The 121,896-nt window shown below is 51.7% G+C and overlaps 4 protein-coding genes across 12 annotated transcripts; 1 reads left to right on the forward strand and 3 right to left on the reverse strand.

The window, feature by feature from the left end:
• Positions 1 to 39,924: 39,924 nt before the first annotated feature.
• Positions 39,925 to 67,622, reverse strand: LOC114602773 (anoctamin-7-like). Of its 4 annotated transcripts, none has more exons than XM_028741381.2 (23): positions 67,120 to 67,620; positions 66,200 to 66,305; positions 65,783 to 65,967; positions 64,252 to 64,359; positions 63,999 to 64,135; positions 62,420 to 62,477; positions 62,147 to 62,257; positions 60,518 to 60,683; positions 58,493 to 58,583; positions 56,741 to 56,837; positions 55,060 to 55,203; positions 53,264 to 53,401; positions 53,046 to 53,144; positions 51,977 to 52,079; positions 51,586 to 51,697; positions 50,900 to 50,954; positions 49,536 to 49,633; positions 49,144 to 49,280; positions 48,158 to 48,363; positions 44,917 to 45,059; positions 44,724 to 44,814; positions 43,906 to 44,068; positions 39,925 to 42,049 (listed from the first exon to the last, which is right to left on the reverse strand). In XM_028741381.2, the coding sequence occupies exons 1-23, from the start codon at positions 67,249 to 67,251 to the stop codon at positions 42,018 to 42,020; spliced, it is 2,712 nt and encodes a 903-aa protein (XP_028597214.2). In that variant the 5' UTR covers positions 67,252 to 67,620; the 3' UTR covers positions 39,925 to 42,017. The 4 variants fall into 4 exon arrangements, 2 of the variants coding, with proteins under 2 accessions (XP_028597214.2, XP_077787275.1); XM_077931149.1 differs by having other exon boundaries at positions 43,934 to 44,068; positions 67,120 to 67,619; XR_013393550.1 differs by lacking the exon at positions 44,724 to 44,814 and having other exon boundaries at positions 43,934 to 44,068; positions 67,120 to 67,622.
• A 9,547-nt stretch (positions 67,623 to 77,169) lies between these two features.
• Positions 77,170 to 85,654, reverse strand: CPLANE2 (ciliogenesis and planar polarity effector complex subunit 2). 5 transcript variants are annotated; one of them, XM_077931150.1, is made up of 7 exons: positions 83,439 to 83,971; positions 83,038 to 83,203; positions 81,658 to 81,783; positions 81,290 to 81,442; positions 79,954 to 80,078; positions 79,154 to 79,290; positions 77,170 to 78,038 (listed from the first exon to the last, which is right to left on the reverse strand). In XM_077931150.1, exons 3-7 carry the CDS (start codon positions 81,761 to 81,763, stop codon positions 77,771 to 77,773), a joined length of 789 nt encoding a protein of 262 aa, XP_077787276.1. In that variant the 5' UTR covers positions 81,764 to 81,783; positions 83,038 to 83,203; positions 83,439 to 83,971; the 3' UTR covers positions 77,170 to 77,770. The 5 variants fall into 5 exon arrangements, with proteins under 5 accessions (XP_077787276.1, XP_028597210.2, XP_028597212.2 ...); XM_028741377.2 differs by lacking the exons at positions 83,038 to 83,203; positions 83,439 to 83,971 and adding an exon at positions 85,522 to 85,654; XM_028741379.2 differs by lacking the exons at positions 83,038 to 83,203; positions 83,439 to 83,971 and adding an exon at positions 85,414 to 85,512.
• Positions 85,655 to 89,467: 3,813 nt separating this feature from the next.
• FBXO42 (F-box protein 42) lies at positions 89,468 to 108,431 on the reverse strand. Its single transcript, XM_028741373.2, has 10 exons — positions 108,074 to 108,431; positions 101,192 to 101,479; positions 100,700 to 100,816; positions 99,404 to 99,538; positions 95,712 to 95,865; positions 93,961 to 94,071; positions 93,753 to 93,849; positions 93,215 to 93,271; positions 92,278 to 92,394; positions 89,468 to 90,746 (listed from the first exon to the last, which is right to left on the reverse strand). The coding sequence occupies exons 2-10, from the start codon at positions 101,457 to 101,459 to the stop codon at positions 89,601 to 89,603; spliced, it is 2,202 nt and encodes a 733-aa protein (XP_028597206.2). The 5' UTR covers positions 101,460 to 101,479; positions 108,074 to 108,431; the 3' UTR covers positions 89,468 to 89,600.
• Positions 108,432 to 111,494: 3,063 nt separating this feature from the next.
• Positions 111,495 to 121,469, forward strand: SZRD1 (SUZ RNA binding domain containing 1). Of its 2 annotated transcripts, none has more exons than XR_013393551.1 (4): positions 111,495 to 111,717; positions 116,742 to 116,791; positions 117,548 to 117,917; positions 118,667 to 121,469. XR_013393551.1 is itself a non-coding variant. In XM_028741372.2 (4 exons), exons 1-4 carry the CDS (start codon positions 111,667 to 111,669, stop codon positions 118,767 to 118,769), a joined length of 459 nt encoding a protein of 152 aa, XP_028597205.1. In that variant the 5' UTR covers positions 111,501 to 111,666; the 3' UTR covers positions 118,770 to 121,469. The 2 variants fall into 2 exon arrangements, 1 of the variants encoding a protein (XP_028597205.1); XM_028741372.2 differs by having other exon boundaries at positions 111,501 to 111,717; positions 117,548 to 117,802.
• The last annotated feature ends 427 nt before the right edge of the window (positions 121,470 to 121,896 follow it).

Below are 121,896 nucleotides of genomic sequence, written 5' to 3' on the forward strand. Positions count from 1 at the left end.
AGGCATATTAAAAAAAAAACAAACCCCTCAGTGTTTCCACCCAAAGACAATCTGAGGCCATGCACTGCCTCCACAAAGACTGCCTCTCTCTGTGACCACCATTCTAGATCTGAGAGATGGCTGGGCTTTTTGGCCAACTGGAATTCCTGGCTCTCTCCCCCCCTCCCTGCCTGCCCTCGGTTGCCAGAGACCCAACTTTTCTTCCATCCCTGTGCCTGCTAATACTGTGAACGCCTTGGGAGCCTCAGAGGACCACCAAGAAAAGGCTTTGGAGATGGGCTAGGTTGGAAAGTCAAAGGCTCAGGCCTTTGAGCATCCTTGTGGGAAAGCTGGAATAGGAATTCGGAGGGGTCTTCTTCTGACCCACCCATGGCTTGCAGCCTCCCTTTGCCTGCCTTCCCTTGCACAGTCACCTCCCAGCTTCTAGCCCTGGGGGTGGGGGAGGAGGAGAGGGAGGGGGTCATCTCTTCCTGGGTTCAGGCTGGTGGTGTCATCTTGTGGAATTTACCCTCCAGGAGAGGAAGTTCTCCATGCAGAGGAACTTCACCCTCCAGAGCATTCCTTGCAATGTTTGTCACCCCAGCAACAAAAATGTGATCCTTCTCCTGCTTGGGATGAGAGCTTCCTCCCTCCCTCCCTTCCTCCCTTCCTTCCTTGAACCCCACACTCCTCTCTGTGTTACCCCACAGGACAGTGGGCTCCCCTGGCTTGCCTGTCTCTTGTGCCCAGCTGTGTGACCTTTGTCTCACTCTCAGGGCTTGACACGGGGCAGGGAACTCTGATAACATACCCACGTGAACTCTGGCAACGTTTTTAAAAGGCCTCCCCAACAGGCAAGGACAGGGACAGCGTCTTAGGGTCCAGAAACAAGGGCTGCCCCAGCCAGTTGAGCTCCAGCTGCATTCACAAACATGTTGCTGTGCATCCAATGGCCGCACACCGCTTGTCTTAGCCACAACCAATGCTTCTTTTTTTTCAGCCGGAGTGTGCCGGAGCATAGTTCTGGCACCTCTCAGGTGGGTGCCATTGCGGGCCGGTGTCCCCTCCACCCACTTCTTCCCTTCATGTACTTCTGAGAAGCCCAAAACGAACATTTCGAGTCAAAACGGAAGCTGCGAGTCTACAGCTTTTTTAGATCTATGACTCCACCTAGCTCCTTGGTCAAGCTATGGGGCGGGGCCAATTCATATTTCCTTTTCTTCAAACCATCTCCCATGTAGCGGCAGCAGGCTTTAAGCTTTCCAGCCAGGCCTCTACCTTCGCACGTGGGCGTGTTTGCACGAGGGCCCTTCCGAGCTTCCCTAGCCATCCACCCTAGCCATCGAAGGGAGGCAGGGTCGCATTTATTTGACCTGCACCACAACCAGGGGCAGCCCCCAAACCAGCTAGGGAGACAGCTTGCCATAGTTTTTAGCCCCTCCATGGCTGATGAACATAGCTGCTGTCAAATCAGCATCTGTTCAGGGCTGCCCCAAGTCGCCCGGTGACTTACTGTACTGGTGAATTCAGGCACCTATTTTTCTTGGAAAAAAAGCGATGGCCCACAACTCTTATCCTGTTGTTTTTTTAAGGAAATAATGTGTTTTGATGTGTTTCCCCCTCCAAAACCAGCTTTGACCCACACAGAGGAAAAGAACAACCTGGTTGCATTGCTGCTTGTCCACAGAATCTCTCAGTTGCCGCAGGGCCTGTGGTGGATCCGTCTAGCTTCCCATGCAGAATAATTTTGACCCTTAACGGTTTGAGCCCCACACGTTTATGTGATTGCCTCTAGCAGTCAAATCTCTGCCCCACCCCTGCCCACCCCACCCCGGATCTTTGCCAAGATTAAAAATCAACCCTTCTTTCCGCCTTTTGTTTCACCCCCTCCTTGCTCCCCACACCTGGACTTGTCAGGGGCAGATCACACTCCTTGCACATCTGCCACAAACCCTCAAATTTAATCTGTTGCTTTGTCTCTCCCCCCCCCCCTCCTTCTCCTCCTTGGAGGTGGGCCAAGGAAGACGATTTCTGCCTGGATGAAAATGGATCTCTCACCCAGAGAAAGAAGTTGGGGAGAAGCAGGCAGAAGAAGCTCTATGGAAAGGAAAAGAAATCTTGCAGGGTGAACAGCAGTCGAAAAAGCAAACCCAGATGCCTTCCAAATTAGTTCCTATAATTTGAATGAACCCTGCGGGGGATGCGGGTGGCGCTGTGGGTTAAACCACAGAGCCTAGGACTTGCCGATCAGAAGGTCGGCGGTTCAAATCTCCGCAACGGGTTGAGCTCCCGTTGCTCGGTCCCTGCTCCTGCCAACCTAGCAGTTCGAAACCACCTCAAAGTGCAAGTAGATAAATAGGTACCGCTCCAGTGGGAAGGTAAATGGTGTTTCCGTGCACTGCTCTGGTTCGCCAGAAGCGGCTTAGTCATGCTGGCCACACGACCCGGAAGCTGTATGCCGGCTCCCTCGGCCAATAAAGCGAGATGAGTGCCGCGACCCCAGAGTCGTCCGTGACTGGACCTAACAGTCAGGGGTCCCTTTACCTTTAATGATCCCTGCAAGACATCAAGGCCAGCCTTCCCCAAGCTGGTGCCCGCCCTGTGGTTCCGAGTGGACTACGTTACCGGAGGCTGGTGAGAGGTGTAGGTCCAAAACATCAGGGGAACACCAGCTTGGGGGAGGTTGGTTGAATCCAGAGAGGCCCTTAGAATAAAAACAGGCTCACTTCCGTTTGATAGTTTCTGACCCTTTGGACCTGATCCTTCCGCAGCCCACTCTGTGCCTGGGAGAAGGGAGAGAAGCACCTGCTCTACATTTCCACGTTGGGGAAAGCACCACTTTTTACTACTAGAATTATTGTTAGAGGCAGAGGAGCTCTAGCTGGAGAGTGGACAATGGTGGTGCTGGGAACTGCAGCGCTGGCGCCCGACCTACCTTGCAGGGTTGTTGTGGGCATAAAATGGGGGAGGGGAGAATGGTGTCTGCCACCTTGAGCTCCTTGGAAGGAAGATGGAATATAAATGTAATAATAAATAGAAGCAAACAAACAAACAAACAAACAAACAATAAAAGCATACTGCTGCAGCATCTGCAGAAAGCAGCCCTGAAATAGGAAAATTAACTGAGGGGATGTGTTCCCAGATCCAGCTGTTGTAGCCTGTGCATCCCTCAAACCCCAGAGCCAGCTTCCAAAACGAGGTGCCCACAAGAGACCTGGCAACATGCTAGAGACCACCACTCCCTCAAGGCCCTGGCAGGCCAGCAAGCTCCCCTCTGGGCTCGTGGCTGGCAGTGTAGAGCAGGAGAGGCAGCCGCCATCCCTGCCTGCCCATTTCACAGCAATTAGCAATTAAGGGGCTTGTTAACCTTTACACCCCTTTCCCCTCTCCAGCAGGAAGGGTGCTGGGGAGCTGCTGGGGGCTTGCATCAGCTTGGGGCCAGAGCTGGTGAGCTTTCCCAAGAGAGGAGGGGGCAGAACTCGGATCCACGTTTAATGGAGAACTTGTCCGGTTTGTGCGAAAAGACAATGGGGAGGCTTTTCCATTTTCCTTTGACGTTGCAGAGAAAGCATTTGGTCAGTTTGGGAATCAAAAATGGTTTCAGGTCGGTCTTCCTGTGCTGATCTATGTACGTGCTTGGTTGGTACACTTATGAACATTTATTATATGTCTAAGACTTTAAATCCTGAAGCTGTGGCTCCAATACTTTGGCCACCTCATGAGAAGAGAAGACCCCCTGGAAAAGACCCTGATGTTGGGAAAGATGGAGGGCACAAGGAGAAGGGGACGACGGAGCCTCGGAGGACGAGATGGTTGGACAGTGTTCTCAAAGCTACCAGCATGAGTTTGACCAAACTGTGGGAGGCAGTGGAAAACAGGAGTGCCTGGCATGCAACAACAAGACTTTAAAATTCTTATCACAATCCAAAACACAGCCAGAGCATGGGGTCACGAAGAGGCGGACACGACTAAGCCACCAAACAACAACAATTTATGGACCTACAGTGGTACCTCTGGTTGCGAATGGGATCAACAACAACAACAAGACTTTAAAATTCTTACCACAATTCAAAACACAGCCATCCTTCAAAGTTGGCCATGCAGTTTCCCTGGCCAAGCAATGTTTACCAAAATGCAGGTGGACTGGAGTAGATTGGTGAGGAAAGCATATAGAAGGGAAAACATGAGGCCCTCACCATCCTGTCTGTCACTTCACAAGGACTTTTTAACACATTCCCACCTCCTGCAGTTTGGGGGTACTTCTTGTGTGAAAAGGCCCTCACTTAAAGATTGCTCTAAGAGGTGCCAAATTCCTTCAGCAATGAGCCCACAACTGAGTAAAAGAAAGCATGGACAGACTTCCACTTGTGCCTGGGATAAAAACAGCTCAATACAATAATAGGGAGACATAGAAGAGCTGCTCTCCCATGCCCAAAAGGAGTCCCTGTTATACATACAGCCTTCGGTAAGCTGGGGGACACCCACCTGAACCCGTTCAAGTTGGAAGTAAGACATTTGCATCAGTCCTGGCTTTATAAGCACAAAGATTAACACAGGGGAAAATTGGGCTGGCAGTTACCGTAACCTGAAAATGCTGAATATGTTGAGGGGTGTAGCAGCCAGATGTCAATTCAAGCACCATCTCTTTGGCCAGGGGAGGGAGGAGTGGGAGGGGGCTTTCTGCATGTGAAAAGCAGGGGGGACACCACCTCCACCAGCCCCCTGCCCCCCTCCCCATCACACCTCCCCCCCACACACCAGCTGAGCTGCGTCTTTGTGGTTGTTTAATGAGCAAGGAAATAGCCCTCAGTTTGCAACACGCCAGCCCACCTCCCCAAGCCAGGCCTGTTTGTTCCCCCAGCCATTAGCAAGGATGCTTCCTGGCCTCCCTCCCGTCAAAGGGGGGCCCTTAATGGTTATACAAGGGGGCGGGGGGCGCGGCCGTCTTCTTTTTCTGAAAGAAGTTGGGCTTGTAAAACTCTTCACCACCCAGGCTCGCCATCCTGCAGAGGAATTTCAAAGCTCAGCTTTTTACTGCCGAAGCAAAAGATCGGCCCCCACTTCCCCACCCCCAAGGAAGAGCCTTGGCGTGCCAGGAGGGAGGGGGTGGGGGGGGGCAGAGATGAAATGCTGAAAGAGAAGGCCCCACCGGGAGGGAAAAGTTCCCTGGGTTCCTTTGGTGCCAGCTAAACACCAGGAAGAACTTATAGAGAGTAAGAGCTGTTTTGCAGTGGAGAGCCGGTGGACTCTCCTCCCTTGGAGGTTTTTAAGCAGAGGTTGGGTGGCCATCTGTCGTGGATGCTGTAGTTGAGATTCCTGCATTGCAGGGGGTTGGACTAGATGACCCTTGGGTCCCTTCCAAGTCTACAACTGTTCCAGCCGCTTCTGTTTTTCCGTGTGTGTGTGTGTTTTAATTGATGCTAATGCTATAGCCTGGGGGACTTATATGGACACCCCCTGCCAGGGCCGGATTTAGGTCTGATGAGGCCCTAAGCTACTGAAGGTGAAGGTGCCCTTTATATGTCCAGCTGTCCTTTGTCAACAACAAATTGTTGCTGTTTTTTGTGTTGAATATATGCTATGTGGTAATTTATGGACCTCTGGGGAGAAAAGCAATGACAAACCTAGACAGCATCTTAAAAAGCAGAGACATCACCTTGCCGACAAAGGTCCGTATAGTTAAAGCTATGGTTTTCCCAGTAGTGATGTATGGAAGTGAGAGCTGGACCATAAAGAAGGCTGATCGCCGAAGAATTGATGCTTTTGAATTATGGTGCTGGAGGAGACTCTTGAGAGTCCCATGGACTGCAAGAAGATCAAACATCTCCATTCTGAAGGAAATCAGCCCTGAGTGCTCACTGGAAGGACAGATCCTGAAGCTGAGGCTCCAAGACTTTGGCCACCTCATGAGAATAGGAGACTCCCTGGAAAAGACCCTGATGTTGGGAAAGATGGAGGGCACAAGGAGAAGGGGAGGACAGAGGACGAGATGGTGGGACAGTGTTCTCGAAGCTACCAGCATGAGTTTGACCAAACTGCGGCAGGCAGTGGAAGACAGGAGTGCCTGGCGTGCTCTGGTCCATGGGGTCACGAAGAGTCGGACACGACTAAACAACAACAAAATGCTATAGTCGGGGTGGTCATTTTGGAGACTTATATGGACACCCCCCTCCAGGGCCAGATTTAGGTCTGATGAGGCCCTAAGCTACTGAAGGCAAAGGGGCCATTTATATGTCCAGCTGTCCATTGTCAACAACAAATTGTCGCTGTTTTTTGTGGTGAATATATGCCATACGGTAATTTATGGACCTCAGGTATCTAAAGCGATTTGCACATGTTGCCATGCAACCAGTCCATGCAGAATGTAGGCACCCTATATACAGAAATGAGCAAACCAGTGACATTTTAGGGCAGTGGTTTCCAAAGTCCACTTCGGGGGTCTAATCCGACCTGCCGGTCGGTTTAATCCGGCCCCTGTGGCAGTTTATCTCCTGGGTTGTTAAGATCGAACTTTGGGGTAAAATTGTAAAAAAAAAAAAGCTTTCATTCCTAATAAAAGGTCAACAACTCTGGTTGGCCCTCATGCATGTTCACTTCATCAAATCTGGCCCTCTTTGAAAAATGTTTGGGCACCCCTGTTTTAGGGAGCAGGCTAGCAGGCGGGGCCCATTACTTGCATCATAGGAGCCTACACAACACAAAACACTGTTGCTGTATGTAGGTTTTATTTGTCTATCTTATATTTTGGAAATGTACATCCAGTTTTTTCCCCTTTAATTTTTTTGGGGGACGCGGGTGGCGCTGTGGGTAAAAGCCTCAGCACCTAGGGCTTGCCAATCGAAAGGTTGGCGGTTCGAATCCCCACGGCGGGGTGCGCTCCCGTTGCTCAGTCCCAGCGCCTGCCAACCTAGCAGTTCGAAAGCACCTCCGGGTGCAAGTAGATAAATAGGGACCGCTTTCTAGCGGGAAGGTAAACGGTGTTCCGTGTGCTGCGCTGGCTTGCCAGAGCAGCGATGTCACGCTGGCCACGTGACCCGGAAGTGTCTCCGGACAGCGCTGGCCCCCGGCCTCTTAAGTGAGATGAGTGCACAACCCTAGAGTCTGGCAAGACTGGCCCATACGGGCAGGGGTACCTTTACCTTTACCTAAGAGAGTGGGGCCCTAAGCTACAGCTTGTTTAGCTTATATGTAAATCCCACACTGCCCTCCACACACAGAATGGGCTACTATTAAAACGAGGCTGCATTTTAAATTGTATTTTAACCCGTATTTTAAATTGGGTCCCCCCCCCCATTATGTTTTTATTGTAATTTTACTGGTGTTAGCTGCCCTGAGCCCAGCTCTGGCTGGGGAGGGCAGGGTATAAATAAAATATTATCATTATTATTAGGGCAGTAGAAACATCCTCAAGGTTGGAGCAGTTGGGTGGCGACTAACTGGGAGATGCCTGCGCTCTGCCTGTGGGCTCCCTTCCTGCTCTGCCTGCCTGCGTTTCCTTCCCTGACAAAAGGGATAGAAAGCAGGGTGGGGTGGTGGTGGGTGGAAAGCCTGCTGTGGACCGAGAGCTGCTCTGCTTCTTTAAGGGCTGCTGAGCCAGAGCTTTGGGCCAGGGGAAGAGAGCAGCTGGCTGGCTGGGGCAGCTGCAGAGGCCTCTGTTTGCCCGCATCTTGCCCGGCTGGCTTAATCGGTGGTGACGGGAGGCGTTGGAGCTCAGCCTCGCAGCCGGAGCCCCTAGCGCGAGCCCCCGGACGGCAGGCGAAAGGCCTCCAAACCCAGGTCTGGATCCTCAGGCTTCGGAGATGGGCTCCGTGCATTTAAAGAAGAATGCGTGGCTTCCCCCAGAACCGTAGCTGGCTCCTTACAGCCACAATTCCATATCCTCCAGCATCTCACTGATGAAAATAGGGACATCCTAAATAATTAATAATAATAATAATAATAATACCCCATCCATCTGACTGGGTTGCCCCAACCGCTATCGGCAGCTTCCAACATATATAAAAACATTTTTTTTAAAAAAAACGCTTCCCTATAAAGGGCTGCCTTCAGATGTCTTCTAAAGGTTGTCTAGTTACATATCTCCTTGGCTCGGGGGTCGCATAACTCCAAAGCCTCCAACATTTATTTGATGAAAATAGGGACATCCTAAGGAAAAAAACTGGACATTCCGGGAGCAAATCAGAACCTGGGACGGCTTCTGTAAATCTGGGGCTGTCCCTGGAGAATAGGGACTTTGGAGGGATTTCTTTTATATATATATATATAAATATATATATAAATTTTATTAGTTTTTTAACATATAATTTTCAACAGTAATTAAACATACTTTTACATCTTATTCAATTTTTTTTTACTTCCATCAATCCTGTCTGAAAATGTTCCACTCTAATCTCTTAGTATGCATTTCTTATCTTCCCTGTTACATTTCAAACTCATAACCAATATCTCTATCTTTTTCTACTTTGTAACGCTTCGTATATTTCTCCTTACAAAACTCCTTGAAGTCCTACTAGCGTAATTTGCTGATTACAGTTGCTCTTCAAATAATTTGTATACTTCTTCCAATCTTCTGTAAATCTCTGGTCCCGCAGGTTTCGACTTTGGAGGGATTTCTAGCCGAACTGGCTTCCTGGTCTTTAAATCAGGAGTCACTCCAGAATTCAGCCAGGAATGAATTCAAGAGGTAAGGTGGAGTGAGTGTGTGGGGAAGGGCTCCCTTCAGCCTCTATTGCTCCCTCGGAATAGGAGTAGCCAGCCTGGAGTCCGAACCTTTGACTCCAGTCCCTGGAGTGTGTGCTGTCCCTTTGTTTACTTCCGTGGACAGTGCAGCCCAGGCAAGGTCAACCCAGGATATTTTGCAATCTGAAGGACCAGGCGGTGCTCCCAGCCTGCTGCATTCTCAGAAGCTGACTGGGCAAGACATTTATTTGTTTATAGAAGTATTTCTGTACCGCCCCCCCCCTTATATTATAAGGTATCAGGGCAACATGCAGCATTGAAACATGCAAAAATCACGAGCGCGACTGGCTGATCAGAAAATTAGAAAATTAAGCAGCTACAAAGCCTTGTCAAAGTCCTGCAGAGACTCCCGGAAGTCGGCTGGGAGGAGGTATGCTGCTGGGAGGGGGTGTGGGGCTTCACAGCCTGAGACCGGCTGGAAGACCTCAGCACCCGACCCCAAGAACAAAGCTGGGGGGAGGTTGCAAGCACGCAATTAACAGCGTTCCTTTGCATGTTCTCAGTGGTCAGGCTGGGTTCTGAGGGTTCAGTTTTGGTCCTTAAGGTACCCTGGAGGGCCCAAATTGGACACAGGTGGCGCTGTGGGTTAAACCACAGAGCCTAGGACTTGCCGATCAGAAGGTCAGCGGTTCGAATCCCCACGACGGGGTGAGCTCCCATTGCTCGGTCCCTGCTCCTGCCAACCTAGCAGTTCGAAAGCACGTCAAAGTGCAAGTAAATAAATAGGTACCGCTCTGGCAGAAAGGTAAACGGCGTTTCCATGCGCTGCTCTGGTTTGCCAGAAGCGGCTTAGTCATGCTGGCCACATGACCCAGAAGCTGTACGCTGGCTCCCTCGGCCAATGAAGCGAGATGAGCGCCACAACCCCAGAGTTGGCCACGACTGGACCTAATGGTCAGGGGTCACCTTTACCTATAGCAATGCAAGAACCTTAAACCTGGCTTGGTAGGGCAGTAAAGGCACACATAACTCTGCCATTCAGAAGGAATATCTGAGCAGGCTTCTGCCCATCTGCTAGCAGCCGCAGCCTGAGGCAGCTGCCCCTGCTTGCCCAGCGATGGGGCTGGTCCTTGTACATGCATCCGAGTGGTCTCTGTGCATTATTATTCCAGAGCTGGGCCTCAGCACTAAAATCAGTGCCGGGGATGTTGTGCTCCTGCAAGAACCGGCTGCCTAGTCTCATCGCCTTCCTAGTCTGCAACTGGTTTTATTGCCCAAGAGTGAGCTCTGTGAACGATGGAGGAAGAAGCTCTTGCCAGGGCTGGGTGCGGCAAGACGCCTAATTGTTGTTCATTCTGCTTTTGCTAAACCAGCAAAAGAGACCATGTGGCTTCACCTTAGCTCAAGAGTGTCATGCTTTTGTTGGCAACTGCAACAACTGAATGCACTTGTGAACGTTTAAACCAAACAAAAATAAAGTGTTTGCAACTTCTTCTTCTTCTTCTTCTTCTTCTTCCTCTTCCTCTTCTTCTTCTTCTTCTTCTTCTTCTTCTTCTTCTTGCTGGGGACAAACATCGTACACTTTTGCATTGAAATATAGATATTTTAACTGGCATGGCTGGTTCTGCTTTCTAGACTCTGTTTCGTGGCTCTACAGAAAACATCTTGCGGACTTGCCAGAGGTGGCCCCAAAACACCTCAAGGAAGAATAATGCAAGCTGGGCTGGGTGAGGCCCGCAGAGCTAGCAGGAAACTAGCTGATGGAACCTGGAGGCCAATGCATTGGGAGGACAACAGGTTGGGGAAGGCAGGCCCAGTGCAGTAACACAGTCCCTGGCAGTTACTAGCTCCGGCTGGGCTTTCAGGGTTGCCATTTGATCTTCCAGGGGGCGCTCCTCTGCTGCCAATGTGGGAAATCACACAGGCTGGCAGGAAAGCTGGCAGGAAAACTTCACCAGTAGAAGCAGGTGTCTGGCAGAGGCTTGGCCACTTTCTCTTCCCCCAGTCTGGCTGCCCCTGCACCTCCCACAACTGCCAGACCAATCCTGGTCCAACTGCATGGGCTGCCAATTAGTTCCCAGGCCCAATTCAAAGTGCTGGTTTTGCCCTACAAAGTCCTAAAATGACTCGGGACCACAATACCTCAAAGACTGCCTTTCTCCATAAACCAACCCGGACTCTGTAATCACCATCTGAGGTCCTTTTTCCACGCGAGGTCCAGTGGGTGGCAACACAAGAACGGGGCCTTTTCTGTGGTGGCTCCCTGCTTGTAGAATGCTCTCCCCAGGAAGGCTCTCCTGGAGCCTTCATTGCATATCTTTAAGCGCCAAGTGAAAACGTTCCTCTTCTCCCAGGCCTTTGGCTAAGTAAACAATCTATGGCCTTTTAAACTTTGTGGGAGCAGGGAGGGAAGGAGGGTTTATAGTTTTTGCTTGTTATTATGGTATGTGTTTTGTATTGTAAGCCACCCTGTGACCTTTGGGTAAGGAGTGGAAAATAATAATAATAATAATAATAATAATAATAATAATAATAATAGTGGCTGAAGTTTCATTTCCATTTTCAAGGAAGGCAGTCTTTAACCTGCTTTGCAATTCGGCTGTTCCAAGCTCTGAAATAAAGTTATCCTCCCGGAATATGGAGATAAAAAGCGAAAAACATTTCAGCTTTATTGACATGACAGGAAGAGTTAGTGACCCTGTTGGAGGTTAGGGCCAGGTTTTTATTGTTTCTTAAAAAGGCTGCAAATTTTAAAAAATTTGCGAGCAATTCCAGACTAAAAAAATTGGCCTTTTTGCCCTCCCTGGTGTATTTTCAGCTGTCTTTTTCCCTTCCTAAAAAGGAGGGAAAAGAATGTCGTTTGCTTTTCGATAATTATTGCATTGCCCTGTGAAATTATGCCGGTGTCTGATGTGGAGGAAACCAGCACTGGGGGGGAGCGAGAACCATGAAGTGGCAAGGAGGAGGCTGTCATTCTCTCCCTGCTTGACTTCCTCCTCCTCCCGTACACACAGGCCAAGAATGCGGCGCACATTCCTTTCTGAGGCGTGTCAGGTACAGAGGGCTCAGTGAGGTGGACTCTGCCTCTCCCGCCTGCTGCTTCTTCCCCGCTTTTGTTTGCCACAGGCAGCCGGTTGCTATGGAAGGGAAACTCCTGGTGGGTTGTGGGGTGAGGGAGCCAGACAGGGCTTGCGTGAGTCAGCGGGAAGGGCTCTCCGTCACATGCAGAGCATCCTGACCGACTCCTGCACGTGCTGGTGAAGAGTCGGGGTGCTGGGAACCCAGGGAGGCCTCAGGAGACTCTGCCTCTCCTGCCTGCTGCGTCCGGTTGCCACTGGTTTCGAGGTTGGAAGTTAACAGTAGGCACCCCAGCTCCAGAAATGGGATCGGAGGTTAGGGAGCTTGTGAGCTCTGGGGACGTGTGACTCCAGGTGCCTTTACAGAGTTTCCAGTTCCCCCCTTTTAAAAGCATCCTACAGGATGGATGTAGTAATAATAATAATATTTTTTTATTTATACCCCGCCCTTCCTGGTTCAGAAAATCGGCCTCAGGGCAGCTAACAACAAATTTAAAACACTTAATTGATGCAACAAAAAACAGCATAAAATGCAGTATAAAACGTGACTAACAATAAATTCAGAATTCAAAAATCAATTTAGGGGGGAAATCCATCCAATAAACATTAGATGATCACCAGGGCTAGCTAGCTAAATTAGTCCTATTTGGACCAGCGGGGAGACCAGGGAAGAATTAGCTGTGGGATTCCAGAGCAGGTAAAATCTTCATAAAAAGGGGAGGGGGAGGGAAGGAAGGAAGGGGAAGAAAAGATTAGGCTAAGTTCAAATTGGAAGCCAGGCGGAATAGCTCTGTCTTGTAGGCCCTACAATCCTTTGCCCCACACTTGGGGTCAAAAAGGGGGACTGCCGGCTGCAGTATGTGCAGTGGCTTAGCGTGGGTTGTCAGAGCCCGGGGCAGTGCAGAGGGGATGGGAGGGAAGGAGGGAAATGGATGGAGTTTGCATGCACATTCAACTGCCTAATTGCATCCACATCACCTAGGAGTTTGCAGGGTAGGATATTCGCAGGGAGAAGCCATTTTCAACAGAGCCCAGAAGCGCACAGCTGTATTGAGGCAGCACTGGATGTTGATCCATGTTTTCTAGGCATGCGTCCAAGGCGTTTTCCCCTTGACCCTCTCCTTTCCGAGGGAAAACCCACTCTTTAGTTTGTTTGCTCTGATTGAGCACTAAAAAGCGCTCCCTCCCCCCCCCCCCCGGGTGGGTGGGGAGGACAAGAGCCCCAGCTTCAGTTATGCAACACAAACTGGCTGTTATTGAATCCCCCTCCACAGGAAGGGGGGCAGGAAGGGGTTGGATTATATGGCATTTGAGGGCCTTCTTCAAAAATCCAGTGCACAGCGACTCAGGTGCAGGCAGCACGCAGACCCTCCAAGCATCACTATTTTCCACGGACAGTCCCAGATTTATAGAAGCCATCCTGATTTCTGATTTGATCCCAAAAAGTCCCACTTTTCCTTAGGTAAAGGGACCCCTGACCATTAGGTCCAGTCTTGACTGACTCTGGGGTTGCAGCGCTCATCTCGCCAAGGGAGCCGGCGTACAGCTTCCGGGTCATGTGGCCAGCATGACTAAGCCACTTCTGGCGAACCAGAGCAGCGCACGGAAACGCCGTTTACCTTCCTGCCGGAGTGGTACCTATTTACTTGCAGTTGACATGCTTTTGAACTGCTAGGTGGGCAGGAGCAGGGACCGAGCAACGGGAGCTCACCCCGTCACGGGGATTCAAACCGCCGACCTTCTGATCGGCAAGTCCTAGGCTCTGTGGTTTAACCAAGAGTGCCACCCGCATCCCCACTTTTCCTTAGGACATCCTTTTTTTCATCAGAGAAATGTTGGAGGGCATAGAGTTATGCGACCCCCCAACCCAAGGGAATGAGTAACTATACAACCTTTAGGAGACATCTGAAAGCAGGGATTTTTTTTACTTTTAAGGTTTAATGCTTTATTATGTTTTTATATACGTATGTTAAAAGTGTTAAAAGTGGCTGAGCAACCCAGTCAGGTGGATGGGGTAGAAATAATAAGATGATGATGATGGAATAGGATGTCCCTATTTTTATCGGAGAAATGTTGGAGGGTATGCAGCATGTGGTGCGGGGGGGGGGGGCGCATGTACACCCTGTAGTGTGTGTACACATCTACACAAACTGGTTTTGAAATGCTCTTCCTCAAGGGAAGCTGCTTTTTAGGGAGCTGGCATGGCTTCACTTCCTTTCCAAGCCACAAGTCAGAAGGTGTGAAAGCGGCATCTCTGATACAGGTTTTTTTTAAAGCCCCTCCCGCCAGGGCAGGGAATGAGGTGGACAGCAAGTGTCAGAGGAGCGCAGGCGAGGCATGCGGAGGGCCAGGGAATCCTGCCCTAAGCCCAGCTTCCCGTGTTTTGTCCCGCTGACAAAGCACCCAAAGCCCTGGAAGGTTTAGGGCTGAATGGGAGAGCCAGTTCCCAGCGTGGCCCTGCGCCAAGGCCGGCAGCGAGTGGCCTGCCCGCATTATCGGCCGGACCTGATGAGCTCGGCACTTCCTTTTCAGCCAGCCCTGGAGACAGGCCTTAGCAACACAAACAGGAAGTTCAGAGGTCAAGGGCCTGAAAAACACCCGCCGGCGGACAAGGCTCCGGGCTAAGCCAGCCGGGAACGGAAGGAAGGAAGGAGGCCGGAGGGTCCCGGCCGATGGAGGCAGTTCCTGAGAAAGGCCCTGGCCTGCAGCCGCCTCGGGGCGGAGCAATGCAAAGCAGGGCTTGGGACAGAAATGGGAGCCCCTATCTCCCAGCACAACCCCATACGCTTTCGTCTCCAGCTGTTTTTCAGGAAGGCGGCCGGCAGCTTGCAGGATTTATAAAATCCAAGCCCCACAGTGAACATCCTCATGCATCAATGTTGGAGAAATGGTGGAGGGTATGGAGTTATCCAACCCCCAAGCCATCTGAAGGCAGCCTTGTAATTTTTTTTTTTTAAAAATGTTTAATATTTTATTATGTTTTTATATATTTTGGAAGCCGCACAGAGTGGCAACCCAGTCAGGTGGATGGGGTAAAAAGAAGGTAAAGGGACCCCTGACCATTAGGTCCAGTCGTGACCGATTCTGGGGTTGTGGCGCTCATCTCGCTTTATTGGCCGAGGGAGCCGGCGTACAACTTCCGGGTCATGTGGCCAGCATGACTAAGCCGCTTCTGGCGAACCAGAGCAGCGCACGGAAACGCCAGGCATGGCTCAGCTCCGCAGCCATCAGGGAGAAGAACCTGGCTTTTGTGAAGGAGATGCTTAAAGAGTCAGGAAGCAGCAGAAGTCAGGAGCAGGTTTTCCACTGGTGCAACACAAACAAACAAACAAACAAACAAACAGGTGTGCTTGTGTACAGGCCAGTGGCCAAATCCTTCACAGACAGAACCAGTCAGGGAGGAAACAGGCCCAGTTTAAATGCAACCTCAGGCATGTCAGAAACAACCACCATCCTCCTGTGAGCAGAAGGGCCACAGCAACAGAGCACCTGCTTTGCATGCAGAAGACGCCGGGTTCCATCTCTAGGCAGGGCTAGGAATGCCTCTAACCCGAAACCCTGAGCTGCATGGACCAAGAGTCCAAAGGGGTAGGAGGCAGTTTCCTACGTTCCCCTACGCCAGCGCATTGGCAGCCACACAGGCAGTTCTAGGGCAGCAGCACAGCCAAGGCTGGGCCTGGAACGTGCCTGAGCAGGCCTTGCTTGTATGCAGTGCCACTTCCATGTCATTCCTCATCAGTTCATCATCCTCCGGGGTTTAGCGTGTCAGAAACCTGTAACGTGTTGCAAACAAAAATCTGCCCTTTTCCCCTTATGGGGTATCCAAGAGCCCATATAGAGTCCTTAAGTGGGTTCCCTATAGGTAGGAGAAAATAACAGAGGCCAGCCAGAGAATATTGAGAAGGAAAGCAGCTAGTAAGCCTGATCTTTACTGATCTGTTGCAACAGAGTGCTCCCCTCACCTGCAGGAAAGGAGGAGGGACCCAGAACAATGGCGCGCAAGGCCCTTCCTGTGCTGATCTATGTACGTGCTGGGTTGGTACACTTATGAACATTTAACATATATCTAAGACCTCAAAAAGGGAACACGGGTGGCGCTGTGGGTTAAACCACAGAGCTTAGGGCTTGCTGATCAGAAGGTCGGCGGTTCGAATCCCCGCGACAGGGTGAGCTCCTGTTGCTCAGTCCCTGCTCCTGCCAACCTAGCAATTCGAAAGCACGTCAAAGTGCAAGTAGATATATAGGTACCGCTCCAGCGGGAAGGTAAACGGCGTTTCCGTGCGCTGCTCTGGTTCGCCAGAAGTGGCTTAGTCATGCTGGCCACATGACCCGGAAGCTGTACACCGGCTCCCTCGGCCAATAAAGTGAGATGAGCGCCGCAACCCCAGAGTCGGTCACGACTGGACCTAATGGTCAGGGGTCCCTTTACCTTTAAGACCTCAAAATTCCTATCACAAACGCAAGAGCTGGGAGTGCCTCTGGGCATGCACAGAGTGACTATCTCCCTCAGTGCTGACTAACCCCAACCAGGCCCTGCTCATCTGGAAGAAGAAGAGGAGTTTGGATTTAATATCCCACTTTATCACCACCCAAAGGAGTCTCAAAGCAGCTTACATTCTCCTTTCCCTTCCTCCCCCACAACAAACACTCTGTGAGGTGAGTGGGACTGAGAGACTTCAAAGAAGTGTGACTAGCCCAAGGTCACCCAGCAGCTGCATGTGGAGGAGCGGAGATGCGAACCCGGTTCACCAGATTACGAGTCCACCGCTCTTAACCACTACACCACACTGGCCCTCGGCGCTGGAGTGAGGGGATCGAGCGAGCACCCAGCCAACACCTTTAGGGGCTCCTCCACCTGGTCCCCGGCCGTTCACTTCCCTCCCTCCTCCCCCATGTAAGGATCCCACAACAAAGAGATACGAAGTTCTGCCCTGGCTGAGGTAGGCAAAGCCTCCGTCTCGCAGGTGTGCTATTCCACCCACTCCCCACATCCCTCAAAAGAGCCTGGGGGATTCCTCTTCTAGGCAGGTGCCAGGAACTAAGTCCCGCACAGCTGAGCCCTGGATAGAGCAGGATTACAGCAGCTGCTGGCGCTGAGCCCCTTTCCGGGCTGGACTAACAAGCAGGTGTCATTGGTGCTGGAGCTGCTGCGTGCCCAGCTGAGACGCAGTCGAGGATGCCCTGTGGCAAAGCTGTTTCATGAAAAAGAAAGAAAGCAGCTGGCAAGCCCCCTCTGCTGGCACCTGCCCATCATCGGGAAAAGGAGACACTGCCAATCAAACATGGCAAGGCGTTTACGTGTGTGTGCTGCTATTAGAAAATAAAAGAGCCATATTGTTTTTATTTGACTAAACACCTGCTTCTTAAACAATCAGCTTGATTAAATTTAAGACCCTTATTTTTACTAACACCTCCGTATAGGGGCCAGCTCAGTTGGCTAGAGCATGGTGCTGATCACACCAAGGTTGCCGGTTCGATCCTTGTATGGCACAGCTGCATAATCCTTGCATTGCAGGGGGCTGGACTAGATGATGCCCAGGGTCCCTCTAGAATTCCATGACTCTAATTCTATCACCCCGAGGGCACATACCCGCCTGGTGAACCTTCTGGGGGACACATGCCAGAAGGGTCATAGTGCTAGAGCTCTGTCCTCCAAACAGGGTGGGTGGGGAGGGGCTGTTCAGAGAAGGGATTGCAGAAGGGCTGTGGCTCGGAGGCAGAACACGTGCCTGGCATGCAGAAGGAGCCAGGTTTGACCCCAGGCAGCACCTCTAGGTGAGAGGGAGCCCTGGAGTCCTGCCCGTCAGGGGAATACTAAGCTGGGTGGAACAGAGGTCTAAAGGCAGCTTCTTGCATTCTTTCTAATAATAATAATAATAATAATAATAATAATAATAATTTTATTTATACCCTGCCCTCCCCGGTTCAAAAAACTGGGCTCATGGTGGCTAACAACAAATTTAAAACACCTAATTGATGCAAGAAAAAACAGCATAAAATACAGTATAAAACGTGGATAACAATAGATTCAATTTAGGGGGGAAATCCATCCAATAAACATTAGATGATCACCAGGGCTAGCTGGCTAAATTAGTCCTATTTGGGCAAGCGAGGAGACCAGGGGAGAATTAACTGGGGGATCCCAGAGCGGGTAATCTTCATAAAAAGGGGAGGAGGAGGAAAGGAAGGGGAATAAAGATCAGGCTAAGTTCAAATTGAAAGCCAGGCAGAATAGGTCTGTCTTACAGGCCCTGCGGCAGGAAGTTAAATCCTGCAGGGCCTTGGTCTCATGGGACAGAGCATTCCACCAGGTCGGAGCCATCACTGAGAAGGCCCTGGCTCTGGTGGAGGATAATCTGACTTCCTTAGGGCCCAGGACCTCTAAACTATGGTTATTCATGGACCTTAAAGTCCTCTGCGGGGCAGACCAGGAGAGGCGGTCCCGTAAATACGAGGGCCTTAAGCCACAATACCGCCACAGTTGGGAGCCAGAGAGAGAGGCCAACCCTGAGCTGGGTTGACCAAGATGCTTATAGAACCAGAGAGTTAGAAGGGACCCTGAGGGGCATCTAGTCCAACCCCCTGCGATGCTGGAATCCTGCCCACAGCCGTCCCTGGGTGGGCTCGAACCAGCAACCTTCTGGTTAACAGCCAGGCTTGCTGACCCATTGCGCCACTGGGGGACTGATTCAGTAGCCAAGCACCTCTTGCCTTCTGAAGGGTGGAGTCTCTGCAGCTGGAACCACCTCCCAGCACCCAGCGCCTACTTAAAGGTAAAGGGACCCCTGACCGTTAGGTCCAGTCGCGGACGACTCTGGGGTTGTGCGCTCATCTCGCTCTATAGGCCAAGGGATCTGGCGTTTGTCCGCAGACAGCTTCCAGGTCATGTGGCCAGCATGACTAAGCCGCTTCTGGCGAACCAGAGCAGCGCACGGAAACACCGTTTACCTTCCCGCTGGAGCGGTACCTATTTATCTACTTGCACCTTGACGTGCTTTTGAACTGCTAGGTTGGCAGGAGCAGGGACCGAGCAACGGGAGCTCACCCCGTCGCAGGGATTCGAACCACCAACCTTCTGATCGGCAAGTCCTAGGCTCTGTAGTTTAACCCACAGCATCCCTTTGCACTTCCTTACAACAGGGGAAATCCTACTCCGCAGAGGGAGGCTTCCGTGGCACAACTGACCCCTGGATTTTGCCCCTTAACCACTTTTCCAGATCTCTGTTTCTCTCCCCTTGCCTCCTGCAATGTGTCTTTCTAAGCCGAAGAGGCCATTGGGAATCAACCCTTCAGGGAAAAGGCCTCTCAAAGGGCTGGCGGCCAGAAGGAAAGGCAGTGCTCTGCACATGCTCAGGGACACGACTGCTTAATGTGAATTGTGGTGGTGAAAGTCCTGCTGCACAAAGGAGGTCTGGGCATCCAGCTGGGCTGTGCACCAAAGTTTCCACAAGTTTAGGAAGGCTTCTCCGTGGCAAGGGGGGTGGGGAGCAGCCTGGGAGACAGAAGAGAGAGAGGACACCCCCCTGCCCTGCTGTGTTTGAGGTTGGAATCCGCCCCCCCCCCCCTGGCAAGGGATTAAAGGCAAGGATGAGCTGGGCAGCTGCCAAGGCACTTGTGGTGGTTGGTGCTCCTGCCGTCTCGGGTTGCCAGGTCTGGATTTTGCTAATAAAAGGCTGTTCCGCAGCTCCAAGCAGGAACGCCTTAAATAAGGGGGTGTCAAGAACGCACCCCCCATGACAGCTTTGGCCTGCAAGTAGGAGGGGGGGTACTTTTCTGCACAGATCCACCACCAACTTAGGCACCGTCTCCAGAAAGAGAGGGATTCCTCTGCTACCATCTGAATCTTAAAGGAACAAGGGCTGGGCAAGTACACGATTCCATGCTCAGAGGCATCCTCGTGAGCATGGGCAGAGCGCTTTCCTCTCCCTAATTAGCGGCCTTCCTCGTTACCCAGAGGAGAGGCAAACCCACAAATTCCTGTGCTCCAGAAATTTACAAGAGCAATGTGTGGCTTAGATACAGTGGTCCCTTGGTTCCCGAACGGCTTAGTTGTCGAACAAATCGGCTCCCAAACGTCGCAAACCCGGAAGTAAGTGTTCCAGTTTGCAGGCGTTTTCTGGAAGTCAAACATCCGGCGCCGCTTCTGGAATGGATTAAGTTTGACAACCAAGGTACCACTGTATATTGCGTGTTTGTGTGTGTGTGGATCTTGGTCAATAACCAGTAGAGATATAGGAAGAAAGCAGAGCACATAAAACACAATACAGTGGTACCTCAGGTTACAGTCTCCGCTAACCCAGAAATATTACCTCGGGTTAAGAACTTTGCTTCAGGATGAAAACAGAAATCGTGCTCTGGTGGTGCAGCAGCAGCAGCAGCAGGAGGCCCCATTAGCTAAAGTGGTGCTTCAGGTTAAGAACAGTTTCAGGTTAAGAACGGACCTCCGGAACGAATTAAGTACTTAAGTATACAATAACATGTAGAATTAAAAACAATGTGAAATATTAAAGAAACAGTGAGAAATTTAAAATAATTATATTAAAATGGTAAAAAACAACAACACACAACGTAAGGTGTTAATAATTTTAAATTAAGACAGGATCCTGCTCCGGGAGCAAGCTATTGCCGCCATACAAAAACTAGCTGCCTTGGCAATAATCTCAGGAAACCGGTCGGACAATTTGCAATTTTCCAATTTTGAGTAGAAAATGTAAAGCATGATTGGGGCGGGGTGTGTGTGTGTGTGTGTGTTCTTCAGGAGATGCAGCTTGGAAGGAAAGGCCAAGGAAGTCCCATTCCCCAGGGCATCTGAAGGAGCCAGGCTGGGCTGCTGGGCTGAGGTTAGACCCTTCTGAGCTCCAGGGACCTGCTCTGTAGCAAGCCAGTGCCTCAAACCCAATTCCAGTTCGGCGGCAGTGGCGGCGGCTTGCCCTGCCTAAGGCCTTGATTCCTCTGCGCTCCTGCCTACACACCCAGGTGCTCTTCCTCCTCTTCAGTTCCTGGATTTCCCCTGGGTGACTCTTCCTCCCATCAATCACGCCTGGCCTTCTCACCCCTTGGAACAAGGCCACCCTGGGAGCCTGCATGCTCTTCACCCTGCCAGTAGAGCAGGCAGCCCTGCTTTGCAACCAACCAGTTGGGAAACTCACCTTTTGCCAAAGCACGATGGAGAGGTGCCCAGTTTGCAAACCAATTTGATGAGGTCATGGCTGTGGGATAACCAGCCTCAAACAACCAACAGGCTTAACGCTTAATTAACTAACAAAGCTTAATTAATTAACTAATTAAGCTTAAAGCTTAATTAACTAATACCATAGAGTAAGCTGTTCTGACCAGCTTAGCTTGGACACTTCCCCTTACCTTGGGAGGAAATGGGTAATCAAGCCTATTGTTCCCCCCTATCTGAGAAGCTCAACATGCAACATCAAACAGTGGTGGAGCTTGGGGCCTCAAATTTCAGCAGTGCCTTGTGCAACACCAAAATTTGCTCCCTGCCCTTCTCTTGCCTTCCATTCTACATCATGGTTGCAATGCCGAACTGGTCGTGCTCCCCTAAATCCACCCCTAGGTCTGAGCTGGTTGCTCTAAGCTCAGACCGCATGGCTCTCACAAGCCTCTCTAGAATGCCTATGCCAGTCATTTAGGAACTTTCACCACTGTAACTAAGCCAAGTTTTACTGCCTGTGCAACTTTTCCAAACGGAAAAGCACATGAGCCTGGCCTTTGGAGAGTTTGTAAGTAAACAATTTTTAACTCACCAAACATGTGCTCTTTTTCTAAACCAAGGAAAGAGGGGAACTTCTGAAGGAACTCACAAGGGCATATCTTAAAGGTCTAACAGCGTACCGTATATTTCCATGCTTCACTTTGCTGTATATTTTGTGATTTTAAATCTCTGCCGGAGCTCTCTCACCAAAGAGTACTCGCTCCAAACTTGGATCTTGGCTTCCAGAAATGCTCCCCTTACAGCTATTTTTTCCTTGAACTAACAGTTGGTTGCTATAATGTTTAGCCTGACTCTTGGAGAGCTCAGCTGCTGCTATGGGAGACAATTGCCCCAATCGTGTTCCTCCAGGAGGGAGACAACTCAGCTGGCTGCCCGGAATCAGCTCTCCCGGTGGACAGAGTGAGGCAGTGGCTGCAGGCAACCCATTGTGGGATCCATAAGCAGGTAGGCAATCGTTAAATACTTAATTTATTATCATTACATTTGTAATGCCCACGGTGGGGAAATTAAGGGTTTATGGGATTTTCTGAGTCAGGTGCCAAAATAACTTGACCAGGCAGGCCCATCCACAAGGAGTGGAGTGTGGAGGGGGGCATTTGCAAGCACCAAAATGTTTTGCCTTGGCGTTGATTTTAGTGGTAGCAGGCAAAACATCTTCACTTGGTGCCTCACTCTCTGATTTCTGTTAAAGTCACAAGAGGAGCGCTAGGTAGCTGGATATTTTGGACCAGTAGACAGACTTTGGCTAAGCTATGCCCCTGGTTCCTGCCTCACACGGGCAACCCAGTGCAAGTCCTTGAGCAGCACATGGACTGAACAATAAATTAAAATTCCAAGCAGAGTGCTTGAGCCAACCATTCTGCTTTTGTGTGTGGCTTCTGCAGATGCCAAGGCAATAAAAACTATTTTACTTTTAAAAGACAACTGAAGGTGGCCCTGTTTAGGGAAGTTTTTAATGTCTGATGCTGTATTGTTTTTAATATTCAGTTGGAAGCTGCCCAGAGTGGCTGGGGTAGAAATAATAAATTTTTATGATTATGATTAATAAAAAGGTAAAGGGACCCCTGACCATTAGGTCCAGTCATGACCGACTCTGGGGTTGCAGCGCTCATCTCGCTTTATTGGCCGAGGGAGCCGGCGTACAGCTTCTGGGTCATGTGGCCAGCATGACTAAGCCGCTTCTGGCGAACCAGAGCAGCGCATGGAAACGCCGTTTACCTTCCCGCCAGAGCGGTACCTATTTATCTACTTGCACTTTGACGTGCTTTCGAACTGCTAGGCTGGCAGGAGCAGGGACCGAGCAACGGGAGCTCACCCCGTGGCGGGGATTCGAATCGCTGACCTTCTGACCAGCAAGTCTAGGCTCTGTGGTTTAACCCACAGCGCCACCCGCGTCCCTTATTATTATTAATGCACCCACCCAAATACATTGGTGCTTAGATTTAGCTGTGCATCAGAAAGAAAGAAAGAAAGAAATCAGTCAAAAAATATTTTCCCCACAAGGAAAAAGGGGGTCAGGAAGAGATCTTGCCCCTCTTCCTCCTCAGTCAGAAATCACACCCAAAGCAGGTCTCTAAGTGTGGGGCTGTGGGGTGTGAGCACCCTGGCCACTTTTCTTTCCTGAACTTTGGCCCAGGAGCTTGCAAATGTCAGCTGTCAAGATACCATCTTGGCCCCCTGGTCTTTCTCAGCAGATATTTGCACACAGATGAGAACTTACCTGCCTAGTTGGGAAGAGAGGGGCTGGGGTGAGGGAGAGAGAGAGAGAGAGAGCGCCTGAGCTTCCTAGCACAAGGAAGGGGAAAAAATACACACACCCTACTGAGCCCCAAGGAAATTAAGCTCTTGCCACATCCATGTCTCTTCCGGGCCTTTTGTTGGGACAGGTGTGTCCCAGAGAGTGAGACTGACCAGGCTGGGAACAGCTATTTGCAGAAGGGTGGGTGGCAAGTTGGCTCTGAGCTAGAAATACCACTGTGAATACGTGTCTCCCCGTGGGAAACACACCGATGGTAGCAAGGACCGGCTTCCTGCCCTTCCTGATAAGCTCTTGCACCCCTGGAAGAGAGTCTCTTGCTGTGTCCTTCTAGGCCTTGACAGGACAGGAATCCAAGCCAGAGTAGAGGACAGGCAGGTGGAAGCAAGGAAACTGCCCTATGCCAACTCAGATTTCCCCCCCCCAAGTGTGGGACTGCTTTATTTTTCCATGTCATTTTTTAATATGCAAGAGGAGCAAGTGTGGAAGGTCTGACAAAATTAAACAAGGTTGCCTCCTTCTAGCTAAGGGTCTTCTACCAATGGGTCTATTTCCACTACCACCCGCCACTCCTTACATGCTGCAAGTTATATAAAAGGTAAAGGGACCCCTGACCATTAGGTCCAGTTGTGGCCGACTCTGGGGTTGTGGCGCTCATCTCGCTTTATTGGCCGAGGGAGCCAGCCGGCTTACAGCTTCCGGGTCATGTGGCCAGCATGACTAAGCCGCTTCTGGTGAACCAGAGCAGCGCACGGAAACGCCGTTTACCTTCCCGCCGGAGCAGTACCTATTTATCTACTTGCACTTTGACGTGCTTTCGAACTGCTAGGTTGGCAGGAGCAGGGACCAAGCAGCGGGAGCTCACCCCGTCGCGGGGATTCGAACCACCACCTTCTGATCGGCAAGTCCTAGGCTTTGTGGTTTAACCCACAGCGCCACCCACATCCCTGCAAGTTATATAACTTATCTTTAATTCATCCTAGGAGCTGAAATAGAACTGAGTTTTGTCTTTTTTGAAGAAAAGCCTTGGTGGTGGCGGCTCACCACATTGCTGTCTGTACTCCAGAGAGCTGCGCATGGTCAGCCAGATGGCAGAAGACAATTTGGCTTAACCTCCATCGCCACATTACAGCTCATGGACAGGATGTCAGAACACATCGATTATGGATCCTCACTGGGCAGCTGTCCCGGGGAAGGGCAGCAATCTCTTTATCAGCCACTTCCTGGAGTTCTTTGGGCAAAATTTTGTTTTTCCTAAGGGAATTCAGCCGCAGCCTCTGATCTGCATATTCAAAAGCCATCTTCCTTCTCTTAACATCACGTACCATCCTCCAGTCAACATAATAACCCCTTACTTGTCCAACACATGATATGCGGAAGATCTGACAAGACGCCACCTGCAGCACTGTCACAACCACCGCCATCTTGCGCCCCAGCCCCACAATGCTCATGCCAACTCAGATTTGATCCATCGAGTCCAGTGTCGTCTGCACTGACTAGCAGCAGATTTGAGGCAGCTCTACCTGGACGCGGGTGGCGCTGTGGGTTGAACCACAGAGCCTAGGACTTGCCGATCAGAAGGTCGGCGGTTTGAATCCCCACAACGGGGTGAGCTCCCGTTGCTCAGTCCCTGCTCCTGCCAACCTAGCAGTTCGAAAGCACATCAAAGTGCAAGTAGATAAATAGGTACCACTCCTGCTGGAAGGTAAACGGCATTTCCGTGCGCTGCTCTGGTTCGCCAGAAGCGGCTTAGTCATGCTGGCCACATGACCCAGAAGCTGTACGCCGGCTCCCTCGGCCAATAAAGCAAGATGAGCGCCAGAACCCCAGAGTCGGCCACAACTGGACCTAATGGTCAGGGGTACCTTTACCTTTACCTGGAGGCAACGAAGACTCGCCCTGAGCTTCTACATGCCAAGCAGTTGCTCTACCACTCAGTCACAACTTGCATCCTACAGTTTTCCACCCACCCTCTCCTTCTACCTGGGGCATGGGGAGGCACCACAACAAGAGGCACAAATGTTGGGCAAAGTGGAGATGTGCTCAGTTCTGGTGTGAATCAGTGCATGGTTCTCTTGTGGAACTCACCGACACCACACCTGGTGATGGCCAGTAAGCTTGGAGGGCTTTTGAAAAACGAATTGGCCAGAGAGGTCCAGGGCAGAAGATTCCACCCCCTTTACCCAGTTGGGTGATGAGAACCTCCTTCGTGTTGCCGGGTGCTCCACAGAAGAAAGGCGGAATATAAACAACATGAACAAACAAGAATGAAGAATGAAGAAATGAAGAACCTCCAGTTGCAGAGGCAGTATATCTCTGAGCACCCAAGGGAATAACTAATGGGGAAAGGGCATCTCTCCCCAATCTGCTCATGGGCTGCCTAGAGAACATCATTGTCCACTGTTCGAGACAGAATGCTAGGCTAGACTGACCTTGATGGCTCAGTAAAGCTATTCCTTAAAGGTGGGTTTTAGGGATAGGTTTTTGCTCAGACTGATCAGTCTGTTTAAGCTTCCAAGAGGAATATCTTCTTCTTTTTCCCTGGTCATATTGGACAGTAACCACACCCTTCCTGCAGCTTGGCTCGCTTGCACAAGTCCTCTGAAAAACCACTTGCCCTGTGCAAGGGCCCCTTTGCAGCTCCTCATACCCGCTCTCTGCTTCCTGGGCACAAGCCCAAACGGTTCTGAGAGGCCGTTTGGGCTCCTCGTTTCTCACAGGACCAGCCTGAGGGCTTTGGCCCGCAGCCAACTCCTTGTTCAAGATCAAAGTCAGGACTGTTTGCCTTCCCGGTGAAAATCAAAGGCGTATCTGTCAAGGTTCCCCTCTCCCCACCGCTGCGGCTCTGCCACATTCCTTCCCCTTGTCAGCCAGAACAACTGTTGCAATTATCTCGCAGAGAAAGGCGACCAAGATGGATGGGAAGCTTAAGGAAGCCGCTCATCCAACGGACGATGTTTCATTCCCAACGGGGACAGGCGGGAGGATTGCTCAGCTGCAAAAATATGTGTGGCAAGGAGCCACAGGAACATCCATTGTCCATGCATCCTCGAACTCCCGCAACATCCGCTCCCTCAACCCACCGACGGGGAGCTCAGGAGGGGCCATGGGGGCACCTGTTGGGCATGCAGAAGGAGGAGAGAGAGGTTGCTCTTCCTGAGGCCTTGGAGAGCTGCCAGGCGGCTAGAGGAGCTTAAAGATCTATTTCCACCCCAGGAGACTATGAGAAAGCTACTTTGCCTAAGGAGAACCGGAGAACCCAGGAAGCTACCCTATCTCAGACTCTTGGCCCGCCTATCTCAGTAACGCCTACACTGACTGGCAGCATCTCTCCAGGGTTTGAGGCAGGGAACCTTTGCCCAACTCTTACTGGGAATGCTGTCCTGCCCCAAAGGGCCCTTTGCAGCTCAGGCAAATAATTGTCCCCTGCAGTGTTTGTGGCTCCTGAGCAGACCTTGGCTTGGAGAGCTGGAAGGGATGGGGCAAGGAGGTGTCAGCCCAACTCACCAGCCAACAAGCAGGCCTGTCTCCACCGGCTATCCCCATCCCATGTGGAGATCTGCCCTCCCACAGAGGTGAGCAAATGGTCGCCAGTGACTCTTGTGGGTGGAAATAGGGGCAACTCCAGCTGTTGCTCAACTACAACTCCCAACAACCATCGGCCATGTTGGCTGGCACTGATAGGGGTTGGAGTTCAACAACACCTGGAGGGTCACAGGTTTCCTCTGCCCCAGTCTACATTGACTGACAGCAGCTGCCTAGGACTTGAGGCAGTGGTCCCTCCCTGGAGATGCCAGCAACAGGGATTGAATCAAGGACCTTCTGCCTGCAAAGCAAATGTTCTACCATTGAGCTAAATCCCACTTTCCCTGGTCTCTCTGTCTTCTCCAGGGCTCACCAGTAACCAACCCCTTTTGGTCCCTGGAGCAGTGGACCAGCAGACAGTTACTGCAGAAGTCTCTGCCCATTAGCCAGCTAATTATTAACTCCCAATGCCCTTCAAGGGTGGCACAGTGCCAGGAGACGACTTTGTGTGCAGAGTCACCGCAGTGTTGCCCTCTGAGCATGGCGGCTCCCTTTGGAGAGGACTCTAAGAACAGACAGGTGTATAGATCGGAGAACTAAACCAGGACTCGACACAAGACATGCAAGGCCTCTGGGCTCCGCTGCCCAGAGGACTGTGAGAAGGAACCAGTGCTTTCCTTCTCAGGCCATCACTGCATCATCCGGGAGCAAATTCCTTCACTGAACTCTGTACTGTGTGAGGGAGCCCTATGCTTGCGGGCACACGCGCTAAACCCTGTCTGTGGTGCCTACCCCTTTACCCCAAATGACGAGACAAGAGACCAGAGTATGGGTTCAAACTGGCCACAACTTTATTGAACTTCAGAAGGGGGAAACTTGGCACAGGCCTTGGCAGGTACCGTATTTTTCGCACCATAGGACGCACTTTTTCCCCTCCAAAAATGAAGGGGAAATGTGTGTGCGTCCTATGGTGCGAATGCAGGCTTTCGCTGAAGCCTGGAGAGTGAGAGGGGTCGGTGCGCACCGACCCCTCACGCTCTCCAGGCTTCGCATACCTCTCCGCAAGCAGCGGGAGCGCTCCCGCTGCTTACGGAGAGTTGCCTGCATGCTGAAGCCTGTGCGCGCTGAGCTCAGCGCGTCCAGGCTTCGCGGACCTCTCAGCAAGCAGTGGGAGCGCTCCCACGGCTTGCAGAGAGCTGCCTGTTTGGGGGCTGGGGTCGGGGGAAGCTCGAGCTTCCCCCGCCCCAGCCCCGCGCCTGGGGAAAAAATAATTTTTTCCCCTTTATTTCCCCCCAAAAAAACTGGGTGCGCCCTATGGTCTGGTGCGCCCTATGGTGCGAAAAATACGGTAACCCTCTCAGCCCACCTGGCTGAGGATATGCAGGCAGATGAGGTCCAGTGAGAGGGGAGTGCAAAGCGCAAACTTACACAGCATGCCCTTCCACCGACCTCGTCCCGGGAGTTTGACCTACATGCCGCCGCTCTAGGGCCATGGACTCCCAGTTTTTGCCCTTTAACGGGCCCTGCAAGCGCCCCCACATGGGGAGGGAGCATGAATGCATTCCCCCCCCCGACTTGATGTTAGACTAAAGGATACCTTGCCAAGGCCTAAAAACCGCCACCCGAGGCCCTAAGGAGCCTCGCTGCCAAGTCCCACAACTGAGGACCAATCAAACCCTGCAGTCTACCCAGTTCCCAAGGACTTGTCGCAAGTCGTGGAGCCAGAAGTCGTTACCCAGTGGGGTCAGGAGCACTCCATCCTCCCGGAATAGGTCAACCCTATCTGCTCTGATGGCGGGATGTGGGATAGTAAAGGTAAAGGTAAAGGGACCCCTGACCATTAGGTCCAGTCGTGGCTGACTCTGGGGTTGCGACGCTCATCTCGCTTTATTGGCTGATGGAGCCAGCGTACAGCTTCTGGGTCATGTGGCCAGCGTGACTAAGCCGCTTCTGGCGAACCAGAGCAGCGCACAGAAATGCCATTTACCTTCCCACCCGAGCGGTACCTATTTATCTACTTGCACTGTGACGTGCTTTGAACTGCTAGGTTGGCAGGAGCAGGGACCGAGCAACGGGAGCTCACCCCGTCACAGGGATTCGAACCGCCAACCTTCTGACCAGCAAGTCTAGGCTCTGTGGTTTAACCCACAGCGCCACCTGCGTCCCTATGTGGGCTAGAAAACCCACCAATTTGCCGCATGGTATTGCGCATGGCCCTGTTAATTTTTTCCACAGCATAATTGATGTGAGAGGGATTGGAAGCCCCTTCACTGAACTCTGCACTGTGTGAGGAAGCCCTGTGTTTTGTCTCTCCTGGATCTTCCAACCTGAGATGTCCCTGAATTCTAGTATTAAAAAAGAGAGAGGAAGTTTTCTCTCCACCCACTTTCTTGCACCTGCTCCTCTATCCGTCCAAATTGCCGAGATGACTTGTGTGCCTAGTGATTTGGCCTTTCTATATAAATGCACCGCACAGCCCTGCTATTATGATTCGCTCCAATGGGAGCTTTGAGCCTCTTCCGTCCCCAGGAGGCTGTGAGATTCACCACATCCAGTAGAAATGAAAGCATGCAGGTTGCAACAGGCGACACCCTCATGCCAAGAGGGTACAGGATCAGGTTTAAGGTGCTGGTTTTAACCTTTAAAGCCCTATAAGGCCTAGGACCCTCATACCTATGGGACTGCCTCTTCTGGTATGTCCCACAGAGGAACTTACGGTCTTCAAATAAAAACATCCTGAAGATCCCAGGCCACAGAGAGGTTAGGCTGGCCTCAACCAGAGCCAGGGCTTTTTCGGCTATGGCTCCAATCTGGTGGAACGCTCTGTCACAAGAGACTAGGGCCCTGCGGGACTTGACATCTTTCCACAGGCATGACGGAGCTGTTCCGCCAGGCCTTTGGTCGGGGTTCAGTCTGACTCCCTCTCCCCTTTCATAAGAACTTGCATGAAAGTGGCCTCCCAATTTTTCTCACAGGCCAATATAAGTTCAGCACAAACAGTTGGGCCTGGTGAGCGTTTAAGGTTCCCAACCCTAATCTGCGGGTTGCCATCCAATTGGATTCTATTCTGATCCTGATCTGATTTGAGGATGTAGTTTAATTGATTGTCTGATTTTATGTTAATGTGTTATACATTTGATGTTAGCCGCTCTGAGCCCAGCTTCGGCTGGGGAGGGCGGGATATAAATAAAATTTATTATTATTATTATTATTATTATTATTATTATTATTATTATTATTATTAAGAGACCCCTCCCCAGTCACTGCCCTGCTCCACCGCCTGCTCGCATCTTGCCCAAAGAGCCCCTTTGCCTAATAATGATGATGATGATGATGATGATAATAATAATAATAATAATAATAATAATAATTTTTATACCCCGCCCATCTGGCTGGGTTTCCCCAGCCACTCTGGGCGGCTTCCAACAGAACACTAAAATACAATAACCTATTAAACATTAAAAGCTTCCCTAAACAGGGCTGCCTTCAGATGTCTTCTAAACGTTTGGTAGTTATTTTTCTCTTTGACATCTGGTGGGAGGGCGTTCCACAGGGCGGGAGCCACTACCGAGAAGGCCCTCTGCCTGGTTCCCTGTAACTTGGCTTCTCGCAGCGAGGGAACTGCCAGAAGGCCCTTGGCGCTGGACCTCAGTGTCCGGGCTGAACGATGGGGGTGGAGACGCTCCTTCAGGTATACAGGACCAAGGCCATTTAGGGCTTTAAAGGTCAGCACCAACACTTTGAATTGTGCTCAGAAACATACTGGGAGCCAGTGTAGGTCTTTCAGGACCGGTGTTGCCTTCTGCAGGCAACAGGGTCTGGTACTCTTGGCACAGCCAGACACAGCAACCGAGTGGGTGGAGAGGAGAGGGGCCCCTGCCTCCCCTTTACTGCCTGCCTTCTTAATTTTTTTTTTAAAAATGACTCAGAATGAAATATAATTAGAGGAAAGCTTGTGTGAGACCCTCCTGATCCCTACCCCCAACAACAACCATCGAAACCCTCCAAGGACAACTCCGCAGCAGAAATTATCAGACTCTTGCTAAGACAAATTAAGATCGCAGGTTTCAAACCCACATCAAAGACCCTGCAGGTTTTCCCTTTGAGTCAAGGATGACTCTCCATGTGGGAAGGAGCTGGGATTCCCTAACAGGAAACTCAAGTGTCCCAGAGCAGAACTCTGCTGCTCTCCGGTGCTCAGGAAAGGAACAGCAACCCTGGTGGGTTTTTGGCACACTTCTTCCTCCTTGATGTGCTGCCCTCCGGCATCGTTCTAGTTCAAACCATCTGGAGGGCACCAATTTGGGGAAAACTGTTATAAACTGATGCTGCAGTGACTTGGGGATATGTATTTTGCCGTTTGGCACACACACACAAAAGTTAACGCTATTCTAGGCTGCATCAACGGAAGTCTAGTGTCTTGATCAAGGGAAGTCATAGGTAAAGGTAAAGGGACCCCTGACCATTAGGTCCAGTCATGACTGACTCTGGGGTTGCGGCGCTCATCTCGCTTTATTGGCCAAGGGAGCCGGCGTACAGCTTCCGGGTCATGTGGCCAGCATGACGAAGCCGCTTCTGGCAAACCAGAGCAACGCACGGAAACGCCGTTTACCTTCCCACCAGAGCGGCACCTATTGATCTACTTGCACTTTGACATGCTTTCGAACTGCTAGGTTGACAGGAGCAGGGACCGAGCAACGGGAGCTCACCCCGTCGCGGGGATTTGAATCGCCAACCTTCTGATCGGCAAGTCCTAGGTTCTGTGGTTTAACCCACAGCGCCACCCACATCCCTTAAGGGAAGTCATAGTCCCGCTCTATTCTGCCTTGGTCAGACCAACCCTGGAATGTTGTGTTCCATTCTCGGTGCCACAATTTAAGAAGCATGTTGACAAGCTGGCACCACACACCCCAGCCATCCCAGGGAGCTGAGGAGCCCAAGCAAATGCCAAGATGATGCCACCTCCAGCTGGCATCTCCTGGAAGGAAAGGGCACTGGGAAGATCCCATGCTGGTGCCTCAACCTGCAACGGGCTCCCAGGACTCAGTTGAAGGCAGTGCTGTTACCAGCAGAATGGGGAAAGTAGGTCCTGTTTGGCCCTCTTGTCATTTGGGATCATTAGCTTCCTGCCTCTCAGTAGTTCCTGTGGCACTTTAAGCACCCAAAGCAGAGCTCTCCAAACTTTTCGTGTTGGTGACACACGTTTTAGACACGCATCATTTGGCGAAACAGTAATGGTGTTTTACTAGCAAACCAGAGGTTAAACGTGCCCCTTTCCAGCCCTGGGGGGAGAGTTTGTGCAACACACCTACACAGTGGCGTAGCGTGGGGGGTGCAGGGGGGCAGGCCGCACCAGGCGCAATATCTGGGGTTAGGGCAAATCCACAGGTTAGAGGGCGCAAATCCACGGGTTAGGGGGCGCAAATTACTTGCCTTGCCCCGGGTGCTGACAACCCACGCTACGCCACTGCACCTACACATTGCCGCCAACACACTAACGTGTCAAAACACAGAGTTTGGAAAGCTCTGACCTAGACCCTCAAACCAAGTTGATAAACATTCCAGTGTCCATATAGAACAGCAGTTCTCTCCATGAAATGGCCATCTCTCAGGGATGCTTTAGCTGTGATCCTTGCATTGCAAGGGGGTTTCCTACATTACCCTTTGTGCGTGTCCTTCCGACTCTCCAATTCGGTTTAATGGGCTCCAGTTTTTAATGCTGGCTCTTAGTGTTTACTGGAGACTCCTTTTCTGCCTAGGAAAAGCACCAGCTCCTCCTCCACAGCATTACCCAATCCCGAAATCTTCCACTGGTCATCCCACTTTTGCCACCACATGTTAACTGCTGAATTTGTATGGATGTTGCTAACGTCACGACGTATGGATGTTGCTAATGGGACGCGGGTGGCGCTGTGGGTAAAAGCCTCAGCGCCTAGGGCTTGCCGATCGAAAGGTCGGCAGTTCGAATCCCCGCGGCTGGGTGCGCTCCTGTTGTTCGGTCCCAGCGCCTGCCAACCTAGCAGTTCAAAAGCACCTCCAGGTGCAAGTAGATAAATAGGGACCGCTTACTAGCGGGAAGGTAAACGGCGTTTCCGTGTGCAGCTCTGGCTTGCCAGAGCAGCGATGTCACACTGGCCACATGACCCGGAAGTGTCTTCGGACAGCGCTGGCCCCCGGCCTCTTGAGTGAGATGGGCGCACAACCCTAGAGTCTGTCAAGACTGGCCCATACGGGCAGGGGTACCTTTACTTTTACCTGCTAACGTCACTTGTTCATTTGTCAGTGCTCTGTGCAGCTCGCTGGCAGGGCTCCCTAATGCAGACTCCACAGGCAGCTGCAATTCTTCAAGGCCAAAGGAAGGCTGAATAGATCACATGCCACTAGCCCTGGCAGGTTGCCTAGTGAGCTCACAGCAGCCTGGCGTTTCAGGCTCCAGACTCCCATCAGCCCCAGTTAATGGCTTTATCCATTCCCATCACTCTGTACTAGGATTTTGACAAACCAGCACAAATTGACTCCTTTTTGAAACAGCAGCAGCTAATCTTTCAGGCCACATTTGATGAATGCAGGCGGCATAGACAGCACTTAAGGGAAAAAACAACCCAGCTAACAGCTTGGCTGCATTTACCTGCTTTAAATTAAACTTTCTTTCCACTTCCCCTACCAGCCTCTCCACCTTTTCTTAATTCTACATTTTCCTAAAACATCCTTTTCTCGGAGTACTTTTTCGCAGAACCATCTACCGTATAATTATCCACCACAGAAACACTCATTAGACCTTTCCAAAACCCTGGAATTTGTTTCAGCTGCAGCTTGAATGTCTAAGTTTCAAAATATGCATTCCAGCTCTCAGGTTGATAACCAAGTATCAACACAAATCCACCACCACCCCGTATATTTAGGGGTGCTTGGGGAAATACCCTAGAATGGGGCTCCCAGGATACCTGCTGACCTTTCTTTCCTCCTCCTATCTACCCCCCCCCCACCAAACTAAGGGCTCAATTCATGGGGAAGGACACTCACATTCAGTCAGGAGAGAACTAGACCTCAAGAAAGGTTTGGCTATGCTGGCCAGGAGGATTTTTTTTAGGGCTAAAAGAAGCCAATGGACTTGAGTGGCGCTGTGGGTTAAACCACAGAGCCTAGGGCTTGCCGATCAGAAGGTCGGCGGTTTGAAGCTCCCATTGCTCAGTCCCTGCTCCTGCCCACCTAGCAGTTCGAAAGCATGTCAAAGTGCAAGTAGATAAATAGGTACCACTCCGGCGGGAGGGTAAACGGCGTTTCCGTGCGCTGCTCTGGTTTGCCAGAAGTGGCTTAGTCATGCTGGCCACATGACCCGGAAGCTGTACGCCGGCTCCCTCGGCCAATAAAGTGAGATGAGCGCCGCAACCCCAGAGTTGGTCATGACTGGACCTAATGGTCAGGGGTCCCTTTACCTTTTGTTGTTGTTGTTTAGTCGTTTAGTCATGTCTGACTCTTCGTGACCCCATGGACCAGAGCACGCCAGACTCTACTAGTCTGATTCAAATGGTGCTTGGGATAGGTGGTCACGACCCCGGCTCTTGAAGTGTGTGCCATACGTGCAAGTCTCTCAGAGTTGGCAGCTCGCTGCTGAGCACAGGAAGAAGCTGCAGGGTCAGGCCAGGGACTCTGAGGCCACAGGCAGAGATGGTTCTGCTGGTGTCTCCCTGTCTTGGTAGCAAGAGAAATCCTTTTAAATTGGAGATCCTGCCAGGTATTGAATCCCAAGACCTCCTGTGCACAAAGCAAGGGGGTCTACCAGGGAGCTACAGCTCCTGCTTGCTTGTACAGTAGATGCTCGGGTTGCGAACGTGATCCGTGCGGGATGCATGTTCACAACCCGCAGTGTCCGCAACCCGCAGCGGCACGTCTGCGCATGTGCGGGTTGCGATTCGGCACTCCTGCGCATGCGCGACCGCCAAAATCTGGAAGTAACCTGTTCCTGTACTTCTGAGTTTCGGTGGTCCGTAACCTGAAAAAACGCAACCTGAAGCATCTGTAACCCGAGGTGTGACTGTATAAGTGATGCAGTAATAATGTAGTCCTCCAGATATGCAGGATGTTACATAGAGTATGAAAGGGGATTTCCTCCTGAGTCCATAGGACTATAGCAAGCCAACAGGAGCCCCCTGAAGAGCAAGACACTGGAACACAAGAGGCAAGGTGGGCGGGCTGCATCCTGACCACTACATTTTGTAGCTTGGTTCACTGACTCGAGCCACCTGGGACTGCTGGCTCCACAGGTCCTGCAAGACTGTCTGCTTTCATTTTGCAGTTCCCTGTGGATGCAGGTAGCAGGTTAAGGTGCTGGTTTTGACCTGGTTTTGACCTTTAAAGCCCTATGCGGCCTAGGACCCACATACCTATGGGGACTGCCTCTCCTGGTATGCCCCGCAGAGGACCTTAAGATCCGCAAATGACAACATTTTGGAGATCCCAGGTCGCAAGGTGGTTAGATTGGTCTCAACTAGGACCTTTTCAGTACTGGCCCCGACTTGGTGGAACGCTCTGTCACAAAAGACTAGGGCCCTGCGGGACTTGACATCTTTCCGCAGGGCCTGCAAGACGGAGCTGTTCCGCCTGGCCTTTGGTTTGGACTCAGGCTGACCTTTATGTTTTCCCTCCCCTTATGGTTTTGATCTATGGGCTGTTTTAAAATGAGGCTGCATTTTAAATTGCATTTTAACCTGTATTTTAAATTGGTTTCCCCCCTATTATGTTTTACTGTAATTTTACTGGTGTTAGCCACCCTGAGCCTAGCTCAGGGTGGGGTATAAATAAAATTATTTATTATTATTATTATTATTATTATTATTATTATTATTATTATTATCCAGGGGGCGGGGCATGGGAGACTGGAGAGTGAGTGGGATTGCCATGTGACCAAGGAAAACAGCCAGGTCTGCTCTTGTGCCTTTTGTAGTAATTTGAACTCATCAGTGTTCTCTCTCTCTTTCTGCAAGGAAATTTCCATAATATAATGAACGTTTGTATGTTAGTTTCCGCAATATCTGCAGATTTCTGCACCCTTTGCCCTAATCTGCGCATTTTTGGATAACTGCACTGAAAAATGTGGTTTTGGGTTGTGTTTGGAAGTGGGACGTCTGTATTCGCAGGAGGACTGAGCGAAATTGTTCCCTAGAAAGGACAATTCGCCCTTTCATCTTTCAGCCGCAGCCTACTTTTGATCGCCCGCCCCCAGTCGGTGTCCTTTCCCCACCCAGAGGTGCAGAGCATGTGTTGGAATCAACTGGAATGGAGCTGGCACGGGGTGAGTGGGTGCACTCTTGATGCCCTCAGGAGACCCCTTGGCAGCTTTGCTCTTCCTTCTGTGGCCTGATGTCCTCTGCTCCGCTCCCTTCTGTTGGTATTTTATTAATTCTTCTTCCTCGTTTCACTTGTGTGGGAAGGCAAATATCTATTCCAGCAGAGAAAATCACCACCTGTGCACAGCTTATCTCTAGAAGCTTTTAGACAAGGCTGTGTAACTTTCTAGATTAAACAATAAGGCTGCCATACGCCAGGATTTTCCTGGACATTACTGGGAATTGACGGCTGGGAGAATTTCTGAAAGGTGGCACTTTGTCTGTGATCTTAGGCAAGTCAATCAAAAAATCACAGTTTTTGGCGTTATTTTAAATAAAAGCTCAACAACTTTGGGGTTTGTCTAAAACAAGCTCAACAGCTTTTGGGGTGTCCTGGTTTTTACTTTTTGAAATGTGGCAACCCTAAAAGGATGCTTAGGCAGACTTTGATTATCTATGTCTGAGTTTGAGTTAAATTATCTATGTTTGAGTTTGAGTTAAATTAGGTAGCCTGGAGCATTCTTCCTCAACTATTTTTCTCCTGCCCATCTTTGAAAATATCAAAAATGAAAACAAAAACTGCCTCTAAAAAGAGAAAACTGCCTATTTACTTCACTGTGGGGAAAAGGAAGCGTTTTGTTGAGCAACAGTGCCATCTAGTGCCCCCAAATTCAAAACATTAGTGAATTTAAACAATGGAAAAACACATCTCTGGTTCCCCCCACAAAAATCCATTTAAATTCCTCCGGAGAGAGAAAAACAACACAATAATTGCTCAGAAATGTACCTTTGTTATCCATGAAAATCTTGCAATAATTTTTATTTTATTTTTAAAGAAAGGTCCCTGACTGGGCCTGTAACCTTTATTGGGATGGTAATAATTTAACCCAGGAAAGGCTAAAGCTTTAAACTTCACTCACCTGAAACTGGAGAGATAAATTGTTTAATCAATTATGTTTTTAATGTTTGATGCCATATTGTGTTTTAATTTGTTGTAAGCCGCCCAGAGTGGCTGGGTTAACCCAGTCAGACGGGAGGCATAATAATAATAATAATAATAATAATAATAATAATAATAATAATCTCCTACTTACAAAAACCCTATAAATTATGGGATGGGGGAGAACAGGAGGGGCCTCTCCCCCTCCCTGTTGGCTGTTTCGGGCATTGGACTCCAGAGGCTCAGATTTGCTGGCGCATTCATTTGCTTCCATGTTCACATGAACACAGGAACACCACAGGGATGCGTACTCAGTCCGCTCCTATACATTCTCTACACGTACGATTGTGTCGCTGCTCACCCTAGCAATAGGGTTGTCAAATTTGCAGATGACACAACCGTGATTGGGCTCATCTCTGAAAGGGAGGGTGAAACGGACTATAGAGATGAGGTGGAGCGGCTGACAGAGTGGTGCAGAGCTAACAACTTGCTCATAAATACAAGGAAGACAAAGGAGCTTGTGGTGGACTTCAGGAGACAGAAGAGCAATGTCCAGCCACTTTTGATTGATGGGGTCTGTGTGGAGAGGGTAACAACGTTCAGATTTTTGGGCATTGAATTACAAGAGGATCTGTCCTGGAGTGTCAACACAAGGGGGCTTGTGAAGAAGGCGCAGCAGAGACTGTACTTTTTGAGAATTCTAAGGAAAAACCATCTTCCGCAGAAACTGCTGCTTGCCTTCTATCACTGTGCCATTGAGAGCGTGCACACTTATGGCTTATGTGTGTGGTACGGAAGCTGTACTACCCAGGACAGGATGGGGCTGTGCAGCAGAGAGCATTGTTGGCTGCCCACTCTCCACCTTAGAGCAGATTTATGCCACAAGGTGCCATAGGAAGGCACTGGACATAGTAAAAGATCCATCGCATCCTGGTCACTGTCTCTTCGAGCTCCTGCCGTCGGGACGGAGATACAGGACGATGAAGACAAGAACGAGCCGTCTTAAGAACAGCTTCTTCTCCAGAGCGATCTCGGCCCTGAATGGGAAGCCTGGACTTTGAAAGTCATCTAATCTTCCTTGCTGTATTATACTGTATTGTTTTAATTAGTGTTTTTATAGTTGTTTTGATTTTGTGTGGAGTGCCCCCTACCTGGGTGGATGGAGCAGCCAAGTAATTTCGTTGTCCCCGAGAGGGGGCAATGACAATAAAGATATTATTATTATTATTATTATTATTATTATTATTATTATTATTATTATTATTATTATCTGTTCCGGTTTTCAGAAGAGGATGCGGTGGGGAGGATTTCTCCAGCACTAGAGAGAGAAGCCCCCGCTCCAAGCTTTTGCCAGCTCAGATTCCACTCCCCACCTCCCTGCAATCCCTTTTGCAAACCCACCATTACCTGATTGTGCCCCTAGAGAGGACAGCTCTACCTGTCCCCAGTTCCTGTAACAGCTGGAGAACCACTACCACCCCCCTATCTGATGCCTGGCTCCCTGCGGGCATCTCTGTGTCTGCTGTGGCTCAGCGGGAGAGCACCTGCTCTGCATGCAGAAGGTTCCCGGTTTGACCCCCGTCACCACCCACAGGTAGGATGGGGAATGTTCCCTGCCTGAAACCCTGGAGCAGGCATAGGCAAACTCGGCCCTCCAGATATTTTGAGACTACAATTCCCATCATGCCTCACCACTGGTCCTGGTAGCTAGGGATGATGGGAGTTGTTGTCCCAAAACATCTGGAGGGCCGAGTTTGCCTATGCTTGCCCTGAAGAGTCATTGCTGCCATTTTCTTGTTTTTATTATTGCATGTAAGCCGCTCTGAGCCCGGCCTTGGCTGGGGAGGGCGGGGTATAAATAAAAAATTATTATTATTATTATTAGTGCTGCCAAGGCTGAGGTAGATGGACCAACTGTCTGAACTGGCACAAGGCACCTTCCTATTTGACAAAGCAGCCGTGCCGAAGCGACTCTGCACATGCTCAGTTGTCGCCAATTGCTTCATCTGTTTCAAACCAGACTTGGCTCACCCTGACGCGACAATGGGGGAAGTCACTGAATCTCAACTGCGTCGTCATCCCTGACCACAAGCCCAGCTGGAGTCTGGCAACATCTGGAGGGGCACAGCTGTCCCGTTGTGATAGGAATTTTATGGTCTTAGATATATGTTCGTAAGTGTACCAACCAAGCACGTACATAGATCAGCACAGGAAGGCCAACCTGGAACCATTTTGATTCCTAAACTGACCAAATGTTTTCTCTGCAAGGTCAAAGTGGGAAACCTCCACATTCAAAATTTCTGTTTTAGACCGCCTTTTTTGTGATGTAGGTGTGATGTATTTGAGGAGTGGTCTTAGGTTACACCCCTTCTGTGATGTATGTATGGTGTTTCTGGGGGTGGTCTTGATCTACAGGGTGGCAATTTAAAATGTCTCTATTAGGGTGGGCACACCTTGGTTCCGGGTCCTCCTCCTTTCCTGCGGGCAAGGGAAGCACCCTGTTGCAACAGATCAATAAAGATCAAGCTTACTAGCTGCTTTGCTTCTCAATATTCTCTGTTATTTTCTCCTACCAATAGGGAACCTATGTAAGGACTCTATATGGGCTCTTGGATACCCCATAAGGGCAATTTTTGTTTACAAAACCCTGTCTACACCGAAAACTTTCCTGCATCCTCCGAGCCATTTGACTGGGCCAAGGCTGCTTGTTGACCTGTCTTCAAACCTTCCCTCCCCTGGAGGCTCACAGAGGGTGGTGGTGGCGATGAATGAGAGAACAGAGTGGACCCCTCCCCTCTTTTCGGAGCCCCTCCTGGCTAAGATTCCCCTCGGAAGGGAAACATGAACTCCTCAGGTACAAAAATTCCTGGGAGAAGTTCTGCCCCTGCTTTCCCTGCCCCACCAAGAACGCACGATGTTACTCCACATTTTATTCATTCTCCTGTGTGATATACAGAACATGGGGCAATTCTGGCTGCTGCTGGAGGGTGGGGGAGAGAGAGAGAGAGAGAGAGAGAGAGAGAGAGAGAGAGAGAGAGAGAGAGACCATGCAGGAAGGGGGGCGGTGTTTCACACTGAGCAGCAATAATCGTGCACGGCATGCGGCATGCCCCCCCCCCCAGATCATCGGCCCCAAGGGCACACCCCTCCCCTCCTACAATCTGCAGCCCCATATCTCACAGGCTCCTGACTTAGAGCTGAAAGGGGGTTTTGTGGCAGGGAAGGGGCTGTTCCAGGAACCTAAGCCCAGCTCATTTGCAAGGCAAGAACAACAATGGAGGGTCCATCTCCATCCCCCTCCTGCTTTTCTGCAACCTGCCAGAGGAGAGGGAGGGAAGTGGTGGCTTTGAGTTAACATAAAACCTTCCAGCCAGCGAACCAACAATCTCCAGCGCCGGAGCAGGCTGGCTGTGGCTCCCTTCCTCGCCTGAAGTTTCGAGGTTTCCTTTTTGGCCCTCCTGTGCCAGCTGCTGCCAGGGCTGCCCTTCTTTGTCCCTCTGCTCCTGGGATGGAAATGCCCCTTGCCTGCTGCTGCAGCTGCTTGGGAAGGCCTGGGTGACACTCAATGGTCAGCCTGACTTCCAGAGTCCTTCCGGACCAGCCCGACCACAGGATCAGCGGACACAGAATGCTAGGTGTAGACTTGGCTTTGAATTCCCTGCTTAGCCATGATGCTCGCAGAGGGTCCTCCGCTTGAGGGTCCTTGGGCACTCTTGAGGCGTTGCTTTTCCACAATCCGGAGGGCGTGGGATTAAGATGGTAGTTCCGCACAGCCCCGGATGTGGCACCAAGAGGCTGAACAGAAACCAGAGCAAGAAACCGCAAACAGCAGGAAGCTTCTAACTCAAGGCAAAGGAGCCCCTCTACCAAGTCTCACTTGCACTTTGCCAGTCCGGAAAGTGTTGGTGGGGACGCGAGCACAGAAGACACAGGAACGCAACAATTCAACAGCCACGTTGTGTGGGTGCACTGTAAAAAGTGAGTTGGCCGATGATGCTCTTGTGGAAGGTGCCCAGTGTTCCTGTTTGAGGAGGGGCCCTGCTTCCAACCTCCTTCCACTTCCTCGCTTCCCCTTGGGCAGGATCAAAACATGAACAATATTCAGCTGTGCGCACTCTGAAGCTCTGCTGCACCTCGAGGATTTCTGCATGCATGGATATGGCCCTCAACGCTCCCAGGAGAACACCGTTCCTGCAAGTTAAGGGCATCCCTTCTGCAAACCCCTGAGAAGGGAAGCAGCGCAGGCAGGTGAGCAAAACAGCACATTCGCTCGGTTTTGCAGCGGGGACGGCGTTTCCACACATCTTAACACGGAAAGCGTGAGTTCTCGAAGCAGCCTGTGGCGGCGGGAATGGCTCTTCCACAACACACTGGATCAATATTGCGGACGCGATCCCTCTTACCAGGGATCTTCTGTGGTAGAAACCCTCCGCAGAGGACCTTGCCTGCAAAAGTGCCACCCCGGCCTCCTCCCTCCTTGGCCCAGGAGACACTGCTGCCGAAACGCCCGCTGCTGTCCTCAAGTGAAGCGAAGGCTTCTGGGAGACAACGGCCTTGGGAAGGAGGGGACCACACAAGCCAGCCTGTCCTCCAAGCCGTCAGAAGAAGGATCAGCCCTTCCCTTTGGGTTGGAAAGGAACTTGGGCTGGGGAAATTGTTGGCGATGCCATTTCCACAGTCCCTGCGGTCCATCTCTGAGGAGCAGGAAAAAGGTCGAGAGGGGAAGGCGAAGAGAGGCTAGGCAGGAGGGCCCCAGGACAGCCACAGAAGCAAACTGGCCCTCCTTGTAGCAGTGGCGGGGGGTGCGAAGGGCATGCAACCCTCCACACCCCACAAGCCCAGCCTCTTTTGCCCACCTTCCTGGTCCTTGAAGGGGCCACGAGACTCTTGGCTGAGTTTGTGCCACTGATGGAGCCCTCTGGGAATCCTTCCTCCATCGCCTTGGCTGAGCCTCCTCTTCAACAGGGCCGGTGTGTGTGGTCAGAAGTGGCTGCACCTGCGGGGGGCGCTAGTTCACGCTGCTGGGTAAAAGGCTGCTTGCTGTATTGGGAGGAGGAAAAGGAGGAAGAGGTAATAATAACAGTAACCGCAAATATGTAAAACCAGGGCAGCAGGCTCAGAGGTTTGTGGGAACCAGGAGCGGCGGTCGGGGGACAAAGAGGAAAGTTTCTTTTTCTTTTTCTGACCAATTGGGATGGGACGCTTTCAGGTTTCTGCCAGAAACTGTTCCAAGGCTGGATCTACACTGACCTGTTTAACATTATTAGAACGATATTAGATCTATCGTTCTAAAACGTCACAGGACATACTGAATTAAAAGTGTTTTTTACCTTGGCCCCCTGCCCCGTCAAAACCCTGTCTCCCTCCTGCTGGCTGCTCTGGTGTCACATTTTAATAACGCATTACGAGTATTAAAAGTAGGATGTAATATGTCCATATATGTTATCAAAGCAATTCCTTAACCCTTCCTTAACGTTAAAAACAGTGAGTGTAGATCCGCCCCAAAGCACAGAGGCCCAGGGCAGCTTCCAAATGTTGCTGGGCTACGGCTCCAAGCTGCGTCCCTGAGCAATGGCTATGCTGGTTGAAGGGACCGACTGGAACTGGGAGTCCAGCCCCACATTGAGGGCGCCATTTTGGCTGCCTGTGGGTTCTGCGGCTCTTATTTCCATTGGCCTGAAACCCTCCCCACCTTGATTCCTGCTTAGCTCTTTGCCCAGGGATCAGCCTTGGCATCAACAAATAGGTCCTGGGGCCCAGCACTCTCAAACTCTGCTCAAGTGAAGACAGGCCTCCGAGGGGAAGGGGGATCCTCGCACAAGAGGGCCGGATCCACTTGAACTGAACAACCTAATTTTGTTGCCATACCAAGAAATCGCAACTGCAAAAGAGTGATGGTTTGGCAGCAGTGAGCAGGGGGGCAGTGGCTGGGTTGCAGATGGAGGACGGTGTCCCATGGACCAAGCGCCACTGAGGCACGGCGGTTCCGTGTGACACGGCCAGTGTGGGAGCGGGCCAACATGCCCACACCCAGGACAAAGTCGCTGGGCCGTGCGAGACAGTCGTGACTGGGAATGGGTGACCACGCTGCCATGGAGAAGAAACAATTTGTGGGACGGCCTGGAACACAACACCGGACACACCACAGCACAACAACACAGATGGCGCACAGCTACCCAGTAACAGGGGCAGGGCTTAGTTTCAGAAAGGGAAAAAGGGATTGTCGGCTGCCAACTGCAGCCCCCCCCCCTGCCCAGGCACGGAGGGGCTTCTCTTGCAGCAAGAGGATTCCGTGGGCAGCGGATTCGTGGCTATGCCAGTCCCCAGAAAGCCCCGGGACTCCAGCACGTGGCCTCCCAGTGCTCCTCAGCCTTGTCCAGGCGGGATGAACTCCTGATTCCTTCTCGCCTCTCATGCAACGAGGAGGAGTGAGAATTTGTCAGGAAGGCACAGGAGGGGAGGGCAGGGAAAAGCGGCTCCCCACCCCTATCCAACCTCTCTCTCTTTTCTCTCAGGCCCAAAGAGTCTCAAACTCTTCCACAACTGTGGGAGTGTAGCAAATACGCAGAAAGAAGTTCTGGTTTTGTCGGCCTCCCCAGCCCCTTGCCCTGGATGTGCCGAGAGCAAAGGCAATGCACTCTGCCTATGCCCAGAGGTGCTCTTCTCTGTGGACATCCTACCAAGCCTCCACCCATCCCTAATGAATGGGGAGCAAGGACCAAGAGCGGACCTCGCCTCCTCACAAGGCAACAGGTTTGGGAGTGGAGCAGGCTGGGTTTGTGTGGAAGAATCCCCTCCTGCAGACCCCACCTCTGCGCTCTGCTCCTGCTCCTGGGTTTCTGGTGTTGCAACAAGAAGACGGCACGGACAGGCAGGTGCTTCTTTCGCAAACTGACCTGGCGAGGGGGAGGAGTCGCCACTCACCGTCAGCAGCACATCCTGGTTGTCGGCCAGAGCCTGCTTGGCCAGGTAGCGTTCCCGCTTGATCTTCACCTCCAGGGACTCGGGGACGTCTGGGACCAGCCAGTCGATGAGGCGCAGGCAGAAGAAGACCACATGCTGGGAGCCGGGAGGAAAGTCCGCGGGTTAGGGGCGCCAGGGGCCTCCACGGCTCTTTGTGACGCTGTGTTATTCTCCTCATGCCGCAGACGGGAAAACTGAGGCTTGGTTTGAAAGGGAATGCCACTCAGGCCACTCTGATCAGCAATTTAAGATGGAACTTCCGCCGGAGTGGTACCTATTTATCTACTTGCACTTTGATGGGCTTTCGAACTGCTAGGTTGGCAGGAGCTGGGATCGAGCAACGGGAGCTCACCCCGTCGCGGGGATTCGAACCACCCACCTCTTCTGATCGGTAAGTCCTAGGCTCTGTGGTTTAACCCACAGCGCCACCCGCGTAAATAGTCATAAATACAGCCACTTGCCCCAGGCAGGGCACCAACTTCATTTCCCCCCACTTATCAGCTCCAGCTGCCCTTGCGCTAGCCCTACCATGTGCTTATGTCCCCTCAGCCCCATACTGAGTCAAACCCTTGGGTCCACCTGCCTCTGTGCTGCCTATACAGACTGGCAGCAGCGGCTCTCCGGGATTTCAGGCAGGCAAGTTTCCCCCCAGCCCAACCTGGAAATGCTGCCGGCGGGGCTTGAACCCGGGACCCTTTGCATGCAGGGCGGCTGCCCTACCACTAAGCTACATCCCCCTCAAGATGCTCACCTCGAAGGCAATGATGAAGCCCAGGCGGATAGCTAGCAGCTTCCAGTAGAAGAGAGTTTGGCTTCCATGGGGGTCGCGGAAGGCCTTGTACCTGGGGGGAGATGCCATTTCCGTGGGTCAACAGGGCTGGGCGTGCATGTGTGTGCATTCCCTGGGGCTGTGCAGGGCAGGGGGGCGAGGTCTCTGCTCTCACCGGCACATGGTGTGGTTGCCGTCCACGAAACTGGGCGGGGCGTAGGCCAGGGTGAAGTTCACGTAGCCGCGCAGGTGGCTGTCGTACTCGTATTGGTACAGGAGGCGAGGGAGGAAGTCCGACGTGAAGGCAATGAGGAAGGCCTGTGGGGATACAAGAAGACTCATATTGGGGGGGGGGGAAATGGGTGATCTATGTAGGGGTGCAAATATCCAGAGTGTGGGGGGTGAGGTGGGATTGCTATGATGAATTATGAAAGATGGAGCAAGCCATGTGTGTCAGCAAGGCCTCTCCTCCTGCCAGAGGGGAGGGGTTGTGAGCGGGAGCAGCTTCCCAATGAGGCAGGGAGGCGTATTCAGCTCCCTGCTTCTGATTGCTTCTGCTGCCGCGGCCAAGCCTCCCAGCCGACCAATAGGGCCGACTGGTGGGCGGGGCTTGCTGCATTTAAACAGCCGCGGCAGCGCTCTGCTCCCAGTCTGTTCCTGTTTTCTTCGGATCTCCTGCCCTCCCTCCCTCTTAGGTCAGCTTCTTTTTGTGCATTGACCTTGCTATGGACTTCAGTTGGTTGCCCAAGGGGCCTGGTAGGACTTCTTTTATCCATTTGGCAAATTGGCACCAGCCTCTTGGTTTTTTCGCCTACCTCGTAGCAATTCGTCACAACTTTCTGGTATTGGCGGTTAGGCACTGGAATATGTGTGCTGTGTTGGAGTATTGGGTATGCGCCATCATCTACCCCTCCTCTTTTGGGTATTCCGTTAAAGGAATCCAATCCTGTCCGGTGCCCTGCTGGTGGCTAGGGCCATGGCACGACCCCCAGTGACGTCATGGGGGAGCTTCCAGTTGTATTTGCACCAACAAGCTCCTCCCATTGGTTGTTAACCCTGATATTACTCCTGGCTGTGCGGGGTGGAGTCTGGTATCATCCAGTGCCTAAACCAATACTACTCACATTCTGTAACCAATAAAAGTTGTGGCCTAATTTTGCCCATTAACCTAAAATAATGTGTCTGTGTGTCTTATTATAATCCTATGCGGGGGGCGGGTCCTCGACTCACAATGAAAGCATTGCGTTGACTGGGTTTGATTCACTGACAATAGTTTCTGATCAAATCCCACAAGCCTCTGCACCTGACAGGCACGTATAAGCATTCTAAACACAGGCCAGTTGCTTCACTGGGCATCCTCAGTACATAAAGATAGTAGGTTACTTTGATGTAGTTCGTTAATCTTTAGATAGATCTTAAGGGCCAGGAAGAGCGTTCACAAGGAGATGGCAAATACTCTTTCCTTGCCATCCTTCCTTCCTTCCTTTCCTGCCTGTTTATGACCTCCAGGGTTTTGCTGAATGCATTCCTCTAGTCCTGTTTTATTTACTCTGAACTATGGCGCTGTGGGTAAAAGCCTCGGCACCTAGGGCTTGCCGATCGAAAGGTCGGCGGTTCGAATCCCCGCAGCGGGGTGCGCTCCCGCTGCTTGGTCCCAGCGCCTGCCAACCTAGCAGTTCGAAAGCACCCCCGGGTGCAAGTAGATAAATAGGGACCGCTTACTAGCGGGAAGGTAAACGGCGTTTCCGTGTGCGGCTCTGGCTTGCCAGAGCAGCGATGTCACGCTGGCCACATGACCCGGAAGTGTCTCCGGACAGCACTGGCCCCCGGCCTCTTGAGTGAGATGGGCGCACAACCCTAGAGTCTGTCAAGACTGGCCCGTACGGGCAGGGGTACCTTTACCTTTACCTTTATGTATGCATGCTCAAGTAGGAAATTACCTCTTTGTAGTTTTAACTTTGACTTTGTCCCACGTGGGTTTTTTGAAATGCTCAGAGGAAATCTGATTGGTTCTTACGAACACTGTGTAAAAAGTTCTTTTGTGAATAAAACGACCTGGGCCGAGGGGTGGAGAGGAATTATTATTGGCACTCCTCCCAGAGTCTTGCTGGTCAAGCCTCGTGTATATTTTATTAATCAGAGTCCAATCCTTCCTTGCTTTGGGAACGCTACAGATCTAGGGGCCCTGTCACACCTCGAGGTGCAGCTAGGACCCTGCGGATGCTGGGACCAACTCACAGATCCTGAGCCTTTGCTCTTGCAGCCTGACTGCCCAGGTCCCACAGAACGTAAGAGAGTTTTCATAGAAAACCAGGCACAGACTCAACTTCCTGCAATGCAAATCATCCCTCCTTCCCTGCCTGGTCAGGACTTGGGTAACATGAAGATATTCACTTAGCACTACTCTCCCCACCACTGTCAGCCAGAAGAAAATTAAGAGCCGTGAAATCGGTTATGGTACACTGGGATTTTGGATACAATATATAGCTAAAAGAATGGGAGAGGTTGTGGAAAAAAAGAATAAAATTTACAGCATATAATGCTTTGAAAGAGAATATGATGAAAATGATGTGTAGATGGTATATTACACCTGTGAAATTAGCTAAAATGTATATGACAAGTAATAAATGTTGGAAATGTAAAGAAAAAGAAGGATAATTTTATCATATGTGGTGGGAATGTAAGAAAGTAAAAAACTTCTGGGAAATGATATATAATGAGATGAAAAAGATGTTGAAATATACATTTTTAAAAAGACCAGAAGCATTTTTTACTTGGTATTATAAGTGAGGACATTAATAGACAGGGCATTAAACTGTTTTTATACGCAACAACAGCAGCAAGAGTATTGTTGGCCCAGAAATGGAAGCAAGAAGAAATACCGACGAAATAAGAATGGCAGACGAAATTAATGGACTATGCAAAATTGGACAAAATGGCAGGAAGGATTTGAAACCTGCGGGACCAGAGATTCACAGAAGATTGGAAGAAATATATGAATTATTTGAAGAGCAACTGTAATCAACAAATTACGCTAGTAGGACAACAAGAAGTTTTGTAAGGAGGAACAAACGAAATATTGCAAAGGAGAGATATTAGTTATGATATTTAAATGTAATAGTGAAAGTAAGAAATGTAAATTAAGTGGAAAAGATTGGAAAATTTTCAGATGTGATTGATGGAAGTAAAAAAAATTGAATAACTCTGTTTCCAACTCTGCTATTCTATGCTTCTATGATGAAATGCTTTCCCTTTTGGGCTTCTGCAGCCCCCGCCGGCAGCCACTTGTCTTGGACTCGGCTTGGGGGCCAGCTGCTTTGGGGGTGGGGCTGCTGGGTGGAGAAGCCCCCTGCCCCAATCTCGGAGCTTCGTGGGTTCATGGGTGGGGTGGGGTATTGAGTTCCTTCCAGACTCACATTGACGATGACGGAGATCTGGGCTAGGACATCCAGGATGAAGAACCAGACGCTGATGTCTTGGGCGCGCTCGGCCACGGGGCGCCGATACTCGCAGGCGAACTTCTGGGCGTCCAGGCGGATCTCGACCCAGTTGTTGAGCAGGGCAAAGAGCGGAGCCAGCGGAAAGGCAGCCACGAAAATGGTGATGAAGCCAAACTGGAGCACTGAGGGAGAGCAGGGAAGTTCGTCAGGGTTAGAGCGACAAGCCTCCCCAAAGGAAGGGGGCAGAAGGGAGGCTGGCATTGACGGCCCCTGACATACAGCTCCGAGCTGGAGCTGGGGTGGCAGAAGGAGAAGGGAGCGATCTCCACTTTCCTGTGGTGGTCAGGTGGGATTGCTATGAGGAATTACGAAAAATGAAGCAAGCCCTTGTGTCAGGAAAGTTCACATGGAAGTGGTAAATGCCTATCTTTCTCTTTCCTGTTTACGACCTCCAGGGTTTGCTAAATGCATTCCTCCTTGATTCCTGTTTTATTTAGCCTAAAACATGTATGCATGCTCAAGTAGTTCTTTGTAGTTAAGAGGCTTCTTCTGATCTGGTTTTGTCCCCACGTGGGGTTTTCTGAAATGCTCAGAGGAAATCTGATTGGTTCTTACGAACACTGTGTAAAAAGTTCTTTTGTGAATAAAACGACCTGGGCCAGGGGATGGTGAGATTCGCACTTCCTCCCAGAGTCTTGCTAGCCAAGCCTCACGTCTATTTTATTAATCAGGGTCCAGTCTTTTCCTTTGCCTTCAGAACGCAACACTTCCCAGCCTTGTTTTTGCCTGGGATCCAGTCGTATCACAGCAACTGGGCCATTATAGCGGCCTGGGAGTTCTCGTGCAACGAACCGGCCACCCCACAAAAGACAGGGCGTTTTGCAAAAGGGAAAGCGATCGGAAAATGGACTGGCTTGCGCGGGGTAATAACCCAAACTGGCTCGGCCCTCCCTCCCGCTTACCCATCTCCAGGTACTCCTCAAAGAGGCCTTCGCACTCAATCAGTTCATAATCTTCCTCCCAGCGCTTGGGCTCCTGGCAGATCTGACCCCCTCGCACCCGGGCCAGTTTCCTCTTCTGGCGCCAGGATTTCAGTTTCCTGCAGGGGAAGAAATGGACAAGAGAGGCATCGGAGCAGGAGAGAGGGGCTCCCATTGAAAGGGACCCCCCCCAGAAAACATTAGGTTTTGTGGGGTGCTCTGTTTCCATGGCTGGAATTGCAGAGAGTGAGCATCCCCCCTGGACCTGCCAGGTCTTCCTTCTCCTTCCTGCTAGTGAGCATCCCCCCTGGACCTGCCAGTCTGTCTCTGGACCTGCCAGGTCTTCCTTCTCCTCCCTGCAGCTGGCAACTCACGGAATCAGAAACTCCTGGATGTTGCTGGCAATCTGCTTCCCCACCATGATGATGAACAGCTGCTGGGCCAGCTCAATCAGGCACCCGCCAGGACCGCACTGCAGGGAGAAGGGGAGGGGGAGATGACGTCAGCAGAGCTCTAGGGAGCGAGTCTGGAAACCCTGTGCCCCAAGGAAACAGTTCCCAGAGGGACCATTTCCACCCGAAAAAAAGACATCCCAATTCTGCCTTTAGCCAAACAGGAGTGGCAGGACCCTGGGTGCTTTGAAAAATCTTTAATGCTTTGTTTGTCACTCTTGGGCTGGAGTGTTTGTTTTTTGTGTGTTTTTTTTAATAAAATTTTATTAGGGTTTTTACATTGCAAAATAGAAAAAGAAAAAATACAAAATAAAAATAGTTAAAAACAATCAATCTTTTCATCACATTATTTTTCATTTACTTGTTTCCCGGACCTCCTCCTACCTCCCTTTTTTGTATTCCAATTCAATTTATTAGCTCAGCAGTTTCTTTCCCTCTTTATTCTACCCTGATCTTTAATCTTAAGTTATTATAACATTAAATTTTTACTTATAAATAACCATTTTTTCATATATGGAGTGTTTGGGACCTTTTGTTGTGGGGGTTGCTGGTGCTGGGTTTTTTGTATCCCTATTTTAGATCTTTTTGTGATTTATGTGGAAATAGTTCAGTTTCTTTCTGTGTTTTCAATGCTGTTTATTGTTTATGACTACATTTGTCACGTTGTAGTTATGTATCTTTTTCATGCTGCAAGCTGCCTTGAGCATGGTTTGAACTAAGCAAAGGTGGCATACAAAAAAATAATTATGTATGTACAGTGGTACCTCGGGTTACATACTCTTCAGGTTACATACGCTTCAGGTTACAGACTCCGCTAACCCAAAAATAGTACCTCGGGTTAAGAACTTTGCTTCAGGATGAGAACAGAAATCGTGCTCCGGCGGCAGCGGGAGGCCCCATTAGTTAAAGTGGTGCTTCAGGTTAAGAACAGTTTCAGGTTAAGAACAGACCTCCAGAACAAATTAAGTACTTAACCCGAGGTACCACTGTATGTATGTAGCTATGCCAATACCTAAAACAGAAACCAGAACCAAAATAATCTAAAACAAACATAAACAAGTGAGCTCTTAAATCAAAAAAGGGGGAAAAACACAGTTTGATCTGGGGTGACAGCAGGAGAAACCGAAACACGTACGCGTGCACACACACACACACACACACACACCTGCAGCAAACTCTTTGGAGAAGGACCTGCCTGGCTCCAGTATCTGGATGCAGAGCCCGCCAGGTGGGCAGTGCCCAGACCGAGGCAAGAGAGAAGACTTGCCCCCTGCCCTGGTACTTACGTCTTCGTTCCTCATGCCCAGGAGTTTTCCATATTGGCCGGGGTACCCCACAAACCTGCTGGGACAAAGAGAAGGGTCTGCCTGGTGTTTGGAAGCCTCACCCCCGCAATGGGGGAACGTTCAAAATGGCAACTCTCAGCTCTGCACTGGGAAAGCCCAGGGGAGGCTGAGAGCCCCAGGAGGAGAAGGCAAAGCCATAGAGGAAGTGGGGAGTTGGGGGGCACCCAGCCCAAGTGGTGGAGCCCCACGACATGCCTCCTTGTAGCCACAGCCATGGCCAGGGGTCGGCAACCTGCGGCTCCGGAGCCGCATGTGGCTCTCCGGGGCAGATACTAGCGAGGGAAGGAGGCGCATTGTGCGCCCCAACACTCCCCACTGTGGTGGGCGCTGTACTGGCTGTGACGTCGCATGGGGGCGGTGCGTGCGTTAGTCATGCACCGTCCCGACGTCACCTTCCCGCCCGCTATCAGATCGGAGGGCAGCGGCGCGCATGCAATGGTTTTGCAGCTCCCAGGTTTTTTTTCTTCGGAAATGGGTCCAAGTGGCTCTTTTTGTCTTAAAGGTTGCAGACCCCTGGCCATGGCGAAGCAGGGCTTGCGCTCCGTGGCTAGGAAGTCCCTCCCTCCCTGTCGACTGGGGTTGTTTCCCTGCCCCTGTGCAAGGGGTCTAGAGACTAGCAGCCTCACCTGCCCTTGAAGAAGGCCACGTAGAACGGGGAGGAGTAGAAGTTGACAAACTGGAAAATGAAGACCTTGAAGGTGAAGGCGTCTTCATGCTGCGTCTGAGTCCGGTGCATCTCTGCAAAAGGGGAGAGCCCAGTATAGGGTGGCCAGAGAGGAAGGAGGAGGAGCAGGAGAAGGGGAGATTTGGGGGCAGCCAGCCCCATGGCGTAGGAGCTGCTCATGCTCCAGAAATCCCCAAGAGGCATTTTGCAGGCCACCGCCCCATCATGCGCAAAGGGAGCCTCGTGAACTGAGCTCAGACAGTTGGCAGTGGCAATGCAGGGACAGAATAGGGACAGAGTTTGGGCTTGCTGGGAAATCGGGGTGGGGTGGGGGGTTGGCATCTCAGACTCACCCCACCTGGTGAGCTTCTCAGCCAGAGAGGTGTAGACCTGACTCATGAGGAGGATGAGCACCAGATTCACCATGCAGCTGCTGATGTTAGCAATGTTCCCCGCCTGCAGGGGAAAGACCGAACGTCGCCGCCCCAGTCCTCTCCAAAGACCAGCGAATTCTCTCCCTCCTCAAAACACACAGAGAGGAAGGGGAACCCAATAGCCTAGAAATTCTGGGTGTGGGACCCCAGAGACCCCCTGGGCTCAAACTCAACACACAAGGAAAATCCTCTCTTTAGTGCTAAATTGGAGCAAAGGTCAATCCGCAGAAAACCCAAATTACTGTTTGCTCCGACTGAGCACGAAAGAGCAGCAGGGCAAGGGAAGTGTGGAGGAGCCCTTACTGCATCTCTGAATGCCCAGTGTGCCCGGCAGAGGATGAGAGGGGCAGGTCTCTGCCACTGAGGGGCTTACAATCTAAAATCCAACCCTAACTGCAGGAGAATTCTGCCTGGACTTTTTATATGTATATCCAGAGAATGCAAAACAGAAAGAGGGAGAGAGAGGGAGAGACTTTGATTGTATATACATGGTGCATTTTTAACACATTTAGAGAGGAGCATACACACCCAGATTCTGGGAACTGTAGTTTTAATGATGTTGGGAATTGTGGTTTCTTTAAAAAAAAATATTTATTTGGTTTTTCAAATTAAAATCTTACATAAATCATAAAAACAAGATTCCAATGAATCTCCTGGATTTCCCTCCTCCCCTTTGTGGGTCCTGTTATTAATAATTTCTTCCTGCATCTTTTATGATGATCCAAATCTTTTACATCTCCATCGCTTCCAGAATTCACCCTTAAACTACAAGTGATACTCCAATCCTACTAACGATTTTAACGATGTTGGGAGTTGTAGCTCTATGAGGGGTCAGCTACAGTTCCCAGAATTCGGCAGTGCGGGGGAGAACGCACCGTACGCTTTGCACAAAACCATTTCCCTACAAAATACATCGCTTAACATTTGGGGTTCAATGTCCCTAATGGGGGCGGGGATGGACCAGGCCTCACGGCCCCTCTGCTCTCACCTGGGTCATCAAGATCGTGTTCCCTGTGTGGTACATCATAGTGCTGACAATTCCTCTGTACATGATCACCGAGACGAGGAAGATCATCACCACACAGAGCTGGCGGGAGAAGCAAAGCGTTCAGGATCAGCGCTGAGACCGGAAGGCTCTCAGCTCAGCCCAGCTCCGCAGCCCAGGCCTCTGCCTGGCATGTGCTGGGGGCAGGGGACTCCCCTCACCATGATGATGATGGCCATGGATCCCGTCAGGATGCGGGAGAGACGGTCCCGTTCAGGGAAGTACGGCTCCTTCACCCCCGTGACGGGATTCTGCTCCATGCGGGGGGCCATGGCGGCAAACTCTGGCCGAGGTCGCTCCTGGGGGAAGGAGAGACAGAGAGAGGTTGAGATGGAGAGATGAAGGCCGGTAGGTGTTGGAGGATTTTTAAGCAGGGCTCGGGCAGCCATCTGCCAGGGATTCTTTAGCTGCTATTTCTGCATCGTACGGGGTTGGGATAGATGAACCTTGGGAGTCCCTTCCACCTCTACGAAATTCTATGAAACGGCTTCTGGGGACAAAGTGGGGTTGGGGAACGCAGAGCTCTCAGATTCCTAAACAAAGGAGAAAACCCTTTGGACGCAAATGGCCTTTAACACTGCGCGGAGATGTTTAGGATTATATTACAAGCCTTGTGGTTCACAGAATCGCAGAGCTGGAAAGGGACCAAGAGGTCATGAAAATGACCATTTTGTGATGTGTTTAGGGTGTTCCGTTGCTATGCACTAGCTTGGTACATTAATATCTTTGTTCCTTTTCTTTTTTTGTATATTTTTTTATTAAGTTTTTTCTATTTTACATTTTATAATATTCATTTAAATCATCAGTGACTTCCTTTCCTCTCTTCCCATGGTATAGTTTGCATGCCATAGATCCCAGCGTAGTTTACATAAACTAAACCATTCAGTATAATAATAATAATAATAATAATAATAATAATAATAATAATAATAATAATAATTTATTATTTATACCCCGCCCATCTGGCTGAGTTTCCCCAGCCACTCTGGGCGGCTTCTAATCAACTGTTAAAAACAATACAGCATTAAATATTAAAAACTTCCCTAAACAGGGCTGCCTTCAGATATCTTTTACAGATAGGATAGCTGCTTATTTCCTTCCTATTCCATTTTTACGTCCGTCAAAACTTATTTACACTGTTGAATTTATCTTAATGCTGCCAACGTTATTAACACCTTTATTCCTAAATCCTGCTTCTCTGAGCACGACCTGGGAACGCTGTCTCGACACCGCAGGGCTAGAGAGAGAGAAACGCTTTTCAGACGTTCGGAAATGGCATTTCGTCGGAAACGTCGTGCGAAATGGCTCTTGCTGGCATCCAACCACAGGAGCTGCGCCAGGAGGGAAGGGGGCAAACTCCTGCCCACCCACCATACTAGATGCACCATGCTAGTCTGATTGGTGCTAGCTGGCATAATAATAATAATAATAATAATAATAATAATAATAATAATAATAATAATAATTTATTATTTTGACCCTGCCCATCTGGCTGGGTTTCCCCAGCCACTCTGGGCAGCTTCCAACAAAGTATTAAAATACAGTGGTTTGTTAAACATTAAAAGCTTCCCTAAACAGGGCTGCCTTCAGATGTCTTCTAAAAGTCTGGTAGTTGTTGTTCTCTTTGACATCTGATGGGAGGGCGTTCCACAGGGCAGGTGCCACTACCGAGAAGGCCCTCTGCCTGGTTCCCTGTAACTTGGCTTCTCGCAGCGAGGGAACTGCCAGAAGGCCCTTGGCGCTGGACCTCAGTGTCCGGGTAGAACGATGGAGGTGGAGACGCTCCTTCAGGTATACAGGACTGAGGCCATTTAGGGCTTTAAAGTGGCTGGCGCAGCAAAACTGCTTCTGCTTTTTGCTTTTGCTGCTGCAGGGAACACTGCCTAAGTTTGCCACCCACCCACCTAAAAGGTGGGTTGAGGGAGGCCTGGCAGGTCCCAATTTGCCTCCCACTTGCCTCGTCCTCCTGGAAGTCCATGCAGTCCCAGTGGTGGGCCAACGTGGCGTTTTTCCGCTTCCAGTACTCCAGGAAGGTCACGGCCCAGAAGGACATGAAGATGCTGAAGAAGACGGTCCCTGGGTGGTCAAAGAGGTAGCCCACCTACGGTCAGAACACGAGAGAGGGAAGGGGAAGACGTCCAGGAGCAGCTGCCATACAGACACTCCAGTGGAATCAAATCCACCCAATGGTAGCTATGCCGTGCCCATGCCTGTTTTGGGGGGAAGGTTTTGTGCTCCACGTATTTAGACACCTCTTAAAGAGATCCTAACCAAATTGGCTTGAGAGGAAAGAGCAGGTTTGGCCTGATATTTGGATTTAGCCGTGTGCCATTTCGAATCAAGGTTGTGGGCTGCGCCTTTGAAAACTGCACTGATTCGGAGGGTTCTTAGCATTCCTGAGCCACGCTGGGTGCAAGGCTGTTGGTACTGAATAGATGAATGACGAACGAATGTTTTTCTAAACAAAGCAAAACAAAAATGCCGCATAGATCACTATGGTTCCCATTCTGCAGATGGGGGAACTGAGGTCACCCAAGGCTGGCTTGCCAATGAGACATGGAGAGAACCTGTTAAAAAATTTAAAATAACCTTTTCCAAAACAATAACAACTCTGAAGCCTTTCTTTTACGAATTTTAGGTGTCGAAATCCCAATGGAGCAGAAAAGACTATTTATGTATGCAACCTCGGCTGCTCAGATGTTATTGGCCCAGAGATGGAAAGAAGATAAAGTCCCGACCAGATTGGCAGATTAAGTTGATGGACTATGCCGAAATGGCCAAAATGACCGGAAGAATCAGAAATCACGAAGACCAAAATTTTAATAAAGAATGGGGTGAAATTATAATTAATTGTAAACAGCTAAAATCGTTAGTGGAATTGGAAAACACTTGTAGTTTAATGGTGAATTTTGAACATAATAAAGATGAAAAAGATCTGGATTATCATAAAAGATGCAGGTAAAGGTAAAGGGACCCCTGACCGTTAGGTCCAGTTGTGACTGACTCTGGGGTTGCAGCGCTCATCTCGCTTTATTGGCCGAGGGAGCCAGCATACAGCTTCCAGGTCATGTGACCAGCATGACTAAGCCGCTTATGGCGAACCAGAGCAGTGCACAGAAACGCCTTTTACCTTCCCGCCGGAGTGGTACCTATTGATCTACTTGCACTTTGACGTGCTTTCGATCTGCTAGGTTGGAAGGAGCAGGGACCAAGCAACAGGAGCTCACCCCGTCATTGCGGGGATTCGAACCGCCGACCTTCTGATCGGCAAGTCCTAGGCTCTGTGGTTTAACCCACAGTGCCACCCACGTCCCTAAAAGATGCAGGAGGAAAGGACTAATAATAGGACCCACAAAGGGGAGGAAGTCCAGGAGATTCCAAAAAAATGTGGTTTTTATGTTGGGTATGTGATTGTAAAACTGTAATTTGAAAAACCAGTTTTATTTTTTTAAAAAAAATTAAATTTTTAAATGTTTTATTTTTTAAAGAGAGACTTTGGGAGCGCCACTTTGGAAGCAGGCAATCCGTTGCATTCCCAGGCCCCACAGAGAGAGCTCCTTGGCTCTCTGTGATGTCCCTAAATGCCCTGCCTCCCATCCTCCCCCCCTGAAGGCCCAGCAGCCAGGAAGTCGCCTCACCTTTGCCATGGGGCAGATCTCAGAGAGGTTCCAGTTGCTGCAGGTGTCGCACAGGGGGCACATGAGGAACTGCCCCCCACTGTTGCAGATCTCTTGCCTGGGGAAGAGCAGAGGGTGAGGGTCAGTGGAGGATGTCACTCAGGGTTGGAGGGAGGCGGGGGGCTCACCCAAGGGGTGTTTCATGATGCTCACCTGTAGCGTTCCCAAAGCAAGGAAGGATTGGACTCTGATTAATAAAATACACACGAGGCTTGACCAGCAAGACTCTGGGAGGAGGTGCGAATACTAATAATAATGCTGTCTACCCCTTGGCCCAGGTCGTTTTATTCACAAAAGAACTTTTTGCACAGTGTTCGTAAGAACCAATCAGATTTCCTCTGAGCATTTAAAAAAAAACCCCACGTGGGGACAAAGTTAAAACTACAAAGAGCTAATTTGAGCATGCATACGTAGTTCAGAGTAAATAAAACAGGACTAAAAGGAGGAATGCATTCAGCAAACCCCCGAGGACATAAACAGGAGAGGAAAGATGGCAGCATTTAACATCTCCTTGTGAACTCTCTTCCGGGCCCTTAAGATCTATCTAAAGATTAACAAATCTACATCAAAGTTTTCTACTATCTTTATGACCCAGGATGCCTGATGAAGCAACTGGCCTGTGTTTAGAATGCTTATACGTGCCTGTCAGGCAGAGAAATAGGACATAGATGCAGAGGCATGGTGGATTGATCAGAAATCATATCAAAATGGCTCAAACCCAGTCAACGCAATGCTTTCATTGCTGACACAAATGGCTTGCTCCATATTTTTTATAATTCCTCATAGCAATCCCACCTGATCACTACACTCAATGCCAGCTGGGTTCCCTTCAGCTCTCTGCCCAGAGCTTAAAACTAACTCAGGAAGTGGTGTGGTTTTTTTTTAAATAACTGGAGCTCTTTGTGCATGAAGCAATCGAAAGAGAGCACCTCTACGCATCTGGAGATGCCCTTTCCTTTGCCCAGAATTGGCACAATCACCTCTCTGAGGCTAGAGAGGACCAGGATCCTGGGTCAGAGGGCAGGAATGAGAAATGGCAGACAAGGAAGAACCCACTCCCTGATCTAACCCAACCCAGTATCCTGCTTCTGACAGGGGGGCAGCCACAAACCCACAAGCAGGGCGCAAACTCCTCTCCACTGCTGTATAACTCCACCACCGGGCATTTGCAGCTGAAACAGCAGGATCAGGCCGAGGCAGCCCATCGTGCTGTGCGTGACGGAGCGTGACGGACAGAGGATAAAGGATCCTGCGTTTATTCCTCTTAATATGATTATTTTGAAAAAAGAGAGCTCTGCATCGTGTTTTCTTCGGTCATCAACTAGGTGCTTGCTCCGAGGAGGCTATTTCTCTCTTACTCCTTGTTCCTCGGCCTTCAGAAATCTCAGGACTTGAACAGTCCTTTCAGCTGATTTTCCAAGGTCTGTTTCCAAGGTGCCTCTGGGACACCCACCCACCAAGGCGGCACTGAAGGCCCAATGTGTGGCCAGTCTCCTCCTGCCCATGCAGATGCAGGCTAGGAAATGCTTCACCAGTTGAACTTCTGCCTGATGCACAGCCATAAAAGAGATGGAGCTTCCCACCCCCATGGGGCCCAAGATGGAGGATGAGGGTTTGGAAAGGGATGCTTGGAAAGGGTTTGTCATGCCCTGAGGCACGCAGGCTCTCCCACAAGCTGACTGCCCTCCTCCCCACAGCACCAGCCCCACTCACGCTGGCGTGTTTGTCCCCATGGTGAAGAGGCCGGCAAGGAAGACCAAAGTGCCGACCGTGGCAGCCGGGAGGAGCCAAGCCGTGTAGAAGCCTGCAGGGGAGACAGGTGAGGCCGAGCCCGTGAGCAGAGGGCACCCAACATTTGGCCCTGCCACCCCCCAACCTGAGCCCCTTCCAGGCCAGAGTTGATGGGCTGGGCTCCGCCTTCCTCAAGACCTCAGTCTCCCTGCTCAGGACCCAGATGCAGAACTCGGCACCTCATGAGACCCAAAGCCGCTTCAAAAGTTAACTCTGAGCATGTGGAGAGTGCAAGGCTCAAACGGGAGCACACACAACAACAGAAGAGAAATAAGGCACCATATTTTTCACTCTACAAGACGCACCCGACCATAAGACGCACCTAGTTTTAGAGGAGGAGAACAAGAAAAAAATACCGTATTTTCCCCTCTATAACACACAGATTTTTTCTCCTAAAAAGGAAGGGGAAATGTCTGTGCGTGTTATTGAGCAAATGTGTGGTCCCTGGAGCCAACTGGGGCGAGTGGAGGCAAAAATCAGGCAAAAATCAAATCGCGCGTCTGGGAGAAGGGAAACCTGAAAAGAGGAAGTGGTTGCTTTCCTGCATTCTGCCTCAGGGTCTTACTGCCCACCCTCCTCTGTTTCCTTGCTGTGTTTGCTCAAACGGAACAAAGAGCAGGGAAAGCCCCTCCCTTCCAGGCAAGCAGAGGGGAAAGCAGAGTGTTGTCTCTGTGCTGCTGAAAACATGCAGGAGGGAGAGAGAGAGAGAGCGCGCGAGAGAGCTGGCTGGCTTGGGTGGGTAGGTGGGGGAAAACTTTTGCCTTCCTTTTCTCCCTCCCATTATATCCCTCTCCTGCATTCTTAGCCAGCTGCTTCTCTGCACACCCCTCTCATGCTCCTTGTCCCTTCTGTGTTTTTCCTTCCCTCCCCACTTAAAATGTGGTTACAAAGCATGGATCCACATGGATCCTCAGGATCTTTGCATTGGGTCACCCCAAATTCACCATCAGATCACATAGCATGTCCATGGCTACAGCCTGCCCCCCAAAAATCACGCACCCACTGTTGCCTGGGGCTGCAATGGTGCAATAACGTGGTTACAAAGCACGGATCCACATGGATCCTCAGGATCTTTGCATTGGGTCACCCCAAATTCACCATCAGATCACATGTCTGTGGCCACAGCATGAAGCACAAAAATGATACATCCACTGTTTCATTCAGAATGTTTTTCCCCTTGTTTTCCTCTAAAAACGATGTGCGTGTTATGGTCGGGTGCATGTTATAGAGCGAAAAATACGGTATAGTCTCTCCCTTTCTGCGCAGTGCCTCTCCAGCAAAGCAGGCGGAGAAACGGAAGGGGCTCCATTTCTCCTCCCGCTTTGCTGAAGGGGTGCTGCGCAGCTTTCTCTCTCTGCGCAGCACCTCTCCAGCGAAGGGAAGTCAGAACAGCAAGAGGGATCACTGTGCAGAGACAGCAGCTGTCCCTCTTGCTGTTCTGGCTTCTGGGATAGCCACGCCAAGCCTCTTCAGGGCAGGGGGAGCATTCTTCCCGCTGCGCTCCAGAGGCTTTGCATGGCTATTTCGCTCTCCTGGCTTCAGGGATAGCTGCGCAGCCTGCATTCACCCCATAAGACGCACACACACTCCCCCCTTACTTTTTAGGAGGGGAAAAGTGCGTCTTATAGAGTGAAAAATACGGTATATGGGAATGTAAAGAAGAGGGAGACCTCTGGCAGCTCACACTCACACACTTTGAAGCATACAGCTACCCCATCCCTCAAGGTTCCTGGGAACCGTAGTTTATTTCCCAGCAGCCTGAACAAACTACAATTCCCAGGATTCTTTGGGGGTGTGCTTCAAAGGCTTGGTGTGCACATGGCCTCTGAGCAACCGCAGAGTGATTTTAGGCCCCTGCCTGCCTCTGCACCTTCCTTGCTTCCCTTTTCCGGAGTTCTGAACAGCGTCTTGCCACAGCCAAGGAGGAGACAAAAGAGGGCGCCTCACCCAGCCAGGCGAAATAAATGGCCACCTTCTCCCCAAAGTATTCGCGGATGTGGTCCAAGGGCTGGTATTTGTACCAGCAGCGCCACTGGGCCCAGAAGCGGTAGAGGATCTGCCGGGGGTTCAGCTCTTCGCCCAGCACCTCGTACTCGGGCAGCTCAAAGGGGCCCTGCGGGAGGAGGAGCCGGAAGGGAAGAGGTTAAGTGGACGTGTGACATCATCACCCACAGGAAGTCACATCATCACGCACAGGAAATGATGTCAGAAGGTAGCACAGCCATCCTTGGGGAGGATCCCAGACTCCCAAGGGACAGAGGTGTAGAGGCCAAGGTGTACAGCCTCACGAAAAATAGCAGAATTTTAATTTCAGTTGGGGAAAAAAGTAAAGATGAAAAGACAGTTACCCCCCCCCCCAAAAAAAGAACACAGCCTAACAAACCTGCAACATCCTGCAAAATATTATGTGCTGTTCTTTGCACTCACTGTTTGCCTTTTATGTTAGATATAACCTGATTTTTTTTATCTGATATAATCTACATGCAATATTTTCCACGTTGGGGTTTATCATTTGTGTGAGAGGCAAGGGAGCCCATGCAGTGGCCAGGTACACTTGCCCCGGGACTGGGAGGGCTAAGGTGTCTGGGGAACCACATCGCAGGCTGGCTGCTTCTTCGTTTTCAGTTTTTAATTTTATTCTAACTTCCACTTTGGACGAGCTCTGCACAAGTGAAACAAACAGCCATGACCATAAGCAGCGGGAAAAGGGTGCCTTGGGGCACATGCAAAGTGCCCTCCAAGAACAGGTCAGTGCATCCATACAGCATAGTACTGCTCACGCTGACTGGCAGCTGAGTCCCAGAGATGGGGTCTCTCCCATTCCTCGCTGGAGATACCAAGGAGTGAACTTGGGACCTTCTGCATGCAGAGCAGCTGTTCCTCTACTGAACCACCCCCAACCTCAGCACTAAGGAACTGCAACCAGCACCCGCATAGACCTGGAGTCAAGGAGCAGGGGGGCTCGGCCCCCTCTCATGCGTTAAAAAGGTAAAGGTACCCCTGCCCGTATGGGCCAGTCTTGACAGACTCTGGGGTTGTGCGCCCATCTCACTCAAGAGGCCGGGGGCCAGCGCTGTCCGGAGACAGTTCCGGGTCACGTGGCCAGCGTGACAAAGCTGCATCTGGCAAGCCAGCGCAGCACACGGAAACACCGTTTACCTTCCCGCCAGTAAGCGGTCCCTATTTATCTACTTGCAGCCGGGGGTGCTTTCGAACTGCTAGGTTGGCAGGTGCTGGGACCGAGCAACGGGAGCGCACCCCGCCGCGGGGATTCGAACCGCCGACCTTTCGATCAGCAAGCCCTAGGCGCTGAGGCTTTTACCCACAGCGCCACCCGCGTCCCTGCAGGGATCCCTAAACTGGCTCCTCACAGAACTCTAGCCCAATGGTTGCCATTAATTTGATTTAAACTGATTTTATAATGAATTGATTTTAGAATGCTGTATTATTTTGCTGTTGTTAGCCGCTCTGAGCCCAGCTTCGGCTGGGGAGGGCGGGATATGAATAGATTATTATTATTATTATTATTATTATTATTATTATTATTATCCCAACCCCCCACAGCCTCTCTCTCACCTCATGCAGTGGGAAGGCTGCGGAGTAGACCCCTTCGTTCAGCAGTCGGTCGATGCCCATCTCTGCATGCTTCCTCTTCCCATAGATGGTCCGGGCCAGGATCTCATACACCTGGGAGAGAGAGGGGTGGCGCTCAGGGGGGGTTCAGCCAGGTGGGAGGAAAAGGAAAGGGCATCGACAAGAGAGGCGGTCCAAGTTGCCTCCTCCTCCTCTTTGCTGTCAGGCTGCCCCGAACCCACCCGGCATGCCCCATTCCCCACCCCAAGGGCTCACAATGCGATGCCTCTGCGTGTTGGTGAAGTACGAATCGTGCTGCTCGCTGCCCAGGAACCTGAAATAGGGAGAGAGAGGGAGAGAAGGAGAGCTGGGCACAGGCTGGGGTGGAAGCACTGGGCAGAAATAGGGAGAGAGAAGGAGAGCTGGGCACAGGCTGGGGTGGAAGCACTGGGCAGCTTCCCCAAGGCCTCATCCTGGGCAGCTTTTGTCGCCTCTGGCCAAAGCAGTTTTGGGAACGGAGCAGGGTAATTGCAGGCACAACTACAGCCCTCAGGCTTCTCTATCTGGCCCTGCCAGACCCCCACTAGGCTGCCATTATTATTATTATTATTATTATTATTATTATTATTATTATTATTATTATATTTGTATACTGCCCTATACCCGCAAGTCTCAGGGCAGTTACAACGTAAAATCACAATATAAAAAGACAAAATGCACAATGAAAACAAGAAAAACCCAATAAATGTGCGCACGCACGTTTTAAAAGGGCATGGATATCAGTCAGCCAAAGGCCCGGTTAAAGAGGAACGATTTTGCCTGGCACCTAAAGGTGTATGATGAAGGCGCCAGGCGAGCCTCCCTGGGGAGAGCATTCCACAAATGGGGAGCCACCGCCAAGAAGGCCCCGTTCTCATGCTGCTACCCTACAGACAAAGAAGGGCCTCGGATGATGATTGCAGGGTCTGGGTCGGTTCATATGGAAAGAGGTGGTCCTTGAGGGCTGTGTGGCAATGGTGGGCATGGCCAGAGGCAAAAATTGGGTGGGGCAATGGAAGTGACTCTTCTCTTGGTATCTTCCAGCCACACAAAAGCCACACGTCTTGCCTCCCCCCAGCACCGCAGCCCTTCTCCAGTTGGACAAAAGACCTTGCAGGCATCCTCAGAAACTTCCCAGCCAGGCCCAAACATGGCACGACTGCTGAAAGGCTTCCTTTGGAGACCGAGAAGGTGGGTACCGAGAAGAAGTGTCCTGGGGGCCACACCATAGCTGTCTACTGTCCCTTATCCCAGCGCTGTGTCGCGCTGCTGTCCCTTATTGATGATGTCCCTTAAATTTCCCGGGTTTCAAAGGAAGCAGCTCCTCTCCCTCCCTCCCTGCCGGCCAGGGAGGAGGGAGGCTCCAACTGTGTTGCTTGGCTGCGTTGCTCACCCAATAAGGAGTCTAAGAACGACGGGGGGGTGGAGCTTGCATGCCTCGTGCCAATCAAATCGGCTGTGTTGCCTGGGGATTCGCCTTTGCTCAGCGCTTCCCAGCAGAGAGGTGATGGTGGTTTTCCTTGCTGCATCGCCTTTGCCGGGTTGCTGCGCTGTGGGAACCACCACTTGAGGCTTCGTTTGGCTGCTGGTTGGGCTTTCTGCCTTTGGCTCGGAGGGGCTCAGAAGTTGAACATATTTGTGTCTGCAAAATCCCTTATTTTGGCTGCTGATCCCTTATTTTTGAGGCTGCTGGTCCCTTATTTTCAAATCTGTAATTGACAGCTATGGGCCACACAGAAGGCCTGAGGCCCACCTGGGGTTCACCCCTTGGAGTTGTCCCTCCCTTTGGTGGTTCCCCACACCTGCCCTCACTCACTTGTCCAGCTTGGACTTTCGGAAGGCACAGGTGTAGTAGTCGACGGGCTTCTTGGGCACCTGCTGGGCCATGATGTTCGGCAGGTGCAGTTTCCGAAGCAGGTCGTCCGAGCTGTTGCGGTCCGGGTTGGGGTGGGCCTGCGATGGGGGCACGAGAGGAGATGGAGGGGCTAGGAGGTAGACCGCTGGCAAGGAGGCAGCCTGCGAGGAAGCCGAAAGGGTCCCCCACCGCACCTGCATGCGCCGGCACTCACCTGGAGAGGGGCCCGCATGCACAGCTCCTCTGCGTAGTAAACCAGCACTTCCCAGGGCGCACTCAGCTTCATGTAGTGAATTCCCTTGCGGTCGCTCAGAGTCTCCTCCTGAGAAGGAGACAGGTTGCTGAGAAGAGGGTGGGGGCTTCCTGGAAGCCTCTCTTCCACATGGAGTGCAGCACAGAGACTGTGGCCCCCCAAGAAAACACAAGCCTGAAGCCTGGGCTGGTGGAGCTATTAGAAGCATGAGTGGAGGAGTTTGGGATTTCTTAAAAATAAATCATCTTGCATCTTTGTTTCTCCACTTGATCCTTTTACGTGGTTTTGTACGTATTGTGGTATTTTATACATTGTTTTGTGTGTGGCTTTTTAAAAAAATTAATTAGATTTTCCACAATTATAACAAATATGTGGTATTTTATACATTGTGACTTGCGTCTATCTTTTTGTTTTTACGGATCACAGTTTAGTAATTATTTACTGTATATGCTAAGAGTGAATTTCTGTTTAATTACTATTTGCCGATGTTTTGAGAGTTAGTTGTGTACTATTATATTCCCAGAGATTATTGGATACTACAGTCAAACCTTGGCAACAAACGGCTCCATTTTCGAACGTTTTTCGGAAGCTGAATTGCCAACGCAGCTTCTGCTTGAGTCCAGGACGCTCTTGGAACCAATCGGAAGCTGCTCCTTGGTTGTTGAACGTTTCGGAAGCCAAACGGACTTCCGGAACGGATTATGTTGGACAACCGAGGTTTGACTATACAGTGGTACCTCTGGTTGCGAACGGGATCCGTTCCAGAGGCCCGTTCGCAACATGAAAAGAATGCAACCCGCAGTGGCGCGTCTGCGCATGCGCGGGTTGCGATTCGCCACGGCTGTGCATGCGTGTGATGTCATTTTGCGCTTCTGCGCATGCGCTCGCTGCAAAACCCAGAAGTAACCATTTCTGGTACTTCCGGGTCACCGGGGACGTAACCTGAAAGAACGTAAGCTGAAGTAGATGTAACATGAGGTATGACTGTACTTTATTGGATATAAGTCCAATATAAGCCGTCCCATTTTAAAGTTATATTTTATTATGACTTTTTGTATTCGATCACATTATCCTAAGGCAGGCATAGGCAAACTCGGCCCTCCAGATGTTTTGGGACTACAATTCCCATCATCCCTGACCACTGGTCCTGTTAGCTAGGGATGATGGGAGTTGTAGTCCCAAAACATCTGGAGGGCAGAGTTTGCCTATGCCTGTTCTAAGGTGTGGGTTCTTTGTTGTATATTTTGTTGCTGTAAACCACATTCCGTATGGTAATATGGAAAAGTGAAATGAAATGAAGAGTGGAGTGCCCAATAGTGGAAAAGAAGGCAGGCAGGCTGGCAGACAGAAAGCGAACTTTTTGAGTTTCTGCTTCATGGTCTATCCCAGCTTCAGAGGTGCCAGCGCAGCTCCTTGCCAAGGGCACAAGGGAGCCTTGGTACAACTTTGCCCGAAGCCCTCCAGGAGACCTCTGCCAGCAAAGCCCCCTCACCTTCTCCATCAAGAGGCCGGCAGTGCGCAGGTTCTTGAGGAACTTCTGCCTCCACCTCTCGTGACGCCCACGGGCCGCCTCCCACCCGGCCCCCTGTCCCGCTGCCCTCTCGCCTTCCGGGTGGGGCTGTTTGTTGCGCCTCTTCTTCGAGGGACGCAGCTTCTCCTCCCAGACCAGCACAAAATCTGCAGGCAGAGAAGGAGATGGCAAGGGAATTGTGGGCGCCCTGGGGGTGCCCTGTTCCGCAACCGAAGTGCAGCCCACCCCCCACAAGGCCAGAGCATGTGGCCAGAGCAACACGGGTTCATTTTCGCGCTGCCTGCCGCTCGGAGTTTGCGGAAGCCAAAGCCCCCTTTGCTCTGCGGTTGCAAAACTGCAACTTGGGCAAAACACTGGGGCAAGGAAGTGTATACTTGCCTATCTTCGTCTTCCCATCTCGGAAGTAATTCCCGCTGGCACTGCTGGGGTAGCCATAAGTTTCATCGCCATAAATGTAGATGGGGTCGTCGTCGTCGTCCACATCCTGAAAACAAAATCAGGATGGGGCCACATTTGGGGGACTATGCTGCGTCTGAGATGGAAGGTGGAAGTTCCTGTGGAGCCTGGTGGGTGCCTGAGGCTTCAGCATTGCAAAGTGGGCCAGCCGGTCCTAGATGGGGGACCACCAAGAGACCCCCTCCTTCCTGTCAATAGGACCTGCTCTTATTGTTTTGGTTTTTTTAATCTGGGGTTAACTGGCCTGGCCTGGCCCAGAATTGGGGCCCTCCCACCTGCCAGTCCTTAATCAGTGGCTCAGCCTTCGTGCAACTTGGGGGGGGGGGCTCACAGTTTGCAGCAAAAAGACCCAAGGGGCACGGAAAGGCTTTGCCCCCTGGCTCCACCCCCACCCTATTTGTGTACAGTAGCAGTGGGCAGCTGAACCCCACAATTGCATTTTAAAATGGGGAGAAAAGTTCTGCTGCTTTTCTTTGTGGGTTGTGGTCTGACAGCAGAATTGTGCCTCCTCCCTCCTCCCAGGGCTGGATTTGAAGGAGAAACCCCACCAAGTGGGGTACAGGGGTCTTACACCTGCAGATCTGAACACCTTTCCTTCTTTTCTTTCTTTCTTGAGACACACCCAGGACTTGGTTCTAAATAAAGCTGGCGGGGGAGTGTAGTCCCTGAGCACACACAGAGCGCCTCCCCCTTGCCACTGGGCAATCGCAGCTAGGCTCCAAACACCCTCAGGGGAAAACCTCCCCGTGCGGGAGGCACGAAAGGCGTTGATCCCAACACCCCCTGGTTCTGGAAAGAACCGCTTACTGGGATTGCTTGCCCTGCCTTCCCTGTGTACTTACGAAGGTGTCCCTCCCAGCGCCCCCGTTGGGGAGAATACTGGAATCCTCGTAGAGGCCCGACGGGCTTTTCCCCAGGCCGATGAGCAGGCCGGTGTCCTGGGCATCCGACCCAGAGACCTTCTTGCGGATCATGGTGGCTTGGGGGGGGGGGCGTTGTCGGGGAAGGAGACTCAGGCTGCAGCTTCCATCACCGCTTCAGTCCTTCCAGAGGGAGGTGGGATGCAGGAGAGAAGCTCATTTGGGTGGGTGGGGGGGCCCCTCCAAAGCCAGAGAGTCTCCCTGCCCTCCCCTAGCTCCTCATCCGTGGCCTGGGGACCTCCATCCTCCTACTGGGCTGTGCAGCATCTTCTGGTCCTGCAAAGGAGATGGAGCAGTGATGTCAGAGCAGCAGCAGCAGGAGAGGCAGTGCCTATGGCCTGGGAAAGGAGGGGCGCTGGGAGCCACGCCAGCCCACTGCCTGCCTGTTGCCCCCCCCCCCAGCCCCACGCACTGCCAGGCCCCTGCTCTGCTGTTGCTGAGCAGCTATGGGATGGAGGAGGAGCAGCAGCAGCAGCAGAAGCAGAGGAGGCTTCCCGGCACAATCTCTAGCTGCCTGTCAGCCTGGGGGGGGGGGGGGGCACGGAGGGGTGGGGGGGGCAAAGAGGGATTGTGCAAAGGTGGGAGGAGGGGGAAAGAGGTGGGTGGTCAGGGAGAAATCAGAGCATCCTCTCTTTGTTTTTTCTTTTTTTCAAAAAAATAAAATATTCATTTTATAACACAAATAAACAATACAAACAGAAATACAAACAAATTCTTGTCTTATCCTTATTATTTCTAAACATTGTTAGGTGAGCTTCCCCAAGTCCCCCCCCATCTGATTTTCATTTTACCTCATCTTTAGCAGTTTCATATATCATAGTTTTTAACCATTTTTTTTTATCACACTTACATTTACCATAAAAATCTTCACATTTTATCACTTACAAAGAATACTATTTTAAAATACACTATCTTCTACGGGTGGTGCTGTGGGTTAAACCACAGAGCCTAGGACTTGCTGATCAGAAGGTCGGCGGTTCAAATCCCCGCCACACAAAGTGCACGTAGATAAATAGGTACCGCTTCGGTGGGAAGGTAAACGGCATTTCCGTGTGCTGCTATGGTTCGCCAGAAGTGGCTTAGTCATGCTGGCCACATGACCCGGAAGCTGTATGCCAGCTCCCTCGGCCAATAAAGCGAGATGAGCGCCGCAACCCCAGAGTCGGTCATGACTGGACCTAATGGTCAGGGGTCCCTTTACCTTTACCTTTATCTTCTACTTCTAACCCTACAGCCTATATCTACTTCCAAAGCTATTCTAAGATTTAAATATTAACATATTTCTTCAAATATTCTTTAAACTTCTTCCAGTCTTTTCCCACCGTCTCTTCTCTCTGGTCTCGGGAGTCTCCCAGTCAGTTCGGCAAGTTCCGTATAGTCCATCATCTTCACCTGCCATTCAAGCATCGTTTCTTTGTGTAAGAGAAACAGAGTTGGAGGCAGGCTGACATTCCAGCAGGCAGATATTGTCTCCATCCCTGCAACAGCTTCCTGCCTGGAAGAGGGTCCTCAAATTAAGGAGGGGCACAATCCACCAGTCCTGCCCCCCCCACTCCCCCTTTCCTTATCCAAAACACATCTGCTCTGTAGATTTGGGAGGGGGGACAGTACTTTGGTGGTGGCCGCAAGAAGAGGCTGCCACCTTGCAATTCTAACTAACTCTGGGTTGTCAACGGTCTTTCAACCAGCCCCAACATTGTCTGCACTGGCTGGCAGCAGTGGCTCTCGGGGGGGGGGGGGGGGTTCAGGCAGAGGGTCTGTTCCTAGCCCTACCAGGCGATGCTGCCATCGTGGATTGAACCTGGGGCCTTCTTCATGCCAAGCAGCTGTTCTACCACTGAACTACCTGGCTGGTAGCCAGATTCTGCGTCCAGATTTGTAGGCACAGATCATCCTCTAGAATAAAATAGCTTACTAGGGAAATGCTGAAGTTGCCCTTTGGGGCACCTCAGGGTCAATTTTTTTATGGTAGCCCAAATCTCAGTTGTACGGGTGTATGTATATATCTCAATTTTAACTCATGAGCTATTGCTGCAATCTGTTCCGATTGTATATTTTATCTTTATGAACGCTGTTTTTATTGTGTTATGTTACGTGAGCTGGTCTTTGACCGTAATAAATTGTAATAAACGAAAAATCTGCCCTTATTCCTTTATGGGGGACACAAGAGCCCTTATAGAGTCCTTTGTAGGTTCTCCATCGGTCGGAGGAAATAACAGAGGCCAACCAGAGAATATTGAGAAGCAAAGCAGCTAGTAAGCCTGATCTTTATTGAACTGTTGCAACAGGGTGCTCCCCTCACCCACAGGAAAGGAGGAGGACCCCGAACCAAGGTGTGCCCGCCCTTATATAGACATTTTAAATTGCCCACCTTGGAGTAAAAGACCACCCCCAGAAACATCATACCTACATCACAGAAAGGGCGGGCTAAAGCAGAAATCTGAGTGGGTTGTTTACCTCCTGTCTGGCAGATTACCTGCTAATGTTTGATACCCTGGAGAGCCTGACCAGTCTTTTGTAATGATAAGTACAGTGGTACCTCGGGTTAAGTACTTAATTCGTTCCGGAGGTCTGTACTTAACCTGAAACTGTTCTTAACCTGAAGCACCACTTTAGCTAATGGGGCCTCCTGAAGCACTATTTCTGGGTTAGCGGAGTCTGTAACCTGAAGCGTATGTAACCTGAAGCGTATGTAACCCGAGGTACCACTGTACTTAGTTCCTGAGCCAAGTCACAGGCTCACCCTATTCATACACAGACATACCCTTAAGACAGGATTTGTGAAGGAAAAGACAATGGGGAGACATTTGACCTTGCAGAGAAAACACCTGGTCAGCCTGGGAGTCAAAATGGCTCCATGGCTGCTCTCCTGTGCAGCTTCAGACATGTGGCCTATATATCTATGTATGTGTTTGCTTGGTACATTTATGAACCTTTATAAGACCTTAATTCATTTATTTCACTATCTATCTTCTACCACTGAACTACGGCCTCTCCAGTAAATGTTAAATTCTGGACCGAGTGCATGTTGGATCCTGACGGCAAAAGGAGAGAGAGGGGCATTGGAAAGGGACGGTTTGTGGGGGGTGGCTTTGATGCCATGGGGCCCTCCCCATAATTCTGAGTGCTGTTGTAAACAAAAATTGCCCTTTTCCCTTATGGGGTATCCAAGAGCCCATATACTGTAGAGTCCTTGCATAGGTTCCCTATTGGTAGGAGAAAATAACAGAGGCCAACCAGAGAATATTGAGAAGCAAAGCAGCTAGTAAGCCTGATCTTTATTGATCTGTTGCAACAGGGTCCTCACTCACCACACGCAGGAGAGGAGGAGGAACCCAGAACAATGGTGCGCAAGGCCATATAAAGACTTCTGAAATTGCCACCCTGTAGATCAAGACCACCCCCAGAAACATCATACATACATCACAGAAGGGGTGTAACCTAAGACCACCCCTCAGATACAGCACACCTACATCGCAGAATTGTTTATCTCCTGTCTAGCAGGTTACTTGACTGGATTGCCTGGGGAGCCTGGCCAATCTTTTGTAATGATAAATACTTAGTTCCTGGGCCAGGTCACAGGCTCACACCCTATTCATATCTTAAACGTGCCCTTAAGACAGGGTTTGTGAGGAAAGAGACAATGAGGAGGTTTCCCACTTTGACCTTGCAGAGAAAACATTTGCTCAGTTTAGGAATCAAAATGGTTCCAGGTCGGTCTTCCTGTGCTGATCTATGTACGTGCTTGGTTGGTACAATTATGAACTTTACCATATATCTAAGACTTCAAAATTCCTATCACAGTGCTATGGAAGGGAATTGCCAGCAAGGGAGCACTGACTACCACTGCAGTTTACAGGAGGAAAGCCAGAGATTGGGGATAAACAGCACTGGAGAAAGAGGAAGGAGGGGTGTGATTTTAGCAGGTAGCAGGAGCCAAGTGGCACTTTCAGCCTCCAAAGAGCTGAGGGGAAGAGGCAAACTAGACCGGCCCATGGAGAACCCAAGGCTGGTTTCTGGGAGCTGCAATCCATTGATGAGCCTCTGGGGTGGGCATCATTTTTGGTCCTCTGGAAGAACTTTATGTATGTTCTTCCTTTGTAAGACCCTCTGGTTTGAAAGTACCTGCAGGCCTGGCAGTGCAGGGGGTTGGGCTAGATGACCCATGGGTCCCTTTAAATTCTATGGTTCTATGATGGACTGCAGGCAAACCTTTGATGCAACTGAAGCTGCTGCCTGCAAGGTTGCAAAGAATCTTCAGCTCTTCAGCTTCCTTCCAGCCTAGCCCATCCCGGGGTGAGATGAATTTGAGGAGCCCACGCTATTAGGAGACTCACCGCAGTCTCCAATTCCAGAAACATCTTTCCTTCAGCTCCCTCGAGCTGCATTAAATATTTACTCTGGCTCCAGGCAGGCAAGCAAGAAAAGAGCTGTCTGAACTCTTCAGTAATGTTTTCAGGAAGTGGTGGCCTTGGCAAAATGGAGCCTGGGTCAGGATTTTCAGAGTCAGGAACAAACACAAATTGACTGCTCTTATGGGGCATGTCCAGGAAGGAAAGATGGTGGACGACATATCTCTTGTTGACAGACACCCTGTCCATGGAGATAATTATGGGATGGTTAATGATAGCCCAGCCATAAATCTCGGTTATCACATAATCTCCGGGAAAACAGAGATAACCGAGATTAAGCTCTGAGGTTCCGAAAGGCTGTTTTCCACTGCTCTGCCCAAACACCACGTAATAGTCCCAAGGGACATAAAGTCAGCTAAACCTCCCTTTATTTATTTGTGAGAGTATTATAAATTACGACTGAGGTTTTCTGTCTGGCAGTTGAAATATAAATCTAGAATGCAAGCTGACTGCTGGCTTAAGAAGAGAGACGAAAATCAAAAGGCTTAATGCAAGCTGACTGCTGGCTTAAGAAGAGAGACGAAAGCAAAACGAAAAGCATGCTTTAATTGTGGCCCCCAAAATGCTAAGGTGTTCCAACTGTTGGAAATCTTTGCTGTCTTTTATTTTTAACGCTCTGTCCTTCTGGATAAAGTGCTGGTTGCAAAATGAAACTAACTAGCATAATTATGCTACTGTGAGAAAAGAATGCGGAAAATGTGGAAATTGATAAAAATCCAGGGGACTCAGACTCAAAGCAGAGACTGTAAGATCTTAAAGAAAGTGACCTGTTAATAAGCCCAAGAGCACTCAGTAATGGTAAAAACACTGTTGGACACCCCATGATGCCATTGTTGGCATCATGCAACAATTATTGGATGAGCAACCAAAAGAGATCAGAACTGAAATGGATAAAGTGGGGAATGAAAATGAACCAGAGAAAGATGAGGTTAAAGAAGACCCAGAACCTTCGGAGAATACTATTGATGGAGGACTGTCAGATTCCTGGAAGAAGACTGGAGGACGAGGAAATAGGCGGATTTTATTTTTCTAAATCAGGTTGGAAAACCATGGCCAGCAAGAATCAGGAATGGAACATATGGAACTGGGTGTGACTTAATGAATATACAATAAGTGAATAACTATAGAGTACTGTTTTAATCTGATTACACTGAAGAAACTCTGAATAAAGATGAAGGATTCATTGCTTCTCAACATTTGAGGTAAAGTTGTTATGCTGGTCTGGAGGGAGACTTTTGCTGAAATTTATTGATAATAAGGCCGTATTTTTCCGTCTATAAGACGTCCCCAAGTATAAGACGCCCCCTATTTTTGGGGACTCAGATTTAAGAAAATGGAGGGAGATGGCCCAGAGTATAAGACGCCCCCTAATTTTTGACATTATTTTTAAGGGTGGGAAACCTAGTCTTATACATGGAAAAATACAGTAATTGGAGAACCCCTTTTAGACTTTTTGTGTGGAAGGAAAAATGAATGAACTTGAAATGTCTGAGTCTGAAGACTGGGAAAATTTCACCGAGCAGATGAAGTGAATACTTTAGGATAGTTCTGTTGGTTGACCATGAGACTCTTAATCTGAGGGTTGTGGGTTCGAGTTAAACCCACATTGCAGGGGGTTGAACTAGATTAGTGTTTCCCAACTGGTGTTCCGCGGCACACTAGTGTGCCGCCGGACGTTGCCTAGTGTGCCGTGGGAGGGAGGCGGGCGAGGCGGGCTAATCCTCCGACGAGCTCCACCTCCAGACCCATTGCTCAAATCCTTTAACCGGGGAGGGGGGGGAGAAAGAGAAAAAAGAAAGGGTGGGGAAAAAGAAGGGGAAGAGAAAATATTTTTTTTAAAAAAGGAAAAAGAGGGGGAAAAGCGAGGGATGGAGGAAGGGGAATAAACAGAAGGGGAGGACAATGAAGAGGGGCGGGGCTTGGCAGGCAGCAGATAACTGGGGAGGGGGGCGCGGCTGGCGGCGGCTCAAGGCAGGAAGGGAGGAGCTGCCTCGCGGAGAGTCTTGGGCTGCAGAGATTTCCCGTTCAGGAGCGCGGGAGGCCACGCCGTGGATGGGAATCTCCTCCTCCTCTTCCTCCAGGAGAGAGGGTGGTCCGCCCCACCGAGTCGGGCCTGCTCAAGCGTGGGAGCCTATAGTTAGAGCTCAGCTCCTTTTCTTGCCTTCCCCGCCCCCCCACGGAGCACATTTTCCTCGCCCCCCAACCCTCGCATGTAGAATAGAAGCCCTCCAGCCTCCACGGTGCACAAACTCTCCCCTCTGCAACGAAGCGCTTTGTTGCATATCTTTGGGGAGGTTTTTAGGCAGTCTTGGTGCACCTTAAATCAGCGCTAATTGCACCTGGACGCAGTATTTACTTCTGAGTAGGCCCCCTTCTCCCCCCCCCCCCCCGGTAGCACCTGACGTTGCTATTCGTATCATCAGGTTTGTTTGTTGATAATTTAATTGTTTTAAAAGCATCATGCTAAAGAGCTCTCTCCCACCCCCAGACCCTTGGGCAAAACAGAAACACACACATACACAAACACAGAGATTGAGCCCTGCAGGTTTTATGAAATGAATGGATTCTGAATGCCTGTTTCAGTGGCTTGTCCGCCTTAGGCTGCTGGGCCAGACACCTGTTACACGGTGCAGTCCGTAAGCTGTGAGCGCTGCTACCTGCCGCCGAGACCACGTAACGACAGTCTTGAAAGACCTACATTGGCTCCCAGTACCTTTCCGAGCACAATTCAAAGTGTTGGTGCTGACCTTTAAAGCCCTAAGCGGTTTCGGTCCAGTATACCTGAAGTAGCGTCTCCGCCACCATCGTTCAGCCCAGACACTGAGATCCAGTGCCAAGTACCTTCTGGCAATTCCCTCACTGTGAAAAGTGAGGTTACAGGGAACCAGGCAGAGGGCCTTCTCGGTAGTGGTGCCCGCCCTGTGGAATGCCCTCCCATCAGACATCAAAGAGATAACCATTACCTTCTATGCTGTTACTATTTTTTTATTTTTTTTTACATAAGTAAAAAGTGACCTTTCCCCATCTGGCATGGTGGTGTGCCTCGAGATTTTTTTCATGAAACAAGTGTGCCTTTGCCCAAAAAAGGTTGGGAAACACTGAACTAGATGACCCTTGTGGTCCCTTCCAACTCTATGATTCAATGTTTTTTCATTCTTTTATTATTTTTATCTTCCCGCTTCTTTTTCCTCTTCCTTCCTTGCTTTGCTCTTCCTTCTGTTGGGTTTTTTGTTTTTCTCTTTGTGTTTTCATTTAGATTAGTTTTTTTATTGCATTGTATTATGAAAAAGCCGCGTTTAAAAAAAGATGATACTGGGGTATTCACATACGAGAAGTTGCCTCCGCCTCTCTGGAGAGGTAGGAAAAACTCCCAGGCCCCTTAGCCTCCTCTCTAAGCTGCACAGAGCAAAGCAGCACCTGTGGGGCCAGGGATTAAGTGGACAGAGGGAGCAGTCAGGCCCTGGCTGAGAGCCTTTCCTTCCAGTCACGATTTTTCACAGCACAGAGTTTGGGGAAGGCAGCCAGTTACAATCCTGCCCCCATTGGCCCATCTTGCAGGATGATTGTGAAGGCAAATGCTAAAACACTGCATACTGGGTTAACGTTCATCACAGAATTGCAGAGTTGGAAGGGACCACGGGGGTCATCTAGTCCAACCCGCTGCAAACATCACCCTGAGATCAAGCATCTTATGCTCTACCGAGTTCCCCGATGCCATGAGAGAGGTGTCAGCAGGAGGGATGAGGGCACAGGTGAAGCCGGTCCTGGGTTGCAGACACCGAGTCAGGCCCCCCTCGTAGGAAGGGGCCTTTTAAGGTTCAGATATCAGAAGAAGAAGAGTTTGGATTTGATATCCCACTTTATCACTACCCGAAGGAGTCTCAAAGCGGCTAACAATCTCCTTTCCCTTCCTCTCCCACAACAAACACTCTGTGAGGTGAGTGGGGCTGAGAGACTTCAGAGAAGTGTGACTGGCCCAAGTGAGGAGATTTCACCCCTCCCATACCCAAGAATCTCCTGATGATCTCCTCATGGTCTCTGCTGACTCTCCAGAGAGGAGGAGGCGTGTTCTGCTATCTACTTATTCTGCCCAGCACCACATCTGTGTGTGTGTGTGTGTGTGTGTGTGTGTGTGTGTGTGTCAGTCAGTCAGTCAGTGTATCGGAGAGAGAGAGAGAGAGTGTTAGAGATCCTAGAGATAAGGTTGCTGCTAAGTGCAGCTGCAGACTCTCAGTGTAGCATTGATTTATGCTTAGAATATTCAGCTCTGTATATAGTTTTGTATCATAGTTGTAGTTACAGAATAAAAGGAAGATATTCTACAGAGCTGCTCTCCGAGTGGTTTATACTCTGCAAGACTCTGCAAAACTCTGCTGCGCAACGACTGTATTATTGAGACAGTGAATCCGGTGCTCTCAGCTCTAAGCTGTGAGTCCACAGCACTGTGACCTGTTCCTGTGAGAAAGGAGGTCTCTGGCAGTGCTACCTAGCTCGCCTAGCCCAGTCGGGGTTGAGGTGCATGAGTCCAGTTGGTGCACTGGCTCAAGGGCGATGCTGACACCAAGGTCACCCAGCAGCTGCATGTGGAGGAGTGGGGAATTGAACCTGGTTCACCAGATTACGAGTCCACTGCTCTTAACCACTACACCACACTGGCAGGTTCACCAGGGAGGCAGCGGTGGGCAAGAACCTGAAAAGTGCAACCATTTTTCTACACTCCCATTTTCTGCCTGGGGGTCCTGCTGTTTCCTGCCCACCCAGAGCCTTCCAGTGGGGTTGTGTCAGGAAACCTCTAACCAAAGTTTATCATCAGAAAGGGAGAGAAAGGACCAGCTTGCCTGCATCCCAGGAGCACTGAGCTGAGGGGAGGGCAGCCAGCCGCCGCAAAAGCCGTGGAAGGGATCCATGGAAACGTTCTGTGGAGACAGCGCCTGCGCCCCACTCCTGCCCCCAAGTAAGCCTGGCAGAAAGCACGTATGGCAAGTCCCAATACACTTTGGACCATCTGCTGCCTGCCGTTTGGGAAGCGTTCACTGCAAAGCAGTCGGGTCTTCCAGCCAAACAGCATCTCCAGACCTGCTGAGTCTTTCATTACACAGAATTTGCCGGGCGAGGAGAGATCCATGGGGAATGAAACAGGGGGTGCTGCTGTTCTGACCTCAGCAGGAGCCCAAATTGGACTGGGGGGGTGGGTGGTGGTTGGGATGCTGCTACTGAGCCTTTAGCAGAATGAAGCACATGCCACACAAGCTCTCAGCTAAATAAAAGCCATTTATTAGATTTCTTGGCATGAAAGCAACACCAAACTACGGGCGGGGGGGGGGGGTACACTTTGCCCACTCCCTGTGGGCACGATCTGATTCCACCACAGGGAGAGGCTGATTTCCTTTTGGGACACCTTCTGCTCATGGCTAAGGAGAAGGCAGAAGTATTCCTCACTCTTCTTCCTACCAAGTTGTTACGGCTAAATCTGGGTGCGGGGCTACTCTGCCACCCAGCTCGTCGGACTAAGTAAGTCCGCGGGTCCCTGCGGAAGAAAATGAGCTCAGCCAGACAGGAGCAAACTGCAGAAGATCCAAGTTTATTGCGCAACAGGTTCAAGACGAGATTGAACCCCGAAAAGGGGTGACATGAACTTTTGAAACTCCCTCCATGTCCCAGAATACAGTGCAAAATACATCCCAGTTACATCATGAATACATTAAGGAAAGGTTGGGTTACACAGATTACATCATGAATACATTAAGGAGAGGTTGGGTTGCACTGGATTAACATATGGAGGAGAAGAAGACATGCCCCCCCCCCTTCCGTAACAAAGTTGAAGCCCAGAGCCCAAATTCAGTGTTAACAGACCCCGGATTAATCAGTGCAAACAATAAGGGTGCTGTGGGCTTCGTGGCGGTGGCGGGGGAAGAGTCTCTCAGAGGGCCACCTGGCCTTGAGGAGGCTGTCTTCTCCATCAGCCAGACCAGCTCTTTCCTAAGCATGGCTATGATGTGTTCCTGCCACCATGGTTGCCATGGCAGCGATGGCTTCGGCCTAGCAGTCCTCCAGGCCCAGGCTTGGCAGAAGCCTTTTTACTCAAAGGTCGTGAGTGCCACCCATTGGCTCTTCTGGGGAAAAAAAAGTTATGAAAAAAGACGGGCCACCCCAGGGTACTTTTACCAGGGATTTTGCTCTTCCAGGGGCCCAGGAGTCATGGAGGGAGCAATGAGGCCAGCCACCAGTTGGTCCTGCCGCCAGAGATGCTCTGCCAGCCCGTTCAGGAGATGGGCCACATCCGAGAGTCCAGCACGGCCGTCTAGGGTCTGTCCATCGTCCAACCGTGGCACGTTGACGCTCTTGGCCCGCAAGACAGGCAAGCCCCAAGTATGGCGGAAGGCAGTCACATCCCGGTCCGTGACGTCGGTGTGGGCGAACTGGTCAAACCTGGAGGGAGCCGGTCAAGGAAGTGGATCGCTAGAAACTCAGCCCCCCATCAAGGTCAATGTGGGCCCGGCAAATCTCTCTCCACACAGACCACAACAAAAGTGTAGCAGCTCCTCTCTTAAGACCCCGGCCTGAGGGATGAGCTCCCTTTGGGGAGGAACATGCATTTTTTAACAGTGTGGTTAAACTGGCCGCTTTTATTCTGAAGCAACAACTGCCCAATCCAGGACTTGCTCCTACAACAGTCTGGATCAGGCCCCTGCGGCAGCCTTTTCCTCAACAGAAAAGTGGCCAGATTTAGCCTGCTTTTAATTCAGTGCATTTATCATCACACAAAGTTTGGCCCTGATCCACGCTCTTTTGTACTACTGTTTAATTAGTTTGGTTTCAATGTTTTATTCTTTCCTAACTTTTCTACAACTAAGCAGCTCAAAATCATAGTGATGAGGGGGGCACTCACCCTAGACGACAGGAAATAAAATGAAACAACAATGTGTCTATTTTATTTTCTTGACACCTTCCATTTCCAAAAGACAAAAATTTGTTCAGAGATTCATTTTCTCCATCTGTCCCCCTCTTTACTTGCTTTTAAATGGGCTCCTTAGAATTGTATATTTTATTACACAGAGCATCTGGTGACAATGTTTTTTCATCTGAAGTTGTTGAGGTGACTTTTTAACCTGATGGTTTGTTTGTTTTTTTTAAAAAAAACCTACAGCCAGGGCTCCCCCCCCCCCCGGGGCAACTCAGTTCCAGCACCTCTCAGGTGGGTGCCATTGCCATTCTAAGAGAACGAGGGAGGTGTTTATGGTGAGTTCCAGTACCTCTTTTTCTAGAAAAATAGCACTGCTACACTACATTTTTACCTGCAAGTCTCCTTTTGTGTGATTTTTATCTTGGAAAGGCAGGATAAAGAAGGTGAAAACAAAAAAACCAGTCATGAGTATCTCTCTGAGCATGTGTAGTGTCTTCCTCCTGTGCAAACTTTTCACTTAAAGAAAGAGATCCTAAGGGTAAAATGCCCCTGAGCACGTGCAGAGTTGCCTTCCCCTTCAAGCACCTTGGAACAAGTTGTGAGTTTTAATGGCACATGCACCAAAGAGCTGGAAGGATACTTGGTGCCAACCACCATTCTGATGGCATTATTGGCCCCATCAGCCACCCGAGAGATTTGGTTTGGCAGGTCGTCAAAGGATGCCCGGTCTGTGAACGAAAAGAGGAGCAGGAGACCGTCCACTTTCTCTGTGCAAGCCTGTTGGGGCATGGGGAGAGCAGAAGCAGAAATCAGCCCACCTTTTTCTTCCCTTGTTTCATCATTTATTTAACAAATGGTATATCCTGCACTTCAGAAACATTTTTCCACAAGGAAACAAGGACAAATTAAGCAAACATACAGCCAGCAATATGTTAAGCAAAATTTTAAAGCAATTAATGAAATAGTACGTTAAAAGAATGATCAGCAAAACTGTAAAATCACAATATGATGAGAGTTTTTTTAAATAAAAGCAATGCAAATTTTAGGAGCCCAATTAAAACCGTTCTGAAATTTTACATATTCTTTTAAAATACAGTCAAAACAAATCTCTCATATCCGTTGACTTCCCATCCACCCTTTCAGAGTCTTCTTTTACTCCCTTATAGAGAAGCTATATTACTTACAATGTGTAAAAATTGAAAATTTTATTTTTTAAAAGAATTATTAAGGAAACAAACAAATACATACCGTTCTGAGAAAGCAGCAAAGAACAGGGCCTGCTGTACAACATATAGAGATGTGGGACCTGCCTTATCTCTCTTGGAAGGGAATTAGCAATGGTGCGCCTGACCTGATCCCAACAGCAGATGTTTCTCTGAATGTCAGGATACAGCTTGGCTCTGTGAAGAGGCCTGAACCTCCTTCTGCAAGCACACTCACCGGCAGTACATGATCAAACTTCTTAAGGACGGCTTCGCCACAGTCCCAGAAGGAGAACTTGAAGAAGATGGCTTTCCCACTCTCTCTGAGCTTGGCTGGCCAATACACAGTTGTGGTCTGGATCCCTGCAACACAACAGCTTCAGCTAGAACAGACTCACGGGTGTCTTGGCTTTCGACTTAAAAAACAGCAACCCTATAGGCCTCATGCTGCCAGAGTTATATTTGCAATCCTGAAGCTCAACAGGCAGAAGTTGCTTTGTGGGTCCCAATGGACAAAGGAGATAAAAGGAGCCTTGTTGGAGTGACTTCAATGAGTGCAGGACTGTGCAACTTTCTGAATTTCACAACATATCTGCTTAGGAAAAAGTGTCTGATGAAGAGTTCTGTGAAATCCAGAAGCCTGGTGATGTGGCCCAAATTAACATATCCCTTTGCTTAAAATAGCATTTCTCTGACACTTGGCTTCCTCCCCCGCCCCCCCTTTGGCCGTAGATAAGCAGGACAAAGTGAAAAGAGTCCCTTCCCATTTAAGTCTTTAATGATCACAGCAAAAGAACAAAGCATCCATTCTTGGAATAAAAGGTAAAGGATCCCTGACAGTTAAATTCAGTCGTGAACGGCTCTGGGGTTGCGGCGCTCATCTCGCTTTACTGGCAGAGGGAGCCGGCGTTTGTCCGCAGACGGTTTCCAGGTCATGTGGCCAGCATGACTAAGCTGCTTCTGGTGAACCAGAGTAGCACACGGAAACGTCGTTTACCTTCCCGCAAGTGCTTCGAACTGCTAGGTTGGCAGGAGTAGGGACCAAGCAACGGGAGCTCACCCCATCGTGGGGATTTGAACTGTCAGCCTTCCGACTGGCAAGCCCAAGAGGCTGAGTGGTTTACACCACAGCGCCACCTGCATCTCAGAATAAAGGTGTTCCCGGTTAAGGATTCCATCCACTTCCCCCCTAGTCACTTCTGCCTTGCAACCTGATCTTGCAAGCACCGTGCTTTTTGTATAGCCACCTTATCCACTCTACGTGACCTTGGACTGATATGCTGAATACCTTCCAGCGAGAGAGCGTCTGTTAGCTCTCTCTCTTCCTGTTCTTCACTTTGCTGTTCACCCCCCAGTTCTTCCCAACTTTTGTCTTCAGAACTATGCCCCTCTGCAAACCACTATTCCAAATCTATACTGCTCCATTGCTCCTGGGCAGCTTCAGAGCTGTACTCCTCAGCCTGGTCTCTGACACATGTTTAAGATGGAGGCAATGAGCTCAGTTTTGCAAAGGGAGAAATATTTCCTTGGAGAGGGAGAAAACCGCAACTGCCTCCTTCCCTTGCCAGCATCACCTGTTGTCTCGTGGTGGACCAACGGCACCTCCAGACCAGCCAGCTTGGCCACCAGTGCAGTCTTGCCCACGCCGCTCTTCCCTGACACGAAGACCTTGTAGCTTGCAATATCAGCACCCACTTGTGGGGGCAGCACTGGCCTTTCAGTCAGCCCTGCAAAGGAAAGGCAAGCCCTGTGAGATGGCCGCTGCAGCCTCAAGCAACCCAAAGTGAAAGCACACATTCCCAGCTCACAAAACGTGGAAACGTGTCAGAGTGATGGCAGCAAACTGACAGTGCCTCTGAGCACGTGCAGAGCGCCTTCTCCTTGCCAGAGAAGTCTGCACTCCGGTTGGCATGCCAAAAGGCTCATCACCCCCCCTACTCACCAAAGAGCCTGCGCTTGTTCTGGCGCAAGAGAGTGGCGAAGTATTCCTTGCCATCTTGAGTCTTGTGCCAATCCGTGACGACGACAGATCCCGGGGGGACGATCATACTCCCCTTCCTTGATATTTCTGCAAAGCAAGACAGAGCAAGTGGTGACTACGAGGATATAGGGGAGAGACTGCACGCGACATGAAGCCCTATCATCATTTTTAAATTTGTATACCATCTTTCTATCTTACAATACTCAAGGCGGTTTACAAGCTGAAGAAACAAAATATGTACATCTTATAACAATCTAATGCAATACAAAAATGTGATAATAAAACATAACTTTAAAATAGGCAACCTACTTAAAAAGTAACATTCAACAATCATTAAAGGTAAAGGTACCCCTGCCCGTACGGGCCAGTCTTGACAGACTCTAGGGTTGTGCGCCCATCTCACTCGAGGCCGGGGGCCAGCGCTGTCCGCAGACACTTCCGGGTCACGTGGCCAGTGTGACATCGCTGCTCTGGCAAGCCAGAGCCGCACACAGAAACACCGTTTACCTTCCCGCTGGTAAGCGGTCCCTATTTATCTACTTGCACCCGGGGGTGCTTTTGAACTGCTAGGTTGGCAGGCGCTGGGACCGAACAACGGGAGCGCACCCCGCTGCGGGGATTCGAACCGCCGACCTTTCGATCGGCAAGCCCTAGGCGCTGAGGCTTTTACCCACAGCGCCACCTGCGTCAACTATCATTAGAATAGTATAAAATAATAATATCAACAATATAAAAGTTAAACAGAAATCCACTCAACAGTTACAATAAATAATATCTAAACTATAATCAATAGAACAACGGCAAGCCACATTACATAAAACAATACAATACCCATTGAGAAGCAGAGACTAGAGAGTAGAGCAAGGCAGGTGGAAGGAGGCCTTTCCTGATGGAGTCTCTCCCCGCACCCCAGGAAACTGCAGGCAGGAAAGCAGTGTGTGTGCAGTGTGATCCCAGAACATGTATTGGGGGGGGGGGAAATTCGGAAGAAAGGTGTTGAAAGCTCAAGCTTAGTGGTTTCCGCCCTAACCGCCTGCCCACCCCTACATTCTCCAGTAAAACAGAGGCTGGTGGAGATGGAAATGTACTCTGCACATGCTCAGAAACATCCCTTCTCCACTATTCCTTCCTGGAGGAAGCCTCAGAAAGGAATCCCCTGCAGCCAAGAAGAACTGGGTTGGCCCTATCATTACGCAGAGAGCGAGGCATCTGCCAGGAGTCTCCTAAGCTGCTGCTGCCACCTTGTCCCATTGCCTGAGATTCAACAACCAGCTGAGCCAGATCCTGCACAGGGAACAGGGTGGGAATCCTGCCTCTCAAGTGCCTCAGGCAGAAGAATACCTTGAGCTGGTCCTGGTTGAGGAGGCACCCCTGCACAGAGAGGAAGTAGGGACGAATCAGGACAGCCTGCATCTGGATCAGGCCAGTGGCCCACCTGGCCCAGCACTCAGATAGACACAGGTGTCACAGCACTTTGCCAGCACCTGTGATTCCAGGCATGAGGCGTCTGACAGAGGAGAGACAGAGACCCATTGGTAGCCTTGCCCTCCATGAAAAAAGGGTGTAGCCAGGGGGGGAGCTGCCGCCCCCCCCGGCAATCAAGTAAATAAATAAAATAAATAAAAATACTTAAATAAAAGTAGAAATAATCGGAATATTTAAAACTGAAATGCTCACAAAGAGCAGTTGAAGGAGATGAACGTACCAGACCTAGTAAAAGAGGCAAAAATCTTTTACCGTACCACAAAAAAGGCTCTGCTCATTTCTCTTGCTCAGCCATGCAGCAGCAGCAGTAGAGAGGTCCTTCAGTACTTGTGGGGAGTAAAGACCAGGTCAAGAATGATGGGGGAGTGTCTCAATGGGCTACGCTTGCTGAATGTGCACAGAAAAACTGCACTGGAAGAAAAAGAAGGAATTTGAGAAGGAAGTACAGTACTGAAAAGGTTTCCAGCCAATCCAAGAAAACTTGCTTTATCTTAAGATGCAAACAGGCGGATTCTTTGTCAATTTTGCAAAATATATTCGTTAACTGCATGGAAGGTACTCCCTGGTGTTATTACTCTATTTAACTTCCTAGTTTTCAACCGACTGAAGATTTGGACAGATTTTTATGAGCACTTGGGATCAAAAGAAAGTAATTTAGAACGGCCTCAGTCCTGTATACCTGAAGGAGCGTCTCCACCCCCATCATTCAGCCCAGACACTGAGATCCAGCGCCGAGGGCCTTCTGGCGGTTCCCTCGCTGTGAGAAGTGAGGTTACAGGGAACCAGACAGAGGGCCTTCTCGGTAGTGGCACCCGCCCTGTGGAACGCCCTTCAGATGTGAAGGAAATAAGTAGCTATCTTATCTTTAAAAGACATCTAAAGGCAGCCCTGTTTAGGGAAGTTTTTAATATTGAATGCTGTACTGTTTTTAACACTCGATTGGAAGCCAGCCAGATGGGCGGGGTATAAATAATAATAATAATAATAATAATAATTATTATTATTATTATTATTATTATTACTGTTGTTGAGACATTTCATTCCAAATCTGCGAGACAGAGGATGATGGCAGGCGGGCTTCCTGCTTCCTGCCCCATCTCACCCCACCCCTCAATACCAATCCTGGCTAGGCAAAAAGGAGCCCTCTAAGGGGAGAGTGCAAAATATGGTTTGAAGCTCAACATCAAAAAACTAAGATCATGGCCACTGGTCCCATCACCTGCCAAATAGAAGGGGAAGAAATGGAGGCAGTGAGAGATTTTACTTTCTTGGGCTCCATGATCACTGCAGATGGTGACAGCAGTCACAAAATTAAAAGACGCCTGCTCCTTGGGAGAAAAGCAATGACAAACCTAGACAGCATCTTAAAAAGCAGAGACATCACCTTGCCAACAAAGGTCCGTATAGTAAAAGCTATGGTTTTCCCAGTAGTGATGTATGGAAGTGAAAGCTGGACCATAAAGAAGGCTGATCGCCGAAGAATTGATGCTTTTGAATTATGGTGCTGGAGGAGACTCTTGAGAGTCCCACGGACTGCAAGAAGATCAAACGTATCCATTCTGAAGGAAATCAGCCCTGAGTGCTCACTGGAAGGACAGATCGTGAAGCTGAGACTCCAAGACTTTGGCCACCTCATGAGAAGAGAAGACTCCCTGGAAAAGACCCTGATTTGGGAAAGATGGAGGGCACAAGGAGAAGGGGACTACGGAGGACAAGATGGTTGGACAGTGTTCTCGAAGCTACCAGCATGAGTTTGACCAAACTGCGGGAGGCAGTGGAAGGCAGAAGTGCCTGGCCTGCTCTGGTCCATGGGGTCACGAAGAGTCGGACACGACTAAACAACAACAACAAAAGTTTTCAAACGACTGAAGATTTGGACGGATTTTTCTGAGCACTTGGGATCAAAAGAAAGTAATTTAGAACTACTGTGGTTGAGAAGTTTCATTCCGAATCTAAGAGACAGGGGATGATGGCAGGTGGGCTTCCTGCCCCATCTCACCCCACCCCTCAACATCCATCTTGGCTAGGCAGAAAGGAGCCCTCTAAGGGGAGGCGGCCGTTCCCAGCCCCGCAGCACAAACCTCCCAAGACCCAAACCCCGCATGCAAAAAAGCACCCGATCCCTGGACCCTGGTATGGCCGCCTTAGCCCTGCCAGGCCCGGGGCAAAGGGTACCCAGCTGCCCCGACCTCCGCAGGGACCCCCGGCGTGTGTATGCGTTTTCCGACCCACCGATCCTCCCCACCCTCGCGAGGTCGCCTGCTCAGCCCACGAAAGGCAACCTCGTCCCTTCGCGTGCTGCCCCTTTAAGAAGGTGCGCCGCTTCCCTCCCCGCCGTACCTGGGCAGACATTTCCGCCCCGCTTGCGTCTGGCGTCACCACGTAAACGAAGGGTTCCGCCCCGGCCCCGCCCCCCAGCCGTCCACCAAAGAGCTACGAAAGGGGAAGAGAGGCGCATCCTTTCCCCATCTCATTCAAGGGCGAGAAAGTGGTCCTGCCGTAGCGGCGCAGGAATCACTGCAAGATTTGCGGGGATTTGCGGCTGGGCAAGAAATGAGTCGCTGCTCTTGCCCGCTTGCTTGTGTAGATAGCGGGTTGTTTTTGTTTTTCAGTTGTTAAGCATTTAAGCCGCCCAGAGTGGCTGGGGAAACCCAGCAAGATGGGCGGGGTACTAATAATAATAATAATAATAATAATAATAATAATAATAATAATAATAATTTAAGGTGGCAGCCATGGGCGTAGCCAGGATTTTATGTGTGTGTTGGGGGCATAGCTGTCAACGTTTTCCTTTTTTTTAAAGGGAAATTCCCTTATTCCGAATAGGATTCCTCGAAAGAAAAAGGAAAAGTTGACAGCTATTGGGGGGGGGGGGCAGGCAAAGTTGTTGAGCATCTTTTTTAGGAAATCTTTGGGAAATCGCGGGTAAAAATACCCTGTAAATAGGACATTGCGGAGGACTATTAACGAAATCTTGGGCCCCCTCCAAAAGGATGCCCAAGTTTTGCGCTCGTTTTGCGCCACGAATACCTTTATATTGGTACTGGACACCTTTTGCCAATGTCCCTGCCCCCCCCAACCCCACGACTCTCGGAGCTGCCCCAGCATCGAAAGGGGACTTCTGCAGAGCAACGCACACACCGGAGCAAGCAAAGAGGACTTGATTTATTTTTATTTTTAATTTAATTGCAAAAAAATCCATCAGGGAGTAGGGGGGTGGGGTGGTAACCTGGAACAAAAGGAAAATGAAATCTACACAGATCCCTTTTCACTTTCCTTTTCTTAAATATCACGCACGATCCACTTCCATTCTTACACCGGGGGTGAGGGAGTCTACAAGGACGAGCGGGGGAGGCGGGTGGGGCGCGTCTTGGGCGCACCTGAGTCATTTTCGAGCAACGGGAGGGGCAAGAACGCATCTTGCCATCTTACACGCAGGTCATGATGTGGATTTTGCTGGTGGGGGACGTGGAAGATGGGCGGGGCCTTTCTGCCATTCATAAGTCAGGAAATCAGGGTGGAGAGACTTAGATCACAGGATCTCTGCCACGGGTGGGACCCCCACAAATCAAGCACCCACAGGACCGGTTTCCCCAGGGTGCATTGCAAGCCCGGATAAGGCGTTGGGATCACGATTGCAGCCCCGCAGGCGGCACTGCCTCCCTCTTGTAGGGCAGAAGTGAGCGGTGGGGGGCATTGCCACTCCAGCCAGTAGCGCCAGGGAGCCACCAGCAATGGCTGCGTCTCTGCTTCCATCAGGCGAATACAAAATAAAAGCAGCTCCCCCCCCCCCAAAAAAAAAACAAGGACTAAAGGCATTTGAAGGGAGGCGGTTGTGAAATACGGAAGAGCCTAGTAGGTGAAGATGTTGCCCAAAACATAATGCTGGATTTCTTGGCCGCGGGGGGGGGGGGGAGAGGAGGAAGAGAACACCTACATTTTGTTGGGGGGGCAGTTGTGGCAATTTAGCAACAATTAAGAAAGCTTAGAGCTTCATCTTTGCAATGCAAAGGACAATTTTGCCAAGTGCTTTCGAGGTGGAGGGGAGGGCGATTATGCCCCCACTTCTGTTAAGTCAAAAGCATGTTTTAAGTGTAGTTCAGGAAGGTGGGATTTCAATCAGCTGGTATCATATGGGGTGGGGGTGGCAGTGATAGAACCTGGACTCCCCACCCCATCCCTGTCTTGCTCAGCGCGCAGAGCCAGGAAAACGGAGCTTTTGGAGCTTTCTTTTTATCCTTTCTGGTCCTAGAAATAGGGAAGATGAAAAGTGCTCGGGACATCCGGCAAGACAGGTGGCCAGAAGCAAACGCATAGACCACTGAAAGCAGCCAGTGGCCTCTAGGGACGGCCTTCCCACCTGCCCACCATCTCGGGTGAAGGGTGGCCTGAATTTTGGCCTGGAGCACTGCTAGAAAACCTGGAGAAGCCACTATGATTGCTGACAATTGAAGGATGGGAGTGGGTGAGCTACAGATGTAGTTTTTCATCACCTCAGAGGGAGTTTCTGCTCAACAGGCAAGCCACAGAGCTGTCTCCCACTCACTCCAGGGCCTGTCCCACTTTTTATGCTGTTGAAGAGTATGCCGTCCCCGCCTTAAAAGAAAATATTATGAAAATGATTTATAGGTGGTACATGACCCCAGTCAAGCTTGCAAAAATTTACCTCTTGTCTGATAACAAATGTTGGAAATGTAAAGAAAATGGAGGCACATTTTTTCACCTTTGGTGGACATGCCCAAAGATTAAGGCTTTCTGGGAAATGATATATATTGAAATGAAAAAGGTATTTAAATATACCTTCCTGAAGAAACCATAGGCCTTTCTCCTGGGCATGGTCGGCCAATTGGTGCCAAAGAAGGATAGAACATTCTTTATGTATGCTACAACAGCAGCAAGAATACTCATCGCAAAGTACTGGAAGACACAAGATCTACCCACCTTGGAAGAATGGCAGATGAAGGTGATAGACTATATGGGACTGGCGGAGATGACTGGCAGAATCCGAGACCAGGGAAAAGAGACGACGGAAGAAGATTGGAAGAAATTTAAGGACTATCTCAGGAAACATTGCAAAATTAATGAATGTTAGAATGATGTTGGTTTAGAAATTAAGTGGTTTTCAGCTGTAATGATTAAGTAAAAAGAAAAGAAAGGTTAAAAATTAAATGAAAATCAAGGGAGAGGATTTGCTGAATCAATAATTAGAAACTGGAATGCAGTTGGTGGGTGGGATACTTCATCACATCAGAGGGAGTTTCTGCTCAACAGCAAGCCACAGAGCTGTCTCCCACTCACTCCAGGGCCTGTCCCGCTTTTTATGCTGTTGAAGAGTATGCCGTCCCCGACTCCCCCCGCCAATGGCACCTGCCAAGGCCAGGGACCAAGGGGGCATCCTAGTGCTCCTGCTCAGCTATGCCCCTCACACCACAGCAGAACCCGGGGCCTGCGTGCGGATCCTGCCCCTCTTCCTTCACAATGTGGAAGCGTGCTTTGGTGGGGAGCAGCAGCCACTAGGGCCCCTCCACCCACCCTACCCGCTGGGAGGAGTCAGTGCTTCCTCTAGGAACCAGCAGGGAATCTGATGCCAAAGCAAGTCCATTTCCACTGGAGCGGCTGCAGGAGAAAGGCAGGCAGGGAGGCTGCAACACGAGCCATGGAACAGGCTAGGTCCGAACTCCAGGTTTGCTTGCTTGCTTGCTAACTCCCTTGCGCCTGCTGGAGCGGCAGGACTCCATGGACAAAGGCCCCTCCCATCACACACAAGGCTGGCAATGGGGGCCCTTCCTGTGGCATCTGCAAAATAAGCTGGTACTGCTTTAAGCCACTCTGCCCCCCACCCCGGCAGCTGACTGCTTTTGCTGTGATAGACCAGCACACCCTGCCAGGCTGCTCCTCATAGCCAGGAACATCTCAACCACCCTGCTCCAAGGGACAGCACCCAGAGACTCACATCGATCAGACAGCAACTTACAGGGGGGCTACAGCAACAAGAACGGGGGGGGGGGGAGTTTCCAAAAGGATAATGGTCAGGGGGAAGATCCAAGGTGGTTCCCTAGCATCACTGCAGCCCCACAGCAGGGAGAAAAATGGTGCCCACCCCAATCCCTTGGCAACCCTCCACAACTGCCACGGGGTTGGAAGTATGTTGAGAAAGCCACAATGTGCACTGAAGGGCCTGCTCACCACCCTCCAGTCTGGAACCACCACCCCCCCGGAAAAAGGTGTGTGTTTTGGCACTCTGGGCTCATGCTGGGACCTGGAGGGGTAAGAGCATTCGTTCCAGTTGCTTAGATCTTTTTTTTATTGGTGGGTGGATGCCCAGATTCACAGCCCGCTTGACAGAGCACGGAGGAGGAAGAGGACGACGACGATGAGGGGGTCTTGAGGGGAGGGGGGGAGCCGCTTCCGCCGCTGCATTATCTCTTTGCTCGGACAAAGTACAAGGCATTGGTTTTGGGATAGTACTTGACGTTCTGCTTCTTGTCCATCAGGCCGCCAAAGATGATGACCTCCCCCCGGCCCTGCACCACGGTGTGCAGGCTGGTCTCGGGGGGCCCTACCACACAGCTGCTGTGGAAGACCTTCCAGGCCACCCGCCCGTGCTCCTGGGCCCCCCGGATGTCCAGCACGTACATCTGCATGGGCTTGCAGTTCACACTCTGGTACAGGGGCTTGCCCACGTTCAGTGACTGCGGCGGGTGGTGGCCGAGCCGGCGGGCGATGGGGGGCAAGGCGTGGCCATCCCCCTGGTTGGAGACGGGCCGGGGGATGCTGGGGGCTGCTGCCGCCGCCCCCTCCGTGCTGCTAGCGCTGCCACTCTGGCTGCCAGGGGACGCTGGCGAGGAGACCAGAGGGGGACTGAGGACGGCCAGGGTAGGGGGTCCCTTGGCCGAGAGGGCTTTCACCGCCTCCAGACTCCGCCGCAGGGCACCAGGGGAGACGGCGCCCGCCAAGGAGCTGGCCGTGTGGGGCGGGGTATGGAGGCCGTTGGTCTGTTCCGGAGGGTTCCTGAAGGCCAGGCTGACCGTCCTGTTCTCTGCAGCGTCCAGTTGGCAGGCCAGGGAAGTGGCCGGAGGCTTCGGCTCCCAGGTTAAGTCAGCCACCGCCAGCCGCAGGTCCTTCTGGTCAGGGAGGGAGCCTCGCCGGGGGCCCAGGGGCAGGCCAGCCTTGGGGTCGTGTCCTTTGATGGCGGAAGGGATGCTGGGAGAAGCGGCCTGCAGGGGGCTGTCCAGAGAGGCCCCCCCTGTGGCCAGGGGGCCGGGCGACAAGCCCCCGCTGCCGTTCAAGATGGGCGAGCTGTCCTCCCTTGCCGGCGAGAGGCTCCCTTCCCGGGAGCCAGAGGGTGTCTGCCGCTGTGCCCGGGGCCTCAGGGTGCCCCACCGGCCGTTGACGCAGGGCGCCTCATCCGCCGTCCGCACCGGGGACTGGGAGCGATATTCCCGCGCCTCGGGACCCAGGGCCGGCGGGGTGGCGCTGATGGGGGATGGGCGGGAGTTCAAGCTGGGGCTGAGAGGCGCCCGCCCGCTGGGGGCCTGACTGAAGACCACCACGCACTGCCCCACCTGCAAGAGAAGAAAGCAAGGGGGCACAGCGTCATCCTCTCTGCTGCCCACAGCAAGGGGGCTGAGAAACGCGACAGGGGCTCCCAGGGGCTGGACGGTGCTGAGCTCCTCCTCTCTCTGAGCCCCGCTCAAGGGGGGGGGGTGCAAATATCCAGAGTGTGGGGGTCATGTGGGATAGCTATGAGGCATTATGAAAAATGAAGCAAGCCATTGTGTCCACGATGAAAGCATTGCGTGGACTGGGTTTGATTCCTTGACAATGGTTTCTGATCGAATCCCACAAGCCTCTCCACCTCTGCCATTTGCTTTCTCTACACCTGACAAGCACGTATAAGCATTCTAGGACACAGGCCAGTTGCTGGTTGCTGCACCAGGCATCCTAGGCCATCAAGTCAATAGGTAGCTTTGATGTACCCTTCCTTGGTTTTGTTAATCTTAGGGCCAGGAAATAAGTTTCACATGAAGGTGATAAAGATACCTATCTTCCTTGCCATCCTTCCTCTCATGTTTTACTGCTTGTTTATGACCTCCAGGGTTTTGCTGAATGCACTCCTCTAGTCCTGTTTTATTTACTTTCAGATATGTAAAGGTAAAGGTACCCCTGCCCGTACGGGCCAGTCTTGACAGACTCTGGGGTTGTGCGCCCATCTCACTCAAGAGGCCGGGGGCCAGCGCTGTCCGCAGACACTTCCGGGTCACGTGGCCAGCGTGAGAAAGCTGCATCTGGCGAGCCAGCGCAGCACACGGAACGCCGTTTACCTTCCCGCTAGTAAGCGGTCCCTATTTATCTACTTGCACCCGAAGGTGCTTTCGAACTGCTAGGTTGGCAGGCGCTGGGACCGAGCAGCGGGAGCGCACCCCGCCGCGGGGATTCGAACCACCGACCTTTCGATCGGCAAGCCCTAGGCGCTGAGGCTTTTACCCACAGCGCCACCCGCGTCCCGCGTTCAGATATGTATACATGCTCAAAGTAGTCTTTGTAGTTAAAAGGATTTCTTCTGATCTGACTTTGTCCCACGTGGGGTTTTTTAAATGCTCAGAGGAAATCTGATTGGTTCTTATGAACACTGTGTAAAAAGTTCTTTTGTGAATAAAATGAACTGGGCCGGTGGGTGGAGAGGATTATTATACGCACCTCCTCCTAGAGTCTTGCTGGTCAAGCCTCGTGTGTATTTTATTAATCAGAGTCCAGTCCTTCCTTGCTTTGGGAATGCTACAGGAGGGGAAGAGACTCAACCCTAACAGCACCTCCAGGCAGGGCTGGGAATTGCCCTTGCCTGAAAGCCCCTGAGAGCCGCTACTGTTGGTACATATGTTCCACAAATGCCTAAGGCACATTGGCCTTGAGAGCTGCAAGTTCAAATCCCAGCTCAGCTAGCCGACCAACCCACTTGGGAGGTGGGGTCTCATTATTTCCCTCCCTCCCTCTTTTAGAATTTTTAATGGAAGCCCACCGCACTGAAAGAGCTGTGGGTGAAGAGGCAGCCCTGGCAGCTGTTCCTCCCCCCCCACAACCCCCCTCCTCGCTCACCCTGCAAGCCGGATGGCACCAGAGCTCGGGGGCGCCCTGCTCTTCATTCTCCACCTTCAGGGGCTGCCAGGTCCAAGGGTCGGAGCTCATGTGCAGCAACCAGGCGTCCTTGAACAACTGGGGGCAAGAAGGCAAGTCAACATTGTTGGGCAGAAAAGGAAGGAGGGTCAGCCGGGCACAGGAGGGGGTCCCCTTTCTGGGCTGCAAAGGGAGTCGGCTGGGGACACCCCCAAGATGAGGAGGGGCTGCCTTTGCTCTTCAAAAGGTAGCCAGTGGTGACCTCTTTCGGAATAGTGCTAGACAGGCCCAATATCCCCCCCCCCCTTTGATGCTGATCTTGCTCCTGCAGAACCCCCCCCCTTCCTCCACCCACCAAAGACAAGCAGCAGGCAGAAAGGAGGGCAACTCACTTGCTTTGCCTAAGTGGAGCAGAGAGCCAGAAAGCCAGTCTTGGGTGGCTTCTAGGAAAGCAGCACCCACAGAATCTGGCTGGGTGCTTCTACAGGAGCGTCTCCCCCTCCATTGTTCTGCCCGGACACTGAGGTCCAGCTCCAAGGGCCTTCTAGCGGTTCCCTCACTGCGAGAAGCCAAGTTACAGGGAACCAGGCAGAGGGCCTTCTCTGTAGTGGCACCCGCCCTGTAGAACACCCTCACACCAGATGTCAAAGAGAAAAATAACTACCAAACTTTTAGAAGACATCTGAAGGCAGCCCTGTTTAGGGAAGCTTTGAATGTTTTATAGGTTATTGTATTTTAGTGTTCTGTTGGAAGCTGCCCAGAGTGGCTGGGGAAACCCAGCCAGATGGGCGGGGTATAAATAATAATAATAATAATTATTATTATTATTATTATTATTATTATTATTATTACAGTAGACTGGAGCCTTAAAAGGGAACAAAAGGGGGAGTGAAGAGCCCCCACAACACAGCCTACTCACCGCATTTGGGCCCCCACAGCCTCCGAGGACCAGGATGGTTTTGTCATCTATGACGATCTGGCAGAGAGGGAGAGAGAAAAGTGGGTATGTAGTCTTGGGGAGCCCAGAGAGGCCAGGAGCCTGCAAACCACCTGCTGCCCTCCGTTGAGTCAGGCCCCTTCCTGGCCCACTGAAGCCAAGCTCTGCCTACTGCCACTGGCAGCTGCTCACCCAAGACCTTCCCAAGGTCAGGAGCAGCTGTATCCCGATGGCACAGGGCATCCAGAAAGCCCCTGGTTCAATCCCTGCTGGCAGTATCTCCAGGCAGGAGTGGGAAAGACTTCCTGCAGAGCCATTGCTGCCAGTCAGTGGAGGCGGCACTGAGCTAGGCAGACCAGGGAGCTAACTTGGCACAAGGCCTTTTAGGCACCGGAGATGGGAGGTGGTGGATGAGGCAGGGGATGCAGAAGAAAGGGAAGGGGTCCCGCCACCCTTGGCCCCCGGTGGGCCTCACTGCAAGCAGAGATGCTGGGGGGGGGGCGGGTAAGGAGACCCTCACCTGTGATTGGCCTCCTCGCGGATGAGGGGTGGGCCCGGAGATGGTTGGCTTGGACCAGGCCCAGTGCTCCAGGTCCAGTATCCAGACGTCATTACTCCTGCCAGAAAGAGAGAACCTTAGATGGAAGCCACCTTCTTTTTGGTGGTGGTCTTGCGGGACATTATTGTGTTTTTCATTTGAAGAGGGGAGGGGAGAAAAACGGACTTACATTTGCCGAGATCCGAGGGACCCCCCAAAGACAATCATTTTGTCCTGGATGACACAGGAGGAGTGGCCAGCCATGGGAGGGGGTCCGTGGGTGGTAACCACGCAGTTCCACCTGAAGGGGGGCAGAAGGAGGAGAAGAAAGAGGGGCAAGATGAAGCTACAAAACAGTGCACACACACACACACTACCTCCCTTGATCTTTAAATTTCTATACTGCTTAAAATCTTCAAGTGGTGTGCAAAAATCAATGACGGGCAACTTGAACAAAACATTACAAAAATATACAGTGGTGCCCCGCAAGACGAATGCCTCGTAAGACGGAAAACCCGCTAGACGAAAGGGTTTTCCGTTTTGGAGGTGCTTCGCAAAACGAATTTCCTATGGGCTTGCTTCGCAAGACGAAAATGACTTGCGAGTTCCTGCAGGGTTCCCCCCCCCTTTTTCCCTAGCCGCTAAGCCGCTTATCAGCTGATCCGCTAAGCCGCTTAACAGCTGATCCGCTAAGCCGCTTAACAGCTAATCCGCTAAACGGCTTATCCGCTGATCCGCTAAGCCGCTTATCAGCTGATCCGCTAAGCCGCTTAACAGCTGATCCGCTAAGCCGCTTAACAGCTAATCCGCTAAGCCGCTTATCAGCTGATCCGCTAAGCCGCTTATCAGCTGATCCGCTAAGCCGCTTATCAGCTGATCCGCTAAGCCGCTAAACAGCTGATCCGCTAAGCCGCTTATCAGCTGATCCGCTAAGCCGCTAATAGCGCTAATGGGCTTGCTTCGCAAGACGAAAAAACCGCAAGACGAAGAGACTCGCGGAACAGATTCTTTTTGTCTTGTGAGGCACCACTGTATATGAAAATGTTGCATTAATACAGAGTTGCTGATAAATATACATCAATATTAATTCATTTTCCTTTGGACACACTCTTCCTTCTTTCTCAGCCTCCAGGTTCTCACCCCGGGGTCCCACAAATGCCCACAAATGCTCAGCTCACCCACAACAGTCTCACCACGAGAAGAGTTCCTGGAAGCAGCAAGTGCTTTTTGTGGGAAAGCCCAAGGGGGTGGTACTTCCTCAGGCTGCCCACAGCTGGGCCCACTTGTCTGTATCTTATCGCAGATCTCTGGATAACCAGCTTTATCGCTTTCTCTTGCGCACGTAACATCCCACCCTAGCCTTCGTTTGGCTCGGTTTATCTTTCGTGCGCTCGCCCCACAAAATGTTATTTTGTTAACTGGGTTATATAGATAAAAGTTAATGAAAATTCTTAACGTGCTCACGCTCCAATTTCCACAGCGAAAAAATCAAAAATCAAATGAATGCAGGATGGCTGTTATTGGGCAGTGTACAAATCACTGAATAAATAAAAAGGAGGGGTGGGAGAGAGGTTTGCTCCATCATCTGTGTGATGGCCCTTTAGACAGCCAAACATCTGAAGGCCTGTCCCACGGAAAATGGAGGCAGCTTGTTTTCTGCTGCTCCAGACCTGAACCAACGGATTCAAGTTCCAAGAAAGGAGATTCTGACTAAACATCAGGAGGAGCTTTCTGAAGGTCTCCATCGGACACTCGTGAGCTCTCCTTCATTGCAGGTATTTAAGCAGAGGTTGGTTGGGCACTTGCTAGCAATTCTTTAGCTGTGATTCCAGCATCGCAGGACCAGGTGACCTGTGGGACCCCAAATCTACAGTTCTGCGATTCTATACAGCTGAAACGAAGGTTTGAGAATGGCAGACCGTTGTTCCGAACAGCTCTTACCAATTCTTGGAGGGCGAATAGGTATGGATTTCGTCGAAGAACCTCTCTGGCTGGTGCAGGGGGTAAGGGCTGGGTCGCGTCCAGCCTCCAAACAGCACCAGCAAGTCTTTGTATACCACCAGGGTGGCCCCCGCCTTGGGTGAAGGGTAAGAGCCTGCAGGGAGGAGGGAGAGAAAAGCAGACCTCGCTGAGGAAAGGGCTTCCTGGATACAAATATAGATGAAAAAGCCGCAGACAGCCGAGGACCTGACCCACCAGCAACTACCCGATTTGCAATGGCCAGACTTTGCCGCTCTGCCTGAAGTTGGGCAAGAAATGCGGGACACAAGCCGCTGTCTGTCTCCAAAGTGGAATGGGAAGCCCTGGTCAGAAGGCAAGGAGATCCCATTTTGAAGAAGCCCCTGCATCCTGTCTGCAAATGAAGTTGCGCAAGAGCAGAGGAGTCTTGGGGCTGCCCCTTTCCTGTTGCCCGAGTGCCAATGTCAGCAAAGAAGCTGGGCTCTCTGCCCCCCTGGAAACGCCACCTGCCGCAACCTATCCTGCCAGTAACGGGTGATTTCTGTTATCAAATCTGATTTTTACTGTGAGAAGCTGCTGCTATGAAGTGGTACCTAATGATTCTAAGCAAGTTCATGGAATCCTAACCACTGGGTTCAGAGTGATTCCTACACTGCAGAGGGTTGGGATAGATGACTTTTGGGGTCCCTTCCACTTCTACAGCTTTATAATTCCTCCCTGTCCCCGAGACAGCCAACACGGAGAGAGGAAAGCCTCTGATTCTCCTTTCATGGAGAGAACAGACAGGGCTGGTGGGTGGGATACTTCAGTCCTACCCAACGGGGGGGGGGGGGGAGAGAGATACATGCAGGAAAGGTAACTGGGCACCCAGAGGCGTCCTTGGGAACTTGGTGCCACCAACACTTCCAAGGCGACCTCGAGAGTCAGAGGCCAGAGTTGCCAGCAGGATCCAAGACCAAAATTGGGGATGGGGCTATTTGCAGCTCACGCCTGCAAGACTGCAAAAATAGGCCCCTAAAGCTAGACCATCCAAAGCCTGGCACATGGCAACCCCCCCCCGGCTCAGCGGATCCCACAGTTCCCTGGAGAGCCTCCCTGAATTCCAGAGGAAGTGGACAGGGCAGTGCAGCGCTGGGACAAAAATAGCCCTCCCTGGCGGAAACTTCATTGTCAAGTGCCGGGGAGGGGGGAAGAGAATCAGGAATGCAGAGAGCTTCTGTGTGTGTGTGTGAAAGGGCTACGCTTTTACTTCAGAGAAAGCAGCATTTCTGCTCCTCTGCCTGCACCCAAAGAAAGACAAAGAGGAACACAGAGCATGCAGGACAGGGCCACATCCGCCCACAGACCCTCCCTTTTTGCCAGTTCCACATCTGCCCCCTTGAGGACTAGGAACCCGTTTCTTGGTTTGGTTTAAGAAATGAAAAGGAGAAACACCGGATGCACAGCCCTTTTGCAGTGCTGCTCTAAGGGGTGGGGTGTTGGGGATGCAAGGGGGCCCTGCGGTCACGACAGACCCCCCCCAAAAAAGAGAATAGCCTGCATATCTTGCTCCCATTTTCCAGAAGCAGAGGGACCTGCCGCCTGGCTGCAAATTGAACTCCCTCCTTCCTTTCTGTGGAGGGAGGAGCAGTCGAGGGAAGAGCTGGCAGCTCCTTGTACAAGTTAATTAATGCTTTCGTCAGGCAGCTCTTGAAAGGGGAAGCACAAAACCCCTAATTTCCTGACAGGCTGACAGGCAGGTGTTGTGGGGTTGAGTTGCCCCGCCTGCAACTCCCTGGCAATTTACTGGGGGGGGGGGGGCTTTCCTTCCCCAACTCAAGCTTTGTCTCTCCTGCCATTGCAAGGGAGGAGACTCACAGCTGGGCTGCATTTCAGCATCCAGACCAGAGTGTGGGGGGGCCCCGCCTAGATGTCCCCGCCACCTGCTGGAACATCTACACCCCACTAGCACCCATCAGCTCTCCCACTTTTTTTTGCTTTGGGTAGATGGCATATTGCAACACCCCTCAAAGCGGTTTACAAAGAGATAAAACAATAAAATCAACAAAAACTTACCAGTGGTACTTTAGAACATATATAAAGTCAAAATTCAACTTTCTAAGCGTCTGGACAGGCTTGTCTAGATAGTAATGCTTTTAGCAGGCATTGAAAAGAAGACAGTGAAGGCACCTGCTTGATGTCAACAGGCAGGGAGTTCCAAAGTGCAGATCCTGACACACTAAACAACTGAATTCTTATGGTTGTGCCTCGGCTCCCGAACGCCTTGGGAGTCGAATGTTCTAATCCCGAACAATTGAAAACCGGAAGTTTTCAAACTTTTGGAAGACGAACGTCTGGAATGGCTTCCACTATTGTTTCCGGCGCGCCTGCGCAATTGGGAACCAATCGGAAGCTGCACCTTGGTTTCCAAACATTTCAGAAGTCAAACGGACTTCTGGAACGGATTCCGTTCAACTTCCGAGGTATGTCTGTAATTGTGGAACTGGTGTTATGTGTTCCGCCAATCGAAGAGGCTGAGGGGTTGCACGTGGGGCATTTAGAGTTCTGTCTAACCCTGCCCCACAGTCCTGCCTCTCCACCCACCCACGTCCACACCCTGCAGGCTCCCATCACTCTTCCCAGCCCCAGCTGCAAGGGGACTCCATGGCAGGAAGGGGGGTGACGGGTGATGCTTGCCACCTCCCCACCTCCTTGCCCCAAAGGCCCCAGCTGCTGCAGCCAGACCCTTGCCATGGGGCAGGTGCTTCTGAAGGTCAGCAGGGCAGCTGGGGGTGCCCCAGAAGCCAGCAGCCCCCCATCAGATTTGGTTCTTTACAAAACACGCTCCCTGGCAGGTGAAGAAAGAAGCTGCCGTTTGAAGCAGGAATTTCTAATAGCAAAGGAAAAGAATTAAGAAATGACTGTATGCAACATTTGCGACAGAAGATCCATGGAGAAGCCAGCGGGAGGGACGGTGGCAAGAAAACCCTATCCTGAGGGTTTTTTTTGGGGGGGGGGAGCTTTCGGTCCTTGACCCCCTGCACGAAATGCCTCCCCCAATTTCCTGCAGCAATTTCTTTTTTAAGGTGTTAAAGCCATCCCCATTGTTGTTATTAAAAACCGGGTGGTTGTGGGAACTTCTTGGTACCATCAGTGAAGCTGAGGGTTGTGGGAAGGATCGCCCATTTCCCACACTCCCTCTGGCTGCCGTGGGGGCCACCGGCAGAAGCACACCTCATCCGGCTCTCCCAAGCCCCAGAAAGGGGAGCTCCCAGTATGATGGGGAACGCTTGGCCCTGCGCTAGGAGCAGGCAGGCACTCCAGACATCAGCGAGGCAGCCCAAGAGCACCCTTGCCCCCATCTTGCTCTGTAGCCATGCAGCCTGTGGCTCTTTCTGGCTCTGTACCTGAGCTGTAGACAGCGACTGCCACCCCAGGCGAATGAGGGTGGAAACCTCCTCTCCTGCCTCCCTGCTCCTCAGGAGGAGAGGTCTAGCAACGTCTACAGGGCCTTGGATGTCCTCCTCCCCTCCTCCTTAGCGTTCAAGGAGCTGCATCCCATGACCAAGAGGCATGGATGAAAAGGGGGCCCCTCTGACTCCGCTTCAGCCCAGGTTTCTGGCCAAGAACTCCTCTGGGTGGCCCCAGGATGGCAGCCTCCTCCCAGCCAACCCCAACCTTGCACCTGCTCTCACCTGAGGCCAGTGGCCGGATCCACTCTTTGCTGTTCAGGTCGAGCCTCCAGAGGTCGTTGAAAGCAGCGTTGCAGCTGCTCTGGGTGCAGCCGCCAAAGACATACATGGACTGGTTGGCATCGTAGTAACAGGCGCCTGGAGGGACCAGGAAAGAAGGAAGGAATGCCAGCCCTGAGTGCCTGGCAAGCTCAAGCCCCACCCTGAGAGAGAGGGGGAGGAGAGACACGGGAGCCAGGCCCAAGCCCACCCCTGGCCCCCAAAGGACTCCATCTGGCCCAGCAGCCTCTTGCCTTACTATGGCCTGGAGGAAACCCACAAGCAGCACTCGGCCCCCATAAGCTGACTGTCCTTGAGTGGTAGACTGCCTCTGAACATGCAGGCTCCACAGAGGCATCTCTCCTCTGCCCATTTACTGACACGGCTGGCGAACCCCTCCCCGTGTTGTATACATAAATAATAATAAATTATTATTTATACCCCGCCCTTCCCGGAAACGGGGCTCAGGGTGGCTAACAACAAACTTAAAACACTTAATTGATGCCTCCTTCCAGCAACTCTTGTGGCCCAGCTGATTGTCAAAGGTATTGCTCTGTTTCCCTTTGGAGCACTTCAGTGAGGCTGAGAGCAGGGTCTTGTCTTCTGGGCAGCCCAGGACCTCCATGCCCACTGCCCAGGCTTGTGTCCCAGGGAGGTCACTTCAGTGCTAACGCAGCAGTTCAGTGTCACCCCTGGAGGTGCACTCCATTGTCTTGTGAGAAAGATGGTTGTCAAAAAGAAAGCAGGGCTTGCCCACAAATGACTACGAGGAGGAAGGAAGGTTTGGAGGCCAAGACGGGTCCCTCCGGCCTGATCCTGTTGCTGCAGGGCTCTCTGGATGTTTTTATGGGCCACCCAGAGGTCAGGTGAAGCATTTTCCTTTATCCACCGTGGGCCCTGACGATCAGCTGGCTGGCAGCACACTTTCCAGGGAGCAGCGACAACTTTAGCTGCCCCACACCAGATGTCTTGGGGAGAATGGGCCTGTGGGTCAACTGGGGCTCCTGCAATAATCATGAGGCAAAGGAGCCAGAAGTTCCCCCTTCCCCACGGCTGCTCTGCAAAGGGCTGAATCTCTCCCCCCCCCCCCGGCCCATTTCCCAATCCCCACCTTCCACCTCCCCTGCTCTCTGTTGAAAACAAGGCCACCTCCAGACTTGAAATCTTCCATGCAAGGAAGCTGAGAAAGGGGTCCCAGGGCTGCAGGCCTCTGCCACACACCCCTACGCCCCGTAGTCAGCTCCCCAGCCAGGGACTCACTGTGTGAGAAGCGCTGGGTTATGGGGGTCCCAGGGTAGGGATAGGTGCGGCTCTCCCACTGGATGTTGCCTTCTTGGACCGCCTTGATGAAGCCGTGGTAGCACTGGTGGGCCACACCTGGAGGAGGAAGAGAGAGCGAGGCAGGCATCACCGCCGGGAATTTCCCGCCCAAGACCCGTAACTGCTCCAAGGCCAAGCTGGCTCCAGCCCTAAGGCGCTCCACATTGGGGCAGCCCTGACCACAGAGGTCAGGCACCTCTTGCAGCTCCCTCGAGATTTCAAGCAGTGCGAGGTGGCTCTGATTCTGCCAACCAAGGGCTGAGCAGGATACTGAGAACCCTGGCCAAACACCTTCTGCGCAGCCTGCTTCTGCTGCTTCTCCGGGCGAGTCTCTTTGGGAGCAGAAACTCGGGAGAGGCCTGTGAACTACGGGGAAGCCTGGCTTGCCATCAGGGGAGACTCCAGCTGTCCTCCCCCACCAAACGCAAGTACCTTTGATAAGGCGGTACCACTGTTTGCAAACCAGGGCTGCCATCTTGTGCTCCTGGTAGGGCGAGAGGAAGGACAATATGTACTCCAGCACTTCTTCCGGCAGCTCCTGCATGGACCGGCGGAGCCTGGCGGCCCCTCCCTTGCCCTCTTCCTCCGGCCTGGCGCTGGGCTCCCCCTCATCCTGCTCCATGGTGGCCCCGTCAGCTGCAGCTTCCTGGGGGTCCACGGCCATGAAGCTGTCCTCGTCGCTGTCTGAGGAGTTGGCCATGGCACCATTCCACGTGGCAGCTTCAAAACAAGGGAGGGGGTGGAGAGAGAAAAGCCACACACGTTATTCAGACCCCATGGCTGTCAGTCTGGCCCAGCCAGAGGTCCCCAGTTCTCTGGCACGCCCTCAAGCGGACAGTGGAGGCGGCCGCCGTCTCCCTCGCTCGCTTCCCGACCTGCCTGCTGCTCTTACGATCTGGCTTCCCCGAGAGAGATGTGTGAGAGGGGAAGAGGGGAAGGCCCTGCCCCACCTCAGACGACAGGCAGTTCTGCCCTTTCCTCGGCACAGCCGCCACCCCTACAACCCACAGAGGTCTGGAGAGGGTGACTGGCTGACACACCCACCACAGGTCCCCTGCACCTGCTCAGGACCCTTGGGGGGCAGGAAAAAGACTTGGAGCATCAAGAGACCTCCACCCAACACGGCTCAGGTGCAGGTCTTGGCCAATGCACCCTATCTGGGGTCACAAAGGAGAGTCTCTCTGCATCCTCCCCAACACACACACATATATGCCAAACACGCCGGTCCTTCCGGCCTACGATGGGCTCCCAAACCAGCCCACAAAGCTCACCCTTCCCATGCTTCCAAACATTCAGTATCAGTGGCTTGCATGCCTCAGGGAGCTTCCATCAGCCTCACGCTTGACAGCCTCCCCCCCCCAAAAGCAGGACTCAAAGGAGGGTGCTATGCCTACACACACCCCAACTGAGAAAGGGGGAGACTGTTGAGAGGAGAGAGCCTGCCCATGACTGCGACTTAGTGGATAAAAGAAAGACATTGCCCTTCTCAAGGGCCAGAGAGAGGAGGAGGAGGAGGAGAAGGGCTCCTTCAGCTGTAACTTTAAAAACTGGTGCCTAAGTTTGTTTTTCTTCCTCCTTCTTCCCCACCCAATTTTCCTTCTGTGTCATGTCTTTCAGACTGTCAGCCTGAGGGCAGGAACTGCCTTGTTTTACTTATTGTTCTATAAACCACTCTGGGAGCCTTTCTGGCTAAGCTGTGCGGTAGAAATGCTTTAATAGTGATATTAACCCATAAAAACGGAAAATAGTTTGCGCTCCAGCTACCAAACCTGTGGGTTCACAGGATAAGACCCCCTCTTGAGGATTTGCTAGAGAGTTCAACATCTTTGCATTCCTCCCTGCTTAAATAAAACGTATGTCTCTTCTGAATGCTCCTTGCTAAGAAGGATGTCATGAAGCAAGACCCTCCCTGAGGGGTCCTGGCTATGTCCTTGGTCTCCATCCATACCCTTAAGCCCTTCCAGGCTGGGGCAAGACCCCTCCCTCGGAAAAGAATTGGGTGGGGTCTCCCCCCCCCCCAGGCACACACCCATAGCTCTGAAGGAATGCATTAATGGAAGATGCACAGGTTTGAGATGAAAGGACAATGGGTTTGGCAGCTCCAAGGATTCACATTTGATGTTAAGACTTCTCTTTGGTATTTTTCAAAATAATTTGAAGCCAAGCCAAGCCTGGAGGCAACGATGGGTCAGTGCTGGGAGCCTGTTGCCAAATTGCCCCCCCCCCTGAACAGGAGGGGGCAGCCATGTTTGAACCAGCTGCTGGAGGGTGAACCTGCAGCCATAAGGACTAACAACTTGGGTTTTTTAAGCATAAATTCTTAGGCTTCTGAATTGCGAGCTTCATACCAGCTGCACGCACAGTCTATCGCACAGCCTGTGTGCGAGAGAGTGAAAAGCCTTCCTGCAAACTTTGCAAACTATTTTTCCTGTAGAGCACTTTATACCATCAGGTAAGAAATAGTTCCCTTCACTGCTCGCCGGTTATGCTTTCTGCCACAGCCTCAGGGAGGCATCCTGAAGGTGGTGGACTCTCCTTCATTGGAGGCTTTTAAGCAGAGGTTGGATGGCCACCTTTCTGGGGTGCTTTAGTTGCAATTTCTGCGTCGCAGGGGGTTGGAGTCGATGACCCTGGGGTTCATTCATTTCTAACTCTCCAATTCTACGATTAACAGGTTTTTCTCTAGGCGGGCTGGCAGGCATTCAAAATGCAAAGCTTCCCAGCCTCCAGCCATTCCCACCAGGAGCCTTTCCCTGCCTGGGGTGTGCTTGTGCGTCTCTCCCAGGCGCCCCAGCCAATGCAGCCCAACAGCCTCCAGCCCAAGTTCCCCGAACTTCATGGGAGGAGAAAGAGGGGAAACCCAACCCTCTTAATTGCCGGTTGTTGCCTCGGAATCTGCCTGAGGTTGTAATTGCCGGGGCAGGGACAGCTTGCAAAGGTTTCGGTCCACGCCCCCCACCCACCCCATTTTGCTCAAAGTCGGCCCAAACCAGGAATGGCTGGCAGAAAGGAAAGTCCAACGCTGGCTCTCGCAGAGACCTCTGCTCTGGCCCCCGGAAGGCAGAAGCCGGCCCTTGCGGAGAGAGAGATATGCTACAACCTCAAGGGAGGGGGTGCTGTGTGCCCTCCTGCAGGGAAAAGTCACCAAGGTCTGCGGAGCCCCGCCAGGGGGGCTCTTCTCAGGTCTTAAAGCAGGGGGGGGGACCCAATCCAGCCAGAGCTTCTGCTCCCTGCTGCTTTTAGGGCAAGTTCTCTGGCTCCCTGCAGGGTCTTCCCACATGCAAGTCAGGCTTTGCTTTCATCCTTTCCCTACCAGAGAAGATTCATTCCCAGGACTGGCTACGGGTTTCTCACCGCAAAACTAAAGGCTGTACACCTAGCCAGCAAGTCACCTGCTTTACCGTTGCACAAAACTGCTCCTCTGCTCAAATCCAGATGGATAACCGTAAATCAGCCATCAATATGGGGTTGGGGTGGTGGGGAGCAGGACCCTTCAAATCTCTGCTGAGCCATGAAAGTGGGCCCTTGGGCAGGTAAGTCAAATCCTCCCTAGAGGGTTGCTGCAATGGTGCAAGGTAGTTGAGAACCCTATGGTCCATGGAGGGCAGGAGACCCAGGGGAGAGGGAACATATTATTATTATTATTATTATTATTATTATTATTATTATTATTATTGATAACAATAATAATATGCCACCCATCTTGCCCCAGGGACTCTGGGCAGCTCCCAACAAAAAATAGTAAAAACACAATACAACATCTGAAGAATGGGGGGCACAGATCTAGAGACCACTCCCACACTGCAAAAACGGGCTTTTCGCTCAGCTGGCAGCCCCGTTGCAGAGGTTTTTAGTGGTGCAACAGAGATGCTGAGAAGCCAACTGACCAAGTGGATCATCAGAGGCCATCAGTGCCTCCCGTGGAAAGGAGAATGCCCCCCCCAATAATGGCTTCTGCATCCTTCTCATATCTAAAGAGGCAGAAAATCCAAGCCTCTTCCCTTCCAGGAGTTTCAATTAACACACAAGCATAAAGGATCACAATTTTCTGCTGAATAGCCCAAGGGCCACATCCCTGTTCTGGGGACCACATTCTGGGGTGGGGGTGGGGGTGGGCAAGGCCAGAGGCAGAAGTGGGCAGAGCAAGAAATGTGGGTTTTGCCTCCGTGGCGTAGGCTGCTTTCTACAAATGCCCCTGGGAAGTGAGGTGCCATCAGAGTTCAATACCATATCCCATCCAGGCAAAAGCACTCAAGGGGAAGGGGCAAGGTGAGGCCAGTGAGGAGTGGGACCTGGAAAAGTCCCAAGGGTCAGACAGAGAGGCCTGCAGGGCCACATCTCTCCCCTCTCCCGGCCCTCCTGTTCAGCTGTCATTGGCTAATCAATTCCCTCCTTCCTGCGCCGAAATCCTGGAAAAGAAAGTGAGCGGGAGGCCTTCTGTTTCCATTCAGGGCCCAAATGTCAAGACAAGTTGCCCTTTCAGGATGGAACTATTATGGGCTGCCTCTTCACAGTGAGAGCCACAGGCAACTGATGCTGGCAAAAGCTTCCTATATATTTATATCTCTGCATCTGCATTGTGCTTCATCATACTTGCTGCCTCAAATTTCACAACCGACAGAGGGGCAATAATTCTAAATAAAACACTCTATCAATCTCCAAATTCGATAAATGGGAACTGCAAAGAATGACCTGCTGCCTGTCCTCACAAGACAAAGGGGAAAGTGTCTGTCCCCCTTCCCCTGTGGTAGGAACCCCTCCCCCAAACTGTCTTCAAGGCCCTTATGCCAAGCAGATCAGGGTCTCTCCAGGTGAACTCTGGGGTTCCTCAATGAGGACGCAGCATCCTGTTCAAACTCGGGAGCCTAGGAAGCTGCCTTCTGTGCAGTCACCTAGGTTCACCTAGTTGAGTACTGCACTGACTGGCAGTGATAACTCCCCAGAGTTTTGGGAAGGACTCTCTCCCTGTCCTACCTGCATGCAAAACAAGTGTCCTTCCCCTCAAATTCTTTGGCAGGTGCTTTCCTCTCCTCCCTGCTCACATGGGCATCAAGGTTTATTACAATCAAGTAGGATATAAATATTGCAACGTGAAAATAAAACGTGCTAGTTGTGGATTTGAATTTTAGCCACTTAGCACCAAAAATGAGGCTTATGCCCTTGGACCGTGACTCTAGGGAAACGGAGCTGCCCTGAAGTTCCTGTAGTACAACTCTCATTGGCTACAAAGATTGGCTGCGGCTGATAGGAGCTGAAACCCAAGACCAACCCTCAGAGGGCCATGGAAAGCCAACAGAGGAACACCAGCCCTGTTTGCTCCAAAAGTGAGGCTGGGAGAGGGTGTGCTCCACCCCACAGAGATCAAAGTCCCACTGCAAAGTCCCACAGTTGACATTTGCACCCAGGATGCACGGAAAGAGCTTTGCACCAGCTGGCAAAAAGTGGGAGATACAGTTCTCTTACCCCAAGAAGCAGAGGTAGCCTGCCCATGGAGCATCCCTGACCCTCGCAGCCTCTGGTTGAAGTAATTTCTGCCCAAGCAGAGTCTCCTTTCAGAGTTTACGCTCCAGTCCTGTCCATGTTGACTTGAGCATTAAATGCCATGTAGAGTACAAGCCACCTTGGCTCTTTCCCCCAGGAGCAGTTTGTGGACCGGCAAACAGGAAGGGGCAACAGAGTAAGTGTGGCCTCATGACCTGCTTTTGTGACTTCTCTGGGCCAGTGTGAGAGACAGGATGCTGGACTGGTTAAAGAGGCTTCCAAGGGCCCAGCTGATGTTATGTTCAGGGAGTGGGGATTTGTTCACAGTGGGTGTGTTAGGACTGGTGCTGGATTCAGATGCTGCTCAAGAACTTTCCTCAGTATTTCCCACTTAGAACAAGCAACTTCCATTTCTTGGCTAAAGTGTTTTGCTTTTTTAAACCAACCCCTCCTTTGGCTAAGAATCTAGAATATTCTCTGATACCACTTAACACAAAATGCCACTTAACACAAACGAACAACGGCCCACTGTGCCAAGCCCTGCTCTGGAGGTACCACTCTCAAAACCGCCACCACGCAGAAGGAGTTGGCAAGAGTGCCCATGGGTAACAGCGGTGAGAAACCTCAATATAGCTGCTGGGAAGGCATTCCCCCCCCACACAAAATAACAACCCACATGCCCCCCCCCTCGCAGCAGGGCCATTTCTGCCACATCAGATCAGCACAAGCAAAGCCAAGAAAGTGAAAGGAGAATTTGTCTTCTTCACATGACAAATTCTGGCAGCAGCAGGAGCAGGCGCTGAGGCAGAGGAGCCAGTGCCTGTGTCATCCTGCTGGGCAAAGAGGCTCTGGGGGCCTCAGCGGAGCAGGAAAACACTGAGCCCACCTGGGCAAAAACAGGAGGGGTGGGCCCTCTGGGCTGGAGAGGAGAGGCGCAGCTCAGCACAGCCGCCATTGCAGGCAGAGGAGGCACCCCCTGGTTTGCTCTCCCCTGCTGGGCAGGCAGCTCAGCTTCCTTAAAGAGAGAGACCCAGCCAAGGAGGCCCTTGCCTTGGCCTGGCCCCAGTCCCACGGCGGGGTCCCTATCCCCACTGCCATTTCAGGCGGGGCCACTCTCCTTCCCAGGACGGAGCAAAGGAGCGGGGCCAGGCGGCTCCTGTCCTCAGCCCTGCCTGGGCCAGAAGGAACTTCCTCCAAGCCTCAGTCAGAGCCTCCAGCTTTTGGCATCGCCCTCCAGCCTTCGCTGCGTGGAAACCCCGCAACACCGCCCCTCGCTTGATAACGGCACCCCCTTTTCAGGTCCTCGCTTGATAACAAGGGGGTCCTTGTTTGATAACTGCACCCCCTTTTCAGGCATCGCTGGAAATTGAGCTGATGAGGCTCCCCCCTTTCCCAAAAGCCCCCTCCCCAGGTACGTCTGTCCAGGCATTTCTCTGACGCTGGGGGGCGGGGGGGGGCGGAGATATCCAGGGGAGCCATTCCCTTCAGGAACCCCTTCGGGCCAACCCCACCCTCCTCCCCATTTGCCCAGGCAAAGCCCCCTCCCTCTGGAGAAAACAGGCAACGTGCGTGGATTGGGGGGGGGACTCCTCATCTCCTTCCTCATCTCCCCCCGCAGGTGCCACGGGCGTCTATTGCAGGGAGGGGTCTGCCTACCTGCGTCCCCTTCCACATATAAGAGGGCGGGGGGGGGGTCACCCTAGAGGTGCTTCTTCAGCCCTTTCCCCCCCCCCCGTCGCCTCCTGGTAGGTGGGGCGCCCCTCCCTCCCGGTGCTCAGGTGCGCGTGCGGGGGGAGGGTGTGGCAGGGGGAGTCGCGGGAGCCCCTTCCTCACCTGGCTGCCGCTTCCTCCTCCTCCTCCTCGCCGCCGCCGCCGCCTCAGAGTCTTTCCTGCCGCCTGGGCGGGCGCCCAGAGGAGCCCAAGCCACCTTCGCGCGGAGCCTGAGCCCTCCCAGCCACCGTCGCTGCCGCCATCTTGCCGCCGCCGCCGCCGCCGCCGTCCCGGCCGGGGAAGGAGGAAAGGGGGAGGGAAGGGATGGGGCCGAGGGAGAGGTGGCGAAGAGGGACGAGCGTTGCTAACGCGCAGGCGCGCGGGGGCAAGACCGCCGGACACGTGACCCGCGGCGGAACGGCAGGGAGAAGTCCTGTTGAAGAGCGAGTGTCACGTGCCCCCACCACGTAAAGGGCGCTACGCGGCCGCCATGTTGGGAAGGGCAAAGGCGGCGCCGGCGGGGGGATGGAATGGGGCGAAGGGGAGGGGCTAACGGGACCCTTGTCGGCAGGCGCGCGCCATCTTGGGAGGGATTGTGACGCCATGTGGGGCGACGGGGAGGGGTCTCAGGTGGGGCGGAGTCAGCCGAGAAACCTGTAGCCAACCAGACGCCGCTAGCGGGATGCGGGAGTCTCCTTAAGACACCGGCGGGGTAGACTGCTCTTGCGCATGGAAGGTCCGCCGGAAGGAGGAGGCTGTGCTCAGGCGCCGTCTTCGGTCTTCCCACTAGGAACACGCGAAGCTGCCTTGTTGCTGAGTCTGGCAACTGTCCCACCTAGCTCAGGGCTGCCTCCACTGAATGGCGGCGACTCTCCTCGGCTTCATGCAGGGATCTCTCCCATGCAGTTGGGGACTGAACCAGGGATCTTCTGGCGCTTTGCTCTAGGACAGTGTTCCCCAACCTTGGGCCTCCAGCTGTTTTTGGACTACAACTCCCATCATCCCTCGCTAGCAAGACCAGTGGTCAAGGATGATAGGAATTGTAGTCCAAAAACAGCTGGAGGCCCAAGGTTGGGGAACACTGCTCTAGGACACGCAGAGGCAAACTCGGCCCTCCAGATGTTTTGGGACTACAATTCCCACCATCCCTGACCACTGGTCCTGTTGGTTAGGGATCATGGGAGTTGGTTAGGGATCTCGGGTTAAGTACTGAATTCGTTTCGGAGGTCCGTTCTTAACCTGAAACTGTTCTTAACCTGAGGTACCACTTTAGCTAATGGGGCCTCCTGCTGCCACCATGCTGCCGCTGCACGATTTCTGTTCTCATCCTGAAGCAAAGTTCTTAACCCAAGGTACTATTTCTGGTTTAATGGAGTCTGTAACCTGAAGCATATGTAACCTGAAGCGTATGTAACCTGAGGTATCACTGTTGTTTTTTAACATAATTTTTATTGATTTTTTTCTGTATTTCATCTTAATTCCATACACATATTCGCAACTTACATTATTTGCTCAAAATGAGCTTTGACTTCCTTCCATCTCTTTCTGACATCCCTATGACATTTAACATATCTATCGCATTCTCATGATCACTTCTTTATCATATATTAGCCTTAAGAAATCATATTTTTGTTTATAAATCAGCATCAAAATTCCTCATTACAGAACATATCACGTTAATGCTACAAACGTTTTCATATAAGTACAATTTTCTTTCAAATAATAAATAAATTTGCTCCAGTCCTTTTGGTATTTTTCTTCGGGTCGATTCCTAATTCTCCCCGTCAGCTTCGCCAACTCCACAAATTCTACCATCTTAATTCTCCAGTCTTCCAATGTAGGGAGTTCTTGCTGTTTCCACCTTTGAGCCAGGAGAATTCTTGCTGCCGTTGTGGCATACATAAATAAATTTACATCTTTTTTATGAATTTCTTCATTACTTATCCCTAATAAGAATGGCCCAAGGTACCACTGTAGTCCCAAAACATCTGGAGGGCAGTTTGCCTATGCCTGCTCTAGGAGTCCCTGGTTGGCCACTGTCTGGGGAGCAGGAGACTGGACTTGATCCAGCTGCTGGAATGCTCCTTTGTTCTTGGCAATTCCATAAAAGCTTTTGGGGTTGTCCTTCCACTCTCGTGATACTAGTCTCAGGAAGCCGACTGTCGCTCAGGACAAGTCAAAGGAAAGGAAGAGCTTCACCCGGGGCCCAGTTAAACCAGGGAACTCACTCCTGCAAGAGGCAATGGGGGTCACCAACCCAAATGGTTTTAAGAGAGGATTAGATCAATTCGTAGCAGAAGGTGTGTCGGAGGCAGTATTGCTTCTGAATACGAGTCCTAGAGGCCACAAATGAAGAGAGGGCTGCCGCTGCGCTCAGGTCCTTCTTGGGGGCTTCCCAGAGACCGGGTGTCTTTTTGCCCACTAGGTGGGCCTCCTTTAAATCTGATCGAGTTGCAGGGATCTCCTTATGCTCTTAGAAAGAAGAGTCTTGGGTCAGGCAGGAGATCCCTCCAACCCACTATTCTGTCGCCAAGCAAGTGCTTCCAGAGAACCCTTTGTTGGTTCCTGTGCCAGCTACTGGTGTTAAGAGGCAGACTGTCCCTGGATGAGGAGGCGCCATTCATCTCCCACAAAATCATTTTTTCCATAGCCTACAACGGTGGATGCTCCATTGTCTCTTATTACTGTGATATTATAATTTTGCTGTGTTTTGTGCTTATTGTGCTACAGTGTGTAGAGCGCTCTGTGTTTCCGCTAAACTGTACGGTTCTTTCGGGAGTGGACACTCTGCCTCGGGAAAAGGGGAATACAGTACATGTTGTTGTTTAGTTGTTTAGTCGTGTCCGACTCTTCGAGACCCCATGGACCAGAGCACGCCAGGCACTCCTGTCTTCCACTGCCTCCTGCAGTTTGGTCAAACTCATGCTGGTAGCTTGGAGAACACTGTCCAACCATCTCGTCCTCCATCGTCCCCTTCTCCTTGTGCCCTCCATCTTTCCCAGCATCAGTGTCTTCTCCAGGGAGTCTTCTCTTCTCATGAGGTGGCCAAAGTCTTGGAGTCTCAGCTTCAGGATCTGTCCTTCCAGTGAGCACTCAGGGCTGATTTCCTTCAGAATGGAGAGGTTTGATCTCCTTGCAGTCCATGGGACTCTCAAGAGTCTCCTCCAGCACCAGAATTCAAAAGCATCAATTCTTCGGCGATCAGCCTTCTTTATGGTTCAGCTTTCACTTCCATACATCACTACTGGGAAAACCATAGCCTTAACTATACGGACCTTTGTTGGCAAGGTGATACAATAAAGTACATACGGTACTATATTCCCGGGTAATAACACATCTGTTTTTGCGCATGCGCTAAAGACCAGCGAGCCAAAAAGTTACGCATGCGCGGCGACTCCAACCTGAGATTTGTATGCGCCTGTCATGAGCTATGGCGAATGCGCATGTGCCTTATCCATCCGGGAATCTCGTATATGGGTATTCCATAGGGGAGAGCGGCGCTGCCCACGCACGCGCAGGAAAAACCTTTTGCTTCGGTAAAGGGAACGGGAACCGCCAGAAACGCGCATGCGCCGAGAGAAGCCGAGCCGCGAGTGCGCGTGCCGAAGTGAACAGCGGCGCTTTGGCAGCCGAGAGAGCAATTGCGCCGCCGCCGCCAGTGCGGGGAGCGTCGCGCGCATGCGCGTTGGGCGGGCTGGCGGCGGAGGGGAATTACAATGGAAGATGAGGAGGTCGCCGAGAGCTGGGAGGAAGCGGCCGACAGCGGGGTGAGCCCGAGCCCGGACCGGGGGCGGCGGGGGAGGCCGCCAACAGCAGGGGGGGGGGCCGCGGGAAGAGCGACTGGGCCCGGCCTCTCACGGCTGGCGGTGAGGCGCCTTGGGCTCCGCGGCGCCTGCTAGGCCTCTTAAAGGGGCCGCGCCCCATTTCCCCCGGACCACGTGCTCCCTGCGCGGACCCCCACCACACACCCCCTCAAGCTCTCCGAAGGGGCTGTCTAAGGGAGCTGCCGAGGAGGTGTCCCGGGGCTCCGATCTCCGCGTGTGGGGGGGCCCTTCCTCTTTTGTAAGGAGGGGCGCGATGTGATTCTGGGACGCCTCTCCCTCCCTTGGGTGGCCCACCCGAAAGAGGGGTGGCTTGCACTTCAGGGTGAAAAGGCTCAGCTGCATCTCCCCGCATTCGCCTTGCCTGTTGGGGAAGAGGGGACCCCGGCCTCTGAGGGGCTGCAGGTGGCCCCGCGCCGCCCCTCGAACAACAGAGGGAGACGCCTTGGGCCCGGCCCAGGCTCTTTCGCTTGCTGGCCCAGCTGGTACTCCTCTCCCGGGGCTGTAAGGGGCAGCCCCACGGCTCTGGGGATCTTCTACATGCAAAGCGGGGGCTCCCCCCAAGGCCCAGCCCCTGGTGAGTGCTCTGCCTCCTTGCCGCCGGGTTTGTGGAGGAGAAGGTTGCTAGCGCTTGGCCTCCAAACCCTGGGAGCACCCGTGGGCTTATCTCCGAGTAAACAGTGTGTAGTAGGATTGTGCTGCTAGGGATGGTTGCGTGATGCCTCATTTGGAGGCAACTGAAGGCTTAGGACTAGTAAGTGTCTTCGAGAATATTTCCAGGAAGCTCTGCCCTCAGACACCACCAAGGCAGGGATCTCAATAACAGGGACATGGCATGTAGAGGGAGGGTGGTCGTTTGGCCTGGATTTGAGAGGCTGTCTGCGTAGCATGTGTTGAAATGGACACGGCAGGAGCTTGTAGGCTCCAGATCCCTTAACCACAGAGCAGCTTGGAGTGGGTCAACTTGCTTCCTATCAGCAGAGTCTGAGCAGGCCCCTCTTCCCTGAAAGAACCCCAGGAATTTCTTAAGTGTCCCACCAGTAGACAGCACGTCTGCTCACCCAGGTTCTAGCCATTGGTCAGCTAGGTAGACTCCGATTAAATACATTTTATCACTCTTTTCTTGGTTCCCACTGGTGCTGCATGCAGTGCCTTTGGACCATTCATTTGCCTAAGAGGTAGTGATCTGTTTTGGTTGTGCCTCTGGCAGCCCCGAGTACCTTGTCAGAGGCTACAGCAGGGCGGGTAGGCAAAGGTCTATCAAGTTTTGCCCTCCGCCTTCCAGGCAGAGAGCTTTTTAACAACAACAACAACAACAACAACATTATTTGTTGTTTAGTCGTTTAGTCGTGTCCGACTCTTTGTGACCCCATGGACCAGAGCACGCCAGGCACCTCTGTCCTCCACTACCTCCCGCAGTTTGGTCAAACTCATGCTGGTAACCTCGAAAACACTATCCAACCATCTCGTCCTCTGTCGCCCCCTTCTCCTTGTGCCCTCCATCTTTCCCAGCATCGGTGTCTTCTCCAGGGAGTCTTCTCTTCTCATGAGGTGGCCAAAGTACAAAGTACATTATTATTTATATGCTGCCTATTGGACTGGGTTGCCCCAGCCACTCTGGTCGGAGAAGATTGCTTCTCCCCGTTGCCTGCCCCGCAATCTCCGGGGACAGAGGGGAAGGCGCGCTGTTTTAAAGCAAGGGAAGGGGCAGCGGGGAGAATCGCCTTCCCCTCTGTCCCCGGAGATTGCGGGGCTGGCAACGGGGAGAAGCGATCTTCTCCCCGCCGCCCCTTGCTTCAAAAGAGGTCCGGGGACAGCGGGGAAGACGCGCTGCGCTTCCCCGCTATCCCCGGAGCTTGCGGGGCAAGCTTCGTTTTGCGAAGCAAGCCCATAGGGAAATGCGTCTTGCGAAGCGGCTAAGAAAACGAAAAACTCCTTCGTCTAGCGAGTTTTTCGTCTTCTAAGGCGTTCGTCTTGCGGGGTACCACTGTAGTTTTTGAGTCATCTTCAAAGGTAGTGCACTGCACTGACACAAACAGGAGATAATCAGAGCATGTACTCTGACAAGATAGCGCGCAGGCAGGTAGAGTCTCAGCTAGCATACCAGATGGGACTTGTAGCCATCCTGGACAGAATTAACCTGCACCTCCAGGTGAGAGTCCAAAATGACCCCAAGCCTGCACACCTGGTCCTTTAAGGGCACAGTTAGTCCATTCAGAATCAGGGAGCCCCCACAGCTGCCTGCCTCCTGTCCCCTAGAAACAGTACTTCTGACTTGTCAGGATTCAACCTCAATCCTTTAACTGCCTTGAGATGCTCACACAGGACATTCATCACCTTTACTGGTTCCATTTCAAATGAGACGAGGAGCTGGGTGAACACCCTGCCCAAACCATATAGATGTCCCAGCAGCTTCATATAGATGCTAAAAAGCATGGGGGAGAGGATGGAGCCCTGAGGCATCCCACAAGTGAGTGCCCAAGGGTCCGAACACTCTTCCCCCCACCACTGGAGCTGTTCTGTGACTACCTGCTCAATCACCTTGCCCAGGAATGGAAGATTTGGAATGGGGTGATAATTGGTCATAATGGCAGAGTCCAAGGATTTTTTTTTAAGAAGTGGTTTCATAACCATTAAGGGCATCCAGGAAGACTCATTCACCACTCCATGGAGCTCATTGCCAATCCCTGCTTGGCTTGCTTTCAGGAGCCAAGATGGGCAAGAGTCAAGGAGACAAGTGGTCGACTTCACTCATCCAAGCAGCCTGCCCACATCTTCCAATTGACCTCCAGATTTGAGTGTGGCCTTGGTGGCTGGCCATATGTGTGTGTGAGGGTGCCAGGGCATCTCATTGTTCAGTCTTGCACCCTGCATTCTGGGTGGCAGAGACCTAAAGGCCTGCGGGCTGCCCTTTGCCTTGGGGTGCTGTCCGGTCTCCCTCCTCTCCTCTCTCCTTTCCTCCATCTCTGCCTCTCCACCCTCCAGGCATTTCCCTTGTTTTTATAGGATCCAGCACCTTGCAGCAGCTGATGGGGCTGTGGGCCAGGCTTGCTGAGAGATGGCACTGTGCTGTTTTGCATATTTAAATTGCGGGCGGGAAGCCGTTGAGGAAATGTGGGCGGTTTCTGTCTGTCGAGAAGGGGTGAAGCCTTCACTACAGTTTTCAGGGTGGTAGATTTGGAGAGCTCCCACAGAATGCACCCCTTGCTCTGCCATCTGGCTAGCATCCTGGCAACCCCCCTTGGCTCAGAAGGAAGAACTGTTGCTATGTGCGGTTCAGCTCCTGCGGGCCAGACAAACAGCAGCTTTCTTCCAGGGCCCCCGAGAGCTGGCCCTGCAGCACCCACACTTCCTCAGCCTTTCTGAAGAGGTGGAGGGAAGAGGAGAGCTTTTGGCAAGTGAGGAACTGAGGAGTGGGAGTTGTGGGTTATCCCCCACCCACCCACATACTGCCTGGTAGTTGTTTGGAAGAGGCTTAAAAGCAAGCTTGTCAGAAGCTTCTGAGAAAGCCAGGACAGATAGGGGCCTTTTTTACTCCTCGATTAATGACAGCCGCTGGATCAGGGGCTGTTCTGGGCAGTGGGGTGATAGTTTTGTGCTCCTTTTTTGGGCTGCCTGGAGGCACTTGTTTGGCCAGCTGGGGTGGGATAGCTGGACCAGGAAGTTACCCCCCCCCCCATTGCTCCCATGTTCTGACTGAGCAGCGCTGTTGTTCAAATGTGGGCTTTGTGGCTTCCTTTTGGGGAGAGAGGCCAGGGGCCATCTGCACCCCTGCCTCAGTGTCTGTTCACGCTCTGGCTGCTTCTTTCGCAATGGAGAGGCTCTAATTTAATAGCTCTGTTTAACAGAACTTGTCTCCTAGTCCAAAGTCTGGTGGATGAGTTAATTTTTGAACCATAAAGAGTTAGCACATGGCACAGTGAGGGGTGAGGGGTTTCCCCTCCTCCAAGCAATCCATGACAGGTGTGGGGTGGTGATGAAACTGATCCTCGTAGGAGGAGGTGGGTATCTTTTTTAGGGGTACCCCCTACAAGTAGGCTTGTTCCAGTTGGGTCGTTGCAACAGGCCTTGTGGATCTCCTGTTTTGCTTGGGGGAGTCTCCCCTCCCCCTGATAATTTTTTTAACTGGAGGTGCTCACTCTCTGCTTTGGGCCCAAGACAGCTAGCACCCACCCCACCCACCGGTTTCCTTGTGGGTCTGCTTGGGAGGTACAGGCACCCAGGTGATGCATTTGCCGTGTGCCACACTTGCACCCAGGGGTGTTTGCTGCACCCGTAAAAATAGACTTATCTGTCAGCTGCTACATTTGGCCAGGCTGAAAGTCGGACACTAATTTTAACCCACTTTCTGCACAGCTCGGTGGTCAAGCACCCGCCAAGAGCGGTTGGCAGGAATAGTTACAGGCAGATCTGATGTCAGGACAGAGCCTGGCAAAGGGGAGGCTCTGCCCTTCCTCCACAATTCTCTTGTACCTTTTTCCGTCCCATCCCGTCCCCCCGTATAGGGAACTTCTGTGGCCCTCCAGATAATCATTGGATGCCCACTCCTATCCTCCTCCCTGACATAAGAGCATAAGAAGGGCACTGTAGGTGGATCAGGCCAATTGCCCATTTAGTCCAGCATCTTGTTTTTACATTGGCGAAGCAGGTGCCCATTAGGAAAATCCCTCAACCAGGATTCGAGCATTCTCTTCTCCATGAATTTGCCTGATCCTCTTCCAAACCCATCCAAGTTAGTGACTATCTCTTCCTCCTGTGGAAGTGAGTGCCAGACTTTCATTATGCAAAGAGGCTGGACCCAGCTGATCTTTGCGATGCCGCAGGAGCACCTTCAAGTTCCCCTGGGAGCAGCAGGGTAGCCACAGAGGGTTCACCCTGGCTCGGGGAGGCCAACGGGGATCCCCCTTCACCTGTGACTCTGAAATGCACTGCGTGAGATTTGAACCGGGCCCCGTTTTGTTGTCTTGCAGGAAATAGACAGGCGGCTAGAAAAAAAGCTGAAGATCACCCAGAAGGAAAGGTGAGGACGCTTCATCCTCTGGCTGTCTCTGGGCTTGGCTATTGTTAGGGCCTTGTGGGGGTCAGTGGAGAGTTGGGGTTGTGTTTCACTTCCTTCAAAAGGAGGAATAAGAGCTGCCCGTAGCATCTGCTTGCAGGGCGGTAGTGCCTTCAGTTTCCGCTGATTCCGGAGTGGCCACTTCTGGCCGCTAGGTGGCTTTGGAGGGAAAGTGCTGAGTGTGTCTGTGAATGCTGAACAGGGTAAACATAGAAACATTGGGTTGGAAGGCACCACAAAGGTCATCTAGTCCAACCCCCTGCAATGCAGGAACCCACATTTTGCCCATTGTGGGCTGGAGCCCACAACACTGAGACGAAGAGCCTCATGCTCTACTGAGCGAGCTCTCCCAGATGAATGCTGCTTGGCTCTGCTCTCCCAGCCAGTCTCACTTGGGCTCTGCTGACCCAGCTGCCAGGAGACGAGGGCTGGAGCCCAGGGCTGCTGCCTAAGCTCCTTGACTGTTTCTTGCAGGAGTGTTGGTGCTTGCGGGAAGGGGAATTGAACTTTCTGCAGTGGGAGTGGAAGAGGAGCACACAGTGGGGAGGCCTGGTGGGTTTTATTGCGTGCTGACAGTTCCTTCGCTGTAAACATCGTCTGAGGTGTGTTTTCTGTAACTTGTGCTTTGCATGTGTCTGTTTTTGGCCAGGTGAGGGTCCTCAGCCCCTCTGCAAAGAGCGGGACCCCTTATTTCCCCCTCCGCTCTCTCCCTTTCAACAGCAGGAAATCCAAGTCCCCGCCTAAAGTGCCCATTGTGATCCAGGACGACAGCCTTCCCTCGGGGCCGCCTCCGCAGATCCGGATCTTAAAGAGGCCTACAAGCAACGGGGTGCTCAGCAACCCCAACTCTGCCAGCCGGCCAGCCCTCCCGGTGAAGACGTTGGCACAGAGGGAGGCTGAATACGCCGAAGCCCGGAAGCGGATCCTGGGCAGCGCCAGCCCGGAGGAGGAGCAGGACAAGCCCATCCTCGACAGGTGCAGGGCTGCAGCGGCAACAGCAGGGCCCTGATCTCCTACAGCAAGAGGCCCAGACAAGCTGGAGTTCCCCCCTCTGGGGCAAGGCCCTGGTGGGACTGGGGCTCAGGAGGAGGTGGGGGCACATTGGCTGGCCCCTTTTTTGCCTTGAGCTGAGCTCTTCGGCCCCAGCAAGCAGGCATGTGTCATGTGCTAGCCGGGAATGGGGACCCACCAGGGGTTCAGCTGTTGTCCTGTTCCAGCTGCTTGAGTTGTGAGAGAGAAATAAGCTCTTGGGGTGCCCCCTCTGCCCCCCCCCCAAGTGCAGCAGGCAGTGGCGGAGGAAGGGGGTGTGCCCCGCACCAGGTGTCCTCACTGATTGGGAGGGTGGCAAAATGAGTTTTCTTTACAAAGGGGGTGGGTTCACAAAACTTTTTAGGAGTGACGTGGTGGCTTAGGCACCTGCAGGTTCCGCGCGGCCTGAAATGTCAGTGTGGGACTTGCGTCTGCCTACTGCTTCTCCCTCAGGTGCCCTGCAGATGAGGGGGAGGCGGTGGAGAGGCTCGCCCTGCCCCCAGCTGCAGGACACGCCCCCACACCAGGCACCCGAGCAGCTAGCAGCAGGCTTAGTTTGACAGTCCCAAGCCAGCCCTACTGGCTTGTGCCTGCTCTCCTTTCTAGCCAGAAGGTGGGAGGTTGTGTCCCCTGAACCCAGCCCCCTCAGAAAGGGAGCTGTCCTGAGCCCGTGGCCCCCAGGGGAATCGCCTATTTCATGTTGCCTGCGGGCCCTTTGCTCGGCCATGCTGGGCGTCCCCTCTGTGTGAGTCTCTGGAGCGCTGCGTTGCCGTCCTCTTAAGGCTGCCTCCCTGCTCTTTCTCTTGACAGGCCCACAAGAATCTCCCAGCCAGGGGAGGCCCGGCAGCCCAGCAATGTGATCCGGCAGCCGCTGGGCCCCGACGGCTCGCAAGGATTCAAGCAGCGCAGATAGGAATGGCCGTCCGGCCGACTTGGCGGCACTCGAGCGGGCACCTCCCCCACCCTGGGCTGCGCGGTGGCGGCAGTGGACACACGAACCTGAGCAGGGGGAAACTACCCGGGTGACTTGCACTGTGATCTCCTCCTCCTCCCCTCCCCTTTGCTCTGCCTCCTGTGCCCTTCTGCCCCTGGCACTGTGACCCCCGCCTGCCGCTTCCCCCACTGGGATTGGCATACTGAGGGGGCGGGGGCACGGCAGGGCAGGGCAGGCTCCTCCGGGTTGCTGGGCTTGCCCACGCAGCCACGCCTGCCAAAGCCAGCACCAGCAATAATAGTAATAATAAACGTTTGCGTCTCCGGGCGGGATGGCAGAAGGGCCGGGCGGCATTCTGCTTCTGGGAATGTGCATGTCTGTCCAGGTTGCTTGAGGAGCGAGGAGCTAGGCTCGGCGGGAGGCGTGCACAGAACTGCATTGGTTTGCTTTCTGGGAACCGGAGGGGAAGAAGACGCCAGTGACGAAGGGGCGGGTGTGTTCGCTGTTTGGCTTGTTTATCTCAGAAGCGGGAGTTGGCATAGTTCGAAGAGAAGCGAAATGGATTTTGAGGCACTTCAGATAGTAGTGGGGAGAGGTTTTCGCGTGCCCGGCTTCCCCTATCTGCTGCTGCTGCTGCTGCGAAGCAGATGGAAAGGGCTCTCAGCCGCCTGCGTGGTGGGCTTTGGCGAGGCCTCTGGCTTGGGGTGACTCGTCTTGGCCTGCACCCCTGGCCTGGAGGGTGGAGGGGCCGTGGCCAGTGCCTCCCTCAACTGCTTGTGCTGCTTCCAGGCGGAGGGTGGGCAGGTGCTTTTTGCCACTGGGGCGATGAGCTTCCCCGGCCTTAGACTAGTTTAGTTTTCCTGCTGCTGTCCTCTGCTGAGGCCATGAAAAGGGATAGGGGGAACCCCGTGGCCCAGCGATGCTTGTGCTGGCCAGAGTCGGAAGCCGTGGCAGGCGAGCTGTGAGCCGTGGGCCAGGATCGTGGCCTTGTTGCTCCAGGTGTGCTTCCGGTCCTGTCCCGGGTCAGTTTGCCACCAGGGGGCAAAGGAGCTGGGCACAAGCAATAGCTGCCATGCGGGGCAGGGAATGGATTGCCTTCCCTTGCAAAGTGGGAGGGCGTCGGGCTCAGGTGCTGCATGTCTTGCTGGGTGCAGAAATGTGTTTTCAGACGCCGCCGAGTAAGACTCCGGATGGCAAGCAGCTTCTTCTGCGTTGCTTTTCTAACTCAGACAGAATCAGTTGGTTTTTCCTCAAGCAACAAGAAGCCCCTGGTTGGGCCCAATCCCTGGCGTGTAGCCAGCAGCTCCATGCATGTTGGCCCAGGTCTGCTGCGTTGTAGGTGCTCCTAAGGGCCGAAGCGGTTGGGCCTCCCCCGTCCTCTCTAGTAGCCATATTGGGGAGGGGCTCCCCCAGCACCCCCCTCTCTGAGTGACTGTGGGCCTGCTTGCTTCACTGTGTTTCCAGAGTCTGCCTTTCTCTCTCTCTCTTTCTCTTTCTCTCTCTCTCTCTTTTGGTTTTACTGTCTGGTTTTGGAGGATCTCCTGGGTGGGATAGTGGGGTAGGCGGGAGTTGCTTTGACTGGTTTTGGGCCAAGTGCCCAGCGCACCGCAGCGATGCCTCCTCTTGTGCTGGAACGGAAGCGGAACTTTTGCCTACTTTGGGAGGGGGTGGGAGTTGTGGGGAAAGGTGTCTTGTTTGTACATCAACCCGAGACATGTACAAAAACATTGCAGAATAAATAACTGGTCAAAAGAGTAATAATAACAATAAAACTACCTGTGTACAAAAAGTGAAAGACACGATGGACCGTTGCTGTGTTGAATTTGCTCCCTTCCTCCGTTTGGTTCCTCCAGTGGCTTCCTTCAGCCTCGTGGGCTGCTCTGCGCCGCTTTGCCAGAGCACTGGCAGCAAGATAGTCTCCTCCTCGTCCTCCTCAGGAGCACTGGGCCTTGGGAGAGCTTGACATTTCTGCAGGACCCTGACCCTTGGATGGCTTTTGTAACATGGCCCTGACGCTTTCTTTCCGGGTGTAGCGAGGGAGGTGGGAGAGAGATAGTTATCCCTCCTGCCCAAGAGTAGGGAGAAATATGTGAGCAATAACTGCCTGGCATCACCATGACTTTCCTTAACTCTGCTTTGGGATTGGTTGCCTTGCGGGAAGTGCCGTCTTTGGCTGCTGCTGCTGCTGCTCCACCCAACTGCTCTTCTCTGGCTGCCTCCTTTCTTCCACTTAGGATTAAGTCTCCCCCATCTCCCCCGGAGCTGTACTTACCTACTTGCAAGTTGCTCCTAGGAGGAGGGCCCAAGCCCCACCAAGAAGAAAGGCGGTTACTGCTGTGCCACCAGCTGCACCATGGTCAAAAGGGGGGGGGGGGTGCTTCCATCCTGCAGGCAGGGAGGTGGCACCCTTTTCGCTGTCTGCCATAGGGGGGCTTCTCTGGCACGGACAATGGGGCTACGGTCTTGTCCAGGAATCAGTGTTGGAATAAGTTGAAGGCCCTCTTCGGGGGGGGGGAGAGTGTGTGGTTGTGTGTGTGTGTTAGAAAGGGGGGCACTTCTTAGGGTGTGTGCATGTGTTCCCACATGGCAAGCAAAGAGGCTCCACCAGCCCACAGCCATCCTACATATGCAGACAAAACATTTTATAAATGTATTTTAAATAAATGTGTTAACTTTTAAGTATGTGGTCTCATTTATTCTTCTTTTTTCCTCTTGGTGCGCTTGCATGCATTTCCCAGGCATAGAATGATCAAATTGTGGAGTTGGAAGGGACCCCAAGGCTCACCTAAACCCACACCTTGCAATGCAAGGATCTCCAATGCATTGGAGGTTTTCAATCAGGGAGTGGGGTGGTCATTTGCCAAGGATGCTTTAGTTAAGCATCCTTGGCAAATGACCACCCAGTCCAGTCCCTGATTGAAAACCTCCAGTGAAGCAGACTCCCACCACCTTCCAAGGGAAGTCATCCCACTGTCAAACAGCACTTCGTGTCGGAAAGTTCTTCCTGATGTTTATGCAGAACCTCCTTTCTTGTAACTTTGAAGCCATTGGTTTGGGTTCTAGCCTCTGGAGCAGGAGAAAACGAGCTTGTTCCCTCTTCTATGTT

The sequence above is a fragment of the Podarcis muralis genome, chromosome 7 (assembly GCF_964188315.1).
Source record: "Podarcis muralis chromosome 7, rPodMur119.hap1.1, whole genome shotgun sequence".
Classification (NCBI taxonomy): domain Eukaryota; kingdom Metazoa; phylum Chordata; class Lepidosauria; order Squamata; family Lacertidae; genus Podarcis; species Podarcis muralis.

What these genes read in the sequence shown, in the direction of transcription:
- SZRD1 (XM_028741372.2), top strand. Translation starts at nt 111,667, where the DNA reads ATGGAAGATGAGGAGGTCGCCGAGAGCTGGGAGGAAGCGGCCGACAGC. An exon ending in AGGAAGCGGCCGACAGCGGG is followed by an intron (nt 111,718 to 116,741) that starts GTGAGCCCGAGC and finishes GTTGTCTTGCAG; the next exon opens with GAAATAGACAGGCGGCTAGA. An exon ending in AAGATCACCCAGAAGGAAAG is followed by an intron (nt 116,792 to 117,547) that starts GTGAGGACGCTT and finishes CCCTTTCAACAG; the next exon opens with CAGGAAATCCAAGTCCCCGC.
- CPLANE2 (XM_028741377.2), bottom strand. Translation starts at nt 85,639, where the DNA reads ATGCGCCTCTCTTCCCCTTTCGTAGCTCTTTGGTGGACGGCTGGGGGG. An exon ending in AGTTTGATCATGTACTGCCG is followed by an intron (nt 79,291 to 79,953) that starts GTGAGTGTGCTT and finishes ATGCCCCAACAG; the next exon opens with GCTTGCACAGAGAAAGTGGA. An exon ending in AGAATGGTGGTTGGCACCAA is followed by an intron (nt 78,039 to 79,153) that starts GTATCCTTCCAG and finishes GGCTCCCTCCAG; the next exon opens with GTTTGACCAGTTCGCCCACA.
- FBXO42 (XM_028741373.2), bottom strand. Translation starts at nt 101,459, where the DNA reads ATGGCCAACTCCTCAGACAGCGACGAGGACAGCTTCATGGCCGTGGAC. An exon ending in TATTCGCCCTCCAAGAATTG is followed by an intron (nt 94,072 to 95,711) that starts GTAAGAGCTGTT and finishes GCCCCCCTTCAG; the next exon opens with GTGGAACTGCGTGGTTACCA. An exon ending in TCCCTCGGATCTCGGCAAAT is followed by an intron (nt 93,850 to 93,960) that starts GTAAGTCCGTTT and finishes TCTTTCTGGCAG; the next exon opens with GAGTAATGACGTCTGGATAC.
- LOC114602773 (XM_028741381.2), bottom strand. Translation starts at nt 67,251, where the DNA reads ATGATCCGCAAGAAGGTCTCTGGGTCGGATGCCCAGGACACCGGCCTG. An exon ending in ACACGCAGAGGCATCGCATT is followed by an intron (nt 62,258 to 62,419) that starts GTGAGCCCTTGG and finishes TCTCTCTCCCAG; the next exon opens with GTGTATGAGATCCTGGCCCG. An exon ending in TGGACTTCCAGGAGGACGAG is followed by an intron (nt 53,402 to 55,059) that starts GCAAGTGGGAGG and finishes TCCTTCCCCCAG; the next exon opens with GAGCGACCTCGGCCAGAGTT.